We start from the raw sequence: 144,179 nt of genomic DNA, 5'->3' as shown, positions 1-144,179 counted from the left end.
TTATACTGTGATACTGTGATACTGTGATACTAAAAGAGTTATCATGCTTAATCACATAAGGCATAAACACTGGAACTAGGCATTCATCTACTCGTTTTTGCACAGGCCTCTGCATCATGATGATGTAACGCAGCAGGGCTCTGATAACTTCACAGGTGTGGCAATTTAAAACAAAAAAATTGTCCTGTTTTAAGACTTGAGAGCTGCATGGTTCTGTTACCCTTGTTGCTGTGTATAAAAAAGTAACAGAATAGAGTGCCACCTCAGCAGTTTGGCATAATGGCAGTACTGCTACGGGTTGCTAACTCCAACCTTGTGCCAGTAGTTTGGCTAAGAGCCCTATGAGCAGTACAAGAGAAACCTACTATATGATATATATACTCCAACAGAGTGCTCTGCCTTGAAATAAGAGCCGACAGGCAATGCCAGTGCAATACATTGGAAGCATTGTTTTAATGCTGTCTTGCTGCAGAGATCGCTGAACGGTCATGAAAATGCCTGGCACTGCTGCTGCACTGTTACAGCAGGACGTGACTTGCTGCAGGAGACGGCTGCACACTGTGTCTGTTTGATGTGCAGCAGCAGCTTGTGCAAATGCTGAAGAACTGGTAATATCACATGAGTTCTCTGTACACAACTGGGTTTCCAGCAGTTGGATTATTGCCAGCTAAAGTAGAGCAATTTAAAAGTAAAATAGCATTTCTACACCAGTTAGAGTGTGTCAGCTGCACTAAACATATGTAGAAGCTGGTCCCAGGGAAGCAGAGTGGCTCCTCACCACAGCTCCACAGCCTGCACTGCCAGCCGTGCCTCAGTGCTTTGGGTCACTTTGTTCATTTCCAATGCTTAAAGGTTCTTGACTGCACACAGCAATCTTGAATTACGAAGCATAGGCTACATCTCAACTGTTTCAAGTGCTGCCAAGAAAAAAGGGGACTTGGGTCAAGCCCGAGCTAGCCAAGCACAGAATTGCCAAACCAAGGCTTTCAATAAATCAGTTCCCATAAAGTCATGAGACTGGCTTGAAAAAAAAAAACAGAAAAGAAAAACCAGCTCATGAGGCCTTAATAATAGTTTGGAGTTTTCTTTATTTCCTTTCTGTGCTCTTATATTCAGGTTTCTCTTCAAGCCTGGGAAGAGAACTTTTTGTTCCCCTGGTTTTAGATTTTCAGTTTCTATTTGATCACCAGAGTTTGAAAAGAAGGCTTTGATTACAACACTCTCAAAAATTAAAAAAAAAAAAATAATTAGCATCTAAATTACAAAATTTAGCAGCTTTGAAAGCACCATTGGCTACATTCCTGATGTGACAGATACATGCTCCTAGGGTCTCAGGGAAGGATTATTGTTTCTAACTCCAGTTATACTGTCGGAGGAGAAGCGTAACTGATAAACTCATTACAGCCTGGAATCCCAGGTAGACCCAAATGTGCAGAGGGACCTCGACCGACGGGACAGATGGGCAGAATCCAATGGGATGGCATTTAACAAGTCCAAGTGCCGGGTGCTGCACCTTGGCCATGGTAACCCCATGCAGAGCTACAGGCTGGGGTCAGAGTGGCTGGAGAGGTCCCAAACAGAGAGGGACCTGGGGGTGCTGATCGACAGCCGCCTAAACATGAGGCAGCAGTGTGCCCAGGTAGCCAAGAAGGCCAATGGCATCCTGGCCTGCATTAGAAATAGTGTGGCCAGTAGGAGCAGAGAAGTCATTGTGCCCCTGTACTCTGCATTGGTTAGGCCACACCTTGAGTACTGTGTCCAGTTCTGGGCCCCTCAGTTTAAGAATGACATCGAGACACTTGAGCGTGTCCAGAGAAGGGCAACAAGGCTGGGGAGAGGCCTCAAGCACAAGCCCTATGAGGAGAGGCTGAGGGAGCTGGGATTGTTTAGCCTGGAGAAGAGGAGGCTCAGGGGTGACCTCATTGCCCTCTACAACTACCTGAAAGGTGGTTGTAGCCAGGAGGTGGTTGGTCTCTTCTCCCAGGCAACCAGCACCAGAACAAGGGGACACAGTCTCAAGCTGCACCAGGGGAGGTTTAGACTCGAGGTGAGGAGAAAGTTCTTCACTGAGAGAGTCATTCATCATTGGAATGTGCTGCCCAGGGAGGTGGTGGAGTCACCATCCCTGGAGGTGTTCAAGTGGAGACTGGACGTGGCACTTGGTGCCATGATCTAGTCATGAGGTCTGTGGTGTCAGGTTGGACTTGATGATCTTTGAGGTCTCTTCCAACCTTAGTTATACTGTGATACTGTGATACTGTGAAGTACTTCTTGGTAAGCCTCTGGCTGGTTTCGTAATAAATTTTATATTTTAAAGATATAACAGATATGATTTGGCTCACATATAATTATGTGCAGCATCAAAACAGTGTCCTTCCCTGCACATATGTGGAGGTATCTAATTTGGCCTTTTACACAGCTCCTGATATAGACTTTAAGAAGCTGAGCCCCAGTACTGCTTTCTACACTGATTAGCATTTTTATTTTCAGTCATATGAATTATGCCTTCCACTGGCTGTGAGTAACAGCAACAAAATCTATTTGAAATCATAGCCTTTGCCCAGAGAACATTTATATGTATATATATATATGTATGTGTGTGTGTGTATATATATATAGGCATTTTATCACTTTGGCTTCTTGCCATTTCTCCACATTTTCATTCTAGAAATCTCTCAATTTCCTACTTTTGGATGCAAAAAAGCTGATTAAAACCTTTGCCTCCCTTCGCTGCTCCTACGTGCAGCATGTTCAGGGCCATGAGCAAGATGGAGCCCTAGCTTGCCGTGCCTCCTGGTGGCCACACAAACTTCCTGCCTTTGCACACAACCTTTGCATCATGCGTTCTCTAAGAATTTTTTTACTAAAGCCTTTCTTATGTATAACTGAAGTGCTTCTCGTTATTAACCTATAGGCTACTTCTAAAAGCAAATGTATTACTTTCTAGTGGGCTATACAAGGATGCATTTTTCAAAGGAAGTAAAGACCAGTATGCAGGACCTCATATATCGCTCACTTCTCTTGCTACTGACAGGACAGCAGGAATTGCAGCATTTACAGCACTCAGCATCCTTGCTTAATGGAGAGATTTTGCTTACACTTTGCTGTTAGGTGATCTTACAAAACAACTGTAAAGACTCGTGGAAAAAGAGTAAAAATTTGTTACTGATAATTTGTAACATGATTATCCAGGGAAGAGAAGTGGGCATCAGTAGGCAAAAGGAGTAGATACCAGGCTCTAATTCATTGCCAGCATGAATCTTGTGCAGTCAGAAAATGGCTTTCTCTTTAATTGGAAAATCTTGACTAGGAGTTGGGACACTGGCAGTAGTGAAAAAGATTGCCCTAGCCCAAATTCATTAGGGAGTATGCTGTGGATTTTGGTCCTGATTCCTGTCATCTAGTGAGAACTTCAGGACTTCAGCTTCAAGGTCTTATATGCTTGAAGAAGCACTGACTTCCTCAGAATACCTTCCCATCTTCAAACAGCTTGGAGATCAAGGGCTTCAGACATGAGCCTGACAGGGTCATTTTGTATTGAACAGCCTGCAGTGGATTTCCTTTCGTGACATGTACAGCTGTATTTTGAACACACTTTAAGATCCCCTATTGACAGTGGAAGTCTGGCTCAAACTGAGTGATGACATATTCTGCTTTGTTTACACTGTTCATATTCTGTTTCAACTTGTCATAGGAAGGAGCTGTTGCTATGAAAATGTGTAACATGAAGTAGAACAATTTCAAAATTCAGATGAGTTAAGAAACATTTTCTTGTGGAAATACTCACACATCTTTCTGTTAAAGAGTATCAAGACTTTTAGACAACTAACTTAAAAATCTCCTACACAGAGGTGCAAAATCTCACACAAATTTCACACTCTCATATGTATGACAGAACCATGGCTTTGAAGTAATGAATTATTTCCAGTTTAGCAGAATTCCATTGCAGTAATTCACCTTCCTGTCATAAGACAAACCCACCTCCCCAGCTTTCCTCTCTGAGTGGATAACACCAGGCTCTGGCTTATTTCCAGACCTCCACCTCTTTGAATAACAAAACTTCAAACATTTCTATCTGTTTCCCACTGTTTTTCAGGTGCACAGACAAAACCATTGCAAAAAAAAATACTCCCCTGCCCTGCTGCACCGCAGTTACCGGATCCTCAACAGCAAAGTGCTGAAGTTCCCAAATCTCCCTTTAGCTGCAGAATCACTTGGCAGCTACAGGCACACACTTTGCTGGTACTCAGATTACCTGCCTTTTACAGAAAGGCTTACAAACCACTTTAATTCCCAAAGTAAAAGCAGCCACCCCATGAGCATTTTAGCTATCCTTCATTAGATGATGACCTCTCCTTCACATTCCTGCCTTCTTGCAAGTATGGGTTCCTTCAGGCCTCACCACTCTGACATCCCTCATGCTCCTGAGATGAAAAGTAGTAACAAAGTGCTGAGCCAGCATGTCCCACTCACTCAGCTACAGACTGAATCTTTGCTAATTCAGCCTGTACTGACTATACTTAGTTTCCAACTGGTTGGATCTTCCTATGATTAATGATTACATTTTTATTTGATTGCTTAAAATTAGATCAAGGTCTGTGTTATTGAACTGTGAGGGGCAGGTGGAGGGAAAAACTATGGTCATTTACATGGTCTCAGAATTAGGAAAGTCAGGTTGAACAGTTGGCATCATTTGGAGGAACAAACATGTAGGAAATGGTCTGTGTTAGCAGCTCATATGACCACTCCTGCGCCCACTCCACATAGACTATCAATCCTTTCCTTTCCCTAGATCTCCTTCAGTGTTTCAACTGAAAGTGTTGACACAATTTTGCTTCCAAGAAAATCCAGGTTAAAACACACGTTCACACAGAACTTTGGTAACGACCAGCAAAGCTAACTGCACACACAATCTGATTAGGTAATCAAACAAATAGTGGATTTGGTTATTTTAATAATCTCTTTGAGCCACATGGATTTGCATTTTATAAATATGCATTTTGCACCATGTCTTTTGCAGACAGAAAACCAAGACTCAGAGATCATCTGTAGTTAACTTAAGGAATTATCTGCTCATCATATGTCATGTTTTTATCAGTGTGAACCTTGGAATTTTATGCCAAATAGGAAAAATATGCTCAGTAACATAAAACAATCCAAACTGAGACTGCTGTTCTCCCATCTTCTTGCTCCACAAGAGGTGGTCTGTAGGCTTGTTGATGGAAATGAAATGACTGGAAACCACTTCTCCCCACCCCCCTATCCCCTTTCCTTCTCGTACCTATCTACTCATGTTTTGGTTTTAGATAGTCCACCTCTATGAATCCACCCCACACATGGCTCACGAGCAGCAAAACAGAGGGAAAGGTAGGGAGGAGAAAGATCTTATCAGATTCATCCCAGATTTCTATAAATTGCCATAGGACTACACTCCATGGCCTTAGTGATTAAGCTGAGGATAGAAGATTGTGTGAATACCTGTGTATTATCTTGCTGGAATTGTTTGCCATCTAGTGGTTTGTGGGCATCCCACAAATATAACTTAAAAAAAAATAGTAAAGCACTTTTCACAACTGCTCTTACCAGTGAAGGAGCTGACCTTGGACTATGCCAACTAAACTTCTGCAAGGGGGTAATGTACTCTGGGTTATGGCAGTCTGAGGGGTGGAACAGAGCTAGGAACATGTCCAGCATGGGGGTAAAGTTGGTTCACGGAAATGGCCTTCTTCACTAAAATGATGCATGAATGAAAACCCTACATGAAAGTAGATCAAATCCAAGTTCAAAAGCTTGCTGTGTTCAGTTTAGGGAAACCAAGAACTTTTTTGCCATTAATGATGGCTTCCTTAATAAGAAACAAGGAACATTTGGGTTATTAACTGATCACAAAGTTATTTGAGGCTATAACTGAAGCATGGAAACTGGCACATTCATGTCACTTGGTTTATGGCCAGTTTGGATACTCTTGTTTCCACCACAACCTTCTCTCCTTTAATATAATACACCAATTTAAGTTATACAGTACAACATTTTCTTCCTGTTTATGAAACAAAAGCACACTCCTAAAATTGTAAGACATCAGGACTAATCTTAGCTACCTCAGGCACATCAGAATTGAACACTTCCTCTTTTCCCCCATTTATTTCCACTCCTGTTTGATTACTTCAAAATCATAGTTTTATTTCTTATAAATTCACTCAGCATCCTCCAGTCTGTGTGTGGTAGAGTGAAGGGCATCTACATAACTAGATGCAATGTGCAGTAAGTCTACATGTGCAGTATCTAATTTTGCTTAGGAAATAATCAAGATTTCCTATTGCACATAATGATACTTGAGCTATTCACCCTAAATGCTCACCTCTTAACAAACCTCTGATAGCGTTGCTGACCCTTTTGCTGTTGCTTGGGTTTTAGAAGCTGATCTTCTGTCCTAAGAAATAGTAATGAGGAACTGGGAATTTCTGGCTGGTCCGTGCTTTTTGCTCTGCCTGGAGCCAAGGAGCGTAGCTCTTTGAGGCCAGGCCCCCACAGGAGCACTTGGGATACAGTGACGAGTTCTCGAGTGCCACTTACACGGCGTGTCAGGCACCCCGCCACGGCCCACGCAGCGTAGATCCCTTGCCCTGGCCGCAGCCGTGACAAGTCTTACACCGCCAACAGGGGCGGAGGGCAGGACATGTTGAGCTCCACGGGACCGATTTTCAGGGAAAACTAGGGCTAGAGCTTAGATTTGAGAACAGGAGAGCTTCTGCCGGCTACTGAGGGGCACGGCCACTGCAGGTCACGCGCGTTCGCAGCGCCCTGCGCCTCCTCCGTAGGGCCCAGGCTTTTCCCTCGGCGCATCGCTGCGCACTTTGCGTAACCCCGCTCTTCCCGTCGCGCGGTCACCTCTCATTGCCGTCAAAAGGGGGCGGGAAGTGCACTACGTAGACGGCTACGAGAATTACAGCTGCTCGTGCCGGAGGCGTAAGCCGTGGGACTTTGCTCCTGTCCTGCCGCCGCCATGGCTGCCCCGGGGCCGGTACGGCTCCTCAGGGCCGCCGCTGCCGCTTCCTCCCGCCGCTGGCTCTTCACCGCCCCGCCGGCAGCCGGGACGAGGCCAGGCTGCGGCAGCGGTGCCGCTACCGTGAGGGCAGCCCGGCTCTTCAGCCTCTCTGCCCGGGCGGTGCTCAGGTAAGAGAGTCGGAGCAGCGAGGCGCCGGGCAGGCTTCTCACAGCGGCGGTTGCTTCCGCGCCGCCGCAGCGCCGTAGCGGGCCGACCCGGCCACCTTGCCTGGGCCTCGGCGCAGAGGGCACCCGGGGCCAACGGCCGCCAGTGGCACGGTCCGCCCGGGTGGGGGCGGCCAGCGAAGGCCAGCGCTGCGTGACCTTCCTCTGGTCTGTCGCCGCGCCGCAGCCCGCCGTGCCCCGCAGTCCCCCAGACCCTGCCGCTGCCTAGCCCGTCCAGAGTAGGTCCCGGCCTCCTATGTCCTCTCACGGCCGCGCTCCAGCCTGGCTCTCGCCGTCCCTCTGGCGGCTGCCGTGGCGATGGCAGTGAAGTGCTCTGCGGGCGGACTTTCCACCCGGCTGGGCCGGGCGGACCACCCTACCCGGCGGTGCCGACTGAGTGCCCTCAGCGAGTGAGGTGAGCTCTGCCGTGCAGGACTGTAACGGGCGGCGTGGGACTGGAGATGCCCATGATCTGGCCCTGGTTAGGCACCGCACCGACCCGGCGGTCGTGGTTAACCATGGGGCCTATGTCACGAACTCCGTTGAAAGAGCTTATGGTCCTGATGGAGAGCTGCGCTAGGGTTCATAGTGTTCAGATTAGTTTTGCAAAAGATTATGACCATATCAGTGCTAGTTTTTCATGCAGTGCAGCACTTGCCTTTTGTTGTTATGACGGTCTGGCTAGGCGTGTAGATGCAGTACTTCTCTCTGAGCTCAGTACTGATCATGTTTTCTGCCTGTGGCATAGTTTTTCTTTACTGAAGAGCACTCATGCATCTAAGTGTGCAGAGCCCCTGTTCTCATCAGCAATTGTTATGAGCAGGGGTTTGAAAATGCAGCACGTCTGTAGACATTTAATATTCCACAGCCCACAACTATAATTTTGTAACTTAGTACACGCAGTCAAAGGCTTTGTTTATGATGGCCTTCTGGCTTCTCACTTGTATATTCAAAGATAGGGCAGAGCCTACAGTTAACTTTCAGCATTTAAAATGCATAGTCTTGAAAGCCTAATTTACTTGGTTGCTAGGGAATTTTCTTGGACTCTTGACCAAAAATCAGGTGCCCAACATCAAGAGGGAGGTGGTGGAGTCACCATCCCTGGAAGTGTTCAAGAGGGGATTGGATGTGGCACTTGGTGCCATGGTTTAGTAGTCTTGAGGTGCTGGGTGACAGGTTGGACTTCAGGATCTTTGAGGTCTCTTCCAACCTTATTGATTCTATGAAGAGTGTAGCATAGCCTCTTAGGTTGAGTAGTGCCCTCACCATCAAAGCTGTTTCAATAGTTTGCTTTTGAACTGTTCTGTAGGTGTGTTTATGACTTTATTCCAGTAGGTACTTTAAATACAGAGAGACTAACTTTTTAGTCTAAGACTCCCATATAAGATGAGTAAGTTGCTGATTTAGATCTGATCTCTGAGCGATCCTGCTGAGTTTCCTAAAATCAAGTCTCCACTGAGTGAGTGCCCTGACAATCTATTATTTTGAAGTCCTTGAGCTGCAGTTTTTAATTCACAAAACCTAAGTGTCAAGTTTTTGCACATTATTAAAATGATTGAACAGGGGGGAAAATGGGGGGAAGAAAATACTAAAATGGGAGAACATTTCTGTGCTTAATAGCACTGCAAGGATTGTAATCCCTCACGTCTTTCACAAGCAGACTGAATGCAACAGGAATTTATTTACGTTCGTTGCACAAGAATGGCAGTAAAAAAAACCAACCTGCGCAAGCAAGTAATTCAGGTGTAACGTTTACGTACCTTGTGCCATAACCTGTCTGAGGGAGTTGGGAGAAGAAGAAGGTCCTTGGATTTCTTTTTTTTGTGTATTAGTTTTTCTCCATTTATGTGCAAGTTATCTTTTTCTATTCGTTTGAGATCCAGTTAACAAGCTTTATACAGTTGGTCAGTAGAATTCCAGTAAAATGGTGGTGAATGGTGCCACATCCAGCTGGCGGCCAGTCACCAGTGGCGTCCCCCAGGGATCAGTACTGGGCCCTGTCCTCTTTAACATCTTCATTGATGATCTGGATGAGGGGGTCGAGTCAGTCATCAGCAAGTTTGCAGATGACACCAAGTTAGGAGCAGATGTTAGTCAGTTAGAGGGTAGAGGGCAGAGGGACCTCGACCGACTGGACAGATGGGCAGAATCCAATGGGATGGCATTTAACAAGTCCAAGTGCCGAGTGCTGCACTTTGGCCACAGCAACCCCATGCAGAACTACAGGCTGGGGTCAGAGTGGCTGGAGAGCTCCCAAACAGAGAGGGACTTGGGGGTGCTGATCGACAGCCGCCTGAATATGAGGCAGCAGTGTGCCCAGGTGGCCAAGAAGGCCAATGGCATCCTGGCCTGCATTAGGAATAGTGTGGCCAGCAGGAGCAGGGAAGTCATTGTGCCCCTGTACTCTGCTTTGGTTAGGCTGCACCTTGAGTACTGTGTCCAGTTCTGGGCCCCTCAGTTTAAGAAGGACATCGAAACACTTGAACGTGTCCAGAGAAGGGCAACAAGGCTGGGGAGAGCCCTCAAGCACAAGCCCTATGAGGAGAGGCTGAGGGAGCTGGGATTGTTTAGCCTGGAGAAGAGGAGGCTCAGGGGTGACCTCATTGCCCTCTACAACTACCTGAAGGGTGGTTGTAGCCGGGAGGGGGTTGGTCTCTTCTCCCAGACAACCAGCACCAGAACAAGAGGACACAGTCTCAAGCTGCGCCAGGGGAGGTTTAGACTTGAGGTGAGGAGAAAGCTCTTCACCGAGCGAGTCGTTCGTCATTGGAATGGGCTGCCCAGGGAGGTGGTGGAGTCACCATCCCTGGAGGCGTTCAAGAGGAGATTGGACGTGGCACTTGGTGCCATGGTCTAGTCATGGGGTCTGTGTTGATAGGTTGGACTCGATGATCCTCGAGGTCCTTTCCAACCTTAGTTATACTGTGATACTGTCATACTGTAAAAAGGCACATGGAATCATAGAATAGTAGGGGATGGAAGGGATCCCTGGAGATTATCTAGTCCAACCTCCTTACCAAAAGCAGGATCATCTACATCAAGCCACCCAGGAACCTGTTCCAGTAGGGTTTGAAAGTCTCCAGAGAAGGAGTCTCCATGGTCTCTCTGGGTAGCCTGATCCAGTGCTCCGTCGTCCTCACAGGGAAGTTCTTCCTGATGTTGAGGTGGTACTTTCTGTGTTCCTGTTTGTAGTTGTTGGCCTTTGTCTTATGACCGGGCACAACTGAAAATAGACTGGTCCCTTCTTAACTCCCATCCTTCATATATTTATAAATGTTAACAAGATCCCTTCTCAAGTCTTCTCCTGGCTAAACAGCCACAGGTCTCCCAGCCTTTCTTCATAAGACAGGTGCTTCAGTCTCTTAATCATCCTTGTAGCCCTCCATTGGGCTCTCTCTTGAACTGGGGAGCCCAGAACTGAACAAGTACACCAGATGTGGCCTCACCAGGGTAGAGTAGAGGGGGAGGAGAACCTCCCCTCACTTTGCTGGCCACACTGTTCTTGATGCACTCCAGGATACTGTTGCTCTTCATGGCCACAAGGGCACATGGCTATCCTATGGATAAATTGTCCACCAGAACTCGAAGGTCCATCTTCATTGGAGCTGCTTTCCAACAGACTGACCCCTAATCTGTACTGGTGCATGGTGTTATTCCTCCCCAGGTGCAGCACACTACACTTACCCTTGTTGAACGTCATTAAGGTTCACTTTGCTCAGCTCTCTAGTCTGTCCAGATCACAGTGAATGGCAGCACAGCTTTCCAATATATCAGCCAATCCTCCCAGTTTTCTGTTATCAGCAAACTTGCTGGGGGTGCACTCAACCCCTTCATCCAGATTGATGATGAAGGTGTTGAACAAGACTGGACCCAGTACTGACCCCTGGGGACCACCACTAGCTACAGGTCCCCAACTGGACTCTGCGCTACTGGTTACAACCTTCTGAGTCCTATTGTTTACCCAACTCTCAATCCATCTCACCATCCACTCTTCTAACCCACGCTTCCTGTGCTTAGCTATGTGGATGTTATTTGTGCTGTAAGCCTTGCTGAATTTAAGGTACACAACATCTGCTCTCCCTACATGTCGATTCAGTTACACCATCATAGAAGGCCATCAGATTAGTCAAACTGGATTTCTCCTCATCCTATCCATGCTAGCTATTCCTTACAACTTTTTCTTCCATGTGCTTAGAGGTGACCTCCAGAATGAGCTGCTCCATCACCTTTCCAGGGATGGAAGTGAGGCTGACTGGTCTGTAATTTCCTGAATCTTCCTTGCCCCTTTTGAAGACTGTAGTGATATTGTCTTTCCTCCAGTCATCAGACCACTCTCCTGTTTTCTATGATCTTTCAAAAATAATGAAGAGTGGTAGAGCAACAACATCAGCCAGCTGCCTCAGCACTCGTGGGTGCATCCCGTTGGGGCCCATAGATTTGTGCATGTTCAGGTGACCCAAGTGATCTCTAACACAATCCTCACTGACAGTGGAGGGTCTTCCCTCCACCAGGCTTTCTCTCTTAACCTCCAAGGTCTGGGATTCCTGAGGACTGTTCTCAGCAGTAAAGATTGAAGCAAAGAAGGCATTCAGTAACTGCCTTTTTTATGTGTCAAACACCATTGTTCGTGTAAGTAAAACTACCTGTGTTTATGTCTAGAGGATGAAGACCTAGCTATATAAAATTGCTAGCCGAGGTGGTTCCTGTGAGCAGAGGTTCCCAAGGGTTCCAGGGAAGCATCAAGTATTATATTTTCATTTCCATTTAGTTTGTTTTCTTGCTCTGTTTTTGTGTTAACCTTCCTTTTGGAAGCAGTGAGCACTGCATGGTGCTTTGGAAGCATACTGAGCACTGGTTTTCTACAAATTTTTTATCCCAGTTTAGGTAGCTGTATTAACATTTGCTCCACAACATAATTACTACATTGAATCACAGAATCAATAAGGTTGGAAAACCTCAAAGATCCTCAAGTCCAACCTGTCAGTCAAGACCTCATGGCTTCAAGTGCCATATCCTCACCTTGAGCCTAAACTTCCCCTGGTGCAGTTTGAGACTGTGTCCTCTTGTTCTGGTGCTGGTTGCCTGGGAGAAGAGACCAACCCCTTCCTGGCTCCAACCTCCCTTCATGTAGTTGTAGACAGCAATAAGGTCTCCCCTGAGCCTCCTCATGTTTTTAAGGTCAGTTCATATTTGTAATTTGCATTTTAATTGAGACCTGTATAATAGTTTCATTTGAGAAACTTTTCAAGCAGTTAGGTAGTCCTATTGGATTTACCATTTAGTAAAATATCTGAAGGTAGAGTTTGGCTAGTTGTGTGCCCCAAACAGGCTACAGTCATCTTTGTTTTGGATGGAGGAATGCAAGAGGTAGTTCTTAGGTTGGAAGTAATAGTTGAAGATTCTAAAAGATACTTCTTTTAAGGGAAGAGAGGTAGCTGTCAGGATTCTTGCAGTACTGTTTTTTGCATGGGAGGGACAATAAACAACATTTACATTCCTCTAGTGCTCTTCTGTGTGTTTGCAGTGTGCTTAATTTACAGTAGCCTAGCAAAGCAAGCTTGAACAAAGCTGATAGTACTGTGGCAACCAACAGCACACACCTGGTGATAGGTTCATCAGAGTGTGAATTGGGATATTTTTGCTATTTGTAGATTACACAGAATATGTTCTGTTCTTCCTGATAAATCCAAGACTATTTATACTTGCATACACTTGGTACATGTTTATACTACTGGAAACTCTCCTCAGGAGCCCCAGACCCCTGAGGCCCCAGAGGAAGACAGGACAAAGGAGAAGTTTTCCTTGGGTGATGTGGACTGGGTTGATGAGGACTGGGTTAGGGAATAGTTAAGTAATCTGGACGTTCATAGTTCTGGAGGATTGTGCTGCCGCTCAGCAAGACATAGGCTGGAGAGTTGAACAGGGAGAAATTTAATGAAATTCAACAAGGGCAAGCATAGAGTCTTGCACCTGGGAAACAACAACCCTACGTATCAGTACAGGTTGGCGACTGACCTGCTGGAGAGCAGTGAAGGGGAAAGGGACCTGGGGGTCCTAGTAGATGGAAGGTTGACCAGGAGCCAGTAGTGTGCTGTTGTGGCTGAGAAGGCCAATGCCATTCTGGGGTGTATTAGAAGGGGTGTGGCTATTAGGTCGAGAGGGGTTTCTCCTCCCCCTCTATTCTGATCTGGTGAAGCCACATCTGGAATATTGTGTCCAGATCTGGGTCCTTCAGTTTAGGAAAGACAGGGAACTGCTTGAAAGACTGGCACAGACCCACAAAAATGATTGAGGGAGGGGAACTTCTTCCTTATGAGGAAAGACTGAGGGAGCTGAGTCTCTTTAGCTTGGAGAGGAGGAGAATAAAGGGTGACCTCATTAGTGTTTATAAATATGTAGAGTGAGTGCCAAAAGGACAGAGTTATGCTCTGCTCGGTGACATCCAGTGATAGGACAAGGGGCAGTGAGTGAAAGTCGAGGCATAGGAAGTTCCATGTAAACATGAGAAAAATTTTTTCCATTGTGAGGGTGATGGAACACTGGAACAGCCTGCCCTGGGGGGTTGTGGAGTCTCCTTGTCTGGAGATATTCAAAACCTGCCTGGATGTGTTCCTGTGTGATCTGGGATAAGTGATCCTGCTCTGGCAGGGGATTTGGACTAGATGATCTTTCAAGATCCCTTCTAACCCCTAACGTTCTGTGATTCTGTGTGGTTCTGTTTCATGTTAATTGCTTGTGACAAGTTAGCTGCATAGTGGTGGTTGGTTGTTTTTGTTCTCTTCATGCAAACAATGAGTAGCAAAAGCCCTATTGAAATTTATCAAGCCTAAATATTTCATGTGGGTGTTATTTTTAATGATATCTCCCAGTAATTAAGAAGTTCTTTAAGGTGTGTTTTGAATGTCTGACTAGTCTGATTATTATGTGTACACACCTCTGAAAGTATTTGCACCACGTGGGCTCATGCACAGTAAAGGCTCAGTGATTTTTAAAAAGCAAACATTTTTGCTCTGCAAAGAATAGCAAAGATGGCAGTAGCAAAAAAACCAGATTCTACTAGAAGATTTAAGAAGGCTATCTCTAACTTTATTAAAAATAAATACATTTTACTTTCACTTACCAATCAGGATGGATTAGGTCCCATAGAAAGGATTAATTACTCTAGTGCTCTTTAAGAAAAGTCAGTGACTTAGTGGTGGTACTTTGGTTTGTCCCCTTGCTGCATGCTGCACCAGTTAGGCATGCACAGCTGCAGTGCAGTTCCACGACTGCCTGAAGGAAATGCAAGATTGTTCCTACTGAAAAGGGGATCCCACTCCTGTTTCCTCATGTCTGTTGCAGGCAGTGATGTTTTGCTTGCTGGTTCACCCAGGACTACTTTGTTTTTATGGTTGATTTTCAGCCAGATTAGCACAATGAGTTGACTTGTGGTGATACTGGTCTAAGGATGATGGCAAGGTGATTTGGAGTGGGAATTATCCAAGCCTGTGTTTTTATATTGGAAGGAGATTGGGTTAAGATGTTCATTAAGCTTAGGTTATATTATTAGGTCATAAAGTTGCAGAAACACAGCTTTAAACTGATGTCAATTTTGGTTAAGATCTGACTGTATACTGTTCTGATGTGCATACAGCCACTGATCTATGAGAGCTGGGTTTCAGCCACATCCAGTTTTGTGCATGATAGAGTGCTGGGGATAGAAGGAACAAAGAAGGGAGGGCAGGACCTTTTGTCATACCACTGTGGTGTTAGGGCAAATTGAAGTGTAATTGTAGGTGAAGACAGTTTCAGGAGGGTTTTGAAAACTAGGAGGGAGATGACTTGTCTCCTTACAAAGGTTCCAGTGGTCTAATGGATGTCTAGACACCTTGTGGTTGGGTCTATGTTACCTGTGATTCCATCATCCTATAACAGAGGAAAGGGTATGTTTTGGACGTTGAACAAATATTTACTACTTGCTGTGTCTATATTTTGGGCAGAGGATGCCTATAAATGCAAGTGCATTTTGCACTGAGTCTCCTGTCATGGTTGGGTTTGTCATGCTGGCAAATATTTCAGTCAGTGAGAATATTTGGGTGAGTTTTTAGAATAGAATAAACCAAACCAGGTTGGAAGAGACCTTCAAGATCATCACGTCCAACCCATCAACCAATCCAACCCACCTAAACAACTAACCCATGGCACCAAGCACCCCATCAAGTCTCCTCCTGAACACCTCCAATGATGGTGACTCCACCACCTTCTTGGGCAGCCCATTCCAATGGGCAATCACTCTTTCTATATAGAACTTCTTCCTAACATCCAACCTGAACCTCCCCTGGTGCAGCCTGAGTCTGTGTCCTCTTGTTCTGGTACTGGCTGCCTGGGAGAAGAGACCATCATCTGCCTGTCTACAACCTCCCTTCAGGTAGCTGTAGAGAGTGATAAGGTCACCCCTGAGTCTCCTCTTCTCCAGGCTGAGCAATCCCAGCTCCCTCAGTCTTTCCAGTTCTGGAAGGGCTTTTTGAAGCAGTTTAAAATTATACTGTCAGTGGTTCACTTTGGCTGTCAGAATGGGAATCTATACCTTTACAGATGGTATCTAAACCTATCATTCTTAAACTACCAATGGAAGTGGTGAATTTTGTACTGGTGTATCTCAGAAGTAAGCGCTCATTTCCTTGGTTGTGCTGTGGGAGGTGTGAGTATAGCAGTGGAGTAAAAATGGAGCAGAGAGCTAACTTAAACCCTCACATAACAGTTTGCTGGAGGTAGTCCTGTGGTATTACAGGTGGCCATGCAACATTAAGGGCATTTTGTAAAGAGATATCTTCAAGATTTCTGAAGTATATTATAGTACATTCTCCAATTGCATTCTGCACATCAGCAAGATCAATCCTTCATTATCAATTATAGTTTTAAAATTAATTTATACCTAATAGTAGCTTCTAGAGAATGGAGTGAGGGATGATATGACAAGAGTTGAACATGACATCATAAGGAATCATCCTGCATACTGCTGCCAGCTGAGCTTACAGTTGTGCCAAGTATATTAAGCCTAGAGCAATAAACGTTTGTTGTTTTTCAAAACAAGCTAAGACACAGGTTGCTAAGAACATATTTTCCTCTTACAGCCAGTTCCAGAAATAATCTCTTCTCTGTCTGCTTTCAAATTTTTGCTTTAATATGCAGCTCTAGGGATTAGAAGGTGACTTGATTTTCAAGCTTGTATGCCTTCCATATCATAGGTCACTTAAGGTCCACAGTTGCTAAAAAGATTAAAGGTAATATTAAGCATACTGTTTTTAAACGTGGATTTCACATTGAAACAGATTCTTGCATTAGCTTTCAGTTGTTCTGTTTGCATCTCTTATCTCTTGGCAGATTTCTTCAGTATCTGTCCAACAGGTTTATCTTGGTTTTGCTCACTTGCTGTTGGAAAGAAGATAGTTTACTTAAAAAACAAACAAACTGTATTTTATTTGCTTTCCTTTAATTTGCATTTGAAATAACATAATATGGAACCAGAAAGGAACCTTTTTATTTTTTCTCCTATTAAAAGCTTTCATCTTAAGAAATTTTTATGCAGATTATAAGAGAATCTTTTTCTTAAATAAACTTGAATTGTCTGAGAAGTGAAGCAAGACAGTGCAGAAACTTTTTTCTTTGAAGTTGGTGTCAAAACTTGTGACATTCACTAGAATGAATATTTACAAGGTGAAATCCAAGGAGAACCTGTGCCCTAAAATAACCCCAGAATGCTCTTGCAGTATTTCTGGTCTGAGGAGGAGAGGAGAATTAATTTCTGGAATAAATGAAGTCAAATGTCTTTAAGCAGAAATGGAAAAAAAAATCATGATGATGAGAACAGTTAAAATTTCATGAATCCAAATAAAGAGTCCTCAGAAAGGTGTGTAGAAAAACATTTAAAGTAAGCTCTTTCATTTGATAAAAGTACAAATATCTGCCAGAAAGGATAGAGGTGACTCTTAAATGAAAGGCAAGACATCATGCTCCTGTATAGTTTCTAATAACAAAACAGAAACAAGGGCGGGTTTTTTCCCCTTATTTTTTATGGCACAGCAGTAAATGCCTATACCTGTTAGTGCTTTTAAAAGCCAGTAACTTGGGCTTCTGTGCTCTCAGAGTTGATAGTGATTACTGGTTGTGGTGGGTTGATAGGCTGTTCCTTCCTTTCCTTCCTTCCCTCCCACCAGGGCAGGAAAAATAGACTCAGACAAATGGATGGCAGAAGTGGTGGAAAGTTTAAATGGAAAAGCAGCGAATATTTCACGGACAATCACAAGCACAGTGACAAAAGGAGATCCCAAAGCATACCCAGAAGCATCCCAACACTCCCCTTTTCCCACCTGAGGGTACACCCAAAACCCCCAGGGCTCTTTCTTCCCCCTGCTCCTCCACTGTTAGGCTACACAGTCTCAGGCTGTGCCAGGGGAGGTTTAGGCTGGATGTTAGGAAGAAGTTCTATACAGGGAGAGTGATTGCCCATTGGAATGGGCTGCCCAAGGAGGTGGTGGAGTCACCATCATTGGAGGTGTTCAGGATGAGACTTGATGGGGTGCTTGGTGCCATGGTTTAATTGATTAGCTGGGTTGGATTGCTTGATAGGTTGGATGTGATGATCTTGAAGGTGTTTTCCAACCTGGTCTGGTCTGGTCTGGTTCGGTTCGGTTCTATTCTATTCTATTCTATTCTCAGCTGGCCAGATCTGAGACTGCCCTTCCCCCTTCTCCTCCCGGCCTTACGCCTAGCTAGGCCCAAGAGGCTGTGAGATGACTCTCCCTCCATAACCAGATAGGGACCATCTCCATAGGAGCGGTGACAGAAGAAGGAGGAAGTGTAGAACCTTGCTGATGGTTTTATAGGGAGCAGGGCATTATGGGAAGAAATACATAGCTTCCCTTGTCCACCCACTGAGCTGGACCCTTGGGACATCACAGGTCTAGCTTGTGTGGTGGCAACAGGAAGCACTCAGCCTAAACCACCACACTGGTTTAGCAGTATTCAATGTATTTTAAAGACTGAAACATTGTAAAATCCTTTCTTTAATTCCATTATGTGCTTTTCTTTTTTAGCTCAGAAGATAAAATAACTGTTCATTTCATAAATCGTGATGGTGACAAACTAACAGCCAAAGGAAAACTTGGAGATTCACTGCTGGATCTTGTTGTTGATAACAATCTAGACATAGATGGTTTTGGTAAGTAGGTTGGAAAAGACACTTAAGATCAAGTCCAATCATAACTGAATATTTATGAGTTTATTCATAAAACCTACCTGTATTCTATTTGGATTTCCTACAGACCTGCACCCCCCCACTGTGCACACACTTTTTTTCCCCTCTCCTGCAAATGCATAGGATATTTTGTGTCCAGTTAAAAAACATATCTGGGGTGAGCCTTGTTTGAATGTTAAAGGAGGGGAATGTGGACAGAGTGCTGTCAAAGCAGAACCTGAAAGCTGCCACCCATAGACTCTTCTGAGCTGAACGATTCTGGAAGCAACACAGAACAGGTGTATTTCTAGAAGTGTCTGGTTACTTTTGTATTGCTAAACTGTCTCTATTTTATTATCAGGCTTTTTGTAGCATAATGCTGTAATATTTTGGTTCTAAGTAAAAGAAACCACCAAATCATGTCAGCTAACAGGAAAGAGCAAAAAGTTTAGTTGCCTGTTAAAGGACATGGATATGGAGGTGCTGGAGCGTGTCCAGAGAAGGGCCATGAGGATGATCAGAGGGCTGCAGCACCTCTCCTATGAGGACAGACTGAAGGAGTTGGGGCTGTTCAGTCTGCAGAAGAGAAGGCTCCCAGGTGACCTAATTGTGGCCTTCCAGTATCTGAAGGGGGCCTACAGGAAGGCTGGGGAGGGACTTCTCAGGATCTCAGGTAGTGATAGGACTAGGGGGAATGGAATGAAGCTGGAGGTGGGGAGATTCAGGCTGGATATGAGGAGGAGGTTCTTCACCATGAGAGTGGTGAAGCCCTGGAATGGGTTGTCCAGGGAGGTGGTTGGGGCCCCGTCCCTGGAGGTGTTTAAGAGCAGGCTGGCTGAGGCTCTGGCCAGCCTGATCTAGTGTGGGGTGTCCCTACCCATGGCAGGGGGGTTGGAACTAGATGATCCTTGTGGTCCCTTCCAACCCTGACAGATACTATGATACTATGATGTGTAAAAGAGACCAGAGTCCTAGTGAAATTGTGACTGTATAAGCTGTTTAAAATCAAATAGGAGGAAGTACTAACTGTCTTAATGTTTTTGCACTTTCCATAGTTAGTTCCATTGAAATTGCAGGATTCTGCAATTCTGCAAAGTGGTGGTATTTGGTCAAGGAAATTTAATACTTCAGGTGTTTACATCAACACAAGCTTAAGTTAATAGCTCAAGTGGGAAGCAAAATACAGGTTGCATGAGTGAATGCATAGCATGGAGTGATTTGGGGGAAAAAGTAGATTGGTGTTCCACACTTTAAAATCTGGGGTGTATTTCATTCATGTGGGGTTAGGAGCATTGTCTCTTAAAAACCTGTTGTGCTGGGATGAATAGCTTTATGTATCTCTTATCAAATGTGTCTTACAGACTTAGGGCTACTCTGCTTGTATTGTGGAGTAAATATTTTCTGTTTGTGTAAATGTCAGCTGTGCTAAGTCTTTGTGGTAAAGTATGGGGCAGAGGAAAGGAAAGATAATGCTCTCAATAAAGAGAGGACACAGTCTCAAGCTGCGCCAGGGGAGGTTTAGGCTGGATGTTAGGAAGAAGTTCTTCACAGAAAGAGTGATTGGCCATTGGAATGGGCTGCCCAGGGAGGTGGTGGAGTCACCATCACTGGAGGTATTTAAGAAGAGACTGGATGGGGTGCTTGGTGCCATGGTTTAGTTGGTTGGATGATGTTGGGTGATGGGTTGGACATGATAATCTTGACGGTCTCTTCCAACCTGGTCTGGTCTATTCTATTCTGCCCCTGTACACTGCACTGGTTAGGCCACACCTCGAGTACTGTGTCCAGTTCTGGGCCCCTCGGTTTAGGAAGGATGTTGACTTGCTGGAACGAGTCCAGAGAAGGGCAACAAAGTTGGTGAGGGGCTTGGAACACAAGCCCTATGAGGAGAGACTGAGGGAGCTGGGGCTGCTTAGCCTGGAGAGGAGGAGACTCAGGGGTGACCTTATTGCTCTCTACAACTACCTGAAGGGAGGTTGTAAACAGGCAGAGGTTGGTCTCTTCTCCCAGGCAGCCAGCACCAGAACAAGAGGACACAGTCTCAGGCTGCACCAGGGGAGGTTCAGGCTGGATGTCAGGAGGAAGTTTTACACAGAGAGAGTGATTGCGTTATGGAATGGACTGCCCGGGGAGGTGGTGGAGTCGCCGTCACTGGAGGTGTTCAGGAGGAGACTTGACAGGGTGCTTGGTTACATGGGTTAGTTGATTAGGTGGTGTTGGATGATAGGTTGGACGCGATGATTTCAAAGGTCTCTTCCAACCTGGTTTATTCTATTCTATTCTATTCTATTCTATTCTATTCTATTCTATTCTATTCTATTCTATTCTATTCTAAAAATTTGAGATACTGTAACAATCTAACTGCAAAATATGCTAGTCCCATTTCAGTAATAATTTTCTAATGAAACATCATACTAGGGCAGAGAAAGAATGCAGTACAAGTAATGTAATGACGAGTGTTCTATGGTTAGAAAAAAGTAATTAGGGAAAAAAATGTAAACTAGATCTTACTGAGTTACTTCTGTCACTAGGGGGCATCCCATGTGCAGTAATAATCAGAACTATCTTCATACAAAGACTTACAAAACAGTTGAATGATTCAGCTGTGCTCATTTTGCTGCTAGCCTTACACTGGCAGAAAGACCTTCCATTGTTCAGACTGTCAATGTTCTTTCTTTTATCTTTTTCTGTTTCTCAGCTCACCTCACCTAGCATTAAAATGTTTAACATTTAAACTGAAAATTTGACATTATTGTATCATAGATTTGGCACTTAAAACTCTGCTTTTTTGCATGCATTTGTATGAAGACATGTATGATATGTTTTAAAAATCAGGTCTTCTAGTACAATGTCATGCTCACTTTGAATATATGCTGTTGATCCCTTTACTGCATATAACAGCACAGTGCTTTTTGTATGTTTTTTGTGGTCTGATGATGAATCCCACTGTTTCTTTTCATACCTTTGGTTATATATATGCAGCCCTGCTTCTCTTTGTTTCCATGAGTACAAAGGTGATGTGTTCACAATACTTAATTCTTCTTTCCCTGAAAATGAGTAAATAAGTTAAATTTGGCTTAACATTACCTGCTTCTCTGTTCAGTTTAAGTCAGAGATGGGGATTTGTGTGCCCTAACATCAATCTTCACATAAGTGTGAAGAGTTCAGCTTTCTCCTCCACTTGAAGTTGAACATTTTTCAGCAAAGCAGAGAAGTTTGCCGCTGTATAGAGCTGATGCCAAGACAAATCTGTTAATGTTTGTACTGTTACTGTCTTGTAGTGACCTAATTGCTCTAGGTCTAGTTGCTATTTGCTAGGGTTGAACAGAACAATCATTAGATCCTTGGCTTGGGCTGGATTATTTATTAACACATATAGGCCTCTTTAATATGGGGAAAACCATCTGTATTTAGCCTGCCTTTGTTGCTGTGAATTAGTGTTCTGTTGAGTGAGAAGAAATACCAGGTATTCTGAGGAACTTTTTATATAGCAGGTGTCTTTTGGTGGATTTCTTGAAGAAACTTCAAAACCATGGGGAAGAGAGAAATTGAAGGGTGAACCATGGAAATAAATTATGTAGTGTTGGTTGTGACAGTGTTGTCTGTGTTTGCATGCTTAGAGTAGAAAACTTTTCTCTCTTTGAATGCTATAAAGGTTGTAGGACCTGTAGAAGTACTGCAGACGGTTGAATGCAGTGTAGATAGATGAATGTGGGAATACATAAAACAAAATTTGCTAATCAACAGAGAGACTTCTTGCATGAGACAAACATATATGATGATTTCTTCTGAAATGCTGCTGTAATTTGAAACTTGTATTTTGTTGTTATCCTTTCTTTAACCTCTTTAGGTGCATGTGAAGGAACGCTAGCCTGTTCAACTTGTCATTTAATCTTTGAAGACCACATATTTGAGAAACTAGATGCAATTACTGATGAAGAGATGGACATGCTGGACCTGGCATATGGCCTCACAGAAACGTAAGGCAACATAACACTTCAGTACATCAAAGAATAGAAAGAAGAGTTTGCAGATGTGGCACTCCAGTATTTTTTTAGACTGCTTTAATAGGCTTTTAAAGAATAGCTGCATTCTGTTACACAAGTGGGACTGCCAAGTTTAAATATTGTTTATATGAATTCATATTAAAAAGATGTCAGTATTGTTTTTTCAACTGAAGAGTGGCAGTTGCCAGTACTTGCTCTTAAGAGACAGCTGATACAGAAGTGTCAGATTGTGAAGAAGTACAAAAACCTTAGTTGCTTCAACAAAAACTTTGCTGCTGTGTGTGGATTTTCCTGTTCTTGTTTCCCTTCCCTTCTGTCATTACCTCCCTTAGCCTGTAGAGAGTTCATATATTTTTTTGAATGTGTTTGCTATTAGTAGTGTAGTTCTGGTTAGATCTTCTTTTCACAGAATCAGAGAAGGGTTGGGGTTGGAAGGGACCTGTTAAGATCATCTGGTCCAACCAAGAAGGGCCATTTAGAGCCCAGGACCATGTCTAGAGGGCTTTTGAATATCTTCAGGGATGGACACTCTGCATCTCTCTGGTATTCTTGTATATTGATAAGATCTTACCCCTGAGCCTTCTCTAGCATAAACAGCATCCCACATAGCAGTGTCCCCAGTTGTCACGTCAGTGCTCTTGATGTGCACGAGCCAGATTCCCTTTCTGGTGAAACTAATCCTAAAGTGTGCTCTTAACTGCATAGGACTGGACTAGTGATAGTCTAAAGTAACCTGTTCTGCATCTCCCCACCATCAGAGTTATGAAGGTGTCACATTGTCATCAGAGACCTATTCCTAGTGGAATAGGTCACCAGCACTACTTGCTGGCGTGTGTGCAGCCTGTATCTTAGACCATGCTTACATGAACCCTAGGTAGCTGTGCTGTATGAGGTTTCATAACCCCTCTCCTTCATGCCTCAGTGGAACTGCTCATTGAAGTTTTTGAGACTCTTTCTAATGTTGTCAGAGGGCTTTATACCTGGCCTGTATAGCATTAACTTATTTCAGCTTCTTCTGCTTTGTTGTTTTTTCTGTCTCCCAAAAAAATATTTTCAATTTGGAAAAAACCATAAGCCTATTAAGTGTCAATTTAGTTCACTCTTACCATCTACTGGCATCTTCCTCTAGACTTCACTTTTAGGTTCTGGGCCAAACCAATTGCTAAAGCTTTGGAAGCCAGTAATCTAATAAAATTTTTTTTTGGCTTCTAGTTAAAGATTTAAAGCAAAGAGCTTTTACTGATGAACTGAAAACCAGCAGAAAGCCAAAGCTCTCTGTTTAAATATTTCTCTAAGGGCTTCAGACCAAATAAAGTTTTAGACCCTCTGAAGATGCTTGTTTCTGTCAGGTTTTCCTAACATGGTGTGTTCCACCTATGGCCAGGGATCTTTCATATGTGAGAGGGTGACTCTTTTGGATGAGAGAACTTCTAAGTGACTGATATTTGCTATGGGTTACCTGGTCTCCTGTACTAATATGAACTTGTGTAATGGAGATACACTGCTGTGCTCTGTCATTAGGAATGGAATGGAATGGAATGGAATAGAATAGAATAGAATAGAATAGAATAGAATAGAATAGAATAGAATAGAATAGAATAGAATAGAATAGAATAGAATAGAATAGAATAGAATAGAATAGAATAGACCAGGTTGGAAGAGACCTTCAAGATTAGAATAAAAGCTTTTTCCTGTCTTTGACTCTGTATTTGGGTAAGTTTCAGCTAGCAGCTGCCATGAAAGCTCATGCTAGTTAGAAAGGTTGGAATGGAATAATTTTGATTAACTGTGGAGCAGTAGAGATTATTAATACTAACATGGTGGGAAACAGAAAATATCATTACATGACAAAATGGGAATTCACCATGTCTTTATATAAATATCCACAGAAAGAGTTGTTAGCCATTGGAATGTGCTGCCCAGGGAGGTGGTGGAGTCACTGTCCCTGGAGGTGTTCAAAAAAGGATTGGACATGGTACTTGAAGCCATGGTTTAGTAGTCATGAGGTCTTGGGTGACAGGTTGGACTTGATGATCTCTGAGGTCTTTTCCAACCTTATTGATTCTATGATTTATAGTTGTGCAAGTCTGACTTACTATTTTGTTGTGGGTTTAGGTTTGTTTTGTGGTTTGGTTTTTGGTTTTGGTTGTTGTTGTTGTTGTTGTGTTTTTTTCCCTTAATGGAATGAGAGGAAATAAAAAGGAGGCAATAAAAAGGAGGCCTATAGAAGTGGTTAAAGGGGGAATGGCTTTTATGAAGTGATTGACTAAATCTGCTTTTTTAGGGTTCAGGCTTCTTCAGCCTTAAGGGGTGAGGGGATCTGATTAAATACCTATAAAATTGTAAGTGCTATGGAAGAATTTGTGTAAGAAATGGTAGCTTCTTTCTCAGTATTATATAGTGCTGCCTAGGACTTTTTGTACTACTGTGTAGCAGGCTCAAAACAAAGGGCAGTGTTATTTCGCATGAAATGAATCCAATGTCACACTACAGAGTGCATCTGCAATTAGCATTGGTCTTTAGCAAAAAAGAGACACTTCAGGAAAAATTATGCCTTAGGAGCAGTGCTGCATATAAATGTTATAAATGATGTTCTTCTGTCAGATTTCATTTCCAAAGCTATTCTTATGGAGGCATATTCATGAGATTACATCTTCTGGTAATACATGCATTTATACATACATTGCAGTAATCAGAAGTTGATGTATACAGTTATTTATATATGAGTGTTATCTTGGGTATAGTACTGAATTGGGAGCTTTAGCAGCAGTTGATCCCTATGTTTGAAAGAGTTCTGTAGAGGTGTTCATATAGTACTGCTTAGTAATGTAGCAATCTCAAAGGACTTCTCCAACCTGGTTTGGTTTGGTTTTATTCTATCCTTCTCTCCTCTCCCTCTCCTCTCCCTCTCCTCTCCCTCTCCTCTCCCTCTCCTCTCCCTCTCCTCTCCCTCTCCTCTCCCTCTCCTCTCCCTCTCCTCTCCCTCTCCTCTCCCTCTCCTCTCCCTCTCCTCTCCTCTTCTCTCTGCTTACATTCCTATACAGATTAAATTATCCAACTGGGGCTACAGAACATCGCCCATCCTTGCTGATGTTTTAAGTGTTCTGTACCAAAGCATGGACGTTGAATTAAAGATATCCCATCAATAAAAGTAGTTTGTGATGTCTGCAGAATTTTGTTGTGACATTAATTAAGTGGTTTTTAATTGCTCATATAACAACAACTTTTTTCATGCTGAATGATAGGAGAAAAGTGAAAGATGGAGACTCTTCACATGCCATGAGTATTTTATCACTTTCCTTGCATTTCTTGTCTTTTCACTCTTAACTTTCTAGTTTAGTGACCCAGTCTTGAGTTGTTTCATTTGAAAACATTGGACTCTGAACGTGTTAGGCTAAGCCTTCATTTGGTTTCACTGCCTTCATATCTTTAGAGATGCTGAATGGCCCTTGGGGGGTCAAGTGTCATTCCCTGCACTTGACTGTACTATTAGTGACCCACTGAAAATGTAAGAGTCACCATTATTATATTGTTTCAGGAAGTACTTGTTTTACAACTTTCCAATGTACTGAACTCTGTTCATGTAAATCTTGATGATTGCCACATACATCTTAGCACTGATTCATCCAGTTCACTGCTAGTCTTGATTAAGACCGTGCACGAGAGTGGTTGTTTCTAGATCATAACATTTTGGAATGGCTGAATGTTGGGGTCCTAAGGGGGTAAATGCTGTGAGATCTATGTTTGGCTAAAACTAATGACAACATATTTTCCTGCAGATCACGTCTGGGCTGCCAAATCTGCCTGAAGAAATGGATGGCTGATATGACTGTTAGAGTACCAGAAGCTGTGGCCGATGTTAGACAATCAGTAGACATGAGTAAAAACTCCTAAAAGAAAACACCATAGGGGTTCTAAAGAAGCTTAATTATTTTTATAACTTATTTTTAAATGTGTAATTAAATATGGGAACTTACATGATTGTGAGTTATTTTATATGACTATCAATATTAGATCAATGCTATTTTAATTTTCTTTATAAAACCTCTTATATTTTTACGCTTCAGATGCAATAATACTTCTTATAGTGATCATTGGATTATAAACATTAGCAAGTGTATTACATATTTCATATACTATTACTCTGCCAACACCTTCAAGGGCATTTGAGAACTGGATCACTTCTGCAAGACTTCTCCTAAAAACCCCTGTACATTTCTAGATGTTGAACCCAGATATGTAAGAACAAAACTTGCAAGGCTGCATGGGGTCTTGTTAAAGTGTTGCCATTAAAGATGGTACACTCAGAGCTAGTTCACCTTCTCCATAAATATAATACTTCCTCAGCAAGTAGTGGATTTCCAGGGTAGAGATTTTCCAGACTTTGGAATCTTAATGAGATGTGGCAAATTTTGTGTTGAAGAAGTACTGTTAAAACCAGGATATCTAGGGCCAATACAGAATGTTGGGCACTGCAGCTTGACTGTGGCCCAAATCAGAAGTCAGTAAACCTTAACTGTACTTATGTTTGACTACACCACAAATCCAGGGATACACATGGTGTAGAAGAGGAGAGCATTGGAGCTGCCTAATCGGAGAGCAGAACCACTGGATGTAGCTTCGAGTTCTTGCTGTTCTCTGAAGATGGCCAAGTTGGGATTGAAGAGGGCAGTATTTGTCAACAGAAGATTTGTTTTTAAATCTTCATAGCTTTTTCAGTTTTGAGCTTGTTCAGGAGCCAGACCAGTGTTAGCCAGGGCATTCAGCTTAAAGAAAGCCCTAGATTCTGGGCCTTGTCCTCAGATCTTCTCAAGAATGGTTGATATCAAATGGTCAAGTATATTTATTCCATAAAGATTGACTAGATTCCCCAGAAGGGCTTGGGAGACACCCATGCTGGGATTGCATGGTGACTGCTAAAGAGATTTCAGTTGGATCTTGTTTTACTCTTTCTAAAGTAGACAAAAATAAAACATGTCTAAGATTCTCAAGGAACCTCTCCATATTTGTTGCCTAAATACTTCAATGAAATTCTTGTCACTAGCACAACAGTTGTTACCCTTATGAGGTTATTTTACTCTTTTGGCCTTATTTGTGTGTGTGTGTATATACATATGTAAAATATGTTCATTTTCATGTGAATTACCTAATGCATTCATTAATGCCTTATTTGAACTGGTGACAATTACATCTTTTCTTGCAGTATTATGCTTATGAGGGGGAGGGGGGTACAAAATTACACTTTTTCCCAGTGTTGAATATTGGGGTTATTTTAAGCTTCATAAAGAGGGATGAAAAAATGTCCCTCTTGGTTTTAAGAAGAAATATTTTCTAGAGTTGTACTGAAACTAGGACCTACTTCAGATTCTTTGTTTTGCTCTCTGAACAGCCATTACTTTGTTTCCTGGTGTTCCCTTTGGATTTCCCCCCAAACCAAGATACACTTAATGTGATTTGTTCAGACCTTAATCATGCAGAGTGTTCAGAATGCACTTTCTATGTGCATGACCTCAGAGTTGAAATTTCCTGGCTTTTTGAAACAGACAAAGGTCTAGGAGAAGGAAGGGTAGAAATCAGTGAAGAAATGTGCTGAAGATACTGCTGTGACTCTATCCATGATTTGGAGGTATATACCACTTTGAATTGCCTTTTGTCCTGATGTCATTTATAAACAGTAATTACTACAGTTTTGAACTTTTGGGTTTGTTTTGTTTTTTACAGCTCTTTGGTTTCCAAGAGAGGGAACTCAAGTCATAAACAGGTGTACTGTGCATTCTTACATCAGAAAGAGATCTGAGGTTCTGGTATAGCTGTGAAGTTCAGGCGTAGGTGGTGGTGGTGTTTGGATTTTGGAGGTTTCTTGGGTTTTGTTTTGGGTTTGTTGCTTTTTTATTTACATACAGCACCACCAGTCACTTCTTGCAGGAATTTTGAAGTGCTTCACACTGTGTGAAACAAACGTGAAACAGCACTCCTGCAACTTTTCTTTTGAAGTCAAGGTTGTTTTATTGTGTTTCCTGTGACAGGTACTCAGTGTAAAGACTTTGACTGTCCTATGGTGTGCCTGTGGAAGTAATTTATTAAGCACAGCAAGGCAAAAAATAAAGAAGGGCACTTCAAAGTTCACTTTGAATACTAGAGCTATCCCATATTGCATGCAAATGGAAATCTCAGAAGGCAAAGGGGCTGATAGGTATTCCCCAAAATGCACAGCTCAGAGATACTTGTTTCTTTATTGTCAGAATTATTTGCAAATAAATCTTATTTTATATGATTTTTCTGACACACCTTGTTTGTACTGATTTTTCTTCCCTTTTGTTCCAAGCCATTGAGAGTGTTTCAGGGTGTACAATGGAACCCAACAGTTAAAGATGCACATCCAAGTGTAAGTGTGAACACAACACCACAGCATTAAAGAACCCAAACTGGTTAAATACATATTTATTTCCTTCTCCAAGTAGAGATTTGATTTCTCAAAGTATTTCTTTTCTCTGTTAAAACAGTCAGTGGGGCTCTTCTGTCTCCCTTCAGAAATGTGGAGAAAATCAGAACTGACTTTGTTCCCTTTGCTTCTGAACATTAGTTTACAACACGTGCTTGCAGTCTGGGGGAAACAGACCTTTATTTCTCAAGGATTTGTTGCTACCTTCTGGTTTCTGGTGGGTAAAAAGGTTCTTTGCTTGGATGTGTTAGGAAGCCAGTCCAAAACCAACCTCTAGCAAAAGGAGAGGTATTATTGCCTTTGCCTTTCTGAGACTGTTGGAGAGCTTATCTGTGGCTCTAGGTCGTGTCCTTTCCCCTCCATTCTCTTAAACCTTGGTCAGGTTCAGGGCCCTGCTGGCTTCTGTACTGGGCAGGGAAGCTGACCATAGGAGCCAGTAGTCCCCATCCTTGTTTCTGTGACATCTTGTGTGTGATGTCTGAAGTGCAGTGCAGAGCCACAAAGATGGAGTAGAACATTTCCCTTATGAGGAAAAGCTGAGAGAGCTGGGTTGCTTTAGCTTGGAGAACACTCAGTGACTGTGAGGATACTGAAGGGTGACCTCATTAATGTTTGTAAATATGTGAAAAGCAAGTGTTGGGAGGATGGGGCCAGGCTCTTCTCAGTGATGTCCAATCATAGGACAAGGAGTAAGTGGTGCAAGCTGGACAATGGGAGGTTCCATGTGAACACAAGGATAAACCTTTTCAGAGTGAGGGTGACGGAACACTGGAACCAGACTGCCCAGTGAGGCGTGGAGTCATCTCTGGAGATGTTCAAAACCCCTCTGGATGTGTTCCTGTGTGACCTCTAGGTGATACTGGCAGTGGGGTTAGACTAGATGGTCTTTTTAGTCCCCTTCCAACCCCTAACATTCTGTGACTGTGAAGTAGAAGGAAGCAGGTACCTCATGCATCCCCATCAGTGAATCTCATTCTGCCAGGGGAATTTTCTGTCATCTGGACTGCCAGATGTTAGAGGGGAGAGGAAAAGGCAAGTTCTCCTGGCAGCTTGTTAGTTCTTAAACAGAAAAACTAAATCTGAACTTCAACATTTCTAACTACAGGGCTCTGAAAGATTTAAGGCAACTGCATCCAAATTTAATTTACATCCCAGTTGGAGGCAAGTTGAAAAGGTCAGGTCCAAAAGGGATGCAGTGAAAGTGGCAGTGCTTCTCCCACTTACTGGTCTGGGCTAGGGCATGAAGAAGATAACCTACAGTCTGACTTTGCCTTGCCCTTACAAAGGACAATGTGATGCATGAAGAAGCTGGACTTGTTTCAGTTGGAAAAGACTTCCAAGATCATCATGTCCAACCATCAACCTAACACCACCCTGGCCTTTTAACCACATCCCAAAGTGCTATGTCCACACATTGGGTTTTTTTTTAGTGCTTCCATGGGCAGTGACTCCACCACCTCCCTGGGCAACCTCTTCCTATGCCTGACCTCTCTTTCACTAAAGAAATTTTTCTTAATATTCAACCTAAACCTCCACTGGCCCTACTTGAGGCCATTTCCTCTCATCCTATCACTTGATACTAGGGAGAAGAGATCAGCGCCCACCTCACTTACAACCTCCTTTCTGGTAGTTGTAGAGAAGAATATGGTCTCCCCTCAGCCTCCTCCAGACTAAACAACCCCAGTTCCCTCAGGCTCTCCTCATAAGACTTATTCTCCAGCCCCTTCACCAGCTTCATTGCTCTTCTCTGGCTGTGCTCCAGTGCCTCAGTTTTTCTTGTAGTGGGGGGCTCAAAACTGAGCACAGTACTCAAGGTGTGGCCTCACCAGTGCCAAGTACAGGGTCACAATGGCTCCCGTAGTCCCACTGGCTACACTATTCCCGACACAGAACAAGATGCTGTTTGCTGCCTTGGCCATCTGAGTGCACTGCTGGCTCATGCTCAGCTGGCTGTCAACCAGCAGTCCCAGATCCTTTTCTGCAGCTTTCCAGCCATTCTGCCTCAAGGTTGTTGTGACCAAGGTGCAGGGCCTGGCACTTGGCCTTGTTAAACTTTGTACAGCTGACCTCAGCACATCGATCCGGCCTGTCCAGCTTCCTCTGCAGAGCCTACCTTCGATCAGATCTGTGTTCCCACCCATCTTCCTGTTATCATCAAACTTACTGGGGGAACACCCAATCCCCTCATCTGTATCATTGATAAAGATATTAAACAAGACTGGCAAAACTGAGCACCGCTTATGACCAGCTGCCAATTGGATTTAACATGGGGAAAAGGCTGCAGCTGCTCTAAGTGATTTCCCCTCCAATGATTTGTGAAGATGTGAAAGGGGAATGGGAATTTCCCACCCAGGTGCTGCTGTGAGCAAGGATTCCTCCATGCTCCTCCTTTGCCCGTTGATGCTGCTAGGAGATCCGTGAGAAGCATGCTTCATACACGAGCCAATAGACATTAAAAGTAACCCTGAGATTCACTTTCTGATCTACAGGCTACTACTTCCTCTTTTATAAAGTTAGAAGAAGTTTGTCTGAACCAATCCAAATTAAAGATAAAAATATCTGAATTCTGACCAGCAGTGATTTAAAATTTGCAGCTGGGGAAAACTCCTCTTCTAAAGCTGTGTCCTCGTGCTCAGAGAGGTATCTCTGAATTCCCCCTCCGTGCTTCTGGAAGCTCTCCTAACCTCAGCCTGGCAGCAGGAATTGTATTTTCAGCATTAACATTGCTTGTGTGAATTCCACCAGCAGTGTTATCTCAGTCTGGTTAGCATAACCTCCCCTGTGCATAACCTCTTCCACAGCACTGTGCCTTCTCCCCTGAAGAGGCTGTAGGGTGCATCTCTCACATCTGGTAGAGATGAGGAAGAGGAAAAAAAAGGTTTGGGGCAAGTTTGGTACAGCCTCTGTTACATCTGCTCACCTTCCCATTTCTGGCTCTTGTGCTAGAAAACAGGATCCAGCCTGAAATTCTGTCTGCTGGTGCTGATCCCAGGTGGTACTCAACAGGGACTGAGTCAGATGGGCAGAGTCCAACAGGATGGCATTCAACAAGTCCAAGTGCCGGGTACTGCACTTTGGCCACAACAACCCCATGCAGTGCTACAGGCTGGGGTTGGAATGGCTGGAGAGCAGACAGGCAAAAAGGGACCTAGGGGTACTGATTGACAGCTGGCTGAACATGAGACAGCAGTGTGCCCAGTTGGCCAAGAAGGCCAATGGCATCCTGGCCTTCATTAGAAATAGTGTGGCCAGCAGAAGCAAGGAAGTCATTCTGCCCTGTATTCAGCACTGGTTAGGCCACACCTTGAGTACTGTGTTCAGTTCCGGGCCCCTCAATTTAAGAAGAATACTGAGACACTTGAACAAGTCCAGAGAAGGGCAATGAGGCTGGGGAGAGGCCTTGAGCACAAGACCTGAGAGAAGAGGCTGAGGGAACTGGGATTGTTTAACCTGGAGAAGAGGAGGCTCAGGGGAGACCTTATTGCTGTCTACAGCTACCTGGATGGAGGTTATAGCCAGGTGGGGGTTGGTCTCTTCTCCCAGGCAACCAGCACCAAAACAAGAGGACATAGTCTCAGGCTGCACCAGGGGAAGTTTAGGCTCGAGGTGAGGAGAAAGTTCTTCACAGAGAGAGTTGTTAGCCATTGGAATGTGCTGCCCAGGGGGGTGGTGGAGTCACCATCCCTGGAGGTGTTCAAAAACGGATTGGATACGGCACTTGAAGCCATGGTTTTTTAGTCATGAGGTGTTGGGTGGCAGGTTGGACTTGATGATCTCTGAGGTCTTTTCCAACCTTATTGATTCTATGATTCTCTGGTAAACCCCTGCAGCACAGTGCTGGTAGGCATTAGAGTCGCAGAAGCATAGAACCATAAAATAGTTTTGGTTGGAAAATACCTGTAAGATCATTGTAATGGGTTGGGGCAAACCCCCTCCCCACCACGCGCAGAAATAACGACTCAGACAAACAGATTGCAAAAGTGATGGAAAGTTTAAATAGAACTGTGAGTGCGTGCAGAGAGCTAGAAACACAGTGACAAGAAGAACCCCAAAACAGACCCAGAAAGATCCCATCCCTACCTGAGGGTGCACCCAAACCCCCAGGGCTCCTCCTTGCCCCCCCCACTGCTAGGCTAGTCTCAGCTGGCCAGATCTGAGACTGCCCATCCCCCCGTGGCCTTGGGCCTAGCCAGGCCCATGGCCGGGAGATCTCTCCCCCAGTTACCAGGTGGCGAGGAGGAAGGAAAGAGGAAGTGCCAGACCCTGCCGTAAAACTTATAGTGGTGCAAGGGATCATGGTAGGAAATAACCTAATTTCCTGTGTCCACCCACTGGGCTGGACTTCTAGACACAGGAAACACCCCTGCAGCAGAGGGCACCCAGCCCAAACTACAACAATCATCAAGTCCAACTGTTGACCCAGCACCACCATAGCCATTAAACCCTGTCCTGAAATGCCATGTCTCCATGCTTTTTGAAAACCTTCAGTGACAATGACACTACACCACTTTCCTGGGCAGCCTATCCCAATGCCTGACCACTCCTTCTGTAAACAAATCTTTCTAATATCCAATCTATCCCCCTCCTGGTGCAACTTGAGGCCATTTCCTCTCATCCCATCACTTGATACTAGGGAGAAGAGATCAGCACCCAACTCACTACGACCTTTCAGGCAGTTGTAGAGACTGATAAGGTCTCCTCTCAGCTTCCTCTTCTCCAGATGAGGCAATACCTGTTCCTGCAGCTGCTCCTCATAAGACTTTTTCTCCAAACCCTTCACCAGCTTTGTTGCTCTTCTCTGGACATGCTCCAGCACCTCAATGCCTTTCTTGTAGAGAGGGGCCCAAAACTGAAGACTACTCGAGGTACAGCCTTACCCCTGTTGAGTACAGGAGCATGATCACTTCCCTACTCCTGCTGGCCACACTATTCCTATGCAGGCCAGGATGCTCCTTGGCCACCTGAGCATGCTGCTATCTCATGTTCAGCCAGGATTAGATTTGAGTGTGGGAAGAGCACAGCACATTGAAGCAGCCGTAGGTGCTTTTGGGTGGAGCTGCTTGCTGTGGAACTGGCTGGGATGTCTATAGCTCTGAAAGAAACACAGGGTAAGGGTTATTGTGGAAAAGAGCTACTGCTGGATCAGACCAGGCTGCCGTGGCTCCAGGCACATGCACCTAGCCGCTGGGTAGGCTGAGCATGTGGTCCCACAGACAGACAGATGTGGAGACACACGGTCAGCCATAATGATCAATGAAGACAAAATAGGGCACTGACCATCTGCCCTATGCACCCCTAGCCCCTGTTGCCCTGATGCCTCTGCTCCTTTGTGTGCATGGGGATGAGCCACCAATCACATAATCTAACGCTATTCAATGACAAAGGGGAACATTTGCACTCCTGGTTTCTCCAGTGCTGCAGCAGGCAACAGAGAATGCACTGCACACACAAAGTGATACCAACATGAGACTCTGGTGCTGAGTAAGTAACCACTTGCAGATAACTCCAGATAAGTCTGTGGGTGCCTGTGCCAGCTGTGCCTGGATTGCAGCTATGACTGGGTGGATTTTCTTCCCACTGGTAGCTGGTGGGTTATAATCCCTAGATTTGGAGAAGCCTGTCCTGTCTCACTGAAGGAAATGCCTGGCCATAGATGGCATTTATCCTTCAAACCGTCTTTGACCAAAAATGTCTCTCCTTAAGGATCCAGTTTTGAATCAAGCAAATACTCAGACAAGTTGGATGCTCTTACTTCATCCAAGTGCATCTGTGAAAAGGAAAAGGGAAAAGGAAAAGGAAAAGGAAAAGGAAAAGGAAAAGGAAAAGGAAAAGGAAAAGGAAAAGGAAAAGGAAAAGGAAAAGGAGAAAAAGAAAAGACAAGACCAGGTTGGAAGAGACCTTCAAGATCATCGAGTCCAACCTATCATCCAACACTATCTAATCAACTAAACCATGCAACCAAGCACCCCATCAAGTCTCCTAAACACCTCCAGTGATGGTGACTCCACTACCTCCCTGGGCAGCACATTCCAATGGGCAATAACTCTCTCTATGAAGAATTTCTTCCTAACATCCAGCCTAAACTTTCCCTGGTGCAGCTTGAGACTGTGTCCTCTTGTTCTGGTGTTGGTTGCCTGGGAGAAGAGGCCAGCCCCCACCTGTCTACAACCTCCCTTCAGGTAGTTGTAGAGAGCAAGAAGGTCTGCCCTGAGTCTCCTCTTCTCCAGGCTAAGCAACCCCAGCTCCCTCAGCCTCTCCTCATAGGGCTGGTGCTCCAAACCCTTCCCCAGCTTTTTTGCCCTTCTCTGGACATGTTCCAGCTGTTCAGATATAGAGTAGCAGCTTGTTCTCTTTTTACCCTTGCAATGTGTCAGTAAGCCATCACTAGCTTTTGCATGCTCACAGACTTTGCTGGTAATGGTTTGGAAGGGGGCGTCACCTTCCTAGAAAACTCTTGACTGGAGGGAAGAAAGAGAGGGGAGGTGGGGGAGGGAGCTGATGCAAGATCAGTGGTGCAGCTGCAGCCTCTTGGATCTGAGAGGAAGACAGATGCATACCACCCAGGGAGCCAGCGATGGGTTTTGGCTGGGGATAAAGGTAGAAGGTCTCATCTCCGAGGAATGTTTAACAACAGATGAAAATAGCTGTAAAAGAAAACAAATGGTGTCACAGAGACGAGGCATATGGTAGCTCAGAGTGACAGAGAGGCTCCTTCAGGCCGTGGTTCAGTTTTAGGGGACTGATGACTGTCAAGGGGGAGCACAGCAGGGGCTGGTTAGAGCAGGAGAGTCTCTGCTTCAGATTTCAGCACTTGTTTTTTCTTTCTTTCTTTTTTTTTCCCCCCCTTTCCAGCCTAATTGGGTTGTTATGATCATCACAGCCATTGGATTTTTGTCAGTTAATTAGGAAAAACACATTCTGCCCTGGCATGGAGAAGAAAAAACAATCAATGTCCCTTGCCTGGAAGTTTCCAGCTCTTTTGGGGCTGTCCTTCAAGGAGAAGGGCATCACAGGAGCCTCTGAAGCAAAGGTCTGGGGAGGAAGAGTGGAGATGCCCTAAGGGTCATTGCTGTCATAGCAGAGAAGCTCAGTAGACTAGGGTCTCCCTCCACTGAGTGATGCATGCAGAAAATACTGTACTTTCAATTCCAACAGCCTGTGCTTGAGCACTGAATGTGAGCTTCACGTTTATAACTGCCTTAATTAAAGGCCTCATTGCTGGTCTTTATTCTCTACCACTTTTGCATTTTATTCAGTAATTGTCTCTGGATACAAAAAGGTAAGAGAGGTTTAACTTCTGATTTTCCTGCTATTGTACCTTTTTTTGGACATAATAAAGGAGCCACAATGCATCAGAGACCTTTACAGCAGCACACAGAAATCATAGGATCATGGAATCAACCAGGTTGGAAAATACCTCAGAGACCATCAAGTCCAACCTGTTACCTAATACCTAACACCTCATGACAACTAAACCATGGCTTCAAGTGCCCCATCCAGGGCACCACCAAGTGGACAAGTAGTGGCTCAGTTGGTAGTGCATAAGACTCTTAATGGGAAGGTCGTGAGTTCAAGCCTGCAGCGGGCAGTAGTGTCCTCCCTACTCGGCATGAGGTCTGTGGTGACAGGTTGGACTTGGTGATCTTTGAGGTCTCTTCCAACCTTAGTGATACTGAATACTGAAGTGCCCACCTCCAGGGATGGTGTCTTCACCACCTCTCTGGGCAGCACATTCCAATGGCCAACAACTCTTTCTGTGAGGAACTTTCTCCTCACCTGGGCTGCACCTCACCTGGCGCAGCTTGAGACTGTGTCCCCTTGTTCTGGTGCTGGTTGCCTGGGAGAAGAGACCAACTCTCCCCCCATCTACAACCTCCTTTCAGTCAATAAGGTCTCTCCAGAGCCTCCTCTTCTCCTGGCACAGCTTGAGACTGTGTCCTCTTGTTCTGGTGCTGTTTGCCTGGGAGAAGAGACCAACCCCCACCTGGCTACAACCTCCCTTCAGGTAGTTGTAGAGAGCAATAAGGTCTCCCCTGAGCCTCCTCTTCTCCAGGCTAAACAATCCCAACTCCCTCAGCCTCTCTTCACAGGGCTTGTGCTCAAGGCCTCTCACCAGCTTCGTTGCCCTGCTGATTATGTAACTGATTAATCAGCGCTGTCAACTGCCCAGCACTGTGCTGCTCCCACTTTACCATAAAGCCCTGCATACACCATCATTAATACATCTAATCCATTTCTGCTTCCTTCCAGCTGAAGAGCCTCTGTAATGGCTCTGGATCCTGAGAATTTTGTAACATTAACCTTCCTCTCAGGGTCAGGTGCCAGGAATTCTTACTCCCTGGCAAAATGATTTCCCCAAATCTTTTTGCTGATGAATGAAAAGCCAATCCCAGCTCTGAGCCTGAAGTGAGGTTGAGCTGCAGTGTAATTGGTGCAAGTACAACTGCCCTGGTGCTTGCCATCCTGCACAAAGCAGACAGAGTCAGCAGTGTGTGGTGTCTGCAACGAGATAGTATTTACCAGGCCGAGGGGGCTCTTGTTGCCCTCCTTTTGTCCTTCAAATCTGGAGTGCATTCAGAAATGCACTGGAAGGTCCCTTTGCTGAAAACTCACGACTCTCCTTGTTTCAGGAGGTCATTCCTGGCAGCAAATTTGGGTGGCTGCTTCTCTCTGCAGCGGGACTGAATCTTTGAACACTTGACCCAAATCCACTTGAGGGAAGAAAAAGGGCTTTGAGCTGATCTTTGCCACTTGCTCCGCACCTCTCCAAAATAAACAGACCAGTTTGTTTTGGTTTAGCAAAAATGTTGAAACAAATTACATCTGATACAAGGCACAGTACTACTCCAGAGGTGAAAACAGCAATATTCATTCCAGAGCACGATGAATATTTAGATATAAAAATAAACCACCTAGCCAGGCCCCACTGGTACATGCACTGAGCTCTCAACCCTCTCCCTTCTTACTTTGTACGCTGCTGGTGCCGGACCCCTGATTTATCAACTGTTTCCCTCCTGCTCTGTTGCCTGCAGCTCCTCATGACTTCCATTCTCTCAGTGGGTACATCTGTTGTGGGCTGTTTTTTTCTGCTCAGTTTATGTCGTTTTTGTGGTATTTCTTTGTCAGAGAGACATGAGGTATCCTGCAAAACATTCCTTTGTATCACACAAGTCAATATTTGCGTTACAAGAAAACTCTGCTCATGAAATTCTTCAGCTTTTTCTTGCTTTGTGAGTAGCCACAATACCTGGAACCCCAACAAGCTAAACTGCTGGTAGAAATAAAAGCCCCTCCAGGAGCTGGCAGTGGAAACAGAAAGGGTGCAGGAGCAGCCCCTGGGTCCAGTGCTACCTCCTTGTGTTTCAGAGGATGTGGGTCCTCTGCAACCCCCAGGACAGTATCACACAGTATCACAGTATAACTTAGGTTGGAAAGGACCTCGAGGATCATCAAGCCCAACCTATCAACACAGACCCCATGACTAGACCATGGCACCAAGTGCCACATCCAGGGGGACGTGCACCTGCAGGGGGAACTCAGGGTGCAACTGAGTTCTGTGGACTACTACCCCAGCATAATGGTGAGGTACAGCATGGAGCAGAGAACCATAGAGGAGCAGCCAAAATGAATTTGGTATACACGGTCTCAGAGCCATGCAACACCAGAGCACCTCACCTTTCTGCTGCATGGCCTTCACCACAGCTCCTTCTGCAAAATGCTAAAGATACATTGGGCAGATGAGTGTACAGCAAGAGATGATTTAAGTAGTGGCTAGTTAGAAACCTCTTGTCCAAACAGCTTCATTCGACCTTGCATCCTTCCTATGCTGTCTTTGCCAGGCACAGCTCTCTCTGCCATTGATATTAGCTTTGATAGCTTTCATTTTTTTTAAAAGAAGTAAAAATTTGGCCAAATTTCTTCTGAAGAGATTAAGCAGCAGGCAACTTGAGCTTGCTCCTCAGGTTTGTCACAGATTATCCCCAGCTCTGATGCTGTCTGTGCTCTCAGTGTGCTTTTCCTAATTTCATAACCTTGATATTGGTGCCAATAACTCCTCAAGATCCTGGCTGGGAGATTTTTGACTTCCAAACTGAGTTTCAGTCTACAGTATTTTCACAATCACCATATTTATTTTCTCATGGAAAATGTGAAATAAAGCAATTCTGTTGGTTTGCAAGTGATACCTTTTAACTCTGCTAAGCTTGTTCATAATGGTTTTCAGAATCTGGTGGTTACTGACATTGTCTTTAAGTCTACAGTGTAGGCTCTGAAAGCTCTTTTCTCATGTTACTTTGTTTTCCAAAATAAAGGGCATGGGGCTATAAACTCGGGGCACAAGCCCTGTGAGGAGAGGCTGAGGGAGCTGCGATTTTTTAGCCTGGAGAAGAGGAGGCTCATGGGAGACCTTATTGCTCTCTACAACTACCTGAAGGGAAGTTGTAGCCAGGTGAGGGTTGGTCTCTTCTCCCAGGCAACCAGCACCAGAACAAGAGGACACAGTCTCAAGCTGCACCAGAGAAAGTTTAGGCTCGAGGTGAGGAGAAAGTTCTTCACTGAGAGTCATTAGCCATTGGAACGGGCTGCCCAGGGAGGTGGTGGAGTCACCATCACTGGAGGTGTTTAGGAAGCACTTGGTGCCATGGTTTAGTTGATTAGACAGTGTTGGGTGATAGGGAGGTGTTCAAGAGGGGATTGGACGTGGCACTTGGTGCCATGGTCTAGTCATGAGGTCTGTGGTGACAGGTTGGACTTGATGATCTTTGAGGTCTCTTCTAGCCTTGGTGATTCTGTGATTCTGTGTGATATTTGGTTGAGGAGTCACACAGTCACAGTAGTGCTTGGCTTTGAAAGGATGTTCAGAGATCACCTACTTGAGCCCCTGAGTACTTGATTAAGCAACTGCATAAACATTGTGCATCAGATAAATCCCTAGTGTATCTGATAAGTTTATTGTAGAACTTGTCCAGGTTTTTGGAGGAAATTGACTGTATTGAGAGCTGGTGTGTTCTCAGAGACTTCATTGACTTAATCTGTTAAATAATTCCTGACACATTATAAAACAACTTTCATTAATTTATCATTTTTTAAATCAAGTGTGATGCCCAGGATTATTGCCTGCATTTGATATTTTCTCAGTTTGATCTATAAGGAAAAAATACACTTTATTTCCATTTAAAAAACCAAGAAGTATAGCAAGTAAAACAAAAAAGAAGTTGAGGTGTAGATTGAGGGAGGTGATCCTCCCCCTCTACTCAGCTCTGGTGAGACCCTACCTGGAGTACTGTGTCCTGTTCTGGAGCCCCTATTACAGGGAGGATCTGGACATGATGGAGTGTATCCAGAGAAGGTCCATGAGGATGATTAGAGGACTGGAACACCTCTCCTATGAGGACAGACTAAGGGAGTTGGGGATCTTCACTCTGGAGAAGAGAAGGCTCTGAGGAGACCTAATTGTGGCCTTCCAGTATCTTAAGGGGGCCTACCAGAAAGCTACTGAGGGACTTTTTAGGGTGTCAGGTAATGATAGGACTAGGGGGAATGGGAAAAAAAATAGAAATGGGTAGATTCAGATTGGATGTGAGGAGGAAGTTCTTCCCCATGAGGGTGGTGAGACACAGGAACAGATTGCCCAGGGAGGTGGTAGAAGCCTCATCCCTGGAGGTTTTTAAGGCCAGGCTGGATGTGGCTCTGAGCAACCTGATGTAGTGTGAGGTGTCCTTGCCCATGGCAGGGGGTGTCAGAACTAGATGATCCTTGAGGCCTCTTCCAACCCTGATAATTCTATGATTCTATGATTCCATGATTCTGTGATCTCCTCTTCCTGGTCAAAGGCTTTTTTGGGCTGGGGATGAGGGGCACTGTGGCTGTGATTGTCACCATGCAATAGCCACCATGACAGATAGCCAATAGACAAACCTTGACTTGTCTGTAGGTTAACAGAGAGATTTACCAACATGTTGGGTGGTGTCTCCAGTGCCCTTAAGGGCACTAGCTATCATGGTTACCCACAGAGTGGAAGAGGCTAGATACAAGACAGCACTCACAGACTGGAAGGGGTTGGATGAAGGCAGTGAACTGCACCAGGGAATTGTTTGGTTCAGGATCTCACATTGAATTGTTACTGTTTCACTTCAGAGTTACTCATGAGCAGGACAAAAGAACCTGCCACAGGGATATAATTTCGATCAATACTTAAGTAATTTCTTCTCTACCTTTGCAGAAAAGCATAAGAAATCTCAGTGGAGTTCCTCCCATCTCCTTTGCTGTCACTAAGGTTCTGCAGGTCTGTTGGGACACCAGGAGGGCACACTGTGGAAATGTGGTGATCTCTGTGTGTCTGCCCCAAGTGAAATGCTGGAGAAGAAACATATCAGTCTGACAGATGTTCCTTTGTGAACTGGCCTTGGGGATTACTGAGCATCATTGGCACACATGATTGTGCATCTAACCCAGGGATGAGTAACTCTGCATTTTGCTAACCCTTGAGAGCACTCATGGAAAAGGCATTTGGAGGTCTCCTAGGCTTTCCTGGTATCCCAAGCCAGGATCAGCGACGCTCTGCCAGATCTCTGGTTTGTTCTTAAAACCCTTCTATTCCAGTGTTGCTCTGTTTTCACTGTCAGAAAGTAGAAGCCTTCCTTGCTGCAGTTTAGACACATTATTCACCACCCTATCTTTCATGGGTGTCTCCTGTTTTCAGCAGCCAGTTCGGTATACAGGAACATGAAGAGTTCTTTTCTTGCTGCCCTTATTCATACATCAAATGGCCCTCACTTTGTCCCTGTTTCCTCAGAAGTTATGTTTTGTAGCAATCTGTCTCTGCAGTTGCTCTGCATCTCTCTTGGAATGTGGTGCCCCAAATTGAACATAAGACAGCTGTTTAGAGAGGATCTCTTCACACGTCTCACTGCCTACAACATCATAATTCTGCTAGGCTGTTCTATCACAGAATCACAGAATCACCAAGGCTGGAAGAGACCTCAAAGATCATCAAGTCCAACCTGCCACCACAGACCCCATGACTACTAAACCATGGCACCAAGTGCCACATCCAATCCCCTCTTGAACACCTCCAGGGATGGTGACTCCACCACCTCCCTGGGCAGCACATTCCAATGGCTAGCAACTCTTTCTGTGAAGAACTTTCTCCTCACCTTGAGCCTAAACTTCCCCTGGCACAGCTTGAGACTGTGTCCTCTTGTTCTGGTGCTGGTTGCTTGAGAGAAGAGACCAACCCCCTCCTGGCTACAACCTCCCTTCAGGCAGTTGTAGAGAGCAATAAGGTCTCCCCTGAGCCTCCTCCTCTCCAGGCTATGCAACAGTGAGAGAGAGATTCTTTACTCAAAATCCTCTGCTACAGAAATGCAACTGAAAAAGTGATTTCTCCTCCTGTATTTGCATGATTAAAGGCTGTTTGGATGTGGTGCTTGGGGATATGGTTTAGGGGGTGAACTTTGTAGAGTAGGGTTAATGGTTGGACTTGGTTGATCCTGAGGGTCTTTTCCAACCTGAGAGAGTGATTCTGTGATTCTGATTTATACAAGACGGCTTGAGTAGCTAGATGGGAAAAGGTATTAGGGTGAAAATCAGTAAGAATAGGCTTAAATGTAGTTATCTGAAGTCAGCTAGAAAAAGTCAATTTGTAAAGAAAAAGTCCAGTGACAGCTGAATGTGGATCTGATTGCTGCTTCTCAATGATGTTTGTTCATGAAGAGTCAAAGCGCCAATAAATCTGCTATTTACCCTAAACTATAACCTGCAATTTTGTCCCCAGCTGCTTGGTTAACTTGGAGGATCTTGGGCTGTGAAAATGGGTTTGTTACTGTTTTTTATAAATGTAATTCCCAGGATCAAGGATTCAGTTGACAGTTAGTTCAAGGGTTATTCTTACTGCAGAATTTCTGGTGTGACATGTGGACCCAATGTGTCTGCCCTGCCTAACATGAGCTTAGTGTCCACCAAGAAGACATGGTCCTTTTAGGCCACACCTTGAGTCCTGTTCTGGGCCCCTCAGTTTAGGAAAGATGTTGAGTTGCTGGAACATGTCCAGAGAAGGGCAGTAAAGCTGTTGAGGGGTTTGGAGCACAAGCTCCATGAAGAGAAGTTGAGGGAGCTGGGGTTGTTTAGCCTGGAGAAATGGAGACTCAAAGGAGATCTTATTGCTCTCTACAACTACCTGAAGGGAGGTTGTAGACAGGTGGGGGTTGGTCTCTTCTCCCAGGCAACCAGCACCAGAACAAGAGGACACAGTCTCAAGCTGCACCAGGGGAAGTTTAGGCTGGATGTTAGGAAGAATTTCATCACAAGAAGAGTGATTGCCCATTGGAATGTGCTGCCCAGGGAGGTGTTGGAGTCACCATCACTGGAGGTGTTTAGGAAGAGACTGAATGGGGCACTCGGTGCCATAGTTTAGTTGATTAGACAGTGTTGGGTGATAGGTTGCACTTGATGATCTCAAAGGTCTTTTCCAACCTGGCTAATGCTATTCTTCTCTTCTCTTCTCTTCTCTTCTCTTCTCTTCTCTTCTCTTCTCTTCTCTTCTCTTCTCTTCTCTTCTCTTCTCTTCTCTTCTCTTCTCTTCTCTTCTCTTCTCTTCTCTTCTCTTCTCTTCTCTTCTCTTCTCTTCTCTTCTCTTCTCTTCTCTTCTCTTCTCTTCTCTTCTCTCCTCTCCTCTCCGAACCTCTCCGAACCTCTCCTCTCCTCTCCGAACCTCTCCGAACCTCTCCGAACCTCTCCTCTCCGAACCTCTCCTCTCCGAACCTCTCCTCTCCTCTCCGAACCTCTCCTCTCCTCTCCGAACCTCTTCTCTTCCACAATAAAGGCACCTGGTTGCATAGCTCCTGATAAAGCTGGGAGATGCATCAAATATAAGATGTAAAACTACAGCAAAACCCCAGGGAGCAGAAAGATCTGTCATGAAGTATTGGGCTGAACCTAAGCTGAGTACCACCCTTCATTAATGTCCTCCTCCCACCAAAAAAAAAACCCACAAAAAAAGGATGTCACCAGGGCTCCTCAGATCAGCCCTCAGCCCTCATCCTGCACGGCCATTATGAACTTTGCAAGACAAAAGGTGTCCAGGGACAGGACAAGGGGGAATGGTTTTAAACTGAGGGAGAGTATGAGGGTGGTGAGACTCTGGAATAGGCTGCCCAGGGAGGTTGTGGATGTCTTCTCCCCAGGGGAGTTCAAGGCCAGGTTGGATGAGGCCTTGAACAACTGAGTCTAGTTGAGAGGTGTCACTGCTCATGGCAGGGAGGTTGAAGTAGATGATCTTTCTTCATGGAAAGAGTGATTTACCATTGGAATGTGCTGCCCAGGGAGGTGGTGGAGTCACCATTCCTGGAGGTGTCCAAAGAAGGATTGGACATGGCACTTGAAGCCATGGTTTAGTTAGTCATGAAGTGTTAGGTAATAGGTTGGACTTGATAATCTCTGAGGTCTTTTCCAACCTGGTTGATTCTATGATTCTATGACTTGTGTACTGTATCTTGTGTAGGTGCCTTGACGGTTGCAAGAGTGGCAGCCTGCCCTTGCATCATCCCTGAGCTCCCACCACAGGCAGGGCAGTGCAGGCAGGGAGCAGTTACACAGCCCTAGGAGCAGAGATGCTCTTTATCAAACTCTCTGCATGCAGACAACTCAAACAGCTAATGGAGAAATTACGACTCAACTTCGGCAGTGGCAAAGGGTCCTAATTGCAGTGATCTGGCCACAGCTATGGGATTTGCACCCTCTCAGCAGGTCAGCAGAGAAGTGCTTTGCAAATGATGAAGAAGAATCATGGGAAAAAAAAAATCTTTGGATACAGAGCCAGGAGTGATAAATTTTTTCTCTAATCCTCCCACTCTGATTTCTTTAATTTCCTAAGACAAACGATAGCATCTGAGTATTTATGCACTTCATACAGACTGACAGGAAAACAAAAAGCCTCCTCTTCCCACCCAAGATCACAAGTTTTCTCCTCCTTCTGGGTATATTTTGAAAAGTGTTGAGTAATTACAATCTAGCAAAAATAACCTCTCTCAGAACTACTTCTTTTACTCAAAAACCTTTCTATCCCTCCAGGCACCTCCCACCCATCCTAAATCTCATCCCCAGAAGCAAGGTATTTCTTGTCCAACAAACACCAAATGGAGACAGATCTTGCCAAAGCACATGCAAGGCAGGTTGATACAGCTCTGCAATATGTCTTCATGATAGAAAGACCAAAAGCTAGGGGTGATAGCCACATTCAGCCAAGATGCTTCTGTGGAAATCATTTGGGTAAAAACTGGATGATGATTAGTCACTAAAACTGACTAACTAGAAGAGCTAAAAGACCCAGAACTGTCCAGTTAACCATAAGAAATGTGAATTCACAAGACTCCATTTCTGGCCCTTGTCTTGTGATCCTCAAGGTGTACAAGTACCTTCAAATGGTGAAACTGAGAAGAGAAATTCATAATTACTTCAGACACTAGATATCATGGATTCCATGAGCATGATTGTTTTTCCAGCTGAGTGGTTCCCTAAAGCTATTATTCTTTCTCTCAGACTTGATCTATGAAGAGTATTTATTTTTGGTATTTTTTCAGTCTTTTCCTCAGACAACAGTTTTGCCTCCTAAAGAATAGCATAGCATAGCATAGCAAAGCATAGAATTAAACAGGTTGGAAAAGACCTTTGAAATCATGAAGTCCAGCCTATCATCCAACACCATCTAATCAACTAAACCATGGCACCAAGTGCCTCATCCAGTCTCTTAAACACCTCCAGTGATGGTGACTCCACCACATCCCCAGGCAGCACATTCCAATGGCCAATCATTCTGTGAAGAACTTCTTCCTAACATCCAGTCTAAACCTCTCCTGGTGCAGCTTGAGACTGTGTCCTCTTGTTCTGGTGCTGGTTGCTTGGGAGAAGAGACCAACCCCCACCTGTCTACAACCTCCCTTCAGGTAGTTGTAGACAGCAATAAAGTCTCCCCTGAGCCTCCTCTTCTCCAGGCTAAGCAACCCCAGCTCCCTCAACCTCTTCTCATAGGGCTTGTGCTCCAAACCCCTCACCACCTTTGTTGCCCTTCTCTGGACACATTCCAGCAACTCAACATCTTTCCTAAACTGAGGGGCCCAGAACTGGACACAGGACTCAAGGTGTGGCCTAACCAATGCAGAGTACAGGGGCACAATGATTTCCCTGCTCCTGCTGGCCACACTGTTCCTGATGCAGGCCAGGATGCCATTGGCCTTCTTGGCCACCTGGGCACACCGCTGGCTCATGTTCAGCCTACTATCAACCAATACCCCCAGGTCCCTTTCTGCCTGGCTGCTCTCCAGCCTTAATACATACACTGCTTAATCTTTGTTTTTCAAATGGAATTGGAAGCTCCATCCAAACTGACCTATAATCTCTTGTTTTTAACAATGTTTTGTACACAACTGATTTGTGAGGCCTCTGTGTGTGTGTGTGTGTTGCTTTCATGTTTTCCAGGTTAGGACCATCCCCTTCACAAGAGAGGCTCCTTCAGTCTTAGGAAATGACCTTTGGAAGGTGTCCTGGTAGCTTATAAACACAATAGAGTAGGAAAGAGAAATATGGCATTAATTAAGTTATTTATTTGGCAAAACATCAAGCAACAAGCAGGGAGTAAAACCAAAAAGTAGTACAGTAATTGTGTTATTTAAATGCATTTAGTGGGTAATGCTGATGAGTGGTGAGGACATTATTGGAAAGCTTTTGTTACAGGGAAGGATAAAAATAGAATTAATATCTCCCTCAGGCAATTACTTTTAAAAATCACAGCTTGTTCCCTGTCTCATAAGCTCAGTGGGATGATGGAGCTCTTGTACAGGACCAGAAAGGACAAATGTGAAAAAAAAAAACCTAACCCTTGCTCCATGCCAGGTTTCTCCCTGTGAAATCCGCTCTCCTCCCCTCCTGCCCCCTGCCCCAGTTTTGCTCTTACCTCTACAAGGCTGATAGAAGGTCACCCCTAGGCAGCTTGAGGGGTCCAAAGGGCACCTGTGCATGCAGTAGCCACCTCAATGGGCTACAGTGCTTCTGCCAAAGCTGCCTCTGGCTCTAAGCAACCAGTGGAATGTGCAATGGGCAATCCTCCTCTTGCTTCACCCCACTACATCTAGGTCGTGTCTAGAGGGTTTGTCTCTGCCCTTCGGTGTACTTCAGACAGTAAACCAGAGGTAACTGTGGCTAGAGCTGGTCCTTCTAAATCCTGCTTAAAATGAGATATAACCTAAATTCCAATTAAAGGCACCTAAACTCCCCCTAAATCCTAGAGAACCACTTAGCCTCCTTTCTAGTCCTATGTGGCATGACACCTATTTCAGGAGATGTCTCCTTGACTGAACTTTTCTCATTCCTAAAGCCAGTATTGGGTGAATGCTGGGATGCCCTCCTCTTGAGGGAAGAGGGTGGTCTTCTCTTACCTAAGCTTACTTCATCCAGAGAATTGCTTCCAACTGAAAAAGCCTGAGGACTGGGAGTGACCTGTATCACTAAGGCCTGTTCCTGAGTCCTTAGGAATGCCCTGTCTCTGTACTGTGGTCCCTGAGGCTCTCATGGATGGCAAGCCCCTGGTTTGCCACACTTCCTTAGGCAGGATTTTCAGTAAAAAGGATGCAGGGTGGCTCTGCAAAAAAAATCTCCCTCCCCTTCCCCAAACCATATATAATCCTGAGCAGGGAGCCACTGAGGACAGCTTGCAATGGAAATGTCTTTCCTGACACCTTTGAACAACACCTAAGCAAGGCAGGGGGTTGGCTGACACCCTGTCAGGCTGTGCAGCCATCCAATGTGACATGAACAGGCTGGAGAGCTGGGTGCAGGCAAACCTCATGAAGTTCAATAAGGACCAGTGCAGGGTCCTGCGTCTAGGGAGGAATAACAACATGCACCAGTACAGGTCAGGGGCTGCCCTGCTGGAAAGTAGCTCCATGGAGAAAGACCTTGGAGTGCTGGTGGACAGCAAGTTCTCCATGGAACAACAATGTGCCCTTGTGGCCAAGAGAGACACAAGGTGCATCAAGAAGGGTGTGTCCAGCAGGTCTAGGGAAGTTCTTCTACCTCTCTACTCTGCCCTGGTGAGGCCACACCTGGAATACTGCATCCAGTTTGGGGCTCCCCAGTTCAAGAGGGACAGAGAGCTGCTGGAGAGAGACCAATGGAGAGCCACGAGGATGATTAAAGGACTTGAGCACCTCCCTATGAAGGGAGACTGAGATCCCTGGGGCTGTTTAGTCTTGAGAAGACTGAGAGGGGATCTCATCAATGTGTATACATATCTGAGGGGTGAGTGTCAAGTGGAGGGGGCCAAGCTCTTTTCAGTGGTGCACAGTAATAAGACAAGAAACAAAGGTTACAAGTCTGAACATAGAAGATTTCACCTCAACATGAGGAGAAACTTCTTTACAGTGAGGGTGACGGAGCACGGGAACAGGCTGACCAGGGAGGTTGTGGAGTCTCCTTCTCTGGAGACTTTCAAAACCCACCTGGATGCATTCCTGTGCAGACTACCCTAAGTGATCCTGCTTTGGCAGGGGGGTTGGACCTGATGATCTCTTGAGGTCCCTTCCAACCTCTAATGTACTGTGATACTGTGAAGAGTAGAGCATCATCTCAAAACTGAGTGTTGAAAGGCAGTGTCCCTATTTCTGCCATGTTAGCATCAGTTTCCCCTTGTCAGTATCTGAGCACAAGCTCACAACATGGTAAAATGTTACTTTTTGTCAGGCCCTGCTGGAGTCCAAAGCTATGTAACAAACTGCTTTAAAGTAAATACAGTGTTAGAAAAGAAGTGGACTGGAGGCAGTCATGCAGCTCCTTTAGCTGCAAGGCACCTTTGCCTTGAGCCAGTTCATGAGTCAGGGCTATGGACATCACTCCCAAGAGGGTCTATGGGGTCTGTGGGATGGCTGGGATGGGTGCACTGTGCCCCCAGCCCATCGTGCTGGCTTAAGCAGGCATCTGGCACTTTTCACACTGCTTGCTGTGGAGCAGGAACTTGCTAGGAGCTTATGGGGTCCCACAAACAACAGAAAATCTTGAAGACCCCCAAGAGATAACCGTAACTGCAAGTGTGCTTAGTGCAAGATGAGCTATCCCCCATCCTGAGCTGGACTGTGGTTATGTGTCCCTTGTGGTTGATGAGAATGACTCTTCCAATAATTATTCCTAAAGCAAGCTGCTGACTGGAGAGCTCTGACCTTGGTGTTTAGAGCACAGTAAGATCAGCTTGCTTCACTCTCATTGAGCTAATTTCTCCAGTGCAGAGAGATGCTCGCTTTCTTGCCTCATTAGTTGCTGTTCAGTGCATCACTGACTGCTGAGGGTGAGAGTAATGGTCATTGTTGAAGCATTTCCTCAATGGTTTAATTAAGGAGGAAGAGTTCATTTGACTAGACAGAAATAATTAACAAAGCCTGAGCCACTGCTTTGGTTCCCCATAATGTCCATGATAGAGTGAGTAATGATGGTTTTGGGAGCAGAGCAGACCTCCCCAGCTGAGCCCAGCTGAACTCTCTTGCCTTGCACACACACACGTGCTGGCTGGGAGCCTTTCCTGCTCCTGCACAAACTTTGCTCAATGCAAATACAAACAGAAATTTGGGGGGGGGAGAGATAAAAATATTTGATTAAGGAAAATCTATTATAAAATAATATTCTTCTCTGTCTCTTCTGTCTTCTCATTCATTTCTGAGAGTCATTGGATAAAAGGAAATAGAAAAGGCAGTAGAGGCTTGAGTTCTGAGTCCAAACAGCATGGCTTGATTACAGGGAACAGGGAAAATATGGCATGGGACAGCAGCTTCATTTGGAGAGAAGTCACCATCAGATGAGAGAGACTGTGGCTGTCTGCACTGGGAGAGGCTTCTTTGGGGTCTGTCCTTCCCTCCTTTCCTCTGCACTTCAAGATCATTTGAAGACTGGAAAGATGCTTTTGCAGACAATGATAAAGGGGATGTCAGACTGCATGCAAGCTCTTTGGATACCCACCAAGATTTGGAGATGTATGCACAGGTGTCCACATGTAAGCTAAGTCCTGAGCTCCTCTGGTAGCTGCTGGGAATTCACTCAATGGTCAGTGGAGTCCAGAGAATGACTCCATTCCTCTAAAGCAAGCACCAGGAAAGGATCTATCTGCCAAAGTGTAGGTATATAGTGCCACCTGCTTGGTCTTCAGGTATTGTCCCAGGGGATCAGGGGCCCTGGACATCCTGTGTGGCTTCTGCTGGCCCAGTGCAGATGCATCCACTGTTCTAGGACATTTCACATAACTGATGTTTGGGCAATGGATCTCACCTGCCAAACCATCTCCATGTCATTTAGTCATTGACCAAGCTGCTGTCAGTGTTCTGCTGACCATACCAACTGCAGTGGGAGCACATGTGTAGACACCTGAAATTAGGGGGCTAAATCTTTAAGTGAATCCCAATAGGAGATTCTCAATTCAAAAGGACCTGATAACACTGGAGTGAAAACAAGACATCAGGAAGATGATGTTCAGCCATGAGAAGTTGTAGGACATCCAGGGTGGGATAGCTGTCTGCATCACAGTGCAGGAGAACTGTCTGATTATCTTGGGCTCAGGGCAGAGAGCCAGCTCTTCTTCTTGAACTATATCCTCACTGGGTATTATTTTAGTTAAAAATGGCACTTTGTATCCCTCTACCCTCTACCCAGAGTTGTGTCTGCAGCTTCAGGCTGAGCTGACTACTGTAGCACTGTGTGATCACTGACAGCTCTGTTCCCCACTCAGCCACTTTGCATCCTCTTCCCAGGAGATTGTTCAGGCTGCAAAACTGTGAAGGCTTATTAACGAGCAGAAGTTGAAGGAAATCACTTGGAATAAAATGGAACATTTAATTCAAGCTGAGACACCGAAATTCTGACATTTTCTTGCTTCTCTAAAAACACAAAATAAATTGAAGCAAGAGCTGACATAGAATTTAATTTTGCTCTTGTCATGTAAAGTGTCAGAAGAAAGTGTGGACTCTCAGGGATAAAGGGAGCATGCCTTCAGCCATTTTTAAATGGAAACCAGCAAAATGAATGTACCCTTGTGACATGATTCAGTGTAACCCTTGTCTCCCAAAAGAAAACTGCTTTGCACCAAAATCTGTCATCAGGTTTTTTGGTGTGATCTACAAGATCACCTGCACAGAGTACAATGTAAGTGCTGAAGAGAAGCTCCGTAACCATCTGGCACAAGCCTCTTATCTCCCTTTTTGCTTGCAAAGAGCTGCTTCCTAATCACCACTGCAGCAGTAATAATAATTGCCCATGTTGCCAAGAATTTGCATTTCTAGTTATCCTAAAGCTTGGTATTTCGAATGAGAGACTTCAGAGAGCTAATTAGCACACAGGCTCATTAAATGCTAAAAAATGCTCTCACTATGTAGATCGAGCATCCAGGCCGTTAACCCATTTCCCAAAGGCAAATGCAGTGCTGCCTCCGCAGGCTTTATTCAGAGCTATCTGAAGCTTTTCAGCTGCATACCCTCAGGGAATGCCAGTTTGCTATCTACCAGCTTTCTGCAGCAGTGCTGGGCGGTCTCAGTGCCGCCCCATGGCCGCGACCATCCCAGCGCGGTGCTGCAGCAGCGGGGCAGGCAGCGCTCACAAAGGTGTGACGGATTCAGCCGTGCATCCTTACCCGCTATAAGGAGCAACCTGCCTGCGCTCCAGCGCAGGGGTGGTGTTGCCAAAGATGCCAGCTCAGTCTGCAGCCAGTATGTGTCTGTGGAGAGAGAGCAAACCAAACGGAAATCATAGCGGCTCTGGGCTCACGTTCTCCTCTTACTCCTTCTCAGAACCTAAAGAAATGGCTGTGGCTTTGTGTGGAAGTTAATTAATGATAGTAAACAATATTCCTTTGTGCCATGAGTGAATAGTGTCCTTTATTTGGGGATGTCAGTGTGCTTAATGCTTTGTGTTTAATTCAGCTTCACAGCAAAAGCCAGCTGAATTATTCATTGCAGATAAATTATCTGCTGTTTGGGAGCCCAGCTTGCTTTCCTTAATGCCCTTTTCCATAGCCAGCAGTGTCTCTACAACGATTTGGGCAAACAACCTACAGTGCACAGCTCTTTGTGCTGTTTGCTAATTGAGAGAGGGTGCAGGCTGTGCTGGGGCTGAGAGGGAGAGGTCGACAGCCTCCAGGTCTTTCTAACGGTCTAAGCAAACCTTTGAATGCAAGAGAAAGCAATAAGCAATGCTGAGCATGTTCTTCCTCTGTGCACATAGATGAATACACCCATGTGCACACGTACATGGAGTTCACAGTGCCCAGACTCCAGCTAAGACTAGTTGTACCTGATAAGTCTACAAAGAAGGGATTCAAGCTGCATCCTTCTGGACTGGTTTCGATAAAAGTTAACACATCCAAGTGCCGGGTGCTGCACTTGGGCAGCAACAACCCCATGCAGTGCTACAGGCTGGGGTCGGAGTGGCTGGAGAGCAGCCAGGCAGAAAAGGACCTAGGGGTACTGATTGACAGCTGGCTGAACATGAGCCAGCAGTGTGCCCAGGTGGCCAAGAGGGCCAATGGCATCCTGGCCTGTATCAGGAATGGTGTGACCTGTAGGAACAGGGAAGCCATTGTGCCCCTGTACTCTGCATTGGTTAGGCCACACCTTGAGTCCTGTGTCCAGTTCTGGGCTCCTCAATTTAAGAACACTGAGACTCTTGAACGTGTCCAGAGAAGGGCAACGAGGATGGGGAGAGGCCTTGAGCACAAGCCCTATGAGGAGAGGCTGAGGGAGCTGGGATTGTTTAGCCTGGAGAAGAGGAGGCTCAGAGGAGACCTTATTGCCCTCTGCAACTACCTGAAGGGAGGTTGTGGCCAGAAGGGTGTTGGTCTCTTCTCCCAGGCAACCAGCACCAGAACAAGAGGACACAGTCTCAAGCTGTGCCAGGGGAAGTTTAGGCTCAAGGTGAGGAGAAAGTTCTTCACAGAGAGAGTTGTTAGCTGTTGGAATGTGCTGTCCAGGGGGGTGGTGGAGTCACCATCCCTGGAGGTGTTCAAGAGGGGCTTGGACTTGGCACTTGGTGCCATGATTTAGTCATGGGGTCTGTGGTGACAGGTTGGACTCGATGATCTTTGAGGTCTCTTCCAACCTTGGTGATTCTGTGGTTCTGTGTGGTTCTGACATGGCACTTGGTGCCATGGTTTAGTAGTCATGAGGTGTTGGGTGACAGGTTGGACTTGATGATCTCTGAGGTCTTTTCCAACCTTATTGATTCTATGATTCTACAAAATACATCCACTTCTCGATGCTCAGGCAAATGAAAACCTTTCCACCACACCCTTTAACCCATAAAAAGCTCTGTATTGCAAAGGAGAGAGATGTAACTGCTCAAAGTGAGCATGAACTCCAGTGTTTCAGGAAAATCAGCAGACTGTGTGTGACCAGGGTAATTCAGGAGGGCAAGGTTCTGCAGTACTAGATTCAGACCTGTCCAGCTCCGGATCCCAGGGCTTTTTGAATGCCTTGAGCTTCAGGACACTTTGATAACCAGCCCTTCATCAGCACTTTGTTGTAAGTGGCTGAAACAAAGCCCCAGAAACAGCTCTGAAACAAAGCCCCAGAATGCTTTTCCTGTGTGGGCAGAGCCCAGCAGTGAACTTGTTGCTGCCAGGAGGTTCATGTTGCCAAAAGCTGAGATGAATCTAAAAAGCCTTTTGCCTAATGCACCCAAATGTAGATGCTCATCTGTCACCTGTGCAAGGAGGCAAAGCACCGCCACAGCTGGTGTCCCTCTCCCACTTCCCTGCTGGCTGTCCCTGAGGAAGGAGAAGAGAGCCAGAACCTGTTCCAGTCCTGACACAGTCAAAAGTTTCATCAGTATTTGATGTGTTCCTGTGTGCCTATGAACTGCCTAGATTTGGTGGGCACTGGGGAGCCTGTCAAGGAGAGGTCCCTATGGGAGATGTTACAGCTGGGCTGGACGTGGATATTCCTGAGCCAAGAGCTGAAATGCTGGGCACATGGCATCAAGTGTGTGTGTCATGGTAAAGGAACACGACTGGAAACCATTGATTCCCAAGCTTTTAACACAAAACTTTTGCTTGCTGTTTTTGGTTGGTTGTGGGTTTGGTTGTTGGGGTTCCCCCCCCCCCCCCCCCCCCCCCCCCCAGTTTATTTCTTTTAAAGAATAAGGTCACTTTTGAAAGAAAGCTTTGTTTTGCTGTCTAAAAAGACCATCCTATGCCATTTGTTTCCCCTTTGGAAATAGCTAAGCTGACAGAAAAAGAAATCTTAGGTGCATGCTTTTGTCAGTTCCTTGTAATCAATAACACCCAAGCCAAAACAAAACAAAACACAACACAACTGGATCCCTAATGGCTGGGCTGACCTGTTTTGTAGTCACATCTGCTGAGAGGAAAATGAATCAAAGTGATGCAGCCTCTTGCCCCAAACGTGATGCATTATCTCGGGTATGTTGGGTGTTCACCCAAACCGCCTCCAAGCGCCAGGTGAGGAAAGCACTCACACACCTTGGCTGGGGCCACAGAATCACAGAAACATTCAGGCTGCAAAGACCCTCAGAATTACCAAGTCCAACTGATAACCCTACTCCACAAGGTTCACCCCTAAACCATATGCCCAAGCACCGCATCCAAACAACCTTTAAACACATCCAGGGCTGGTAACTCAACCACCTCCCTGGGGAGCCCATTCCAATGCCTGACCACTCTTGCCGGGAAAAATTTTGTCCTAATGTCCAGATCCCGCAGGTGATGCTGGACATGATGCTCAGGAGATGGCAGGATGGTTTCTCCATCCTGGGAATGATCCTTTAAACATACTCTGGTTTTGAAGTCTCCTTTCAGTATACTCCTGTAGGATGTGAATCATTCATTTTCATTTTGACTTGCAGATGTATGGAAATTTGTGGTAGAATGTCGATGCTTCTCCCTGTGGACTCACTTGCTGGAATGAATGCTGGGTCTGGCACATGCAGCCATGTTGCAGAGTTGAGTTATTTCAGTGTCACCTGAGAGGAGATCAATGGATGAGAGACTGGCAGCAACAAAAAAGAAGGGTGCTTGCAACAACAAAAAAATCTTTGAGTTCTTCCAGCGAAGGCGATGTGAGCGATCCTGGAACCACTCTGCCATAGAAAATCAAGAAGTATCAGGGACTGGTGGTTTACACCACTACTGACTGAATGCAGCACACACTCTCCTATGAGACAGGTAATCTACTTTGGGCTAGAGATTAGGTATATTTTTTATTTGTGATTTTGAGAGATAAATGAATCCTTGTCCAGACTCTTTGGCCTGCAGAAGACTGGGAGAGGATCTTGTCAACGCTTATAAATATCTTCTTTTGATGCAGCCCAGGATATGGTTGACTTTCTGGACTGCAAGCATACATTACTGGGTCATGTTCAGCTTTTCATCCACTAGTACCTTCAAGTCCTTCTCTACAGGACTCATCTCAATCCCTTCATCCCTCAGCCTATACTGACACCACGGGTCTCCACGTGAGGACACTTAGCCTTGTTGAACCCCATGAGGTTCACATGGGTCTCAAGCTTGTCCAGGTCCCTCTGGATGGCTTCCTGTCTCTCAGGTGTGTCAACAACACACTAACAGGTCTGGACAAATAACCCATTTGACAATGAGACCTGCTCTGCACCTGTATTGTGTTGCTCTCTTGACCATGAGGCAGGGCTGGAATCCCTTCCCTTCCCTTCCCTTCCCTTCCCTTCCCTTCCCTTCCCTTCCCTTCCCTTCCCTTCCCTTCCCTTCCCTTCCCTTCCCTTCCCTTCCCTTCCCTTCCCTTCCCTTCCCTTCCCTTCCCTTCCCTTCCCTTCCCTTCCCTTCCCTTCCCTTCCCTTCCCTTCCCTTCCCTTCCCTTCCCTTCCCTTCCCTTCCCTTCCCTTCCCTTCCCTTCCCTTCCCTTCCCTTCCCTTCCCTTCCCTTCCCTTCCCTTCCCTTATCATTTTTTTCCATCAAGGTGGAAACATCTGGTATGGTTTCTGATTTATTTAGAAAATAGGCACATGTGTTCCAGCCCAGTAAAAAACTTAAGTACATACACAATCTTTTAGGATCCTCTGGAACTATTTACACATTTGAATTAGGCCCAAGCCCAGGCACTTTGCTGAAGCTGGCCTTCCAGACTTCTCATGCTATCTCTGCATGAAATGTCTGGTATCATTTAGATGCTGCACATTTCTGCAAGTATTTAGTTATTTAGTAGAGGGACAGCAATGCTGTGGAAGTATTCAGATAAGCCTGAGCAATGGACAGCATCTTTCAATGCCAACCACCCATGGAGACCAAATCCAGCTTGAAAAGATGACACCAAGGCATAAACTTCATAGAATGGTTTGAGATGAAAGGGACCTTAAAGATCATCTAGCTCTAAACCCCCTGCCATAAGCAGGGACACCTTCCACTAAACCAGATGACTCCAGGCCTCATCCAGCCTATCCTTGAACACCTCCAGGGAGGGGTCATACATAACCTCCCTGGGAAACCTCTTCTGTGCTCTCTCACCACCCTTACTGTAAAGAATTTCTTTCTAATATCCAGTCAAGCTTCAATTCATTCCCTCTCACCCTATTTTGGTCTCTTCTCCCAGGCAACCAGCACCAGAACAAGGGGACACAGTCTCAAGCTGCACCAGGGGAGGTTTAGACTCGAGGTGAGGAGGAAGTTCTTCACCGAGCGAGTCATTGGTCATTGGAATGTGCTGCCCAGGGAGGTGGTGGAGTCGCCATCCCTGGAGGTGTTCAAGAGGAGATTGGACGTGGCACTTGGTGCCATGGTCTAGTCGTGAGGTCTGTGTTGATAGGTTGGACTCGATGATCCTCGAGGTCTCTTCCAACCTTAGTTATACTGTGATACTGTGGTTACTACAAGCCCTTGTAAAAAGCCCCTTCCAGGCATTCTTGCAGGCCCTCTTCATGTTCTGGAAGGCTGCTACAAGGACTCCCCAAAGCCTTCTCTTCTCCAGGCTGAACAGCCCCACCAGCTGTCATGGATGGTTCCCACAGGGGAGGTGCTCCAGCTCTCTGATCATCTTTGTGGCTCTCCTCTGGACCCACTCCAACAATTCAATATCCTTCTTATGGTGGGGGCACCAAAACTGGATGCAGTACTCAAGGTGGGATCTAATGAGAGCAGAGTTGAGGGGCAGAATCACCTCCCTCATCCTGCTGGTCACACGTCTTTTGATGCAGCCCAGGACATGGTTTGTCTTCAGGGCTGCAAGTACACATTGCTGGTTCATGTTTAGTTTTTCATCTAATGACGTCCACAAGTGCTTCTCCTCTAAGCTGGTCTTAAGCCACTCCTCAACCAGCCTGTATCTATACTTGGGATTGCCTCAATCCAGGTGTTGGACCTTGCCATTGGCCTTGTTGAACTTCATGAGGTTGGCTTGGGCCCACTTTTTAAGCCTGTCCAAGTCCCTCTGGATGGCATCCCTTCCCTCCAGCATGTCAGCCAGACACAGCTTGGCATCATCCACTAACTTGCTGAAGATGTACTCGGTCACACTGTCCATGTCACTGCCAAAGACATTAAGCAGCACTGGTCCCAGTACTGACTCCTGAGGGACACCACTGGTCTCCATTTGGACACTGAACCATCGACCATCATGTCCTGTGTGCAACCACCCAGCCAATTCCTTATCCAGCAAGTGGACCACCCTTCAAGTCCCTGTTTTTCCAATTTGGTGACCAGGATGTCATGCAGGACAGTGTCAACACTGTACACAAGTCCAGGCAGATGACATCAGTTGCTCTTCCCTTATCCACTGAGGCTGTTACTCCACCATAGACGGCCAACAGGTTCACCAGATACGACTGACCCTTGGTGAAGCTGAGCTGGTTACTGCCAATCACCTTCATTTTCTATATGCCTTAGCAAGGCCTTCAGGAGGATCTGCTTAATGATCTTGCCAGGCACAGAGGTGAGACTGACCAGCCTGTAGCTGGTGTTGTAAGACCTATCAGGTGGGTGGGTGGAAACCTGACCCCCAGTTGGAATCTGACTCTGGGGGGAGTCACCCTGACCCCAGGGGGTGGAAACTCAACTCCAGGGGTGTCACTGGATCAGGGTATTCTCTCCCTTTCCCCTCCCATTCACATTAACTAAGCACATTAACTATCACCCTGTGATTCTGCATGATTCTTTTAGGATTCACTGTCTAAACCCTCTGCTGGGATCCTGTAGCCTCAGCTCTGCACGTTGGCAGAATGGTCCTATTTGTTTCTTCCTTAAGTGGCAGACCATCCACCATCCCCTGCCCATCCTAGCCCTCAGGGCAGCAGGAAACCCTGCAGAAGCTCTCCATACCCAGGAGGAGAAGCAGCGACAACTTTGCCTTCAATGGTCACATCAGAATTGCAGCTTTGTCTGAGAGCAGACTTGTAGCAGGTTGACAGAAATAGTTTGTGACAAGAGAATCGAGTGCAGAGGAATAATTTCTGGATTGGAAACACCTCTCCCATGCAGGGTCACAGAACAACTAAAATCTGAACTATTTAACTTAATGCAACTGGCAGCAGCTACTGGAGGACTTGTCCTCAAGGAACTGCTGACATTTGCAGTGAAGCTGCTGTGAAATTCAGACAAAATAAAGCCTGGAGCAAACCAAGTATCAAGGAAAAATCATTACAAAGTGCATTGTACATTATTTATAAAACACAAGCAATGCCCAAGACCTTTGGGCCCTGTGTGGCAGCCATGTGCTAACAGAAACATTCAGCACCTTCAACCACCGAGTCCTCCTCTTTGGACACTGGCGGGTCGGTCCGCTTGGCTTGACGGCAGCATCAATACAGAGCTGTCGGTAAGCAGTCTTGAGAGCAAATGAAATCATGCAAGTGCTTCTGTGAATGAGAGAGCTGGCTTGCCTCCCCTGATATTTATGTAGGGCTCTACTCAGCCAGCAGACATCACGCTCCATCGCCTCTTACACTTGGCAGGCGCGCTTCCGAGGACAAGTGGCCATACACAAATGCCAAAGACAAGGTTCAACGCAGCCGATCCCTCAGCCTCCTCCCACATCAGTCCTATGTGAGGGAAAATTCCTGAGTGTGGCCAGTGCCTTGAGTCCTCCCCTAGAGAACTTCTTGAAATGCTGTGAGTGCATGAGGTTGTCCAGTGGTGTCACTGAGGCTATCTCCTTATGCATACGCGGGTATTTTGGACACAGGATACGGGAGGATGTTAATTACTGAGGGGAAAACATCTCTCATAGTCTCTGCTCCTGATAGAAAAGGTTATTGGGATAACCTGAAACTTGCATGTAAGACTACAGTTTTTGCTAGTATATTAGACATTATCTGAGCTCTTTGAAAGAGTGAATCATCATCATCATTTCCCTGGCCTTGATGAACAGGAGGGAATTGCTGGGCTATTGCTACCCCTCCTCCAGATAGGAGCTACATGGGTTGGCAAGCCCATTTTGGGAAGTTGGACAACAAACCTCCTGAGGCTGAATTCTCCCATGCCCCTGTGTTTTAACAGATGATAAAAGGAGATAGGCCCAAGTCATTGAAATTGTCTTGGAAGTGCTGTATATGCACAGAGCAGGCTGCAAGACATGTGAAACAAATCTCTGCATGGGTCATGGCAACCTCACCTTGTGCACATATGTGTGAGTGCACCATGTGTGTGGTCCACAAGAGCTGTGGTCATCTGCTAATCTCCCATTTCTGGTTATGCATGGTAATGAGAGTGGTAAAATATTGGAACCGGTTGCCTAGGTATGTGGTTGAGGTCCCATCCCTGAAGACACTCAAGATCATACTTGATGTGGCCCTGGGCAGCCTGTTGGAGGTGCCCCAGCTGACTGCAGCAGGGTTGGAAAAGATGACCATTGAGGGTCCCTCCAACCTACTGGAATCTGTGAATCTGTGACTGCATCCAGCACTGGTGCTATGCTGGTTGCTGTGCAAACACCAGCAACCACCAACCTGCCCCAGCAAACTTGGGTGTTTAGAGAAAAGGCCAGTGAGGAAAAAGAAGGAGCAGAGGAGATAAACAGCAGATCAGGAGCAGAGATGGAAATAAGATACTGAAAATCATGTCCTGGAGCCATATATGAACCCTGAACAAGAAAGGAGCTAGACCAGCAGGTATTAACAGAAATACAGTTATTTGGAGACATGGATAGAAGGACACATTTGGTTTAAAGGTCATGTTTAAGCCCCAGGACCTACAACCTATTTTGCTTGAACTCTACAAACTAGTTTAACCAGAGAATAGATGTGATGTGTCTTTCTGCTTCCTGAGTTGGGCTAGGATGCAGAGATAAAGCTTGCAGGGATGAAGCTAGAGTATTTATGAGACAAATGCAGGAAAAATGGAAAAGTCCACAAAAACAGGCCACAAAAAAACAAACCCAAAAGACATTTCAGCTACATAAGCCCTTTACTAGGGCTCAAAAAAAAAGGCAAAAACTTCCAGTGCAAGTTGAGAACAAATTAAGTGTATATTATATTATATTAATCTCTGAAATTACCTGAAAGGAATGATGGCTAGTACTTGTAAAACAGAGGTAGGATGCTCATTAATGATGAAATCAAGAATGCCAGTGGGACAGAAAGCCCAAGACAGAGGCAATTTGTTAGTTTGCTTCATTTTGTGTGCTTGAAAGCAGTGAATAAGGAGTTACTGCCACCTTAAGTCAGTCATCTTTTAATTCTATCCTTTTTCTGTAAGGTTTCAGTACTCCAGAAGAGAACACTTTGCAAACATCTCACATGCCATTTGTCACTAAAACTTGGGCACATCCTCTAAAGCTGCCACTCTCTACTGCCACTAATGTGGTGACAGGTTGGACTTGATGATCTTTGAGGTCTCTTCCAACCTTGGTGATTCTGTGATTCTGTAATGGCTGATATCCTGCAGTGACTGGCACCTGGGTAGGACCTTGCCAGAGATCCCAGAGTTTGGAACATGCAGCTGGAGCCAGGGCAGATGGGGGAGCTCAGCCCTCAGGCCACCCTTATCCCAACACCTTCTCACAGGTCATCAGCAGAGCCATAAAAAAAAGTCACAAAATTTAATTTTTAGTGTTCCCTTGGACCCAGATCCTGTCCCAGCTGAGAGGAAGAATCACAGAATCACCAAGGTTGGAAGAGACCTCAAAGATCATCAAGTCCAACCTGTCACCACAGACCTCATGACTAAACTATGGCACCAAGTGCCACATCCAATCCCCTCTTGAACACCTCCAGGGACGATGACTCCACCACCTCCCTGGGCAGCACATTCCAATGGCTAACGACTCTCTCTGTGAAGAACTTTCTCCTCACCTTGAGCCTAAACTTGCCCTGGCACAGCTTGAGACTGTGTCCTCTTGTTCTGGTGCTGGTTGCCTGGGAGAAGAGACCAACCCCTTCCTGGCTACAACCTCCCTTCAGGTAATTGTAGATAGCAATAAGGTCTCCCCTGAGCCTCCCCTTCTCCAGGCTAAACAACCCCAGCTCCTTCAGCCTCTCCTCACAGGGCTTGTGCTCAATGCCTCTCACCAGCCTCATTGCCCTTCTGTGAATACATTCAAGTGTCTCAATGTCCTTCTTAAACCGAGGGGCCCAGAACTGGACACAGCACTCAAAGTGTGGTCAAGCAGCAGGCACCCCTCTACATTAAATATTGTCTTCCCAACAGTAACACACCAAAAGCTGCTGCCTACTGCAGTCTTCAAGGTCACATCTGACACTTTGAAAACGTTCAGCGTAATCCATTTTGCATCTTAACAGCATTTAATTCCTTCGGTGAGGAGCCGCAGGCAGTGATCTTCTCCATTAGTGGCCTTTTTTTGGTGACTGTCACAGAACATGCCTTGTGCAGCAGCAGGGTGCACACAAGAGCATTTTAAATTGTACTGGGTCTACATCCAGCTTGCTCGCCATATGTTTAAAGCTGAAAGCACTCTAGCATTAGCTACAGCGCACATGCAGACACATCATTTGTTTCACATTGAAGCGCTCTTGGATACACTTTTACTTCAGACTAGCAAAGATAAATGACTTGCTGGAAGACATCATGTGTAGGACAGAAAATGTATATTGCAGAGACCAGAGATTTTTCTAAACCCTTTATTATTGTTGCAATGAATCAGCGTTTGCTACTTGATGTAATCTTGGCAGCAGGGCAATGTGCTCCTTACCGGCTCAAAGTGAAACGCAGAGTGGCTGTTGGATTTCGAAACGGCATCTCTGTTTTTGTTTGAGAGGAGGTGCATAAATAGGGCCATTAGGTGACAGGTCTCAAAACACATAGCAAAGGATTTTGCCTTTGGAAGGTGGCTATTACAGATCAGACTCTGCATATTACCATTTTTTATCAACATAGCTGAGTATGAAAGAGATGAAAAAGAAGGCATTGCAGTGAAGTCTTTGAGCCTGCACACAATTAGACACGCTGGTCTAGTTCTAAGTGCATGATGGTTTGCATCAGAAATAGTGTGGCCAGCAGGAGCAAGGAAGTCATTGTGCCCCTGTACTCAGCACTGGTCAGGCCACACCTTGAGTATTGTGTCCAGTTCTGGGCTTCTCAATTTAAGAAGGACATTGAGACTCTTGAACATGTCCAGAGAAGGGCAACGAGGCTGGGGAGAGGCCTTGAGCACAAGCCCTGAGAGGAGAGGCTGAGGGAGCTGGGATTGTCTAGCCTGGAGAAGAGGAGGCTCAGGGGAGACTTATTGCCTGAAAGGAGGTTGTAGACGGGTGGAGGATGGTCTCTTCTCCCAGACAACCAGCACCAGAACAAGAGGACACAGTCTCAAGCTGCACCAGGAGAAGTTTAGGCTTGAGGTGAGGAGAGAGTTGTTAGCCATTGGAATGTGCTGCCCAGGGAGGTGGTGGAGTCACCGTCCCTGGACGTGTTCAAAAAAGGATTGGATGTGGCACTTGGTGCCATGGTTTAATAGTCATGAGGTGTTGGGTGACAGGTTGGACTTGATGATCTTTGTGGTCTTTTCCATCCTTATTGATTCTATGATTCTATGTGACTCTCCACAAATGCACCTTTGCTTACAGATACAACATTGGCAGGGTAAGAGCCAAAAATAATAACCTCTGACTCTATATTTTCAAGTAAGGATATATCAAACTTTTTTTTATCAGACATCTTCTCCTCACCCACCCCTCCAAATCTGTTGGAGAGTATCCATCCTGTCTGACACAGAGCTAAAACCTTTTATGCTGATAATACCTGGAAAGGGCTTAGTGCAGTAGATAGTGTTGACATTTTTCTTTGGAACTGTGCAGTGATTTAAGAGTATAAGCACCTTACAAGAGCAAAGCTGAGCAGAACAGGATCTGAAACTCCAGTCCTAGCCAGTATTAACTGCAGTGGAAAAGGACCTTTGAAAACAAAAATCTAGTGAATGCAATTTCACAAGCATTGTATGCATGCACACCCCCCCAGATGTGTTTAATATAGCCCTGTCCTTCTTGCTTTCCCTATGACCCTGATAACATTAAAGAATAAAAATTGCTTACATCCACTGTCTTGCTCCCCTCCTTCCTTGCTCTCAACCTTTGTATTTGTTACCTGAAAAGGAAAAACTTTTCTCTGTGAGGGTGACGAAACACTGGAATGGGCTACCCAGAGAGGCTGCGGAGTCATCTTCTCTGTAGACCTTCAAAACCCACCTGTGTGACCTCCTCTAGGTGATCCTGCTCTGGCAGGGGGGTTGGACTTGTGATCTTTTGAGGTCCCTTTCAACACCTAACATTCTGTGATGCTGTTATCTCTTTGCACCTCCACATTGTTAACTGCATCTCATTAGGTGAAGGAGGGGACTTGATGGGGTCCTTGGTTGCATGGTTTAGTTGATTAGATGGTGTTGGATGATAGGTTGGACATGATGATCTTGAAGGTCTCTTCCAACCTGTTCTGGTCTATTCTATTCTATTCTATTCTATTCTATTCTATTCTATTCTATTCTATTCTATTCTATTCTATTCTATTCTATTCTAACACCCTCAGCTCTCTAGATAAAGAGCAAAAAGATATTAATACTTGTTTGAATATTACTAAAATTTACAAAAGCCAACAGGATTATGACATACACTGTGAATGTGTGACATACACCATGAATGCGTGACATACACTGCCCCGTACTCAGTACTGGTTAGGCCACACCTTGAGTCCTCTGTCCAGTTCTGGGCCACTCAATTTAAGAAGGACATTGAGACTCTTGAATGTGTCCAGAGAAGTGCAATGAGGCTGGGGAGAGGTCTCGAGCACAAGCCCTATGAGGAGAGGCTGAGGGAGCTGGGGTTGTTTAGTCTGGAGAAGAGAAGGCTCAAGGGAGACCTCATTACTGCCTACAACTACCTGAAGGGAGATTGTAGCCAGGAGGTAATTGGTCTCTTCTCCCAGGCAATCAGCACCAGAACAAGAGGATACTGTCTCAAGCTGCACCAGGGGAAGTTTAGGCTTGAGGTGAGGAGAAAGTTCTTCACTGAGAGAGTTGTTAGCCATTGGAATGGGCTGTCCAGGGAGGTGGTGGAGTCACCATCCCTGGAGGTGTTCAAAAAAGGATTGGACATGGCACTTGAAGCCATGGATAAGTAGTCATGAGGTGTTGGGTGACAGGTTGGACTTGATGATCTTTGAGGTCTCTTCCAATCTTATTGTTTCTATTATTCTATTATCCTATGATTCTATGACTCTCCCCCAAGTGGAGAAAACCCGCTGCAGTCCTTCCTCATGCAAGATTTGCAGTGACACCACCGGGACTTTTGCTGCAGCAACAGCTTGCAGAACTGACACCTGCAAATACAACTGCACCGCGTATAAGCTGAATTGATGACATAACAAATAATATTTAATATATAGCATTGAATGCATACACATCAATACCAGTGCTGTAACAACAAAACAGAACTCGTAAAATTAGCAGCAGTTTCTTGCAAGTACAAAAATACACTTCTTTTTTTTTTTTTGTTTTCCTCCTTTTTTTTCCCCAGAACATATATATAATAGCAAAATTTCTCAGGATATATTATACAAACTCAAAGCATTTAGATAATGCATCACTTTTAATATATTATATGATGTTTTAGGTGCTGCATAATAAAATGACATGTGTTCTGCTTGCAGTAATACGCAGTGCCATGTACAGCGACGTTAAGGAACTATTCACAACTTAAACACCAACAGAACAGCCAAGGAAGCACAGTAAATGAAACACACAGGGTTGCAAGGTGTTAGTCACAAGCTTCAGCATTTCTCTTTACACAGCTTTTGAGCTTATTTTTTTTCTTTCTCTCTTTTGCAGTGTGAAAGGAATAACTACACCTATTGAACATACCTCATAAACATACAGAAAACAACACACTTACTCCTCGGAGGATGATGAAGGTAATACCCATCAGTTTCAGAACAGTAGTATCATACCACAGTTATGGAATCTATGCTGACTTTGCACACTACATCAGAACCACAAAGGACTGGGACTCACATCCGCAAGGCTCAACACACAAGTGGTCAAGGGTGGAGGCCCAGCAGGCACCCCCACTGCCCTGACAGGCTCAGAGAACAGGGTGCTGCTTTCAGGTGCCTCCTGGGACCCTTCCAGATTGTCTGGAGATTTCTGTTTGCTTGCTTTTGAGCAATTTTTGTGATTTTTACAATGTTCTTGCAAAGTTTTTATGTGGGAACATTACTCAGTTTCCTTAAAAAAAGAAAACTCATGAATCTGAGGACTGCTCAATTAAATTTGAACAACCCAGATATTAAACTTACAATGAACACACATCAACACCAAAGGCATTTCCTTCTCGGTGTTTACTTGGAGTGTTAAGATTCCTCTGCCAAAAAGCTCTGGTCAGTCTCTTTAAACTTTGGATAGCTGTAATGCTCTTCTAGACCTCCTCTTTGATCTTGGATCATGAAGTCTGTCTCTTTCTGTGACTTTTAGAGGTAATGACTGAATATCAGGCTTAAACAAATAGCAGCTGACTCCATCAGCAGCCTTCAGGGGTGCTGGCCTGCTGCTGGGCTCCACCAAGCCCCCCTCAGCCAAAGCATTGGTAGGTTGTGGAGATGGCAGCACCTTGCTGGGTGTAACCAAACAGTCATCAGCTGCTTCAGGAGCAGTGTCATCCCGCTTCTTTAGCGACTGAAAAGTGCTATCAAAAGGGGAGGAGGTTTCAGTTGGGGTAAACACAGACTGGTCTGAAAACTGAGAAAAAGCACTGTCCAGAGAGCTCATCGATGACACAGATGGAGATGTCCCAGGAGAAGACAGGCTAGAAGAACTGAATCCTGAGCAAATATTTAATCCCTCTAGAGCTGGGGGCAGGAGGCAACGGGACAAGTCTTTCTTTTCAATGTTTTGGTTTGTGTTGTCACTTTTACCAATATTAATCCCTATAATCAAGCTCTGATTGATAAGCTTTTGTCCTTCCATCTGCAACGACCGAAGCTGATGGAGATAATCTTCATCTTCATGAGACAGGACAACATCACAGCTCGCTTTGCGTGTTGCCTTCTCACGACCATCACCAGTGCGGGCAAAGCTGGGTGCAAGGAGGCCAATAGTGGGCTCTGAGGAGCGCCTGTGTCTCCTCGAGGTTTTGAGCGTGCCTGAGGTAGCTGCTGAAGAGAAGCCCCGTGCGCCGGAGCGGAGAGACTCCTCTGCGTTCTCCGGTGATGAAAACTTCCGGTGTACATCAGCAGGAATTGTCAACGGCTTCGATTTGGTTTTCGTTTGGATTTCATCCACCTCCGTCTGCTCCGAATCGCCATCGCTCAGCGTGAAGACAGACTCCCTGCTCCTGTTATCCTGATCCCGGTTCTTAATCCAGTCGCTGGAAGAAGAATCAGCTTCATCGTTCACCTCGTTTTCCAGGCTGTCATAGGAAGAGTCATTCAGATGGAGAGAAGCAGCATCTGCAAGGACAAACCAAGTTGTTAACACATCAGTGACTGAACCACCCTGCTGAGAAGCAGCTGCTCGGTTGAGGTTTTGTTTTTTTGGCAAGCCTCCTTCACTTTCAGGAGCATTTGCCCTTTAAAGATTCTTCAAGCAGAAATGGCAATGATTTCAGAAAAGAATACTGCCTGATTTTGAAATGGAAAAAACTAAATGAGTGCTAAGTTGCTCCTCAGTCAACAAACAGGATAATGGCACAAACAAGCAAGGGTTATGTTCTTTGTTGTTGTTGTTGTTTGGGGCTTTTTTCTTACATCTGAATGTTCAGTAGCAGGTAATCCATAAATCCAGCCATGAACAATAATTTATATACAAGACATTGAATCAGTGATTTATTGAATGTTCCTTTTTTTTTTGTTATTGAATGTTGAAGGCAACATTTAACCTTTCTTTCCTCCTTTTAGACAAGTTAACAGGGGGTACTTCATGCTTTTATGGTCTTCCAGAAAATATAGTATTTTTAAGAGCGATGTTTTGAAGAACATTCCAGTTTCAGTTTAAACAGTCACCTTGTTTCCAGTGAGCAGTGCACACCGGGGCCCTACTCTCTATGTGCAGCAACTGGAGTGACATTAAATCTCTCCTGCCCTGGGCTACACTAAGCTGACTTATCTCACATTTGCAGCAGACAGAGTTCATGCATGCACAGCCACCATGCCTCAGTGCATGCCTGGAAACTTGTTCAGCTGCCATATAACCTTTTGTGGGTCTGAGCTCTCTGTCCCATCACAGCAGATACCATATGCCTCCACTCCTGGGGAAGGGGCAGGCACATTTCACTAGATTTCTCCAAATTTCACTGGAGGCAGAGCATGAGGAGTTTGGGATGTTTTGTCAGTGTGGCATGCCAGAGCAAGTGCCATTGCCACTTTTAGTATGTGTCAGCTGTGCCAAAATTTATTTTACAGAAATGCTGCTTTGGAAATATTTTAAGGAGAGACTCAAAACCCCAGGCAGAATTGATAGTATCACAGAGTAGGAGAGAAAAAGAGCATTAATGACATTCATGAATGCTATGCCAACTGGATTGTCAGGCATTTTCCCTTCCCAGTTCCATGATTTTTCTGTGCTAGTAGCAAAGTCTGAATGCTCCACTGAAACTGTGAAGATGTCTTTGTTCTGATAATGAAGAATAGACACTTTCAGCCCTAACAGAATGGTGTGACAGCTGTATTACAACCATGGTTGATCACTGACTTCCTGATATTTAGGGAAAACAAAAGCTGGGGCAAAAATTCTGGACTTGACAAGAATTTTTCTCCAGACTATTTTATTTCTTGTTCTTTGTTTCCCCTTCTTCCCTTTTTTTTTTTCCCTTCTTAACATAGTGGTTCAGATGCCTGAAATAGGAGCAAGGGGATATTTGGGGAGAGCATTTTGTGGTATGGTCCAGGTCTGGTGTGACCGTTTGAGGCAGTGCCTTTAACAAAGGGACACCATGGCCGAATGTTTTATAAACAAGACAGGTCTAAACTAATTTCATTGGTGGAGAAGCAGAAGCACTGCCTTAAGTTTTGATTCCCAGTGGGACTAGTCTCAGTCTTGCACTTTCTCCCCCTTCTTCTGCAGCTCACAGCTTCTGGGCTTTCGGCCAGACTGACCTTGGAACTGATAACCACAAGGCCTGTACTAACTGCTTTTAATTAACAATTGCTCTTTTTTCTCTCTTTCTAACCCTCTTTGGGGAAAAAGGGGAGAGAAGGGGGTACAGGGGGAAACCCTTCTTCCAGGCGGAGGAGGGGGATCTCATTCCTGTGTTACTTTGTTGTATATTTCTGTATATATTGTAAATACTGTAAATTGTGTACATATATATATATATCCTGCAGGCCCACTTGTAAATATAGCACATTCCCTTGCTAATCCGGCTGTGGGTTTTTTTCCTTTCTTTCATTTTTCTTTCCCTTCACTTTACGGGGGGCGGGGAGAACGCCTGGCCTTCCTCTCAACCCTTGACATCTGGTAAGTTGAATCATTGATTACCACCAATACTTTTAGCAAAGGACAGAGAGCAGCAGTATCTGGGAAGACCACATGAACAGCTTTCTTCCATGGAATATACTAATCTTTTGCCTGACTAAGTTTAGCCATCTAACAGAATCAAAACATTATCTGTACTACCTGAGCTGTTCTCTCTCTTGCATGTCATCAGTATTTCTCCAAAGAGGGAGGTGATTTCCTCTCCAAAAATCCTGCAGCAATTCTCAGTGAGGAACTGTACCAGGCTAGAAATCTGCAACAAAGCAACGTAGATGTCTTGTTAGATATTCCATTATTCTGCTCAGGGCAAGCTCACCACACTGATAAGGAACAGGAATAAACTGCCCATTCATGATGTGTCCCCTGACCATCAAGAACTCCTCTCCTGATCCCCAGAGCCACAGCAAAATAGCCAGGTTCCCCAAAAATGTTCCTGTATACATCATTTTCCTTTTCTATTCTGCCCTGTTCCAAGCTCACCACAACCAGAGATCTTTCAAACGAGAGAAACAGTTAATACACTGGGTCTTGCTCTATGATCCCTTCCCTTCTTTCAGGCAGATTATGAGAATGGATTGATGAATGCTTCTGGAGTCATGACCAGAGGACAGGTGCTGATCTGAAGATGTACTGAAACCCACTGTTAATACATTGGGTCTTGCTCTATGATCCCTTCCCTTCTTTCAGGCAGATTATGAGAATGGATTGATGAATGCTTCTGGAGTCATGACCAGAGCACAGGTGCTGATCTGCAGATGTACTGAAACATTTAGTTAATACACTGGGTCTTGCTTTATTATCCCTTCCCCTCTTTCAGGCAGATTACGAGAATGGATTGATGAATGCTTCTGGAATCATGATCAGAGGACAGGTGCTGATCTGAAGATGTACTGAAACACTTAGTTAATACACTGGGTCTTGCTTTATGATCCCTTCCCTTCTTTCAGGCAGATTATGAGAATAGATTGATGAATACTTCTGGAGTCATGATCGGAGGACAGGTGCTGCTCTGAAGATGTACTGACTGTTTTCACATTCGTACCCAACATCCTGGTTGACCAAGATGAAGGGTGAGGTGATTTTTAACTACATTGCAGTGTCTCTTACCTTTTTTGTAAATTCACTTTCTACATCAGGAGTGGAGGAAACAGGAGGCCAGAGCAGGCTAGGTGCAATGCAGATAGCCAGGTTAAATGCATTCATCTGGTTCTCCTCAGATCGCATTTCTATTCCATGCAGCACTCCAAAGAGGTAACGCAAGAGAACAACATTAGCTCTGGGGAGCTGCTCTATTAACCTGAAAACAGAAACACATTCTTCAAATTAGGGACTGGACAGAATAAAACTATTTTTCATTGATACATACAAGTCAAGATAATGAAAATACAGAAAAAGTGTAACACAGTGCACTAACTAAACCAGGGAGTGGGTCAAGGAGGTGTCCTTGCTCAGCTGCTTTCCCTCACTGCAGTACATCTGTAAACAGTTTTCTGGGAGGACAGAAAACACCCTAACATATAATTAAAATTACCCTATGTCAAACTAATGAACCATGTACAATGGATGACATAGAACTGTATTTCAGCTAATTTCCTGATAATTCACTATTAGCTTAACCAAACAGTTTGGCTGTCTCTCCATGCCACCAAATTGCCATGAGTACATATATATATATGTACATATATATATATGTAAGCACATGTGAGGTCAGCTAATGGCCAAAGCTCTGTTTCCCATGACAAAAACTTTGCCCCCTTTCTCTCTGATATCACCTGCAAGGGTGGATGCTTCCCTTGCCACTGTGCTCCAGTATTTGAGTCACGATTCCATCCTGGCTTCAAAACAGTCACTAAGATTTGAGATGGATGAAGGGGAATATATGAGGAAATTATTTCAGCTGCAATTTCACCCAGGGTGTTGGGAGTTCCCCTGCTTTGGTATCAAGCAGAAATCCAAGCCTTGAACAGCATATATCTCTCTCTCTCTCTCTCTCTCTCTCTCTCTCTCTCTCTCTCTCTCTCTCTCTCTCTCTCTATCTCTATCTCTATCTCTAGAATCATAGAATCAATAAAGTTGGAAAAGACCATAAAGATCATCAAGCCCAAGCTGTCATCCAAGACCTCATGACTACTAAACCATGGCACCAAGTGCCATTTCCAATCCCTTTTTGAACACCTCCAGGAACAATGATTCCACCACCTCCCTGGGCAGCACATTCCAATGGCTAACAACTCTCTCAGTGAAGAACTTCCTCCTCACCTCAAGCCTAAACTTCCCCCAATAGAATCATAGAATCAATATCTATATCCATATCTATATGAATATCTATACTGATATCAATACAGATGTAGAGGAAGGATATTTTATTTCTTTACTGGTATCCAGAAAAGGCAGAAAAGCAGGACAAAAGAGAGTCAGGAAACTGTCCCTCTGAGGCAAGTGTGTTATGGTTTGGAGCTGGTACTTCGTCCCAGAGACTTTGAGTAAAAGGTAAAGTTAGGGATTGGACACAGAATAACAATTGATTGGTTTCTATCATCCCATTCATTTGCTGGATAGGTTATACTTGGCTGCACAAACATTCTCTTCCCTTTTTTCCTCCTTCTCTCTCTGAGGCTTTGCTTGCATGGCTTCCTGCCTTATCTCCCTTTTGACCTTCTGCTGGCTCAACTGACTACTAATTGTGTCTGTGAAGGTACCAGGGAAGCGAGGGGGTAGGAGGCTGCTAGCAGTCCCTCTGGGCTGCCTAGAAAGGTGTAGATCTGTACAAGGGGCCCCTTGTACTGTTGATAAGTTGTAAATATATGTATATATATTCTGTACATGTCTTATCACCTTATATAATTTCATACTTAGTTCATTTTGTATATATAAATTCATTTTGCTTCCAATCTTTTTGAGCTAGTCTGGGGATTTCTGCTGGAGGTAACTCTCCATTCTGGGGGTGAATCTCTGATTGTTGCGGGGGGGCAAATCCAACCCCACAACAACATGGCAGCATATATCTAAGTTTGCATGCTCTGTAGCATATTTTTACCATCTATCTATCTAGCTATCTATCTATCTATAAAAGAAAAAAGTAATTGTAAGTTGTACATTGAATATTTTGGGGTACATTGAATATTTCTGGGATATAAAATTATAGGAAAAGAATACAGATATATAAGTAACTCTACCTTTGGATGCTTTTTATCTTCTCTTCATTATTTCCTTGATCCATCACAGAGACCCACTTGTCACAGAGCTGAGATGACAAAATGCTGCCTGGGATGTTGCGAAGAAAATCCTTATCAAGAGAAAAGAACACAAAAAACATGTGAACAGCTGCTCTGGAGCCCAGGAGGGAGTAGGAATAAGATATGCAAATATAGGTGGGACAGCACTAGCTGACAAGCATCTTGTTCCACACAGCAACCGAAACCAGCATAAAATCATCTGAGCTGAAATGCTTTGGATTGTACTAAAGGGAAAATTTCCTGCCCTTTCCTCACCCTTTCCTGTCAAATTAGAGGTATTTGGATGCTACATCAGCTATTGCTGAACTAAAAAGTCTGCAGTGGGAGCAGTTATTTTGATGCTGCATAATATCTCTCTTTATATATCACTTCACTTCATTGGTAGACCCCACTTCTTCCACTTCTTCTCCTTAGCTGACAAGCTCAAATACCTCCAGACCATAAGCATTCCAAGCCAGCCCTACCTTCCTTCCCCTAATCAATCCCTTTTGCTAATGCAGTACTTATACTATTGATAGTAACCCTATGGTGACTTTGTGGCTCAGTTGGTAGCACATCAGACCCTTAATGGGAAGGTCGTGAGTTCAAGCCTGCAGTAGTGTCCTCCCTACTCTAATCATGAGGTCTGTGGTGACAGGTTGGACTTGATGATCTTTGAGGTCTCTTCCAACCTTAGTGATACTGAATACTGATAGTCTTGCTGCTCCCATTTCCTAATATCTCAACCACTGGCAGACAGACTGTTGCAACCTGGGGAGAAGCCCAAACTCTAGCTCCCCAAACAAGCTAGAGTAAGGGAATCTATGATGTAACACCTTTCCTCTTTTGTGCTAATTCTTCACTGCTAGAAATGCCAAGCAATTGCCTCTCCCTGAAACTGCTACCGTGAGCACTCTGCGTGGTGTAGCTGTCCTGCCCTAAATGCATGTTCTAAATCCACCTGAAGGAAAGTAATGGTGTCCCACCCATGAAAACCTATCAGGTACATGGTAGCAAGAGGAATGGCTTTCTGCAATAAAAACATCCCCCAAAGCACTGCTTGCATGAGAATGGAGATTGCTACTTCTTTTAAGCAAAAACTACACACACTGCACTAAAATGTGAAAAGGAATATGATGATCCTCCTTGTGGCTGAAGTTTTACTGGAGGCTTGCAATGTTGGTTTTTTTTTTGCACAAGGAGCATTGTTTTTAATGTACAAGTCTGTAAGAAAAGATAATGAAAGGTAAAATTAATCCAAGTACTTTGGGTGACACTATACACTCACTAGGGTCTGTAGTGTAGGGAAACAGGTCTGCAAATCTGCCTTTCTAGTATTTAACTGACTTTAAGCAGAGATTAAGAGAGTAACAGAACCAGCTTATAGCTGAGACCTCAGGAAAGCTAGCTGGCTAGTCCTCTTCCCCATCCTAATTCAGTGGTAGCCTCCTCTAGAGATACTCATAATATTAATGTGCCAGCTTCTTAATTCGGCCCACAAAGTTGTCCTTGGACCTGTCCCTGGAGAAAAGCCCTACTTGTTTGTGCCGATGATCTGCACTGTTCTCACCTAAAAAGGAGGAAAGGAGCATTCTTCACAAACCTTAAACAAGGATGCTGTCACAAATATGGACTCGCAGGCTAGGTCCACTTCAGCACCTGAATCAAGCTTCTCCTTGAGCTCTTTGCAGGTTTTTGCACTTCCAGAGCGCCTGAAAATACCCTCTGTGGAAGGGCCCTCTTGGTAAAGGAGGGAAAGCATGTCCTAAACAAAATGAAGAGAGGGGATTTATTAGTAGTATATTTTATTGTCTAGTGCCATTAAAATGTAGTGTTGCCACTTTTGCCACAGGTGAAAATCTCTGAGTCTTGATAAAGCTCACAAATCAAACACAAATTAAGGCTTACTCTTCAAGCCATACTGAACTGCACAGCAAAGCTATTGTCTGGGGCACTGATTTTGGAGACCATCCACAGATGTGCTGTGCTGCCACTACTAAGCGCTAACCTTCCACATGATCTTCCAGTATCTGTGCAAGTTTTAGCCAAGCCATTTAAAGATACAAACACCACACTATGGAAAAAGGTCTATTTAATCCAAAGATCTGTGCCTAACGGTAGCCTCAGCCAGACATGCTTTGCTGGAAAAGGAAAGTGTCTTAGTCCTCACTAGAGTGTTCAATGTCATCACCAGCCAGAGACAGAGACTTCTGTTCCATGCTCGATGTCTGGAAAAAATGAGGTTTTATCTAAGTTGGGAAGTTCTTTGTTAATATCTACACTTCTACAGCAGATCTGGGTCAGATTTTGCCCCTTTTGTTTCTTGTGAGTGTTATCGTACTCTGCAAGTAGCTCAGGGCTGTCAGCAGGACCTCCTCTGGAGCAAGGTACTCCCACTTGGGAGATTAGCCAGAAGGGGCTAAAGCTTGTCTTATGGCTCCTCTGAAGCCAGTCAGGCTGCAAAGGAGCAAACAGGTAGGCAGCTCACTACATGAGATATTCAAAAGGAAAGGGAAAACAAACAAATTCCTGACTAGCTTTTAAAACTCCAGGAGGGACTGCTTTCTTCTAGATGAGAGAGGAAAGCAAGCAGACAAGGAAATGCTGAAATCAGAGGCCTCTCTTGAGATAAAATGTACTTGGTATTTTCCAGTTGCTTAATTGTCTGCTGTATCCTGTGGGCTGTCTCTCAGACGTGAGGGAGAAATGGGTGCAGATTGTCTCTGGTATTATGCACATAGACACAGTGGTCTGATGGCCACGTCACCAAAAGAGATGGCAAGAACACTGGGGAAGAGCCTACCAACATTACTCTAACAGTAACATCTAAGCAGTGGGATTTGGTGACACTGCTAGTCTGGGCTGTACAGTAGGTCTCTGACACAAAACACTGCAGATAGGTCTAGTAGAAAATGTAATTTTTAATTTTGTTCTTTAATGTTTCTTTCTTGCTTGCAGCAGTTGAAAGTCAAGCACTCATGTGAGTGCAGTCACTTTGAAAGAGCACCTTCATGCCATCAGGATTTGTGTCAGCATTGCCCTTTTCTTTGCAGTGACTGAGTTCTACATTCAAAAGGGGCTGAGTCTCACAGCACAGGATCTTAGCACAACAACCAACGTTTTGAAAGAATATTCTTGATAAAATACCCACAAGATAAAACTGAGAAGCCCCTCTTAAATTAGTAAAATCAGGTAAAATTATACAGTGAAGCTAATGGTGTAAGGCAATTCAGTGCAGCAACGGCTAAAAGAGAACCCTTCAGCTGTGAAAGCAAGCTTGAAGCTAATAGAGAACCCTTCAGCTGTGAAAGCAAGCTTGAAGCTCTGAAGCACAGATATCAAACACGCCTGCAGCATTCATCTCTGGTATTTCCCTTCACTTGCAGGTAAATCCCACACAGTCCCTAGAATAGAATAGAATAGAATAGGGATAGGATAGAATAGAATAGAATAGAATAGAATAGAATAGAATAGAATAGAATAGAATAGAATAGAATAGAATAGAATAGAATAGAATAGAATAGAATAGAATAGAATAGAATAGAATGACACCAAGTTAGTTATGACACCAAGTTAGGAGCAGATGTTAGTCAGTTAGAGGGTAGAAAGGCTCTGCAGAGGGACCTCGACTGACTGGACAGATGGGCAGAGTCCAATGGGATGGCATTCAACAAGTCCAAGTGCCGAGAGCTGCACTTTGGCTACGGCAATCCCATGCAGAGCTACAGGCTGGGGTCGGAGTGGCTGGAGAGCTCCCAAACAGAGAGGGACCTGGGTGTGCTGATCGACAGCCACCTGAATATGAGCCAGCAGTGTGCCCAGGTGGCCAAGAGGGCCAATAGCATCCTGGCCTGCATTAGGAATAGTGTGGCCAGCAGGAGAAGGGAAGTCCTTGTGCCCCTGTACTCTGCTTTGGTTAGGCCGCACCTTGAGTACTGTGTCCAGTTCTGGGCCCCTCAGTTTAAGAAGGATATCAAAACACTTGAGCGTGTCCAGAGAAGAGCAATGAGGCTGGGGAGAGGCCCTGAACACAAGCCCTATGAGGAGAGGCTGAGGGAGCTGGGGTTGTTTAGCCTGGAGAAGAGGAGACTCAGGGGTGACCTCATTGCCCTCTACAACTACCTGAAAGGTGGTTGTAGCCGGGAAGGGGTTGGCCTCTTCTCCCAGGCAACCAGCACCAGAACAAGGGGACACAGTCTCAAGCTGCACCAGGGGAGGTTTAGACTCGAGGTGAGGAGGAAGTTCTTCACCGAGCGAGTCATTCGTCATTGGAACGGGCTGCCCAGGGAGGTGGTGGAGTCACCGTCCCTGGAGGCGTTCAAGAGGGGACTGGTTGTGGCACTTGGTGCCATGGTCTAGTCATGGGGTCTGTGTTGATAGGTTGGATTTGATGATCCTCGAGGTCCTTTCCAACCTTAGTTACACTGTGATACTGTGAATAGAATAGAATAGAATAGAATAGAATAGAACGGAAGATACCTTCAAGATCATCGCATCCAACCTATCATCCAAGACCACCTAATCAACTAAACCATACAACCAAGCACCCTATCAAGTCTCCTCCTAAACACCTCCAATGATGATGGCTCCACCACCTCCCCATGTGGAGGGAGGTGCATCTGTCCCTAAGATACAGTATTCCATTTACACACAGAATCAGACAGAATGTTAGGGACTGGAAGGGACCTCAAAAGATCTAGTCCAACCCCCCTGCCAGAGCAGGATCGCCTACACCAGATCACACAGGAACACATCCAGGCAGGTTTCAAGAAGCTCTCTGTCTTGCTTGAACTGAGGGGCCCAGAACTGGACACAATACTGCAGATGTGGCCTCAGTAGGGCAGAGTAGAGGGGGAGGAGAACTGCTCTCGCCCTACTAACCACACCCCTTCTAATATACCCCAGACTGGCATTGGCTCTCCTGGCCACAAAAGCACACTGCTGGCTCACCAGAGATGCTATGGTTTAGTTGATTAGATGGAGTTGGATGATGGGTTGGACACAATGATCTTGAACGTCGCTTCCGGTCTGGTCTGGTCTGGTCTGGTCTGGTCTATTCTATTCTATCCTATCCTATCCTATCCTATCCTATCCTATCCTATCCTATCCTATCCTATCCTATCCTATCCTATCCTATCCTATTCTGCATGAAATCAGAAGTTATATTTTATGGCATAAACACAGTGTTTAAGATTCAAAGCACAAAGTCTACCAAGCTGTGATTCTATGCTTAGTACTTTGTTGGTTGTTGGTTGTTTTTTTTTCAGGTAGAAATTTACTAATATTTATGCTTTGGAGTAATTTCTGAAATGCAGCATTGGCTTATCTCTCAGAAAGAAGGTTTGTACAGATTCCATCTCCAGAGGACTTATTTAAATCACATAAATGTTAAAAATGCACACTTCACCCTCAAAAGAAAATGACAAACCCACAGAATTAAAAGACCTGAAATGTCCTGGTATGATTCACTGTTCAGGCAGTGATAAAGCAGCACATCAAGCACAGGCTTAGGAGACAAGTCATCTCTTCCTATAAATTGATGCAACCCTGCTGATTTCAGTGGGGTTCTGGCAAGTTGTTACGGCCGAAGGTTGGGCTGCCATGATAAGGGGCCTGACCCTGGGTAGCTCACTCCCACTCTGTAAACATTCCAATTACTGCATTGCCAAGAGGGCAGCCCTCGGTTCTGACCAAAAATGCCCCCTATCTGCCTTAATTATGCCTAGGAATAGGCTCTAGGAAAACCTTTTTTATGTTTCTGGACTAGTTTTGAGGGCACCCACAGCACCAGTGAAAAGATGCTCCTGGAGCCTCTGCCTTCCCACCTATTTTTGCAGTGATGCTGTCAGATCAGAGAGGAGGACCCAGAGTGCTTGCCTACCTGGGGATGCCCTCAAGAAAGGGTTTTGAAACTGTTTACTGAAGCACAGGTAGTGTTTGTATGCATGTGTCTGTCTGTCTATGAAGAACAGTAAATGCCACATTTATGGAACTGGGGATTTTACAGAGGTCTTCGGAGTGGCTTAAAAACTGCGTGTGAATGTGGTATCTATTTACACTGCATCAGTGAGGACTAGGGAATCAGCCTTGTAGCATGGTCTGTAAAGAAGAAATAGCCCAGAGCAGCTGACTGATCACATATATTCCTCAAGCTGTTTGTTATCAATCAGGCCTGACCACAGCACAGGTTAAAGAACAATCTTCTTGCTGAGAATCACAAATGAGGTTTCCTTCTGCTTTCTTTGCCTGAGTAATTTCAGTCTCCCGTTTACAAAGTGTCCCCATGTTCTCATTCACTACACAAAGAAATTCCAGCACTGCAAATAGATATCCCCGAGCCTGGGACTCACCAAGAGGGGTTTGGGCAGGTTGTCATCCTCACAGATGGCTGTTAGCAAGAGGCCAAAGAGCTTCCCAGGAGCAGCAGATGTTGAAGAGAGGGGTGCATTGTCCAAGTGAGTGCCTGGGCCACGCCAAAAAGCCCAATTTATGATAGATCTTTTCCTTTTAAATGACTTTTGGCTTAGGTCTGGGAAAAGAGAAAGGTATTTATTAGAAGAAATGCATTTCAATCTTAATTCCACTATTTGTTTTGTGGTGGTAGCTATGGTTTCAAAGGAAAAAATGTCACGGACTCAACCAGCTCTTGGCATCCTGCTCAGCGTAATCCACCAAGCACATACCTCTCTGTGTGTGTGCAGAATATGCTGCCCTTACCCACACTCTTAAGAGGCTCGGCACTGCACTGCTGGACCATGGCATCAGCACTTACTGTGAAGTGTGGGATGGCAAACCTCAGCCTGCTGACTTCACACAAAGCTGAACTGTGCTAAAGAACTCACTAGCACATTAGCACCACTAATTGAAGCTGTAGTGTATGGAGAAGGAAAGTCTCAAATTGGGATAGAAAAAGGACTTTTTTCATTTGACCTTTCTCAACATTTGCTAGCATAGAGTCTTCTTAATAGCACATGCTACTGCTAAGGGTGGGTTGAGAGTGTTTGTGATGAAAGTGCCAGCTGGGGAAAAACTATTCTGTTTCATTTTTCCTTTTCTAGAGGTTTTCAAAGCCAGTCCTGCAGCTTTCAGTTAGTTCCTTCCTACCCTATGCACCTTTCTATTAGCTGGTTCTTCCACCTCAACAAACATTTCGCTTCCTGCTGTTGTGGAGGGTAGAAGCAAGGCTTGCAGAAGTAAGGCTTATGGCATGATACCAGATTTTTCTCTTCTATGCTTTACTACACTTGTTTTTGAGCCCAAACAGTGATTTTCGTTATACGTCATTCCATTCTTGGGAATCATGCTCCCTTTGGGAATGGGTGGAAGTCATTTCATTAGGGGCTTACAGGATGAAAAGTTACAGTTTAACTCAAAATGTGAACATATGAATGTGAAAGCCTGATGAAAAATTCTTTTCATGAAAATTAATATGGAGGACAGACGTTTTGAGCAGTCCAAAGCTTCAAGAAATATAAACTTGGCAGCATTTAAGGTGTGAGTTGATACATCATGTTTTGGGAGAACATAACTAACCTATAACTTTTGAAATGACTTTTTTTTCCCTTTCAGCTGAGCTGGATATTAGCATAGCAAGATGGTTTGCTTCACCTGGAGTTCTATTCACATAACAGCAAATACATATTGGTGCTGTTTTGCTGGCAACCATCTAGATCTCAGTGGAAGTGAAAATTAAGAAAAGATGCTATTTTGGAGAAAAATGAATAGCAGAAATGGGGTGGGGGGGGGAAGGACACTTAAAATAGGAACTTTCCTTAGTCTCCTACTGTTTGTTACACTCTTAAAGATGTGCCTTAAACTGACAACGTGGAAAAGGGGTAAATGTGATTTACTGTGTCCAGTTCTGGGCCCCTCAGTTTAGGAAAGATGTTGAGTTGCTGGAATGTGTCCAGAGAAGGGCAACAAAGGCAGTGAGGGGTTTGGAGCACAAGCCCTATGAGGAGAGGCTGAGGGAGCGGGGGTTGCATAGCCTGAAGAAGAGGAGGCTCAGGGGAGACCTTATTGCTCTCTACAACTACCTGAAGGGAGGTTGTAGACAGGCGGAGGTTGGTCTCTTCTCCAAGGCAACCAGCACCAGAACAAGAGGACACAGTCTCAAGCTGCATCAGGGGAAGTTTAGGCTGGATATTAGGAAGAAATTCTCCATAGAGAGTGTGGTTGGCCATTGGAATGGGCTGCCTGGGGAGGTGGTGGAGTCGCCATCACTGGAGGTGTTCAATGGGGGATTGGATGTGGCACTTGGTGCCATGGTCTAGTCATGAGGTCTGTGGTGACAGGTTGGACTCGGTGATCTTTGAGGTCTCTTCCAACCTTGGTGATACTGTGATACTGTGATACCATCACTGGAGGTGTTTAGGAGGAGACTTGATGGGGTGCTTGGTGCCATGGTTTAGTTGATTAGATGGTGTTGGATGATAGGTTGGACTTGAAGATCTTGAAGGTGTCTTCCAACCTGGTCTGGCCTGGTCTGGTCTGGTCTGGTCTGGTCTATTCTATTCTATTCTATTCTATTCTATTCTATTCTATTCTATTCTATTCTATTCTACTCTACTCTACTCTCCTCTACTCTACTCTACTCTATTAACTGCAGCTCTCTCCTGGGACAGCAGGATGAGGAGGATGCACACATTCTTTTCTTGAACCTGTGCAAAGTTGAATGCTAGGAGAAGCCCAGCCTCCTCTCAGGCAAAACAGATGCCAATTATTGCTTTGTAGAAGTGCTTCCATAAAAAAAATCAGGGTCTTGCTCAGGTGGATTATTCTAGGCCAGAATGAGAAAAAAAGGCAGTATTTCTTTGGTGGCAGTTCTCACTCAGAGCTCGTAGCAGCTCTCTATTCTGCTCACATGCAATTTCAATTCACAGGTAGTGTGCCAGCCATGCAAGTGGCATTTCCTCTTCTCACAAACTAATCAGAAACTTCTAAATAAAACCTCAGAGCCATTTAACAACACAGGACCCTTTCTGATCAAACCCCTAACTGTCAAACAACTTTCAAAGACCTCCTGTCTGTATTGAGACTAACTTGTTGAAATTTTGCTCTCTCTTTTAACAGATGATTAAATAATCATTTGGATTACAGACCAGCCACTGGCAGCAGTCAGTTCTTGCAAGATAAACTTCAAGCAAATCAGCAATTACAATACTATTTAGACATATGCTCATGAGCACTACTTAATGGCTACATTTAACTGGTCGATGGCCATCCCTGTTACGTGTTGAAAGGCTGCAGGAGAAGCAACAGGAACAGTCCAGCTCCTTCACACAGTAAATTCTTCTGTACTTTTTTAAACCACACTGCTGGGGCAGTTGATGCAACTACACCACCGCAGTTGGTGTCCACACAGCTACTTATTTGATGTGATGGCTAGTCATCAATTATGTCTGCCTGTCAACACCTACAACACTGCCTAAGCACAGTTGGTGCATGCTGGTACAACTGGGTAGCTACTCCTTGCTGCCTCTAGAAGAGACAGCATGACCAGCACAGCTGTATCTGTGCGGGGAAGCAATGGCAAGGAGAATAACACAGCCATGTGTGGCAGTGAAACGTGGGCTTGCAGACTTCACTCCCTGTGAATTTGCTCTGTAAATGGAGGTAAGCCCAGTGGTTACCTAATAACAGCACAGATTCTTGCTTGCTGATCTGAACCATAGAGTCATAGAATGTTGGGGTTTGGAAGGGATCTCCAGGGATCATTTTGTCCAACCCCCTGCAAAGCAGGGCCACTTAGGGCAGGTGACACAGGAATGCATCTAGGAAGGTTTTGAAGATCTTTACAGAAGGAGACTCCACAACCTCTCTGGGCAGCCTGCTCCAGTGCTCCATTACCTTCACAGTAAAAAAACCTTTCTCTCACATTGAAATGGAATTTCCTGTGACTGAGTTTATGTTCACCACCCCTTGTCCTACCACTGTATATCACTTAAAAGATACTGCTTTATCCTTTTTAGGTTTAGGTTGGATGTTAAGAAGAAGTTCTATACAGAGAGAGTGATTGCCCATTGGAATGGGCTGCCTGGGGAAGTGGTGGAGTTGCCATCATTGGAGGTGTTCAGGAGGAGACTTGATGAGGTGCTTGGTGCCATGGTTTAGTTGTTTAGGTGGGTTGGATTGGTTGATGGGTTGGATGCAGTGATCTTGAAGGTCTCTTCCGACCTGGTCTATTGTATTGTATTGTATTGTATTGTATTGTATTGTATTGTATTCTATTCTATTCTATTCTATTCTATTCTATTCTATTCTATTCTATTCTATTCTATTCTATTCTGACAGCCACCCTTCACTTGTAGACATTGATAAGGTCCCCTCTCAGCCTTAAAGATGAGCTTGGCTTGCACACAAGGTATCCTTTAACATTTTCCAAAACCAAAATAGGTGAGGAGTTAGGAAGAGCTCAGTGACCAGTGCTGTATGCAAGACAGAATCATAGAATCAACAAGGTTGGAAAAGACCTCAAGGATCATCAAGTCCAACCTGTCACCCAAGACCTCCTAAACCATGGCACCAAGTGCCATGTCCAATCCCCTCCTGAACACCTCTAGGGACGGTGACTCCACCACCTCCCTGGGCAGCCCATTCCAATGGCTAACAACTCTCTCTGTGAAGAACTTTCTCCTCACCTCAAGCCTAAACTTCCCCTGGTGCAACTTGAGACTGTGTCCTCTTGTTCTGGATAATCTGGTTTGCAAGCAGACAGGCCTCTGCATCACTTTGAGAGGTTTTGTTTGATGAAAGTCGGAAAGCTGAAAGGACTGAAAGCCTCTTTCTCCCACTTAGCACAGTCCCTGTGCATGGCTTGCAGGATGCCCCAGGCTTCTGCTGCCCCAAGGCCAGCCTTGCTTTCCCTCCTGCAGCTTGCTCAGCACTGCTGACAACACATCTGCATTAGAACTTTACAGGCCTGATTTGCATTTCTATTTTCTCTTGCCAGTCAACGTCAGCTGCCAAGTGGGGCCTGTAAACCTAATTACACCCCTTTGCTAGATTGCCTCATTCTTAAATTATGCCATGAAGTAATATATGATACAAATTACTGGGAAAGGGGGTTGGGGGGCTGGGGGGTGGGCGAAGGCATGTAGAAAGGAAATTAATTTATATAAAATGCAATTGATTTCCAGAATAATTTGTAACAGACACAGGTATAGCCTCACCATACTTACTTTCTAAAAGTTATTACAAATGGATTCTAGTCATATGTTGTAGGAGATCTTGGCCACTGAGGAGTGCACAGGACAGCAGCGTGCATGTTATCTTTATTGTTATGAGGCCATTAATGGTGAAGTAGGGATGAGTTCCTAATTGAGATGAGTATGACAGTGTGTTAAGTACAACAAAAACCACATGGGACACATCCTTGCCCTGCAAAGTTTTTAGTGTAACGCCCCAGACCTGCAAAGATCTCCTCATTTGTTTTACTCGTGAGCAGTAAGCAGCCATTGTGTCACTAACAACAGCGTGCAAAACAGAGAGCAGGTGCTCTTTTTCTTTAGCATCAAAGCCAAAGGCAGAAGCAAACGTTGCTGTCTTCATTCTAGTCAAAGAGAACTGAAATAAAGAAGCTGTATTTGCTCACTTCATCTAGGTACTCAAGCACACACCTAGGCTGCTTTGCCATGTGAGGGTCCCAGTGAGGCAGGTGTGTAGCTCTGAGTACCTTGCTGAGATAAAGAATGCTGCCAAATGTTGTATGGGAATTCTGTGCTGAATGCAAGCCCTGACTTCTCAACTGTAAAACCACTGTGCCTTGCTACCGAGAAGAGCAAGGGCTGCAGAGAAAAGCTCATCTAACAGACTTCCAAAAAAAATTTGCAGGGCAGGGATCTTGTACTTCTTTTGCTGCATTTAGAACAATCACTTGACAGGCAGCTTGTCAAAATGTAACTTACAAAGATGACACATACACAACAGCACACTCAAATCAGGGAGAGCTACACTGCACAATCCCCCGTGCAGCTGGAAGGTACATCTGCATGCTTCTCTCTGCTTCCCACAGCCCCCACCTCCAACACCAGCACGTCTGCTTTCTGCAGCACAGCCAGGGATGTAGCCTGCTTGTGGGTGAACAATGCTGGGGTGAGAGGGGTGACGTACCATTGAGTTGCTGGCACACTGCCAGGCGGCTTGGCTTCAGCACAAACTGGCACTGCAGCTCCTGGGGCAGCTGCTCTGTCAAGAAGGACCCCTGAAGCTGCCTAGGGCAGGCACAGTGCTTTGATCCGTGGGGCATAGCATCGCGAATGTGGCTCATTTTAATTCCAAAGGGAAATTCATGCCCTGTTCAAAGAGAAATCAGAATAATCTGTGTTGGATTTACTGGAGACTTGCAAAACTCTATCTGCCTTGGAGGAAAAGCAGATTTTGCATGCTGGCTTGCAACACTTTCTCTCTCAGTAATCTCAGAATTGATGCATTTCTGTGTATTTACACTGGCATAAAAGCTTGAACTGGCAGATACAGAGTTACTGTGTTCAGTGCAGTTAAAGTGACATAAAGTCAGACCTATTATAGACATATTGCATAAAAACTCATCAGAGAAAAAAACAAACAGAATTGACTACTTCTGAATTCAGTGCTTTATTCTTTCCACAGCTTTACTTAGGACACTGAAAGTTTAGGTACTGGTTGCTCATATGGTTCTGGCAAGAAATGAGGTTTTTGCTTCCCTCCCTCTTCATGCAACCACCATCAGCTCAGTCAAATGAGACACAATTATGGTTCCTGTCTGGGGCTGGAACAGGAAGGAAACGTTAATCACAGGGCTAATGTAAATGAGCCATGCTTGGCACTAACCAGCATCTTTGGGGACTACACAGAGGCAATTTATTTCTGGAGGAGCTTTTAAAAATGCCACCAGCAAGACATTTCTGGGGCTTGCTTAAAGACCTGGCAGTTGAAATACATTAAATATGGGTACAGTCTTAAGATGTCTTAGTTACCTTGCACTTAGACTTGAACACTGATAGTGGAAGAGATGTTATTAGAGATTATAGGCATTATAGTATGAAGCTGAAGCACTGTCATACTCTGTGGAGCAGTCAGACCCTGCTTCTGATGTCAACTGATGACAAAAGCTGGTTTTGTGTGATAAAACTCTGCATAAATATCAAGGCAGAATCAGCTTAGTATCAGATTCTTCTTCTCAAATGATTGTAACCTGAGTTTACAGTGAGAGTTGGTCAATTAGAAAGGCCTTTCCCATTTCTGAGTTCTCTGGTTCTATATTTAGAACCATGCCTCTGAGTTTACCTGAAGAAGCTACACCTCATGACTGGAAAGACAAAGTCTGGCACATTTCAACGACAAAACAGTTTGAACTGTGTTTAAGGTGTAGAAATTGGACATGTTATAAATATTAATGTGATCTGACTCCAGCAATGCATTTGTAGCTGAGGCTGCTCCAGGAAGGAATGTTAAGATTTACTGGGGTTAGATTTGCAGGAGGAAAAGAGAAAATCCACTCATTTTTCTTGTTCTAGTCATCTGTGAGCTCTTACATAGCATAAGTAATACTGGGCTTCTACAGGGAAAGGTTCTTAATAACAAGAAGGGATTTTTTTTCTCAGTGAACCATGGGCCAAAATCAAATCACTCCAGCCAATCACTTCTGAGCTTTGGGTTGATTCCTGGAGAGGAAATGTTTTATAAAGCATTTTAGATAGTGAGTAAGTGATAATTTGCTCCTAATCAGAGGGGTGCTGTCAAGCCAGTTAGACAAATAAAAGACTGATAAGAACCTCTTGAATCAACTCGAGTTGTGGAGGAACAGAACATTTCTCAAAACTCTGCTGAGTTTTGCTGAGGAGGGGAGTAAACAAAGCTATGGAAGTGTAGGAAGAAATATGGTAAAGCTGAACTGGCTCCAGCAGAGGAGGTGAGTGAGTGGAGAGACTGGCTGTAGAAAGACTGAGGCTCTTGCAGCAGAACCGGGGCAGAGATAAACGAACTTTTTCAACCCCTTAGTGACACAAGCAGACACTTGCTCTTCAAAACACAGGATCAGCATCTAACTCCCCAAATAGACAAACTTGCGTGACAGGGAAGTAAGAGTAAGAATGGGAAAAACAAAACAAAGAAAAGAGGAAACTGCAGTTCAGTCTTCTCTTTACTTCTTGCTTCCTTCAGCACTAAAAACTGGAGGAATGTTGAAAAATTAAACCATGTCAGGAACTTACCAATGAGAGGGTAAGGAGCATCTTCTCTTCCTGAAATCACCCACAGCTTGTAGTCTTTTTCAGAGCCCTAAAAAAAACAATATTAATAAGTTTTCCAGCCACTGAGAACAGGTTTGTATTAGCTTTCTCACAATGGAATGGAATGGAATGGAATGGAATGGAATGGAATGGAATGGAATGGAATGGAATGGAATAGAATAGAATAGAATAGAATAGAATAGAATAGAATAGAATAGAATAGAATAGAATAGAATAGAATAGAATAGAATAGAATAGAATAGAATAGAATTTACCAGGTTGGAAAAGACCTTCAAGATCATCAAGTCCAACCTATCACCCAATACCATCTAATCAACTAAGCCATGGCAACAAGTGCTCCATCCAGTCTCTTCCTAAACGCTTGCAGTGATGGTGACTCCACCACCTCTCTGGGCAGCACATTCCAATAGCCAATCACTCTTTCTTTGAAGAATTTCTTCCTAACAACCAGCCTAAATCTCTCCTGGCACACCTTGAGACTGTGGCCTCTTGTTCTGTTGGTGGTTGCCTGGGAGAAGAGACCAAAGATAATCTGCACCTTGTCAGCGGGGCCAAAGGAACTCCCTTTAATTTTGTAGTGCCTAAATTTGCCACCAGCAAAGTTTCTGAACTGTGTCTGTCATGTTCAATGTAGTCTGTGTGACCAGGGTGCAGCTCTGAGCAATGAGAGGGGCTGGAGCCTGCCATTTCTGAAGGAAAAAGAGGAAATTTGCCCCAGTTCTTTTGCTGCTCCTGGAAGCAGAGGAACAGGGGCAACAGCCTGCTGGGCTTAGGATTGCTTTTGAGGACAGATCAAGATGATAGCCATGCCTACCCTTCATGCCATGTGGCTGTCAGTCCTCAGCCCATGTGACTCCCCACACCCAGGAGGCTGGAAATGAGACAGAACACAGCATGGAGAGGACCTCTGGACCCAGATGCTGCTCCAGGCTCCCAGCAAGTTCATGACCCCCTTCTCACCACCAGCAGCCAGGAGAGACAGGTCTGACCCCCCAGAGAGATTACAGATAAGTAGCACAAAGCAGGGGCCTGCTGTGGAGCCTGGGGCAGACAGCAGACAGCTCATGTGAGCTAAGGTTCAGCTCTGTCCTGAGTACCAGGAAAACTGCAACCTCTGGGATGTGCTCTGGCACACAGGCACCCTCACTCTCACACCTGAGACCTCTGCTTCACCATCTCCCCAGCTCCTCTACAATCTCTGTAAGGAGATCAGGCTCAGCAGCCAACAGCATCCTGCACCCTGTGCTGGACAGCAGGTCAGGTGCATCTTTGGCCTGAGACCGTGTTGATGATGCCAAGGCAAGGATCACACAGAATCATGGAATCACCAAGGTTGGAGGAGACCTCAAAGATCATGACACCCAAGGGGCTCCTGGCACTAAACACTGCCCCAAAATCTCCTTGTGGGCCTGCCGTCAGCCCTTTTGTATCACAGTATCACAGTATCACAGTATAACTAAGGTTGGAAGAGACCTCAAGGATCATCAAGTCCAACCTATCAACACAGACCCCATGACTAGACCATGGCACCAAGTGCCATGTCCAATCTCCTCTTGAACACCTCCAGGGATGGTGACTCCACCACCTCCCTGGGCAGCACATTCCAATGACGAACGACTCGCTCGGTGAAGAACTTTCTCCTCACCTCGAGTCTAAACCTCCCCTGGCGCAGCTTGAGACTGTGTCCTCTTGTTCTGCTGCTGGTTGCCTGGGAGAAGAGACCAACCCCTTCCCGGCTACAGCCACCTTTCAGGTAGTTGTAGAGGGCAATGAGGTCACCCCTGAGCCTCCTCTTCTCCAGGCTAAACAATCCCAGCTCCCTCAGCCTCTCCTCACAGGGCTTGTGTTCAAGGCCTCTCCCCAGCCTTGTTGCCCTTCTCTGGACACGTTCAAGTGTTTCGATGTCCTTCTTAAACTGAGGGGCCCAGAACTGGACACAGGACTCAAGGTGTGGCAGGACTTGGGAGCGCTGGATGGTGCTTTAAGACTGACGAGTCCTCTGTTACAATTTACAGTGGAGAAGATAAATCTGCATCAGAGACAATTTCCAGAGGACTGGAAAATGTGAACATCTTTGGGAAAAGCTGCTGATTTGAAAGTGGGTTCTAAACACTGCCTTCAGTGTAAATATACAATTCTTCAGTTTAACTGAAGAAGGAGAATATTAACTATTGCAGGATATGATGGTGAGACAATAGAAATAAGGAGAATGACCTTTAATATAAACCACTCTCAGGACAAAAGGTGGATACATACACTGCAGGAAAAGTGATCTATTACACCTTGAATCCTTTTTCAGTGACACTGCTAAATTAGGATAATTAAACCCCAGAAGTTTTCAGCTATGAAAGATGATAAATACCTCATAACAGTGCTTATTCAGCTCTAAAATTCAATCCTATCTATTCTTCAATATGTTCACCTATCTTGCATTTTCTGGACCTTCATCTAGTGTCCCTAAATCTCTTGAGAATCTTGGACTAGATGATCTCCAGAGGTCCCTTCCAACCCCTACCATCTGTGATTCTGTGATTCTTTTTACTTGCTGTACACACCCAGGGTAATGCTGATATACCCAAAAAAGCCTTTGCAGTTTGCTCTCTGACTGACAGAGCTTTCTGGCCCATATTACCACTGCTGTTGAGTTAGCTAGCAGGGGGCAGAAGGAAAATAAATAGGCTTTAGAGACATCTCTGATGCCTCAGGGCAAGCAGCCAGGCACAAATAAATACAGCTGAGGAGCACAAGGAGTATTTACTTTTCCTTTTAAACATATATATGAAAGGGTTTGTTGCTGGGAAGGAGAATCAGGGGAAGAGCTAGTAAGCACAGTTTCAGGAGGCAGACTGCTCATCTCTTGACTACAAATAATGTACTTTACTGGCTTTATGAGGCCATTTGTCAGTATAAATGTGACTGTCCCAGAAAAACCAGCAAGTGTACTTATGAAGCTGGGAAACCCAAGGCTCTTCTTTCTGCCTTTCTGATAATCTAGAACAGATGATCAATGCCATTTTGTATGAACTAGTTGTCAGTTTACCAGAGAAACCACAGAGGGGAAAACCTTGATGTGTTAAACCAGAGTGAACTCAGCCAAAGTAATAGCCCCATTAATCACACAGTGTGTGAAATGCAGTTTTTATAATTGCCATTGAAAAGTCATAGAGCTCCTTTCAAGTGGTTCTCTCTGGACATAAATAAAAGCCCTCAAGATGGCAAATAAGGAAAAGCTTCCTCACAGCCAGAACAATCCTTTGAGGGGGTTGGGTGTTTGACTGATACACAAGCTACAGCTTAATTTATTTAGCTTGCTTGATTTTAATGCTAATCTCACAATATCCCTCTGTTGAAAAAGGTTTTGTGCTATGAAGAGGCAGTGAAAAAAACCTGAGTGTATTACTTGGGCAAAAAATTCTGCAGGCAAGATCTTAAATCTTTCAGATAGCTTTCATTCTTTTTCCACTTGAAATTAAAATGTAAAGAGGGGGAAAGGGTTGATTGTGACACATACAAAAGAACACAAAGCTGAAACCTAACCAGCTCCTCCTCCTGCTCATCTCAAGCAAAATGCTCTCTTGCAATACTACCATTTTCCTGAGGTTTTTTTCAGTATACAAAATGAAGAAATGCAAATGACAGCCATAACATGGGTAAAAATGAAGTACATTGTAATAAAGACTTGCAGTTATAATGCAGTATAGTTTCTTGCTATTTGGTACAAGCTGGGAAAGACAATGTGCAGTTAAAATCCTATTTTAACTTGCATCTTATCCCTTTCACTCTGCAGTCCCTCCATCAACTCCAAGAGCTACTTAGGTTGGACAGAGCACTGGATCCTGAGCTCAGGCCACAACCCCAGCCCTGGGTAAATGGGATGTCTAAGCCACAAGAAAATGGCTAAACAGAAAATTCTGTGCCTGAGAAATACCAAGCTAGCAGAACAGGCCCCTGGATGCATTAAAAGCCTCAGAAAATTAGGGATAATAAGGGCGAGGGCAGGCAAATTCTGAGGTAGATCCAACTTTTGCTGGGGCTCTCCAGAAGTCCCAGGAAGCACAAGAGTGGCATTTTGCACATACTTGACCCTTCACACTCGCTGCTATGGTAAGGAAAGAGTTGTCAGATTCCATGCAACAAGACCAACGCATGCACCAAGAGTCTTGTGACCCAACCATCAGACTGACAGTCCAGTTAAACAGCTGTCGCCCAGAAGCTTCTATGACCACCGGTGACAGTTGGAACCATACCGTGAAACAGTGAGAGCAAGAGAATAAGGGAGGCAGAATTCTTGGGCATAACACTGATTCATTACTACACCTGAGGCATACTAGACATACCTCGTCTGGTTTAGAGCAAAGGGAGCCAGCTGAGGCACTACTTGGTCTACTAGCAATTGCTACATCTCCTTGGTGCACTGCCCGGCACTATTGCATCACAACCGATGCGTTGCAGTCTAGACGAGGGGCCTGTGGAGCGGGTGGGGAACTGGCTGACAGGCCACACCCAGAGGGTGGTGGTAAATAAAGGCTTTTCCAAACGTTTTTTAAGCTTTAAAACTTTCTCACGCTTTCAAAGCTCTTTACTAGCACTCTTGGGCCCCAGGCCTTGGGAAGGAAAACACAGGTTGATGCAGAGGCAGACCCACTGCCAGTGAAGGAAGAGTAGGTATGTGAACTGCTATCCGAGCTTGATCCCTACAAATCAATGGGCACAGACATTATACTCACCCAAGAGTGTTCAAGAGAGATGGCTGACATTGTTGTGAGACTGCTCTCCATAACCTTTTAGAAGTCAGGGAGATCTGCGGACTTTGCAGACCAGAAGAAAACTAATGTCACCCTTGTTACAAGAAGGGCTTAAAGAAGGATCCAAGGAATTATATGTCTATTAGCCTTACTTCAGTCCCTTAGAAAGTTATGGAATGAATCCTCCTGTGAGCTATCACAAGTCCAATGAAGTCAAATGATTGGGAAAAGCTAGCACAGATTCACCATGGGCAAATAGTGCCTGACAAACCTGATCCCCTTCTACAACAAAGTAACCTAGCAACCTGGGGCAAAGGATGGACGTTGTCTACCTGGATTTCTCCATGGCTTTTGGTACAGTTTCCCACTGCCATCTCCTAGAGAAACCGATGCATTATGGTCTAGACAAGTGGTCTGCATGGTGGGTGGGGAACTAGCTGACAGGTTGCACCCAGAAAGTGGAGGTATATAGATAATTTTCAAACTGTCAACCTGTCAAAAGTGGGGTTGCCCAGGGATCAATACTGGGCCAAATACTGTTTAATATCTTCATATGTGATCTCAATTATGGGATCAAGTTTACCCATGTTCGTTGATAATACCAAACTGAGTGGGGAAATTGACATTTTGGAAGGGAGAGACACCCAGCAGGAAGAACTAGACAGGCTGGAAGTGTGGGCTAACAAGAACCTGATGAAGTTGAAAAAGGACACGTGTAAGGTAACCTGGGAAAACACAATCCAGAAGTGCAGCACAGACCGAGATCTGCCTGGCTGGAGAGCAGCTCTGTTGAAAGAAACTTGGGGGTCATGGTGTCCAACAACCTCAACATGAGTAAACAGTGTGCTACTGCAGCAAAGAAAGCCAACAGGATTCTGGGTTGCATCAACAAGGGCAACAGCAGCAGAATTAAAGAAACCATTATCCCACTCTACTCAGCATTTGTCAGCCCACACCTGGAAGACTGTCTTCAGATTTGGTACCTGCTACACAAAAAAGATATGGATGAGATGGAGAGGGTCCAGAGAAGGGCCACAAAGATGATCAAAGGACTGGGAAGCCTGTCATATGTGAAGAAGCTGAGAGAATTCTATTTGTGTAGCCTCAAGAACAGAAGGCTTAGGGGAGACCTTATCATCATGTCCCAGCAGTTAAAGGGTGGTTACAAAGAAGATGGAGACACCCTTTTTACAGGGAGTCACATGGTACAAGTCACTCCTGGGGAGATTCCTAATGAAAGAGGAAACATTTTCATAATGAGATCAATCAACCATTGGAATAATCTCTCCAGTGAAGTGGGATTCCCCAGCATTGGACACTTTGAGATTCAGCTGGACAGGGTGCTGGGCCATCTTGTCTAGAAAATGCTTTTTCCAAGGAAGGTTGGACCAGATTCTTGAGGCTCCCTCCAACCTGGTATTCAATGGTCCCACGAAGCTCCATAAACGCCTTTTTCCAAAACAGTTGCTTAAATTACTTAAATAGAGTGCATTTAAATTCTGTGCAATCACTCAGTTACAGTGAGTGCATTTAGATTCTGTGCAATCACTCAGTTACATTCATATCTCACATTACACTAAAGGTCCATGAATATTTAGAGTGTCTGATTTGGACACTTGAGAGCAGTGCTTGTACTTGTAATCTAGGGACACAGCTGATCATGCAGGTTTGCACGTTTTGAAACCAACTAACAAGCAGGTCAGTAGGTTTCCTCTTCACACTTAAGTATGCAAAAGGAGCTGAATCGAACTCTCATTTCTTGTGTCAAGATATCTCCTCTTAGGCATCAGTCAAACAGATTTAAAGGCAACTTCAAATGCAAAGGATCTCTTACAAGGATAAGAGAATTAGTCAAAACTTCTAAGGCACTTGATGATCTCTGGAGGTCTATGTGCTTCATTTCAACAACACTGAATTTCTAGGTGTGCTGGGTTATACCCATCCTTGATGGGGGGCTGACAGAATCCAGCCCCCAGGTGGACAAAAGAAACTTGATCCGGGTGGGCAGTGAGAGACTTGGTTTTCCCTCTCCCAGCAGGAAGGGGCCCTTGGGTCAAAGGTGATCTGTTCCACTCTCCCTTCCTGTCCAACAAGCCTATAAAAAGGGCGAGCATCTTTTACTTCTCTCTCTTTCCTTGCCTCATCTGCTTGAGAGAGAGACCATCTGCTGCTGCTTCCTGCACCAACCACATGGTTGAGGCCTACTTTTCCAAGCTGCATCCATGCTTTCTGAAGAACTGAATCCACTTACATCCAGGAAATACAAGGCCATCCAGGCTTGGTTTTGCATATTTCTCCATTTATCCTTATCCCTTTGTGAACCCCCCCGTTATTGATATATATATATATATATATATTTAAAAATTTACCTCCTTTACTTCCAAACTGATTCCAGACTATTTCTTTCATGAATTTACCTCTCCTTTCCACCACCTTATTTTTTGTTTTACCTTACCAGGAAAAGAGGAGGGGGAAGGAATCTCAATCTGTTACCATTTGAGCTTTTAATCATAGAATCATCATAGAATCAATAAGGTTGGAAAAGACCTCAGATATCATCAAGTCTAACCTGTCACTCAACACCTCATGACTAACTAAACCATGGCTTCAAGTGCCATGCCCAATCCCCACTTGAACACCTCCAGGGACGGTGACTCCACCACCTCCCTGGGCAGCACATTCCAATGGCCAACAACTCTTTCTGTGAAGAACTTTCTCCTCACCTCAAGCCTACACTTCCCCTGGCACAGATTGAGACTGTGTCCTCTTGTTCTGGTGCTGGTTCCTTGGGAGAAGAGACCAACCCCCACCTGTCTCCAACCTCCTTTCCGGTAGAGAGCAATAAGGTCTCCCCTGAGCCTCCTCTTCTCCAGGCTAGATGTGTGTTTATTCACACATCTAACAGTACTAAAAGAATTTATTCTCGAAGAAAAGAAAGAAGCTAAGAAAAGCATTCTCCATTCAATTAAAATTTTTATCCTAAAACTTAGAAAACGTGCAAGAAGCCATTTGCTCATTAAAAATGACTACAAGAAGACTCATTAAAACTGGTGCAAAGACTTACATTAATTCCCAGCTGCTGCAGGGCCATCAGAATTACATCATTTGCTGTATCAACATTGGTTACACTTAGGGTTTTTGACTGTGAAAAGAACAAAAAAGAAAAAAAGAGAAAGGGAAATGGGCATTAAAACTCTGTGTTGGCAAAGAGTATCTCCAGTTTAATTAAGCATAATTAATTGCTGGAAATTTTGAGAGTTAAAATTTTACTTGATAAGTTGTATTATATAGATAAAGATCCAGCTGTCTGAGACCAAGGGTTTGATCACACACTTTCTGCATTGGCTCCCTGCTTCCCCACCAGTTCCATCAGAAGGGAGAGTGCCATGATTCCTGGAGACAAGCCCTCCACATTACAATGTGCAAAAAAGGAACAGCCACTAATTGCACTTTAGACACTAGAGAAGGGAAATGTAATACTTTGATTAATTTAAAAGCATGCAAGTTTCCTTAAAAATAAGAAAAGAAAAAAGAAACATTCCAGTGAGGTTTTTTAGTGGGTTAATTGGTTGTCATATCAACTGTTAACAATTTCTGCCCTTTTATACTGAAAACATCCCTGGTCAGAAAACAATACATCATATATTATGTTCATCTCTATATCCTTTGCCACATTCTATATAGATTTCTCAAAGCTACATTTAACTTAGTGCCAGAAGCACTTATTCTTGGTAATCTTTCATCCAATTGAAAGGCTCTCTCTCCAGCATCTTCCAGAATCTCCTGATCAGCAGTATGGAAAAGCATGGATCAGCAGAAACACCACTTTCTAAATAGCTATAGCAACCACCATCGAATGCCGTGTTGGTGGAAGTGCCATTTTCCATGAGCAATCTTTCCAGAGTGAGATTTCAGCACCTGCTGCCTGGCACCAGTATTACTCCTGTACAGCTGGGCTCTGTAATTCAGCACCACAGGTTGCACTTCTGCAGGACTACACATTTCAAACACACCAGGATTAATGGCTCCATCCTCAGCCCTGCCAGAATGTGGCAGCACCTGCTGCCATCACCTTGCAGAGGCAAAATCAAGTGGAGACATTGTGACCAGAGTGGTTTTTCCTTGAATCATCACAGCCACACTGGCCTCTCTTCCAAGCTGACAGGCAGATCCCACATGTCAAGTAAAAGTTTATAAGCCATCTTTAGAGATGTGCTATTTTGGCTTGCCTAACAAGACCACATAGCTCTTGGACTGCATCAAGTTCATGGCCAGCCTAAAGCTCTGGCAGAACAAATGCATGCACACTGCAACAAACTGTCCAATAACCCAAAGAAGGTGGCAGAGCCAGCATGTAAATGTTCACTGCCAGTCCCAAACCAGTTTACTATGCCCTGCTACCCTGTAGCATATCAATTTTATGCTGGCCCTAGGATGTTCCAGTGAAACAGCCTCCTGATATTCTGCATTTAGAAGAGATCTGGGCTGTACATTTGTGCAAGTCCCTGATGGTAATAAGCTGCCATGGTAATCAAAGGAAAGTAGTGAGAATACTGTATAACTTGCTTCAGGATGCTCATACCATAAAAAATTTAACATTAGCCTGAAGCAATGACATCTGGCTCTCAGGAGTAGGTCAGCACATTTGCATAAGTTTTGCTCTCAGCTAGAATATAATAAAATCGCTTGTGCCTTGTGTTCAGCCTTCCCTACCCTCCAAAAATGAAATAATTCTTGGGCATCTCCAGCTGCTGTAGCACCAGGACCACACTGTCAGGAGAACTATTTGCATCACAAAGTTCCCAACTGTTCCTCCTCTGGTTTAGAACTGATAATAGCTAGACTACAGTGTGCAGTTTCTAGGACTGCCAGGATTAGGAAACTGTATTTGGCACATGAGCTAACTCTATCTAAGGAGAAAAGACATTTAAAAACCCCTGAAACCCCCTGGTACAAGAGGGCAACACCTGAATGCATGTACGATCTGTGAACACCTGAATATGCCTTGATCTGTAGTTCTGCATTTGAACAACCACAGTCGTTGTTACTGTTTATTAACACTTGTCTTAGCAACCCAGCAATTCTAACTATTATTCTAATAATTCTACCAATTCTAACTATTATTCTAACTTTCTGAAGAAAAAGGGAGACTTCTTTATGCTTGAGTCTATGCAAACACAGAATTCCAAGTGGCAAAGACCTCCAGTGAAGTCTAAATTCTGTGGAAAATTGCCCCTGTCCTTGCAAGTGCTCTTTAGGCTTCTGTCCATGAAATGCGGATCTTCCAAGCACAGCTGAAAAGACGAATGTGTAAGAAGCAAAGGAAGAATGGATGGTTTATCACTGACTGTTAGGGCATCCCTAGGGAGCTGGCCACATTCAAGAATTTAGTGCAAATGGTTTAAAAATAACTGAGTAAAAGAGGTGCAAATCACTCTGTGGATGACCTTTCTTTACCAATTTACCTTTGGCCTATAAATTTGCCAGCATCAGTTAGCTGAGGAAAAACATGCTTAAGGCAATTTCAGGGTGTTCATACACACAGCTTTGCTACTTGCAGTCGTTGTAAACAATAAAACCCATTGTGACTTTGCAGAATTGAATCAGGGCAGCTGTGGGTTTAGATCAGTTTTGCAAGCCCAGAAAGGATACATTGTACTGGCATTTCTGAAGATGCTTATGCATAAGTTCCGCTAGAGGTGTTTCTGGAGACCTCACACTGTACAGTCTTTAGTGTGTGTGCCAGAGCCAGTATTTCTTACCCAGGACACTCTCTTTAAAACGGAACTCATGTTAAACACGGGAAATAAACACTTCAGAGCTGCATATGCCAAGTCTTAAAGGGGCTGGATCCTGAAGGAGCTTACAAACCAAAGGAACCCTCCCAATATCCACTGGGTTTCCAGGTGATATGGGTTTAGACCCCTGTTTAGCCGAAGAGCACTTACATATGCACAAGTTCCCACGTCCTTTGCGATTATCTTCAGAGGAATGCTTTTTGGGTAGTCTTTTTCTTTCTCTTCTCTTATTCGACTAACATAACAAGTACAAAACAAGTACATTTTTAATATTGTAAACATAAATGGCAAGGCAGAGATTTAAACAGCAATCAAGCAACTATATAAGCAGCAGTTTGCAGATGTACTGCAGTAGAAAGATCTCTGATGACAGCAAAGCGTTCAGCATTATGAGGAGGGGATGCTGGCTGTGCCCCCCGGTAATGCCCTGTTGTGTTAAAAGCTCACTGTAGAAATCAGAGTGAGCAGCAGAGAAAATGCAGTTTTTAAAATAAAGCTAAACCTACCCCTTATTGTGGTGCCTCAGTCTGCACTACAGGCAGACTGCTATAGCTGGGGATGTAACTGGATGTTACTGGATGGATGTAACCGGAAAGAATTACACCCCATTGTACAAACCAGTTCAAAGGACTGGGCAGGAGAAGAGTGAGCTAGAAATCATCCCCAGCAAGGAAGATTTAAACAACCCCAGGAACTCTGAGGAATTTGATTAAGACACAAATTTCTACCACTAGAATTAGGTGACCAGAAAACAAACCCACTACTAATAGTTTTCTGTCCAAACACAGACCGAAATAAACCAGCTCTATTTACACAAGCTCTCTCACCAGACTCTTCAGCTTGGGGTACGTTTTGAAGGACAAAAATACAGCCAGACATGTGCAGCAGACAGATTAGAACAGAGGTTCATATGCTGGGCTTGCTTAGATGCCATCACCATGGCAAGAGCTGCACACTCAACGAGAGTGATGGTGACAGAGGCTCCTACAGCTGCATAGGGAAGGGACCATATGCGACAGGAATTGCTCCAGCTTTGTGCTGAGCCAAGTTCAGGCACAAGGAAGTGTTTCCTTCCTTGAATAGTGATCACTGCATGAAAGGCACATACAGTGACATATGTTCTGCAGGGAGAAGATACGAGATGGACTTTTTTTCTTCATACCACTGTCAAAGAGCTTATCTATCATGATGACATAAGCACCACAGCTTGGGAATTACTGATCTACATGACTGGGAATCTTTTCATGGTCTTCAGAGACTGTATAGTAAAGTACCTTTGCAAAAAGGACAGCCATGTTTCCTTTTGTTCTGCAGACCTGCAAGAATTACAGCAAAACAGAGACAAATCAGCTGTCATTCTAACACCAAAACAGCTCTTGTACAAATCATGGTAGAATTAATTGCTTCTTAGTTGCAATTTCCATTAATACCTACCAAAACCAAAAGGTTTTTTCTAGATTTGAAAAAAGCCACCTATTTCCCTCCAAAATCCACTGAAAAGCCTGCCACTGAGGTCAAAAGTCCCAGTTGCTAGCTTTTGTCACAGAAGTTAAAGCGTTACCACTGGATGAGCTCTACCAGTGAGCTTTGCAGTAGGAAATTGGTTGAATTCTTGGACAAATGTTCAAATAGAAAAGGAGGTCACTTTACAGTACAAACTTAATTCAAAGGTTTAAAGGTATTTTTTTCAGGTATATAGACTTCCTTCCACTTTCACTGTTCTTATTCAGTACTTGGTTTATAACCACATCACAACAGACACATAAGACAATGAAAACTGGTCTCATTGTTCTTGGTAGGGGTTAACTTTGAACATTTTAAGGCTTATCTCATTTATCTTCATCTCATTTAGAAGCTTTCCAGGATACAAAACTGCCCAGTTAAATGCAGCTAGTAACAGGAGAGTGCAAGGAATCTAATCTAGGTTTGCTTCAGCTTTCTTTTCATTTAAATCCTGCCCCAGATGGAGTAATTGCTATTCCCACTGTTGCTCCTGCAATTCAAATTCTTCAAATTTTAAGAGCAGGCATTTAAGGAACAAGAGATCTACTGAATGATGATGTGAAGAGATGCATGATTCTACTTTGGGTGCTTCGATTCTGTCAGCTCTACCCCTACAGACTTGATGCATGGTGTTTTATATTTTTCTGTGCAGCTAATTTTTCTGTGCAGGCATAATTTAACTTCTACAAAATCTTGGATTTTGTTTTGATTCAAGTTACTGCTTTCTTACCCAGCTCCTTTCTGATAGCTATAAAGGATCACGTACTGTCTCTACATCAAAGATCATGTTTCTTTGCAACAGTCCAACTGAAAATCAATAGAAAATTTCAGCTTTGTTTTGGGACTATTAAGTGGAAAAAAGACATAAACAGCACAACCAGCTCAATAGAGAGTAGTTTGTGCACAGCATTCTCTTTGGATACGGCCAATGAGACATACAAATTATGCATCAGCTTTTGCTCCCTGTTGGTAAAGAGGAACATGCATTTTCCAAGACCCAGACAATTTACGGTGGCTAAGCAGCTGGGATTTCAGGGGGACGGTGCCCTCCCTTATTCAAAGTGATGGCAGAGCCCTCCTGCTGAGACTAAAATTAGCCTAATCACTGAAATTACCTCTACAGCCTGTGTATCCTACAGTCAATGTTGCAAAGACAGACCAAAAATCTTTATTAAAATTCAGAGATTCTGGTTTAAGAGGAACTTTGGACATTTTCTCTGGCATAATTACAGTAAAAAGAGAACTAGGACAGGGTCAGTATTCCACTGTATGTTTCCTGCTACTTCCAATGCAAGATCTTTTGTCTAGAAGCATCCTATGAAAATCTCTTTGATCCTTTCATTAGCTTGACTATTTACTATTTGTTGTTCATCCTATTAATTAGCCAAGCCGTTTCTCAAGTTATACCAAAGAAAAAGGAAAAAGAAAAGGAAAAAGATAAGCAAAAAAAAAGGAGAAGGAGAAGGAGAAGGAGAAGGAGAAGGAGAAGGAGAAGGAGAAGGAGAAGGAGAAGGAGAAGGAGAAGGAGAAGGAGAAGGAGAAGGAGAAGGAGAAGGAGAAGGAGAAGGAGAAGGAGAAGGAGAAGGAGAAGGAGAAGGAGAAGGAGAAGGAGAAGGAGAAGGAGAAGGAGAAGGAGAAGGAGAAGGAGAAGGAGAAGGAGAAGGAGAAGGAGAAGGAGAAAGAAGGAGAAGGGAAAGGGAAAGGGAAAGGGAAAGGGAAAGGGAAAGGGAAAGGGAAAAATAAAAGGAAAAGCATAAGGGAAAAGCATAAAGGAAAAGGGAAAAGGAAAAAGGAAAAGGAAAAAGCAAAAGGGAAAAATAAAAGGAAAAGCATAAGGGAAAAGAATAAAGGAAAAGCATAAAGGAAAAGGAAAAAGGAAAAGGAAAAAGAAGAAAGGAAAAGGAAAAAGGTAAAAGGAAAAGGAAAAAGAAAAAGGAAAAGGAAAAAGGAAAAATAAAAAGGAAAAAGGAAAGGAAAAAGGAAAAAGAAAGTTTAAACTAGACTGCTGCAGCACTGGCAGTGCTTTGCCAAACCACATATTTTCTCTAATGTTTAAGTGATAAGTGAGTGTCACTGCCATATTTGCAGAGAGGCAGAAGATGGGGCATGGAGGGTAAGTGACCTGCTCACAGCAGTAGGAGAAACTGTTTTAAAACCCAGTGCATTCCTGCTTCCTGTGTTCACTGGTGCCACAATGAACCCTTCATAGTATCATTTCCTGTCAGCCTAAAACATTTAAGTAACTTGAGAAGTAAAACATATCTCAATTCTTACCTGAAGTTTGCCACACAGTTTGTGGTAGGCCAGCCCAAAACAAAGGATCTCTCTGGGTCTGTGCTGCCTTCACAGACTTCTTCTGTGCAAAATGCTGTCCACATCTCACAGAGACGTGCTTGGCACTTCAGTTTGAAATGAGAGTGCGACCTGCTGGCAGAAATTCAGAGGTATGTCACTCTCACGAAAACACAGCAAGGCAGGTTAAACAACTCATTTTCTTCAGTCACTTGCATTGGAGCTGATGGAAGAAGCATTTCTGCCTTAACTAAGGAAAACAATTATTTATTTGGGTTGCATATAACACTATATCAATTTCTCATCTAAATGGGCTCAACATGAGTTGTTTGTAGCACCCCTAGACATACCCCTTCTTGGGAGAAAACTGCCCATGTCGAGAGCTCCCTTCAAGTTTCACTATGAGACAAAAATTGCCAGTTTTGTTGGACTTTCCTTTCAGTGACTTTAATGGTACTGGTGAGTTTACAGTGTATTTGGATTGCTTAGCTCCAGGGTCAACACTTTTAGTGAGTATAAGTAGTGACAACCAGTACCAGCAAAGTTAGTCCAGCTCTACAGCTACGCAACAGCCACTCAATTCAAGGCAGGTTTGCACAAGAGGTGTGTCAGTTCACCACTGCTTTGCAAATGTGGATAGGGGCAGTGCCAGGTGATTAGTGCTCCATAAATAAATACACCAGGCAAGCAGTTTCTTAGAGCTTTGACACATATGGACTACCTTCTCTGAGATTAGTCTGATTTACAAGCTATTCGATTTAGGACAGACTGAACCAATATAGTCTGAAACACAAAAGTACTTCAACCTTACAGCTTTCAAGAGGACACAGGTGAACTTGCAGTACCCTGACTAGTGTGAAGTTTCCATCTGACACTGTGCTAATAAGTGTAGGGGGGTAGTGCACTACTAAAAACCCAGCAGCCTTTGCAGTGGTGGCCATCAGTCCATATCACATCTGGCAAAAAGGTGCATTGCAATTAGATTGACATAACATACTGTAAAATACCACCTCAAGTTCAGGTATTTTTTAAACTAAAAGCTAGACACCATGATCAGCTAAGCTAAGCTGACTGTGGTGTTTCCTGTATGGCTGTACAGTTCCCCTCTTTACTACATGATGTTTAGTTAACTTGTCAAAGAGAAACTTGGAGTACAGGAGAGTGTTTAAACATGCTCATGAAGAAACAAGTTTATAATGCAACAAGTAGGATCTGCCAACAATAACATAAATATCTGTAACTGACTGGCCCACAGAATGAACTGTGAAAATGCATGTGGATCTACCAAAAAACAAAGCTGTGAATTCTAACATAGATGTTAATAAGTGTTAATAAACCTCGTCTGACTCCACCAAATCAATCTGTTGACCATCCCTTTCTCCTCAATTTCTTTTTCCTATTAGCCAGTACAGTGAACTTTACATTCTGCTTCACTTTTTTAACATTTACAGTTCATAAAGACAGACATCTACAGTGCCAGTAGCAGGTGTCAGCAGGGTGTTGGCAGAAGCACAAAGATGTTCTCCAGTCGTGCTTGATGTATATCCTTACCCTGTTTGCCATGCCTAGTCACAGCTCTCAGCTATTATCAGTATTCAAGTGGCCTGGTTTCCAGAGGTGCTGAAACAGTAGCCTCCATTAACATCCAAAGAGCCTGGAGTATAATTTTATCTCTATCTGCCATATCCTTTATTCAATCCATGGGTTCCCAGCATTTATGAAATGTAGGTCTTCTATTTAAATGCCAAAGCATTACCTCTAGAAATTAGTACACTACTGCTGACTAAGGAAGCAGCATGACTGAACATTTGAAAAATGGGAAGAATAACAAAATCATGGAGATGTTTTTGGGGTTTTTTTTAAGGAAGCAAACCTCCTTGCAAGTATTACATTGTAAATACCAAGCAAATCCAGATTCCACTGAAATCAAGAGAAAAACTGGGGCCATCAGTGGTGTGGGTATTGATGCACCTCAGATTGTGCCACCTCGGAAAATAAATGTAGTTCCTTTTCCTTTTTGTAAGTGGCTTGCAGCCGTTAACAGATGGAAGATCAACTTCCCACTAGTTTTGCTAATCTCCTTAACAGGACCCTCTGCCAAAAGCATTAATGGATCTATAGGCTGAACATGAGCCTGCAGTGTGCCCAGGCGGCCAGGAGGGCCAATGGCATCCTGGCCTGCATCAGGAACAGTATGGCCAGCAGGAACAGGGAGATCATTCTGCCCCTGTACACTGCACTGGTTAGGCTGCACCTCAAGTACTGTGTCCAGTTCTGGGCCCCTCAGCTTAGGAGGGATGTTGACTTGCTGGAGCATGTCCAGAGAAGGGCAACAAGGCTGGTGAGGGACTTGGAACATAAGCCCTATGAGGAGAGGCTGAGGGAGCTAGGGTTGCGTAGCCTGGAGAAGAGGAGACTCAGGGGTGACCTTATTGCTCTCTACAACTACCTGAAGGGAGGTTGTAGACAGGCAGAGATTGGTCTCTTCTCCCAGGCAACCAGCACCAGAACAAGAGGACACAGTCTCAGGCTGCACCAGGGGAGGTTTAGGCTGGATGTTAGGAAGAAGTTCTATACAGAGAGAGTGATTGCCCATTGGAATGGGCTGCCCAGGGAGGTGGTGGAGTCACCGTCATTGGAGGTGTTCAGGAGGAGACTTGATAGGGTGCTTGGTTGCATGGTTTAGTTGATTAGGTGGTGTTGGATGATAGGTTGGACATGATGATCTTGAAGGTCTCTTCCAACCTGGTCTATTCTATTCTATTCTATTCTATTCTATTCTATTCTATTCTATTCTATTCTATTCTATTCTATTCTATTCTACTCTACTCCTATTCTATTCTATTCTATTCTATTCTATTCTATATCGTGAGACTGCTACCATAATTCCAGGTATGCACCCAACCAATAATTTCTATGTCCAGCTAGGCTGGGACAATAACCTTAAAACTCGTGTATATATGCATGTACATATTTCAGAGGAGAAAGAGGGAGCTATTTCTTTGTGCTTCCCACACAAAAACTTACATGAGAAACCTTGACCCTTGAAATACTTACCCTGTCAAATAAAACACATACTTTCTGGAAGAAATCTAATCAATATACAGAAAACACTCTAACATTTTAAATATTTAGCACTGGTTGAGGGAGAAAACCTCTTTCAGCCAATTAATTTATGACTTAGTCCTCACATGAAGGTAGTAATGGACAGGGCAGCAGAGAGAAGCACAGTCTTATTTTTTTGTAAGCTGGTCTAATGCATGACCTGAAATGGTAACAGTCTACATTTAAAAAACCAATATTAGAAAGTAGCAGAAAACAAACCTACAGGCACCTTGTCCAAAGCAGTTGTAGAGAGAACTTATCCCTCACAAATTTCCATAGGAGCAATGCTCCCTTAAGCAGGAGCTCAGTGTTGTACCAGACTTTACCTAGCAAGCTCAGAGGATACATGCTACTTGTTGCTCTCTTCAGCAAAAACTTGTACCCATTTGCTTCTCACATGAAGTCAACACCTGAGCTCTCTTCGTGATGACTAACTACCTGGAGCTGAGCTGACACCAGTAGTGTGTTGAGCTCCACCTAAGGTATCTTATGTGTTCATAGGCTGAAAAACTATTTAGCACAAAAGTGTGCTACAAAATTTTAGCAGCTTTACAAGGAATAATTCTAAAGTTAACTCAGTTTCAGTTGTATAATTCATTCTGTTCTGGTGACCTGCTGCTTTGACTCTGCATCAGCTATTAAAAAGTCAACAACAATCAACAGACACAGCCACACAGTAACACACCTCACTCAGGTTTTCCCTCTGGGAATCAGCAATGGTATTTTAATGTGAGATAGCTTTAAAAGTGCTGATTTTTAAGTAGTATTCATTAGTGACAGCTCTGATGCTTTAATTGCTGACAGGGCAGCTGTAGAGAGAACATTTCAATTAGTTGTTTAAAATACATGAAGTAATATCACTCAAAATACTATTTTTACCATTTCTAGCAGAGACTTCCTCCCCCTTCCCTCTTCTTTCACATGCAGAAGCACAATTTGTTCTCTTCCACCTTCTTCAAACATTGTAGGCTCTTCACTGCATTAAATCAAATGCTGTAAGAACTGTTATTACTACCTGGGGATCAGATTTTGGAGCGGTTACACTGTGTAGTGCTTTCCTATCCAAATAGACCCACTGGGACTCAGCCAAACCTGCAGTGATATGCAGCTCAGCTTCAGGTTCTAACATTGCCTCTGCTCAGTATGCTGACCATGGAGGGAGGGATTCAACTCTCTCAACTTGTGTCTTCCACAATTTAGGAGCTAAGCTAGTGGACTACATCCACTGAATAGCTAGTGGACAGAGTAAAAGATCCCAAAGAGCACAACTTGCCTTAACCACCTCTGACACTCTTTCAAGGCCAGGTGAGTTTGCTGCAGGATGGTGCTAGTTTTCCCTCAGAGGCTTCAAGAGGACACTAGAAATCTAGGTGTTGCAAATATTTAACATAGTAAAGCTTAAATTTGGTGAGGTGAAAATGCAAACATAAATAAATAAACACAGTAACAATGCTGCTACTGCTACTGCTACTGCTGGTAGCACATCAAGATCTCCCCTAAGAGTTCTTATATTCACCACCCACCCATAGTGGAATATGTTTTGGGCAAAATATCCTCCGTGTTGTCACACCACATCAAGTAAGGGAGTTCAGCTGGGGGGAGGAGGGTTATGTTTACTATGTGTGATTCGAATGGCCACAGCTCAGATTTCTACAGAAAACACAGATTTAGTCTGGCTTTTCCCAGAAGCCTCTGAAACAATTGCTTAAGCGAAAAGACACATTGCAAAAGCCCAGGATTCACATCAATACTACCCACCCGGTGAAATCACAAACACGGTGCCTAACAGAGAATGAAGCTGCATCAAGATATTTTATTATGATTTCCCACAACCCATAACAACAAGTGAAAGCACCCTCTGAAATTGCCTTAAACCACAAAAGCTGGCATGCTAGACACAGCTTGTAAATCTGATTTAATTGTGAATGGTAGAGTGAATAATCAGAGCTCAGCATCAAGCCTGATTACACATGAACACTACTCAGACTGCTCAGCATTGCTTCCCTTCCCCTTCCCTTCCTATTCCCCTTTCCCTTTCCAGTCCCCCTCCCTGTCACCTTCTCCTTCCCCATGCTCCTCTTGGCACAGCACAACCTACAGAGATGCACACTGCAATGATGCCTGCAATCTCCATTTTTATACATCTGTTTGTGACTGGTGTGAATCAAAACAGCTTCCAGGTAAGCATGAAGATCCCTAACTCCTCTGCCACATAGCCACTGGTGCTATGCACACCCCACAGGACTGAAGATGACCTTTCTAAAACACAACACTCAGTTGAAGGCAGAGTGATAGACACAGTTGAGCACCAAGAGTCTTTTCTATGACACTGTGCTCCCAAAGCAGGGAAGATGATGCAATGCAACCAATACATCCAAGAATGTCTGATACTTCTGATGTTGTGTCCTGGAATTCCTCTAGGGAATTCCTCTACCTATGGGCTTTTCAAAGGTTCCTGGAGAAGTCAGGTACCTAATTTTGGTTGATCAAATAAAAATCTTCCTTATGACTTAGGGAAGATTTGCTGCTAAAAAGCATTATGGAAATCCATGCTATGCTCCACCACGAAAAGGGGCTGCTTTGTAGGAGATGTGCCTGAGGGGCCATACTCACTTGGACTTGGCAACAACCAGAAGGTCTGTGAAGAGGAAAAGGTGTCGCTCCTGGGTTTGCAGACCTGTCTTCAGCTGCACATGGCCATCCAGGATGAATGTTCGGTTGTGGCACATGAACGACTGCACAAGCGGACATGCCTCTGGGCTGATGGGAGAGAAGCAGCCTTCCCTGCAGAAGGAAAGAAAGGGCACAAAGGAAAGCAAATCAGCTGATTACATGTGAGTGAGAATCAGGCAGCAACTTCCCATTCCTACTGCCAAAAGGCAATTTATTTGACCACACTTCAGTGACAGGTGAGAGGCACAATGAAGAAAATTCAGCAGTCAGATTCTGACACAAAATCTCTTTAGGACTCTGCTCTCTGAGTCTCTTGTAGCCCAAGCATATAGACAGCATTTAGAAAAGGACAAAATTTCAGATATAACCCTCTCTGTCTGTATTTGTCTTAGGGAAAATATTGCAGCTGCTGTAGGCTCTCCATACAGAGAGAGAAGACATATGCATAACGAATACCTAACTGCACACCTGCCTTGGGGAGGACTCATATTAATCATATATATCAATTGCATAAAAGCAATTGATTGAAAACATTCAGAACCAAGGACAAACATCAGGTGCAACTGAACCTCACCAGACACAGACTACATACTGGATGCAACACAGAAAGAGGCTGCTCAGCCTCTCTTTCTTCCAGCACATAACCCACACACATTGAAGTAAGCTCCTGTTGTAGGGTTTCTTTGTGTATATGGAACACAGCTATGCTTTTCTGAGGCTGCCATATGTAGCTGCTGCTGGATAATTCAAACCCAAGCCTATGGGGAAAAGATCAGGCTCTCTCCTGGAAGATGCTGATCTTTGCTATGGAGTTGAAGTTGAAGGTTATTGATGGTGGAGACATGATTCCCTCGACGTGTCCTGATCTAACTGTTCTACAGAAAGTGGTTTAATAGCTATTAAGGCAGAAATGAGAGTTTCTCCAGCATGATGATATCTCATTCAGTATGTCACCCAAGTTATCTCTAGTTTCTGAGCCTTGACAGCAGCCATCTGTTTATACAATACTAAACTGGTCTGAGAGGAGGACACTCCCTCCTCCTTTAGGGCTCTCTAGAAGCTGGTTGCACGTCAGGATCTCCCTTAGAAACCTAGAGATATGGCTTCAAATTCTCATAGGCAGGTGACAGAACTCAACTTAGGTCTCCTGCACTGTGGTGCTCCTTAAATCATTAATTTCTGGATTAAAACCTGGACCCATCAGCATTTTCACTCATAATTCTTAAATGGAACTTTTCAATGATTTGCTTTCCCTAAAGGTACCTCCAAATGAACCATTTCTGAATCAATTCAATTTTCAGTCAAATGTGTTTACTTATTTTTTTCTTGTTAAAAAAAATAAAGAGAAAAAAGGATTAGCTTGGCAAGGAAAGGCACAGCAGTGAAAGGCACAAACCAAATGGGAGATAGGAAAGAAAACAAGAGTGAGCAGAGAAACCCTTCAAAGAAAGTCATAAACCTTCTTGTACACCTCCCTGGGCACGCATCATTTCCAGTCCTACTCTCCTTGATGCCTGCAGATGGATTACTCAGGAAAAGAATTAGGAAATCCTGACAGCTGCGAGAGAAAGGATAAGATCTGAGATTGGCCTGCATTAGCAGGACACACTTTCACTGATCTGTAAGGAGTCAGTGAGGATCTCTACCTTCCTGGGAGAGCATTCTTTGGCCCTGGATTCCCCTTTCTGGCTGGGAGTCTAAGTTTTTGAAATAATTCCTCAACTTAATTTGTCTTAAACTGTCTCTTAATCATGTCTTACATTGCCTGCCTCTTCAGGGAAGAGAGCAAGAAGAGGAATGACTTTCAGAATGAATAATGCAAATCTAAGTTACTTGATTATTACTGAGAAGAAATGGTGTCCAGCAGTATGGAGCTTCAAGCAGAGAGAGGAGGTTTTGTCCAATACAACAATGATACATGGTGTGTGACCAGCAACAGGAGTCAGGGGAAGAGCAACCATGTCTCCTACCCTGCCACTTCCATGAGACTGGGAATTCATCAGTTTGTCAGTGATTGATAGGTTGCAGGAATTCAATTTCATAACCTTCCTAGCAGCATTTGACACAACCTTAAGTGGAAGTCAGGAATGATAACAAGTCCACCTGTACGAAAGCCATGCATGGCCTATACCTCAAAGGTTAAGACAGGGAAACAGTCACTTATATTTGAGCCTGGTAACAGCAGTAGTTAGGAAAAAAGACCTTTCATATGACACTGCTGTAACCAAATCAGCAGAAACATTGAAAAACACAGACTGAGGTGCACACCCCTACTGAAGCTCCTATAGGGTCAGGGTCTTACCTCTCCATCGCTGTCCCTTATTACAGAGATTCACAGATTCATAGAATAGTTTGCATGGGAAGGGACCTCAAAGTCATCCAGTTCCAACCCTCCTGGAATTGGCAGGGGCACGTTCCACTAGACCAGGTTGCTCTAGGTCTCCTACAACGTGGTCTTGAACACCTCCAGGGAACTCCCTGGGGAACCTGTTCCAGAGTCGCACCACCCTTACTATAAAGAATTTCTTCCTAATACCCAGTCTAAATCTTCCCTCCTTAAGCTTCAATCCATTCCCTCTTGTCCTATCACTACAAGCCCCGGTAATAAGTCCCTTCCTGGACTTCTTGCAGGCCCCCTTAAGGTACTGGAAGGCCACTAATAGATCTCCCCAGAGCCTTCTCTTCTCCAGGTTGAACAGCCCCAGCTCTTGCAGCCAGAGAAGTGCTCCATTAAAAAATTATTGTAATAAATCTATGTTTGACCTAATGCCTTTCAAGCATAGCTATAAACTCTGATAAGACCTTTCACTTACTTTGATAGTTTACCTCTTAAGTCTTACTTAAAAAAAAAAAAAAAGTTAAAACATTTACTTCCTTTGAAACAAAGTGGAAAAAAATCAAAGCCATTCATTCATCCAGAGCCTTCTAAAGCCATAGGATGAAGGAACATGGAGGAATTTTACCAGCAGCAACAAAAATGTCTTTTGGAAAGCATATTTTTGATCTTCTCAATTAATATTCCATTGTTACAAGATATGAATGAAACACAAGCTTTGTTATGTTGGAAAAAAAATGCAGATCAGCTCTACCCTCAGGAGTAGGGATTTATGTAAGAGAGATATTTTTGGAGTTCACTTTTAATGGCTCATTGACTTTTCTGGCCATTAAATGGGTCTGATTGTGAAAAAAGTGCTAAGCACTCAAATACTGATTCTTTGAAAATTCCTTTGAATAGAATTACACAAAACTCAGTACTAAAGTCAAGGCAATTTCTGATATAATTTAAAAAGTAAAAGTCAGTGGTATTAGAGCCATGTCTGCCTCTTCTGCCTTCACTGTGTTGCCCTAAAAGCTGTTCTATGATTAACACACGTAAAACCCCGACAAAGCAGTGTGCCCAGGTAGCTAAGAAGGCCAATGGCATCCTGACGTGCATCAGGAATGGTGTGGCCAGCAGTAGCAGGGAAGTCATTGTGCCCCTGTACTCAGCACTTAGGACACACCTTGAGTCCTGTGTCCAGTTCTGGGCCCCTCAGTTTAAGAAGGACATTGAGACTCTTGAACATGTCCAGAGAAGGGCAACAAGGCTGGGGAGAGGCCTCGAGCACAAGCCCTACGAGGAGAGGCTGAGGGAGCTGGGGTTGCTTAGCCTGGAGAAGAGGAGGCTCAGGGGAGACCTTATTGCTCTCTACAACTACCTGAAGGGTGGTTGTACCCAGGAGGGGGTTGGTCTCTTCTTCCAGGCAACCAGCACCAGAACAAGAGAACAGAGTCTTAAGCTGCATGAGGGGAAGTTTAGGCTCGAGGTGAGGAGAAAGTTCTTCACAGAGAGTGTTGTTAGCCATTGGAATGTGCTGCCCAGGGAGGTGGTGGAGTCACCATCCCTGGAGGTGTTCAAGAGGAGATTGGACGTGGCACTCGGTGCCATAGTTTGGTAGTCATAAGGTGTTGGGTGACAGGTTGGACTTGATGATCCTTGAGGTTTTTACAACTTTATTGATTATATGAATCTATGAAAGTAACATCTTTCCAGTCACCAGGAAAAAAGGCACCACCCAGATTTGTTAAGAAGGAACTGTGAACTGATTGCCAAAATATGGGAATATCTTTGCAGAGTCAGCAAGCAGTTCCAGGTTGAAGCAAAGCTGATACTGATGTTTAGATGGCACTGCCATTGTACAACTCTAGTCTGAAGTCAACATTTCTTGCTAAAAGTACTGGTTTGTGGATCTGAAATTTCCAGGTGTGGTTTTAACCAAGGAGTAACCATGTAATTTGAAGATATCTATGGTGATATTCTTGAGTTATTCAGAAAAAGACTAAAATCACTCTACTGGCTGAAATTAGTAGAAAGATGATTAAAGATTTTTCTCCTGGCATTCCCAGAACCTACTTTTTCACACCTATTATTTTTCAAATTTAGGAGAAAGTTGGCCATTGGAATGTGCTGCCCAGGGAGGTGGTGGAGTCACTGCCCCTGGAGGTGTTCAAGAGGGGATTGGATGTGGCACTTGGTGCCATGGTTTGGTAGTCACAGTATCACAGTATCACAGTATTGCTAAGGTCATGAGGTGTTTGGTGACAGGTTGGACTTGATGATCTTTGAGGTCTTTTCCAACCTTATTGATTCTATGATTCTATGAAACTAGGCATTTTGTACTTATACAAAAGACACAATTACTGAAAAGAACTCTTCAGTTTTGTAGGTGTGACATATCAAGTTGAAATCCAAAGTAGTCAGCCAAACACTGAAAAATACATCCCTGCTGCATTCCATGTGAAAGCAAACACATCACTGCTCACTTTGCCAATCCTGTATTTATCAGAAACCACAGAAGCACAAAAAATACTACAGCTTCTTCCCCTTGCAATGCTTCCTTGGGGTTTCTCAGTAATGGAATGACCCTCAATGTGTTTATTCTTGATGTAATGAAGATGCCAGCTTTATTCCCTATTTGTAGTGAAAACAATTAAATAAATTCCATTTTCCAAAGGAGAGTTTAACAGCCTACTTTGAGTGGTTACTAAGTCCATAATCCAAATGTCATTATGCCAATGGGAAGCTTTCCCTTCTCTTCAGTTGATGATGACTTCAGCCTATCTGTGATTTGGATTAAGCTATAAGATGCCTGAGGGGAACATTCTGTTTTAAGGTACCTAAGCTGGAATGAGCTACTGCAGGTGTCTCAGCTATACAACATCCTTCTCACAAACTGCTCATTCTCCATCCTGAATCTTACTCCATTGTTTTTGTTGTTCATTCTCTGCCAGAACTTCTCCCCACTGATGACATCTCTGCAGCCACAGAAGACAAAGGTGATTTCCTCTTATGATGCAGCACTAATGTGCTCCACACAACAGAAATCTATTGAAATAAAATAGCACTTTGCTCTTCAACCTCTGAAGTCCTTTACAAGAGGTAGATGAGAAATGCAGAGCATTTCCTTAGCAGGCCAGTGAAATGGCAGCTATTCAAAAGGATGAAATCTGAGTTGGCCCAGCCACGCGAGAGGCTGAGCTTGGTCTGTCAAACACACATACACAATAACACCTTTCAAAATGCCTCTCACCTTCAGCCTATACTCATTTCACACATAAGCACCACAGGCAAAAATACTGCATGCTTGTGCCAGTGCTGAAGCCCAGGTAAGGACCAGAAGCTCAGTTTTGTGCCTTATATACACAGAGCTTGCAGCTTGTGGTATAAACCTAACCTTGTTTTGGTTACAGGCTAGAGGGACCACCAAACAGAGCAGCTGTCAACCCTCCTCACAGTGTTCAGTGACAACAGACTTATTTTTCGTACCTCAAAGGCCAGTTTTGGATGGCATTAAGTAACCAACAATTTATCTTTTAGGAAAAGTAAAGCAAATGAATTTCCAACTTCAGTGTCTCTCAGTAAAGCATTTACACTAAGTCACAACATTGGGGTAGAGCAACCCACTGAAAGAAGCAGGAGCTGTTCACATGCTTGCAAGGCTAGTGAAAACAGCAGCTATCTGCACAGTAGGAAACATCTACAGCCCAGCCCACATTACAGAATTTTGCCAAAATGGATTTATCAGTCAGGGACAACATGTGATTTGTGACCAGCAGAGATGCTCCCAAAAGAGAGCCTGATCTAGAAGCCAAGATCTTTGATTTTCTTAATAGAACAGGTAACAATATTTGCACCTTTTTTCTTTCTCCTTTTTTTCCCTGTGCCTCCTACTCAGACCCTTAAGCTTCCACAAATCCATGTGAGAAGAAACTCAATAGCAGCTTAATAGATGCTTGTTTCGTATTTTTGCTAATGAGCCAGGCCCTGCTAACTGGAGCATGGAAGCCAAGATGAAAATCTTTCAACACATAAGACATATTGCCCATAATCACATGGGTAGAAGGTATTTTGCATTCAAGATAATTAACTTAATAAGCATTGAGAACCATTTTTTAACCAACCAAAAGTAAGGAGCTGGAATTTGGTGTGTCTCCTCTTAGATAAGGCAGAAAAAATAGTCACAAACCTGCAACACAGCAGTCAGCACTGATCTGCCTTGCAGGGCTGCTAGGGCACAGATGAGTGCAATATTAACATTTCAGGACATCAACACATATCTAATTTCATCATAACTGACAGTTTGGATGTGACTTATATTATATCCTACCAGCTTGACAAAATAATGGCAACAGAACATCACATTCTGTATGCAAAAATGAAGTGAAAGAAGAGCCTTTCTTGTACACCGAAACACTGGAGCCCTGTTTGTGCTCCTGGTGAACTTAGCCTCTGTCATGCTGACAGCTCATTAAAACACATAAGAGTCACACTCCACATTAGATAGTCTGGGGAGAGTAAGGAGGCTACAATTGCCTTACACATAGCAGATCTGCTTCCAGAATTTATTAGCAAGGGACTTTATCTTTGAAGAATAGTGGGGAACAAGAAAAGCCCAGTGCAGGTACTTGATAATTTGCTGAAATCAGATGTAAATAGAATAGAATAGAATAGAATAGAATAGAATAGAATAGAATAGAATAGAATAGAATAGAATAGAATAGAATAGAATAGAATAGAATAGAATAGAATAGAACAGAACAGAATAGAATAGAATAGAATTAACTGGGTTGGAAAAGACTTTTGAGATCGAGTCCAACCTATCACCCAACACTATCTAATCAACTAAACCATGGCAACAAGCACCATCCAGTCTCTTCCTAAACACCTCCAGGGATGGTGACTCCACCACCTCCCTGGGCAGCCCATTCTGATGGCAAATCACTCTTTCTGTGAAGAACTTCTTCCTAACATCCAGGACAGAAACTAGGAGACACCACATGATTCTGAACACTAATGCTATCTAGCTGGAGATGTCCTTGTGACATGGCTTCTGGCTTGGCACACATTCACTAACTGTTTACAGATTAACTCTTTACACATTCACTAACTGTTTACAGATGAAGAAAACAGGGAAGGCAACCACCATGCCCAGCCTGCCCATGACTTGCTCACCCCAGCCAGCCCCATCCTCACTACCTCTTTGGAATGGCCATGTAAACACCTGCTGGTTTCAGGGCCCAGCACTAACAGTAACTTTTGTCATGAACAAGGATCCATGTAGACAAGGCTCACCCACAAAAAGTAATTTGCAGTTCATAGCATTATTTAGAGAGACATATTGTATTTTAAAAAAATAATAATAAAAATCCTCTCAATTTTAAAAGGTGCTAGGTACTCCTACTGTCACTCCCTTGCAGGCATGACCAGTGTCCCAGCAAGTCACCCATGTGCTCAGGATCTTCCCACATCAACTCCTCATGATCCAGAATATGCATTTCATCTAATTTTATACTGCACTTTATTCTAATAAATAATTATAGCTGAGGGGTGAAAGTAGGCACAAAAAGTATCAGCCAGGAGTGTAGGAGTGTTTTCCAGAAAGGTGATAGGTAAGATATGGGCTGTTATAAAGTTAGTATGCTGTTGTAATCTTACACTGGCTATTTATAGAAGGGACCTGGATAGACAAGCATAGAACTCTCCGAATTGCATATGCTGCCAACCCATCTCTGAAAATCTACTGTCAACTCCCTGCTATGCTAAGGAGGATGCTGGGCATGTTTGCTTGCTGTTATCTATGGTAAATCTTACATAGTTGAAGCAGCACTTTGTGAAAACAGCACAGGATTCCAGAAATAGCACATCTATTTTCTGCAGCACTCTGTTAAAGTCCCCTAGGCCATCACCAATGTGTACAGTAGCTTTTGTACAATTAAACAACCAGGATCTGCTCAGTTTTTCAAAGAACATTAGCTACCAAGTATTAAAATGCAGGCTCCCACTTTATAAGTGTGCTTTAATGATTCCAGCCTCTTTTTTATGAGTAACGTGTTTGAATAAATCCAAGGCAGTCACCTTTCACCCCTGCATTTTCTGTTAAGGACTGTGCCTGTGAATCTCATGGAAAGCCTTATGCCCTGGAGCACGCATCAACCCTGGTTCACAGCCTCTAGCACAGGGCTATCCTCACTCTACCCATGCAAGTGGCTGGCCCTTAGCAAACTGCAGCAGAAAATACTGCACCCAAGATAAAGCAGTGTGTCCCAACAGCATCACAGATATTTTGGATCAAAATGTGTATAAATACCTGAGGGGTGGGTGTCAAGTGGAGGGGGCCAAGCTGTTTTTAGTGGTGCACAGTAATAAGACAAGAAGCAAGAGGCTCAAACTTGAACATAGACAATTTCACCTCAACATGAGGAGAAACTTCTTTACAGTGAGGGTGATGAAGCACTGGAACAGGCTGTCCAGGGGAGTTGTGGAGTCTCCTTCTCTGAAGACTTTCAAAACCCACCTGGATGAATTCCTGTGCAGACTACCCTAAGTGATTGTGCTTTGGCAGGGGGGTTGGATGTGATGGTCTCTTGAGGTCCCTTCCAACCTCCAATATGCTGTGATACTGTGAAAAATGCACTGAAACTCCCTCTCCAGCACAGGAGATGGAAAGAAGATGAAAACAAGAGGACACAGTCTCAGGCTGCACCAGGGGAGGTTCAGGCTGGAGGTCAGGAGGAAGTTTTACACAGAGAGAGTGATTGCCCATTGGAATGGGCTGCCTGGGGAGGTGGTGGAATCGCCATCACTGGAGGTGTTCAGGAGGAGACTTGACAGGGTGCTTGGTTGCATGGTTTAGTTGGTTGGGTGGTGTTGGATGATAGGTTGGACGCAATGATCTTGAAGGTCTCTTCCAACCTCATCTGGTCTATTCTATTCTATTCTATTCTATTCTATTCTATTCTATTCTATTCTATTCTATTCTATTCTATTGAGACTGGGAACAAATTTTGCCAAGATAAAGAGATAAATTTATATTTTAGGGCAGAAATCAGGGCTACCACTTACATTTAGGAAGTCAGGTACCAATCCTCTGCTTCTAAAATCCAAGGTACACATTTTAATTCAAAACACATTGAGAAAATATTCAAACTGAAATTACTCTAGGATCCTAAAAAGTGATCTGTAACTATCTGAAATAATCTTTGCATGATGTCAAAATGTTATTAAAAGAAGTAAAAATTATTATGGTGAATAATGTGGTTTACAATAAACCTTCCAGGTGTTGAGGCACGTAACCGTATTATTTTTCTGTAGTCTTCCAAAAATCAGTAAACTATTAAGACTTGCAGTAAAATATCACATGGCCATAGGGTAAAAATGCATCATTGAAAAAAAAAAGTCCTCACACATTTCAGGATGGAAGCTTGGCAGCATAACTAAAACCAAGCTGCACTTAAGTAATTTCTACATAGCCAAAAGGACAATATTCGCTGCAGAGCAAATATGTACTACAGTATGGTGGCTGGAGACAGGAAACACACTTGTGGTTTGGTTTGCTTCCAAGGTTTTTTGTTGTATTTTTAACAAACAGCTGCAAGGTGTTTACTCTGAAAATCTAGCACAGGGGCAAAACTCCTTATTGGTATCAATTAGCACCACACGCTTTGGTGATATTTTGCCTGTTTCTACCGGTAAGGAATTTAGCGCATGTTACTTAAATCGTGTTGAAAAGCTCTTGCAGTGTGGGTGTCCTCCAGTCCTGCTATATACAGTTCTGCTAACAATCAACAAATTCAAAGTGTTTTGGTCCAGGGGAGAGGTTTGAGGGAGGACATGTTCACGTGCAGAAATCAACAAAACCTTTTCTGAACTTTGGAAGAATTGATCCTCTGTTCCCCACAGCACTTCCCACTTGTTTTTTACTGAGTGACATAGCAGCATCACCTTGAGTTGCACCAGAGAAATGCCATTACAGGCATTGTCTAGCTAAAGAAAGATTTTGCTGATTAGAAGGGGGAAAAAAAAACCACCAGGAAGAAAAAAAAAAGAGAGAGAGGGGGAAAAAAGGCCAGAACTGAATGACCCAGCACTGCAGTCCTGCACCGTGATTGTCTGGGCTTTCAGGAGCTTTCTGTGGCCTGCAAAAAGTCTGGAGGCTCCACCTACCTTCATCAATTCCACTCTAGCTCCTTCTCACCCATTCCACTGAAGCATACTAGAGAGCACTCTGGGAACTCAGTTTCACCCTTGTCCCTCTAGGCGGATCCAATATTATTTTAGTAGTCTGAAGGGATAAGGTTTCTGCCCTTCCTTAATTTTGGGGGGGGAAGCGGTAATCACAATTGGGCCATTTAATCCCACTTAATCACAGCAAGGTAATTTTAAAGCCTAGCTCAATTCCATTGATTTTGTGTTGCCTCAAGGACAAAACTAACCTTTCCTTCAAAATGAGGTTTCAGGTATCTTCTTGCAAACTGTATTGCAAGAGTTCAGGGCAGGTCATGTAATAGCCAGGAATTCTGGACTACCAAAAATAGCCAGGACATGTTGCAGACCTTTGCAAAACAGGTCATGCATGGCTGTTAGTGAGCCTCCATGCATCTGCCTACCTTATGGTCTGCACCTACATATTACATGGGTGAGAATAAGGCACTTTTGTGTCCCTTTTAACAGGGAAACAGCATTTTCTAGGTGGCTGCCTAGCTTTATTGACTGTCAGTCACATCACTCAGTTATCAGGTAATACCAAGGGGCCTGCTCGAGATCTCTCAACGTTTCTTGCTCAACAGTCATTCCACTTTAGCCCCAATTTTCCCATTCTTTAATGAGTAACTCAGGCTCTTCCCTTCCACAGCTCATGTTACCTGCATAGAGTCTGCAGTTGGGTGACAACAGGTTTTCAGGAAGGCAAATGCATTCAATAAACACAGTGCAAGACTTCAAATATGCGGCCAGATAAAGCAAACCTGGAAGCCACCAGCCACTATTCCCTGATTGCCCTTTTGCAGGAGAAAACTTGCTGATTATAAACAAAGTAATCACAGAGAAGGTGGCCTATAAATAGCTGCAAGTACTGCCTTTAAAAGATAAGCCCCTTCACCACACTTTATCCTCCCTGTTTGTCCTTGGTTCTATCCCCACAACTATGGGAGACTGTGGAGCGAACTCCACAAAACTCCACTGCAGATATGAAGGAAGGATCTGGCCAGTCCTTGTATTGGCTTGAGTTTTTAAGGATCCTTTCCCTGTGAGAGACAACTGATATGGATACCACAGGGAAGAAGGGATTGTGACTTCGCTGTACCTGTCCCAGCTGTAACAGAAACAAAGCTGGCTTTGGCTTGCCTCAAGGGCTTTAAACCATATTTTGATACTAGTACTACAGCACAGGAATTATCCTATTACAGGGAAGAGATTACTTGATATGCCTGCCGCTGTCGGCTACTGTAAGTGTAATGACCCAGATTCCTTATGAACAGCCAACAGACAAAGTAGCTGCAGCCACATGCACCTGTTTGCTCTCCTACAATTAACTGCCTACATAGTCAATGAGATTTTCACATAGCTACTCAGGCAGGTTAGTCAGAGGTTTCTATTCCACCAGTGATCTGAGCTGAGGGCAAAAGCTGTTAGAGGATTCCAAACATCTCTGCAACTGATGGTGATGGAGAAGCAGGCACAGACCCTTTACCTGCAGCCTGGAGAAGAGGAAACACAAGAGCCTTTCACACAATGACATTCCCACATTTATTTGCACTTTTAATATACCAGAAGAGCTTGCCCATGTCTGATTAGTGTCCTCCTTGCAGAAACTTGACACACCACCTACTGGAAAACCTGTCCTGCTCTTGGACAACAAAAGTGAGGGGAACGAGTGTGAGGTTGCTTAGTCCAAGGGGCTCAGAGACCAAATGTGTGACAAAATATCAGATGTTTTTATTGTGAGAACATGCAGTTGGAAAGGAAGATGGGTGAAAGCACTTCAGCTCTGCTTATTCATTCAGGTAAAGGTCTTTAACATTCTTTGCATTTTCTAAACAATCCTGCCATGAAGACCTAGGACACACCCAAGGTGTACTTAGATACCTAGTCCTATTGAATGCAGTCAGTGTTCAGTGCATGGTCTCCCAATAGAGTGCACAAGGATCTGAATCAGCACACTCATCTCAATTCTTACAGCCACTTTCAGGTAGAAAATAGCACAGGCTGAACCTGGATGTGTCAGAACGTGACATGCAAAAATAATCCTGGGAACAGCTGTTGGTCTTTTCCCTCTCAAGTGCTTCTACTATTTATCTGCAGAGCCAAGATCACTCCTGTGAATAAAAGGGATTTCGTCCCAGGAATATTACATGTCCTTCTGCACAATGGGCCAGCTTCAGCTGTAGGAGAGAGAAGGAAAGTCTTCACTCACCCCAAACACCCCCTGCTTTAGTAGTTACATCACTCTTCCAGGAAGCAGAAGATGGATTGCGTAAGTAGGCAAAACGCGGAACCTCATGATTAAATTCTGTTGAAAGCATGCTGATTTCAAGGTCAAAGAGCAGTGGTGGTCTGTGGAGACCTTCCTAAGAAGCAGCTTAGAAACACCTACCATAGCTTACGCCAAGCTTGCTAGATGGCACAAACCTTGGTTACGACGTATCTGAAGTATCTGAAGGGGGCCTACAGGAAGGCAGGGGAAGGACTTCTCAGGATCTCAGGTAGTGATAGGACTAGGGGGAATGGAGTGAAGCTGGAGGTGGGGAGATTCAGGCTGGATGTGAGGAGGAGGTTCTTCACCATGAGAGTGGTGAAACCCTGGAATGGGTTGTCCAGGGAGGTGGTCGAGGCCCCGTCCCTGGGGGTGTTTAAGAGCAGGCTGGATGAGGCTCTGTCCAGCCTGATCTAGTGTGGGGTGTCCCTGCCCATGGCAGGGGGGTTGGAACTAGATGATCCTTGTGGTCCCTTCCAACCCTGAATGAAACTATGAAACTATGAAACATGATCTCTCCCTGACAAAATGCCCAATGAGACAGACTCCTTCCCACTTCAGCCCTGATATTGCATACTTGAAAACCACTGCTCTAAATAATTGTTTAAAACACTTCAGAAAACTGGAATCAGACAGAAGTTTAAGAGAGAGCAACATTTGCAACTGTTTTTGTGAGGGTATTGCTCTTGCCCAGGTAGGTGAAACAGGGTTTGTGGACTAGTGGATGGAGCTTCTCAGGAGCCTTTCACAAAGCAGTCTTTATTCTCATCCTAAAGTCAAAGCACAGTACTATACCAGCTACCAGGAAGCAAATTAACTTTATTCCATCAGAAACTAGGACAGACACAAACCTGTTCAGTGCTGCCAACAGTCATGCTTTACTGGGATGTGCATAAGCACAACTCTAGATGTTTAGGGAGCAATCTGTTCAGTAGGAGAATCACTAAAGAACAAAGGGACTCAGGAGGTCAGGAAGCTACTGAAATGATGTTTATGAAGTTGTGGGTTTATATTCAGGTACTGAAATTATTCCCATGTCTTGCCCTTGATGCCTATTGTCCTTCATTTGATATAGCCCCTTAAGACATGGGCACAGAAGAAATCTAAAGACAGACTGCTATTCCTATAGTGTGATTAAAACCTCCTTCACCAGCAGTTTTGCACACCACGAGGAAGCAACTGGACTAGGATAACCAATGCTGTATGAGTTAGGCAGAGAGTTCAATGTGTATTTTGTGCTGGCTGTTGCCAGAGGTGAGAGCACCAGAGGCTGCACATCAGCCTGCACATCATTAGAGGCTTTCTGCTTATTTACACAAGATAAATGGTCACATAGCAGTCTGATCGAGTTGGTCTGTGATTTCCTCAGGTATGCTGCTGCCCAAACTGCTTGGCCAGACTGTCATTTGGCAGAGATTTTATTGTCTAAAACTCGGGGATACGCCATGACTGGACAACAGCTGCATTCTGCCATTCCTCAAAGCCTAATCCAAAAAGCCCCCAAAATGAGCTACAGCCAAAACCACATGTGGACAGCAAGAAATCTGGACAAGCAGAGCCCTGCACTCACCCCAATAAGCAGTGCCCCCTTGCCGCCTTCATCTTAGAACTGTCACAAATCTGTCCTAAGGGGAATCAGCTTAAAGCGCCAGTGTTAAACTATTAGTCATTTATTGTAAAATTAATCCCCCATTTAAACTCCAATCCCTCCAAAGCCCTGGTTCCAAGCTTTCCCTCTTGTTACCTCTAGTCCTTTTTATTAAAAGGACAGCATATCTCAGAGAGCTGCAGCTCATTTCATTCTCCAGATGTACAAACATCGCTGTAAGCCAGTTTGTATGTCAGAAATGAAGAACTGATGGGGTTTATCAAAAACAAACATATGCACACACACTCACACACGCTCACACACAAAACAAAACAGGAAAAAAAAAACACAGCAGGGGGACAGGAATGCAAATCTCTGAGTAAAAAAAGGCCATTTGAGGCCTCAGAAAGTTCACTTTGTTCCTTGTTAACAGTTAATAAAATTTTATCCCCAGCTATTACTACATAAAAATAACTTCTGCGTTCAAGCACATGGTTCAAGGAAACAATACTCCAGTGTCATAATTAGCTCAAATCAAGCATGAATTAGAAATAATATAAAAAAATAACAACTTGGTAGACTCACATAATCATAGAATGGTTTGGGTTGGAACTTGTGCAATACTGTCACAAGTTGGTTTAATTGTCTTAAAGAAAGGCTGGGGAGAGGCCTCGAGCACAGCCCTATGAGGAGAGGCTGAGGGAGCTGGGATTGTTTAGCCTGGAGAAGAGGAGGCTCAGGGGTGACCTCATTGCCCTCTACAACTACCTGAAAGGTGGTTGTAGCCTGGAAGGGGTTGGTCTCCTCTCCCAGGCAACCAGCACCAGAACAAGGGGACACAGTCTCAAGCTGCGCCAGGGGAGGTTTAGACTCGAGGTGAGGAGAAAGTTCTTCACCGAGAGAGTTGTTCGTCATTGGAATGTGCTGCCCAGGGAGGTGGTGGAGTCACCATCCCTGGAGGAGTTCAAGAGGAGATTGGATGCAGCACTTGGTGCCATGGTCTAGTCATGAGGTCTGCGTTGATAGCTTGGACTCGATGATCCTCGAGGTCTCTTCCAACCTTAGTTATACTGTGATACTGTGACACTGTGAATTGCATGCAGTTCCATTAAAAAGGAAGAGCAATTTGATACCATACAGTGTCTTTAAAAAAAACACACACTATTTTTCCACACATGACACACTGAAGGAAGAAACCTGGGAAATTTCTCATACAGAGATTTCTGCTCATTCAGATTAAGCACAAACTCACAATTTTTCATGAAATGGAAAATCTCTGAAAAAAACCCTGATCACAACATTCAAAGCTGAATTAAATTTAAGAATTAAACCCAGGATTAAACAACTTTGCACTTGCTTCGCTGACCGAGTCCTTAGGAACAGGATTTTCCCTCCATCTTGACAATTAGAACTGTGAGTTTTATAACCACATGACTCCTGCAGCTGAAGCTTTATGGAACAAGCGCTGAAAAAAGATAAGATAAGTTAATCCCTCACATTGAGAAACTCTGGTTTGTGGGATTTTGCCTGTATTCTTCCTTTCTTTCACAAAATAAGTCTTCTGCACTCTTGAGTGTATTAGAGTGTCCCAGATAAAGGATGGTTAGAATAAGGAGTAGACAACACAGGGCTGTTCCCAAGGTGCTGTCATTTTGATTTTCGCCTTGGGCAACCGCTCTGACAATAGTGACAGTCCTTGTGCTTCCCAAAAACCCACACGTGCTGTGGCTTCAGAAAGAATGCCTTGCAAGGACTTCCTTCCATGGCATGCTTCTTCGTAAGGGTGAATGAAGGCGTTTAAGAGCCCTCATCTCTTGCAACAACACCGTGTGGGGCTGAGGGCAGAGGGGAAGGCTTGAGGTGTGCATGTGCATGCCTAGCATTAGCTACCTGTCCCCTTGCCACCTGAGTAGGCCTCTCACAAGCCATGGGATGTTGAGTGAATGCCACATCAGTGACTAACCCTTAGCCAAGGCCTTGGCTTGCCTGACAGCTGCTTCTGCCTCAGACACTGTAAATATTCTCCTGCAGCACATAGCACCAGATTCAAAGTGACTTGTTACGCCATTATCTTCTCCCGCTACCTCTCTTTTGCAGCCTGTAAGGGAACCATCTCCCACCCAAACTACAACACTTGCATTTGAAACAGAAGCACACTGGGACAGCATCTGGCCATGCCACCTCCTGTCCTGGTCTTGAGCCAATCTGCCCCTGACACCAGCACAGTTGGTGGTGTGCAAGCACCCCATCCAGTCTCTTCCTAAACACCTCCAGTGATGGTGACTCCACCACCTCCCTGGGCAGCACATTCCAATGGCCAATCACTCTTTCTGTGAAGAACTTCTTCCTAACATCCAGCCTAAACCTCCCCTGGTGCAGCTTGAGACTGTGTCCTCTTGTTCTGGTGCTGGTTGCCTGGGAGAAGACACCAACCCCCACCTGGCTACAACCTCTGTTCAGGTAGTTGGAGACAGCAATAAGGTCTCCTCTGAGCCTCCTCTTCTCCAGGCTAAGCAACCCCACTTCAGCCACTCCTCATAGGGCTTGTGCTCCAAACCCCTCACCAGCTTTGTTGCCCTTCTCTGGACATGCTCCAGCAAGTCAACATCCTTCCTAAACTGAGGGGCCCAGAACTGGACACAGGACTCAAGGTGTGGCCTAAGTAGTGCTGACTACAGGGGCAGAATGACCTCCCTGCTCCTGCTGGCCACACTGTTCCTGATCCAGACCAGGATGCCATTGGCCTTCTTGGCCACCTAGGCACACTGCTGGCTCATGTTCAGCCTACTATCAACCAGTACCCCCAGGTCCTTTTCTGCCTGGCCGCTCTCCAGCCACTCTGACCCCAGCCTGTAGCACTGCATGGAGTTTTTGTGGTCAGTGTGTAGAACCCAGAGGCTGCCTGAGGACAATATTTGCCTCCACTGTAATGGCTAAGGGCATATCCGTCCATAAAGGCCTCATGCTGCAACAATCAGTAAAATGGTTGCAGGGCACGACGGGGTGACAGGCACTCCATCTTGATCCCCCAGTACTGTACTGAGCTGCTGAGCCTCACCAACCAAATGTGCCTTGTAGAGATTATTTTGCTAGGCAAAATTATTTGCTACCATGGAAACAACTGAAGAATGAGCAAAATGATTACAACCGAAATACCTACTTAACAAGTTAGTTACTCTCAATGAACTTTTATTCTCACAATTGGATTTGCCTGAAACACCAAATACTCATCTTCCCTATGAAAAACAGACAGTTAAGGCCTTCTGGCAATTTACATTTATTAAAAGTCATTATTTTAGCCTTCATCTAGTCACATAGCTTGGATCATCCATGTATCTTCTGACTAAAACCCTGAAAACACAATGTCCAAGACTTTGGGAACACTCTGTATTTGACTAGTGCCAAGTGGAATGTATTACTAGATTACACATATGATCTTCATTATCTGGGATATTTAGCATTTGGCATGGGACCCTTGCAAGATAACATGCCAGAATCACTTACTGTATGTGCACTGGGAGAAGGAAGAGCAGCCTCTCTGTGAATGGCGTAACAGTGTTTCACATACAAAAGAGAGGGGGAGAAAAACACCTTGGAAACTCATTAAATCCTCAGGTTTTACCTTTAATTTCTTCAGTCATAAAAGTCACATCATAAAATTGGGTGGGGGTGACTTTTTAGGTATTTTCTTTTTGGGCTCTTTAAAGGTTTGTTTATAAAACCTTTTAAAACTTGTGCTTAATTCCTTTTTGAAACAGCCCCAGCTCTAGCTTTCACCAAAATAACATCATAAACATGCTTCACACTGCAATAAAGAGCAGCTTCATTCCCGATATTTTAACACCTTTAGTGTGCAGACACACATATCTATAAATGGTCACAGAGAGTCAGAAACTGTGAAATTATATTAATAAGTTTCAGCATGTAAAAATATCACTTTCAAAAATCTGATGAGATAGGCATTAGGAAAGTGGAAGCTGCCAGCGACTGCAGCACAGAATTTGGCTGTCTGTGAAAAATCTGAGATGGTGAGCAGAAGTCCAGCAGTGCAGAGCAGAAACTTGGTAGCTTGGGCTTTGTCACATGTGAAAATTGTTTTGTGGGACAACAGAACAAAAGGCTGAAAATCTGGCTTCAAACGAGCCTGTATTATTCTGTATCAATTATTTTGAGATTACAAGACAGATATTTCTGTCTCAAGCCTATAATTTGTGTTGCACTGAAGTGTATCATTAAGTAAGTTGTGCAGTTTTCATTAAAGGACATCAGGAAAATGTAAGGGCAAAATTACAACTGTGGAACAGGTCCAGGGCCAAATATAACTAACTTGAATCCTTTGCTGATTCCATACGCATTAATGGAATTAACAATCAAACTTATTTCCCTGCATTTCAGTATCGGCCAAGAAAAATATCAAAAGCTTACTTTTACAATGCATGTCTAGAATAACTTTGCCCAGAGTGTTTCCAAAGAGGACATCTGATCATGTGAAAGAGTCATTACATGGCTATTTATCACTATTTTGTGAGGAAAGAGAAGCTGTACAGAAAAAAAATGGAAGAGAAGAAAGAAGGATGCAATGAATAGTCTGCATATTTTCATGTCCTTGGAAGCAAGGGCCCAAATTCCACTATAATATCTGTACTATTTACTATGTTCCTCTGCAGTTACAGTCAAATGAGGCAGAGACTACATCTGTGCACCCCTGTGTCATACATTCTTCTGTAGGCTAAGTGTCTTTTAACTCACTTTATACAACTGACATGGCAAGGCAAGATTTATAAGGAAGGTTTCATTTTCATTAAACCAAAGGATATGTCTGCAGAAAAAGAAGACAAACTTGTAAGCTCACAAGACTTTCATATGTGCTTCTCTTTTAGGACTGAAGAAATAGAATAGAATAGAATAGAATAGAATAGAATAGAATAGAATAGAATAGAATAGACCAGACCAGACCAGACCAGACCAGGTTGGAAGAGACCATCAAGATCATCGTGTCCGACCCATCATCCAACACCATCTAATCAACTAAACCATGCAACCAAGCACCCCATCAAGTCTCCGCCTAAACACTTCCAGTGATGGTGACTCCACCGCTTCCCTGGGCAGCACATTCCAATGAGCAATCACTCTCTCTTCCTAACATCCAGTCTAAACTTCCCTTGGTGCAGCTTGAGACTGTGTCCTCTTGTTCTGGTGCTGGTTGCCTGGGAGAAGAGACCAGGCTCTGCCTGTCTACAACCTCCTTTCAGGTAGTTGTGGAGAGCAATAAGGTCTCCCCTGAGCCTCCTCTTCTCCAAGCTAAGCAACCCCAGCTCCCTCAGCCTCTCCTCATAGGGCTTGTGTTCCAAACCCCTCACCAACTTTGTTGCCCTTCTCTGGACACATTCCATCAAGTCAACATCTTTCCTAAACTGAGGTGTCCGGAACTGGACACAGGAGACAAACAAACATCTGCTTTTTCCAGTTAGATTATCTTACCTCACGTCCTTGTGCCATCACAACCACAAACATGCTACCATTATAAAACCATAACCCTCTGAATGCTAGTAGTCATCTCCAGATGTCACAATGGTTTCTTTGAATCAATATAATTAATAAACTCTAAAATGCCCTACAGTAAGTTTGTCCAAAGTGGGTGCCACCACATCTTATGAAAGTGCCCTGTATATAAACCAGACACCTGATATATAAAGCAGTATAATAGTACAAGCTGACTTGTGTTTCTAAGTATTTCCTGCCCTTTTAAACTTTGCACTTGTTCATTAATTTCAAGCAATATTGAGGTGAGCCAGCTGCTGAGGTGAGAGGATTCGTATAAATCCCTCACAGATGTTTGCTAACTTCAGATAGGAGCTTTATTATCTACAAGTCATTAATCAACCATTAACAAGTAAGTGTTATGGAGTCCCGGTATTAAGGTTCACTGCCAGAGGAGAATAATGGATTTTACAGGCTGGCTGTGTCTACAAGAAAAGGAACTAAGAGCTGAGACAGGCCTGAGATAATACATTTGGAGAAGATTAAAACACATGAGAAGTCGTTTTGTGGCTCTTCAGCTTGTCTTAAGAGAAAGTGCTTCACAAGAGTTAAGCATTCACATGAGAGACCAAGTAGGAAGTTCAGACTCATCCATCAGTTTGGTGATGAAAAGGAATGCATTTTGCACAGACAAGGAAGTCAGGCACAGGTGAGAATTACTGCTTCTGTGAACAATAATTAACACCATCCAAAGTGTTACCTTCCAACTGATAGACACTGAATCTACAGTATCACCTGCTCTGGCTCCAGGGTCCTCAGACTTAGGTGCAGCCTAACCAGTGCAGTGTACAGGGGCAGAATGACCTCCCTGCTCCTGCTGGCCACACTGTTCCTGATGCAGGCCAGGATGCCATTGGCCCTCTTGGCTGCCTGGGCACACTGCAGGCTCATGTTCAGCCTGCCATCAACCAGCACCCCCAGGTCCCTCTCTGCCTGGCCGCTCTCCAGCCACTCTGACCCCAGCCTGTAGCTCTGCATGGGGTTGTTGTGGCTGATGGAGCAGGAAACCCTGAAGCCCAAGGGCTGAGAGGTCACATCTCTCATCCTCTGTACTCTGCACTTATTGCTATTCCCCCATAGTCATAGTTCATCTCTAATTTCACAACCTCAGTTACAAATGTGTCATCGATGCCTAAAAGGTGGTATCATAATTATGAACCTAGCTACAAATCTAATGAAGAAATAACAGTAAGTGAAGAATAAATACAGTAGTACAGACAAACTAAACTATTTCAGTATTCTCATGAAGTGATTACAAAATACCCATTCAGCTTACTCCAAACACCTGGAAACAAAGTCAAAGAGAGGCCACAGAAGAAACTTTACAGACAGAACCAGAACACGTGCTACTGGCTCTCAGTCCTAGGCTCATGCCACTAGACTACACAAAAAGGTGCAAATGCCTTTAGGAATTCATTTCTAAGTTTCCTCTTTTATGTCACAGCCAGCAAAAAGACCTGCAAGCAGTTTCAACTCATTTTCCTTTCCTATTTTGAAACTCTGATCTTTTCACAGAACACTTTCACGGGTTTCTGAAATGCTGTAGGATTCTGCATGGCGACAAATACGAAATCAGGCATTGGTTAGATTAAACACACAGAAAATGCCAAAATTCACATACTGATTTTTTTTAACACACCACAGAGTCGGAAAAAGTATTCCTTACAAAGCAGTATCTTAATTTCCCTCAATAATGTTTCTTCATAAAGAGCTCCGCTCAGCTGGAAGCATCAACAGCCTACCAGATGGTTCGCTTCTCGATAAACACTTAAGTTGTGTGAGTTTAAAGTCTAATGAACTGTAGGGCAGGAAGACAAAAGTTATATATGTGGAGTGGTTCAAATGGCAGGTCAGGGCTGGGGCTGCCAGAAGACTAGCTCCATAGAAACTCCCATTTCTATGGTAGCTTTAGGTTGGGGTAGGGAGGGAACAGCTGGCAGAAGATGAGAAAAAGTGCTGAATGCTTCACACCAACACACACCCACATACACAGCCTCACAAGTGGCTAATGCCGGGTGAGAGAAGGCTATGACCATTAGAGCCTGGCCCACAGCATTGTCCTAAACCAGAAGGTGCTTACAGAGCCACAGAGAGTTTGTACCATGCAGCAGTTCATGACAGAAACTTAGCTCAAATTAAACTCTACAGCTCCTCAACAACCAGTCCTAAGTTATGCACGTCATCACATAAGTGTACAAGGCAAAAAGTAGGAAACATTCATCATCTTCTGTCCATGCCATCTTCCACAGCAGGCAATCACAACTAGCCACAAATTAATTAGAACTGAGCAGCCCAAATGCTGCATGTCTGATTGCTAATTGAATCATAGAATCACAGAATGGTAGAGGTTGGAAGGGACCTCCAGAGATCAGCTAGTCCAGCCCCCTTGCTAATATAGGTATGCCTAGATCAGGTTACACAGGAACATATTCAGGTGTGTTTTGAAAGTCTCCAGAGGAGGAGAGACTACACAACCTCTGCCTCTCTGGGCCTCTCTGGGCCTCTCTGGGCAGCCTGTTCCAGTGCTCCATTACCCTCAAAGTAAAGAAGTTTCTTCTTAAATTCAAGTGAAACCTGCAGAGCAGCTCTGCTTGCCCATTTGGGTGTAGACAGATTAGTGTGTTACCACTGGGGAAACCCCCTCTAGCAGATCAGACAGTGTCTGGGCTGGGTCTATCACATCTTTCAGCAGCCTTTATAGCTGCACAGCTACACAGCAGCCTGAATTGTGTTTTACAACCTGGTATGGACAATAGCTCAACAATATTTCAAGTTTAAGACTGAGAAACGGCAGAACAGTATAGACAGAAAAACACATTGACTCACCTTGAGACTGATCTAGATCTGTTAAGTGCTTTGACAAAGATCAAAGATGGTGCAGACTGGCGTCTTTGGGCCAAACTCTTCATTTTCTGATTGAAAAGAGAAAACAGAATGAAATAGTAAGTGAAATTCTGAACAATAACTGCATGACACAGACCCGTCACAGCCGGACTCCAATTTCAGACCACAGGAAAAAAGGCTGAGTTATTGCCCTCAGAAACCCTGGAGGAAGAAAACAGTTGTAAAGTATGACATCCTGAGAAAAACAGAAGCACAATCAGAAAGCCAGTGATAAAGAAAAGTTGATAATTCAGGTCTACGCACAGATACCTGCACACAGGAAATAAATACCTGCAGTTTGTTCTCAATCACTTTTTGCCCCCTAGTAATCTATTGTACTTTACATGTATCAAATAATCAGACAGTGGTTCAAATTTCAAATGCTTCATATACTTCTGTGTCAGGTCTGACATTTACAATAAATTAAGCTTTAGATTTGCCCACTTAACTGTACATGCTAGACTGGGATACCTGTTTTTTTACAGATCTTCAGAAATGAAGGCATTTTCCTTCCCTGCTAATCTAGTTGGAGCATTACATCTTGTCCCTCAAGAGTCAAAAATGACATTTGTTTCATTCCTGACTGCGTATGGGACAAAACATGAAAGTGAGGAAGGACAGTTCTAAGCACAGAACTAGGAAGTGAATGGGCAGAAAGAGACACTCAAAGACAGAGAATGCAGCAGGAAACAAAACCCAACCAACCAACCAACAAAATGACAAAGCATAGGGAAGAGATGAAAATGACAGTAGCTAGCAAGGGAGCATGGATTCCCACTGATTGAAGTTGAATATTACCATTAAAAAAAAAAACAAACAGGACTGTTTTCCCTGAAGGTAGAAATTGTCAACTATTTCCCTGAACACAAGTGTATTCATCACTGTAACCTCTCCCACCTACAGCCAGAAGCAGGACTCAGGAGTCCTGGCCTTAACTTTGGAGCTGTTCTTTAGAACCGGTTGCGCAGCCTGCTGCCAAGGTGCATGACCTCTCCTCTCACTGACCCTCCACCAGAAGGGTGGTTGTTACCTTTTTTAGCTCAAATATTTTTTCAGAACAAACTGGTGAACAAAAGCACTGCAGATGAACTCCTCCTGAAACGAAACCCTGACAGGAAAGTATCCAATGCTGGAGCAGTCCCTTAAACCAGCCTGGTAACTGCTGAGAGCAGTCAGACAAGTGAACCTTTGACAGTCATGAAGTCTCTGTTCTCAGCTAATGGCAAAGCAAGACTTTTTTTCCTTTATACTAAAAATATCCACTGACTACCAGGAGTGGATATGTTAGGGAACATCTGATTCTTCTGCCAATGTATGTGCTGGACATGGCACATGTTTTGTTTGGGCAGATGCACAGTGTGCTCCCCTCAGTGAAAGGGCATTCTACAGTACTACGTGCTTTAGAGAAGTGCATTTCTTTTACTCATCACAGTGCATTTCTTGTGTCATTTGTTTGATTCCTCTCTTATTTAGGGAGAGCATGATTGTTTTGTCAGATACTTAGTTACAGCTATTGCACAGCAACTGTTACAAATTCACCTGTCAATTCACCTTTAAAAATTATCCCTTCCTCCCTCTTTCTTTCTTAAAACAATAAGCTTCTCAAGACTGATAAATTAAGCCTGGGAGCATTTAGCTGTCTTCTGCCTGATCAGAAATAAAAGCCTGCTTTTGCTAGTTTTGAGGGGAAAAAAACCCAGCTATGCTAAATTTTTCTAGTGAAAGAGATCAGTTGTCTCACTTCTAGCAAATCTGTGAAGTTTTTTGAGCATTCTAAAAAGCAGCGTATCTACAAACATGAAAGCAAAAATAGACCTGTGTAACAATGCAGTCTAACATCCTACAGAAGACAAGTCACAGATTTCCTCCAACCAGCATTTTTTTTTGTAGGAGTTTATATAAGGCATCCACTACCAATTGGAAATTTACTGCAAGTATAATTATTAGGCAGGTGGCTTTAGGGGGTGGCTAGAAGTAGAGCATCTCAGCTCCTGTGAACGCAGTGGAGGTTTGATTATGTTTTCAAAGAGATCTTAAATCCTTTGGTTTCTCAGGTCTGATAAGGAAGCAACTAAAAAAAATGCAGCACTTTATAATCTCAGCCATGGCAAATTTTTTCATGCTTGGTTTAACAACATTGAATAGTGCCTGTGGCAGTGAGATTCCAGTCGACTTAAATATCTGAGGACCAAGGTAAAGATTAAGACTATGACAACTTTAACAGGAGCTCAAATGACTGGCAGAGAGTCATAGAAAAATTCAAGTTGGAGGGGACACCAGGAGGTTTTCGGTTCAGTCTCTGTGGACCTGCTGAAAACAGGATCCTTTCAAGTACGATGCTCCAGACTGCCTTCAGTCCAGATCTGTATTGACTCGAAGGATGACATTCCACAGCCTCTACAGGCAGCTCCTTAATACAGACCTAAGTTATTAAGCAAAGCTTATAAAAAAAGAGCCTTAAAGCATAAAAAGATCACCGATGATCTCTCTTACAGAGAGAGTGATTGCCCATTGGAATGGGCTGCCTGGGGAGGTGGTGGAGTCACCATCATTGGAGGTGTTCAGGAGGAGACTTGATGGGGTGCTTGGTGCCATGGTTTAGTTATTTAGGTGGGTTGGATTGGTTGATGGGTTGGACGCGATGATCTTGAAGGTCTCTTCCAACCTGGTTTATTCTAGATGGATGCCCATTAATATTTGGAAAAGGCAATTTTTCAGAGTAGAAGTGCAAAGAGTCAGGTCAGCTGTATGCAAACATTACACAGAGAAATTAACTACAAATATAAACGTGTTTGTTGGCGGTTTGAGGTTTTTTTGCTATGTGTAGAGTTCAGGAAGAGAAAATACATGACCCTCATGATAATTGGAACTGATTTACTTTGAGAACAAAGAGGACAAAACAATTTTTGGCTAAGCTGGACCCAGATGCTTGGTCTCCTCAGTTTCACTCTGCATTTACATGTGCAGAAATGTCACCCTGGCAGTGGAGAGAAAAGGAGATGCATCCTGGACAGCTGTAGTGAAAACAGATGTTTGGGAGCAAAAGGAGATGCAGTGACCAATTATCTAAGCGTGGGACACAGAGAAGAATTTCTCAATACGTGTCCCACATCGTAACCTCCCATTTTTTTCATGTAAATATTACAGGGGTCAACAAAGAGAAATCCTCATATTTGCTTTCTGAGTCACACCCCTGTGAAATCTATCATAAAATCAGTATCCATAATGAATGTTTACAGTGTGCCAGGTGCAAAGATCATAATCTTGTATCAGTCAGGACCAACTGGAGTGATTTTTGCCTTCCTCATATTCAAAAGCTTCAGTTCTTGCCCATCTCCCCTCTGATTCAGGTTTAACTTCATACTTTCAGCATTTTTGGGGGTGGTTGTCTTGACTCCTTTTTTAACAGAAACAAAACCTTTTGCCTTTTCAGTTGTTGGACTGGTGGTACACTTTAGTATTTGGCTAATTTCTCATCTGTTATAAACAGACATAAGGCTATAGCTTTCAAAAGAATGAATTTACAGCAGATAATGATCAGACCTACACTCTGAATCACTGTTTTGTAAACTGTGATTGTAGGTGGTTTATGAGCAGATCAGCCCACCATGCTGAGGACAGTAACCTCGTAAAGCATCTTTGAAAATATGCTGTCTCTCCTCAGGAATCAGAATCCCTATGGACTGCAGTAAAACTTTCACAAGTATCTCACAAGCAATTGGCTGGAGGAAAAAAAAATATCTATTGCTAACTGCCAGAATTCAATTAATTTTTTTCCCACAGTTGCAATGGCATGGAATTATGGAACTTATGGAACTTAGTATATTGCCAAATTATCATCATAATCCCCATTCTGTGGAAAAGGTAACACAGAACAGCACCTGCATGACATCCTCCAAAACAAAATGGAACTGAAGATAAAGCGCTCTCTCCAACTGTGGGTATGTCACTTCTCTAGATCAAGCTTAGAAAGAAAATGGCAGAGCATGAATTAAATAAAGAGTATGTGGGGGGAAAAAAAGAAGTGGTATTTACTATTTCTTTTGTGATGCCAAGTAAGTAGCAGATATACAACATTTATAATATTTTCAAGTATCTAGAGAAGAGAAGATCCACACAGTAAGTTGATATCCCGCTGCAAAGGTGTAGGAGGTCGAAGCAGGCAGCCTAATGCAGGGGCTGTGTGCTGTGATTCCCTAGAGCACACTGCTCATGGTGCCTGACTGATAAGATGGTCAGAGACACGCAGGAGGGTTTCTCTCACCCAACCTCAGACTTGCACACCTGAGCCATTATCTCTCTGTTCCTTTTGTAGTCAACTGAGAGAAAAGGATACATTTAGCACATAGTTCATCTTGTCCTAGAAGTACTGTTTTCCTCTACTGACTGCTAAAAAAAAACTAAGGCAACCAAGAAAATGGAATTAATCAGATCAACCCTCTCCCTGCTGTCTGACAAAGGACAGGGAAAAGACAAATTTGGGAGCTCAGTAACATGGGGAACAATTGTCTTCTCACAAAGTAGTTTGAGCTCAGGATGAAAAGATGAAATTACTTGATGTCTATTTAAGAGATTCGTATAAGGAACAGTAGAAAAATACATTACTTTCCTGACTGACAGGTGAACACAGCACAAATGCCTCCTTACCAATGTGCAGACACCCCTGCAAAAGCCTCCCTAGAGATGAAAGGATTTCAGGCTCCCAGCTCCAGAAGTGGGTCAAGGCTGGGACATCTGCCTGGGTCATTTAACTGGGTGACAGGGACAACACTCAGATGTGCTGATACCATGAGCTGAGGATTGCACTCAAGTGCCTAAGCACTCCCTTACACTGCCTTATTTTTCTAATGAAAGGAAGTCTGGCTTTAACAAAGTCTACTATTTGAAATCATTTCAGTTAACCCTAACCCTAGTGGGGCATTTTCCCCACGCAAACTCTCTTTCTTTTCTGAGCAACAAAACCTTCCTGTGGCACACACTTCCGGTTTAGCCAGACATGAACCAAAGCAGAGAACAGAATCATTTAGCAAAAACTGTAAGGCAAAGTTCAACTAACTGCCTAACAATCAAAAAAAAAAAACCCTCAGCACCTAGCAGTTAATTTTCCAGGACCACTAGGCATTTCTCTTTCCCCTGTATGACTGAGCTACTTAGGAGAGGCAAATATAATTTTTTCCTACATGCTATAACCCAGTATTTGCTAGACTTACAGGATATGGTTGTCTAAAAATACCACAAATAACAAGAATCTCATACTTTGGTAAAGCAAAAAAATGGCCCTATACTGACCTGTAACATTCCTGAGCCCTTATAAACAGGGTGAGAAGATGACTGCTTTTGAACTGCTGGCTCAGGCAGCAGAGTTGTCTAGGTCCCACAGAGAGCCCATTTACTATAAGGCTGAGCAGGTGACAAAACTATGTGCTTTTGTTTATGCTGGCAGAATACTTTTACTTATAAGGACTTACCTAAAAAGAAAGCCATTTTTGGATAGATAATCAAGGAGAAAACAATTGCAGGGGCCCAAGAGGAAAAAGCTATCAATAGAGTGGATGCAAAAGCACATTACCATGGAAGAGCAGCACAGCAAAGACAGATACTTGGAGGCCATCTCAGAGTAGGCAGAGAAATGGATGATTGAAACTGGGAGCAAAAGGTATTTTACCAATTACCTCCCAAAAGCTACAAATCTTTCACACCACTGATATGGATGTCTTAAAAAAAGATCTCACCCATCTACATCAAAAGATGGAGATGTGGAAGACTATTAAATATGTGGAAGAAAGGAGCATTGAATATGTTGCCTGAGTCCTACTGTCAGCTGCACTGCACCCACAGTGCTCATACTAGCAACTCTGTGGCGGTTTTGATGAAAGCTGACATAAAGCAGGAAGGTTAACACATGGACACAATTCTCCCCCAGTGTCTGCACAGCAAGGCTTTCTCAGAAGCAGCTTACAGGTGACAGAGAGAGGAGATTCTCCCCACTCCACATGGATACTTCAAGTAGCATTAAGTAAACAGGTGACAATCTGATATATACAGTTCTTGGGTATTAGATCTCACACAATCTGCCAAGTCCCTCTTTTTGCTGTTGCCACCAAGAGGGATGATAAAAGAATCCCACAACAAAGCAAGATTAGGAAACTCAAGAACTAGAACACATTGCTTCATGTACAATTTCCAGTTTCTCTTGGGGACAGACAGAGGAAGCATTGCTAATGCTAGCTCATAGTTAAAGCAGCACTAGGAGGTACATCACAACAGTAAGTTATCATAAGCCAGCACAGCCTGCCAAGGTGATTTCAACTTAAAGAGCAACTATGTGGATGATTTCAATAAAATAGGGGCATTTTCAGTACTCCTCAGAGGTAGAATTTCTACAGGACTTGTCTGTGGGATGACAGGAACTGCACATCACCTTACTGAACAGTGACAGAACTGTTCCTGAAGAGCCAAGATTCCCAGCGCTAATAGGTGTGGTTTGGGAAGCAAAACACCAGACCCTCAGCCAGGATCATAGTCAACAGGACAGAGAGGAAGAAGAAATCTTTGCTTAAGGAGCTTTATGTTAAAAACCATATACATAAGAGCAAACACACAATTAATCTTTGTGGAGTAAGACAACCAGTAAAGGGATGAAGGTTATGTATGACTACCTTTACTCTTCCAACGTTTGAATTGTATCCATTTATTACACAACTGGGGAACACTTTAAGTCTCCTTTCCATGCTAATAAATGGTTGCTGCATTTGTGATGGGAATCACAAAGAAATGCATTTTTATAGCGATGGGATACCATATTTCAAGCCTCGAAGCAGAAATACTATTTCGCTTACTGTGCAAAAATGGTTAATTGTTTTTGCACACATTGCATGAGTAAATATTAAAAATTGCCAAGCCTCTGAAGCATTATAAGTAGTTACTTGAAATCTTCAAGGAGGCAGCAAAAAAATCCTGAGAGTTACATTGCCTTGTGTAAAATATTCAGGGTTGGAATCCAGCCCACTAAGAAGAGTGAGGTAAAGCACCAGGAAGTTATAAATACAATCAAATGACGACAGCTGCTACTGCTGACACAGTTACACTGGCATAAAAGATGTCTCTGCTGCATTGTTTGTTTTGATAAATTTGTAGAAATAAGCTCCATCAGTATAATCACCCTTACTCATGTTACTTCAATCCACTTCAGAGTTGCATCAATTTACTGGTATTGGTTACTGAACTAAGCAGTCAGGACAAAATTTCTCTGTAGGTCAGCTACACATAGTCCAGTGACTCCAAGAAGTCCAGCCTTGGAAGGAATCTGGTCCAGACCTTCCAAAAAGCATTAACTGAAACACTGCATTTCAATGTCACCTTTTAGCAGGGTGTCTTCAGTGCCTTGTAAGCATTAAATAGAGAGAACCTCCCAGTGTCTGTGAGGTAGGTTAGCAGTTCAGATCACTCCGCATGCCAAGAAAATGAAAGGAACTCGGTTTCCAGGAAATTAGTTTAAACGGTCACACAAAATACATAGAGAATTCCTACACAATTTCTGTCTCTTGGTCCTTTGATATGATCAAGCATGTGATCCTTTAGCCAAGGAGAAGATAAAGTAGGAGTTCAGACAACCACAGAACAATGTAGTAAATCTCAGCTAAATACGTTTTGTCTGAGAAAGGTATAGTCACGATAATAAAACGGAAGGAAGGCTCAGTGGTCAGCATCCCCTATCTGGGGGTATTTGTGCCAGAGAGTGATTTATGTTAAGTGCATATGTGAAACAAAATTGTTGAACTTGACATGCTGTGTCACCAGTACCAAAGCTGACTTCTTGCCAACATATTTTTCCATTTAACCAACACAAGCCATCTAATCTCCCCAACAGTAAAGAAGAATGTCTGTATTGTGAAAAAATACAATGCTTTGGCAAGGACTGGAAGACAAAACAGAGGTGTATACAGAGTCCATAGGACTCAAGTAGCAAAATATATATAAATATATATATATGAACTGTCACTGATATCCAGGCAACATTACAACTAGAGCATTGTTGTACATGCATAAAGGTAGGCATCTTCTTCCCCAGACAGGCACATAGCGATGGCACATCTCAAGGGAGCACCACTACTGTGGACAAGCAGTTAAGTGCTTGGCTGGATGTTGGTTGCTGTCTATGCTGACAGTGGGTGGTGTGAAAAGCTGCCATATGCTGCATGGCCAAGCCAGGGTCTCAAGCTGCTTCTCTGCAGGAGGATTTCTATCTGGACCCCTGCTGCATAGAATCATAGAATCATAGATTCAATAAGGTTGGAAAAGACCTCAAAAATCATCAAGTCCAACCTGTCACCCAACACCTTATGACTACCAAACCACAGCACCAAGTGCCACATCCAATCCCCTCTTGAACACCTCCAAGGACGGTGACTCCACCACCTCCCTGGGCAGACCATTCCAATGGCTAACAACTCTCTCTGTGAAGAACTTTCTCCTCACCTCGAGCCCAAACTTCCCCTCATGCAGCTTAAGACTCTGTTCTCTTGTTCTGGTGCTGGTTGCCTGGGAGAAGAGACCAACCCCCTCCTGGCTGGCTACAACCACCTTTCAGGTAGTTGTAGAGAGCAATGAGGTCTCCTCTGAGCCTCCTCTTCTCCAGGCTAAACAATCCCAGCTCCTTCAGCCTCTCCTCATAGGGCCTGTGCTCCAAACCCCTCACCAAATTTGTTGCCCTTCTCTGGACATCTTCGAGAGTCTCAATATCCTTCTTAAATTAAGGGGCCCAGAACTGGACACAAGACTCAAGGTGTGGCCTAATCAGTGTGGAGTACAGGGGTACAATGACTTCCCTGCTCCTGCTGACCACACTATTCTTGATGCAGGCAGGGATGTCATTGGCCTTCTTGGCCACCTGGGTACACTGCTGGCTCATGTTCAGCTGGCTGTCAATCAGTACACCCAGGTCCCTTTCTGTTTGGTTGCTCTCCAGCCACTCTGATCCCAGACTGTAGCTCTGCATGGGGTTGTTGTGACCAAAGTGCAGCACCTGGCCCTTGGACTTGTTGAATGCCATCCTGTTGGACTCTGCCCATCTGTCCAGCCAGTCAAGGTCCGTCTGGAGAGCCCTTCTACCCTCTAACTAATCAACATCTGCTCCCAACTTGGTGTCATCTGCAAATTTACTGATGACTGATTCAATCCCCTCATCCAGATCATCAATAAAGATATTGAACAGGATGGGACCCAGAACTGATCCCTGCGGGACACCACTAGTGACTGGCCGCCAGCTGGATGTGGCACCATTCACCACCACTCTCTGGGTATGGCCCTCCAGCCAGTTCCTAACCTAGCACACAGTGCTGCTGTCCAAGCCACGGGCATGTGCCTCCACACTGAGGAATTCCAACAGGACTACCAAGATCTGTAAAATATAATATCCTTGCTCCCTTGTCAGCACTGGCAAAGCAAGGTCTGTGTTCCTTCAACTGTGGGCTCTTTGGAGCAGGAATAGGAAACACAAGTGCTACCATTAATATTTGTCTTCAGAATGCTGAATCATTAATTAAAACTTGTAAGAAAATACTCTTCATCTTCATAGTACTTGAGCATCATAGCTCTGGCAGGTTGGAAGGTATGTGGTACTTTGTCTTCAGCAAGAATGAAGGAAATGATAAAAAAATACCTCAGCCATACTTTCAGCCATCTCAAGTTAGATCACAGTACTCAGGGTGAGAACCTACTCCATCATTTTGTCCAGCTAGGCAGCAGAAGGTACTCCACCACTTCATGTTGGTATATCACACTCTCTCTTCAGAAACTGATCAGGTATTAACTGCAGCAAAGTGTGATAGAAATCTTGGCCGAACACTCTCCAGGCAACCATTTCACCATTGGCAGCACCTGCCATGAGATGAGGTCCCCAGGGCTGCAGTCAGGCTGAAGCAGTACATGCCTTAGTGGGGACACAGTACACACAGACACATCCTATAGAAATGAAAAGCATTGCTCCCCAGTCTGAAGAGACACTTAGGGAGGAAGAGAGGGACCAGGGCTCCTTTCCACACCACTGTGCCATGGTCAGCAAAGCCCTAACCAGCGGCAAGACTGGACACAAACTCAGCCACCAGTACATCCTAAATTCATGTCACCAAGCAGACAGATGTTAAGTAAAGCACACCATAACCTGGCCAGTCATTCTAATCCTGCCAGCCTATTTGGCAGTCAACACTGTGAACCTCTAAAGACAAGGCAATGCATAGATTTAAATGTCATTGTGAGGCAAAATTAATAAGGTAGGAAGGTACCAGCATTACTTTGGATAGAAAAGCACTACAGCACTTGAAAAGCCAAAGGGGAAAAAAAAAAAGAAAAAGAGAAAAAAAAGGGGAAAAAAGAGTTCCTGTTTTACACAGTGGGAAGAATGTGGTTATTGCAGCTCATTTGTTACAGCTAAATATAAAGCAGGGAAATGTACTTGGCTATACACAAAAGTGAGCATCTTGCACTTGATCGTGTCAGATGCTGCAAAGCAATTCGATACATGAAACAGATTTTACAACCAATTTTGAAGATGCAACAACGCTCTTTGATTGTGATATACCTAGCCAGCGCAAGGTGCTTCTTTGGGAAGCTGCTCTTACATTGCTCTTGTTCAAAGCACGTGCCAGAGAAACCAGCAAAGCCCCTCAGCTCCAGCAAACCCTTCCCTTGCTCCCCACAGACACACATGCAGCAGATCCCTCTCAGCGCGCCCGGATAATCGTTTTGCAAACCTCCCCCCCCAGCTCTCTCTGATATCCATCCAGCAAAACCTTCAGACATCCATCCAGCAAAGCGCCTCTTTAGGTCTCCCCAGGACATCCATGCAGCAACCCCCCTGATCTCCGCAACGGATTCATGCAGCAAACCTCCCCATTTCGCCGGGAAATCCAAGCAGCAGAGCCCCTTGGCTCCACCGACCACCACCCAGCAAACCCTTCCCTAGCTTCCCGGGACACCTACCCTGCAGTGCTCCTTACCTACCCCGGACATCCAGACAGCAGCCTCCCTTTGCTCCCGAGATATCCGTGCAAAAACTCCCTTTAGGTCCCTGGGTTATCCACTCGGCACAGCCCCGTGAGTTCCACCGGGCATCGCCGCATCCCCGACTCCCCGGGGCGACCCTTTCCCGCGGACATCCCCAGCCCCAGCTCCCCCGGCAGCTCCTCCCCGGCCAGCTGCCCCGGAGGCGACGGCGCAGGACCCAGAGCGATGGAACTGTGAGGTGTCCGGTGGGAAAGCGCTGCTCCGCGGGGGGCTCCGGGGGTTGGGGGGCTTCTTCCCGCGGGGTCTCCAGGGAGGGGAGCCTCACCTTCTTGCTATCGACGGCGACGAAGCCCCTGCCCTCGCCGCTCACCGAGGACGAGCGGCTCGGCCCGAGGTGCTCCTGTTGCGGGGACATCACGTCCATGCAGCCCCACGCCGCCGCCCTGCCGCCGCGGGGACACCCGCGCCGCCGCCCGCACCATGGACAGGGCGCGCCGCGCCGCGCCACTCCCCCTGCGGCCACGCCTCCACCCGGGGACACGCCTAGGACAGGAGCTCCGCTTGCGAGGCCACGCCCCCCCAGCAGGTCCGCGCCCCGCTCCGTGGGAGCGGGCGGGGAAAACACGCCACGCGCGTGCGCCGCCACCGCGAGTCAGGGGCTGGGGAGAGTGCGCTGGTGCTGGGGAGGGGGCGCGCGGCCTCGTCCCGCGCCTGCGCGCGCTGCTGCGGTGGGGAGGCGGGGCGCTCGCAGCGGGACCGGCGGGGCGGGGGCGGGGGCGTGGGCACGGGCACGGGCTGTGTGCTGGCGGGGTGCAGCGGGGCCCCGGGGCGCGGCGTGGGTGTTGTGGGGTTCCGCGGCTGGGGTGGGCGTTGCCGGGTTTCAGATGTTGGCAGAGTGTTGCGTGATCCCAGGACTGAGGCGGGTGTTGCGCTGCGCCAGGATTACCCTCCCCTACCACCTCCCTGCAGAAGGCAGGTCGGCACAACTCGTGGCCCTCTCCAGACCCCTCCCGGGATGGTCCCCATTTGAGGAGCCAGCAGCAGGTTGGGTGCAGATATAGGTACTGGTGTCCCTGGCAGAAGGTGAAAGTGGCCATGACAGCACAGGCTCTAAGTGTGCTGGGGCAATCCGGAGAAGGCTGAGGTGGTGCTATTGTGCACCAGAAAGCCGTGGATAATAAGGAGGAGGAACCACTAGTTCAGCTAATGGATGGCATTGGCTCAGGAACAAATGAGTGTAAATAGGCTATAAATAAATCTAAGCTGGAGAATGGGAGTAAGTACGCTGATTACAGTGATCATAAGAGGAGGTTGTGAAGGAGCCCCGACAGCCAGCAGCAGAAGGCATAGCTCCCTGGACAGTGCCAGTCTGATATGACAGTCATATTTGTATGTTATTGTATACTCTCATTAAATACATTGTTTTCAAGAGCAAAGGGCTGCTTCTGATTGCCCAAGAGGTTCTTTATAATCCTGTCTTTATACACTTTTTGAGGGATATTTTTATCTCCAGCTGTTCCAGCTGTCACAGGCTTTGCATGCATTTTCTCCCATGCTGATCACTGAAAAAGCAGAAAAAGAGAGATCTGCCATCCCGTGCAGCTTTTCGTATCTACTGCTTTCCTTCTGTGAGAAGAGTTTTTGCATTCCTGTGATGAACTGGATTGGGAATTGATCCAGGTTTAACAAGGTTATTTTTCATCTAGAGAGCTCAGGCTGGTTCTTCTGGAAACAGAAATGTATGTGCTGCTTCCGTAACTTGGTGGTGGCTGCTCTCGCCATATACAACTGAAATAGCAGTAAATGATGAATTTGATTCCATGTTACGTAGCCCAGCGTGTCCATGTGTTAGCGCTTCAGCAGTCTCTTTGTTGAGATTGATGTAGACACCTGCCCTCTCGTTGCACTCTCATTTCTACAAGTCACTAGAATCATGTAAGTAAAGAAATCAAATATTAAAGCCTTGGATGCAGTGTGAGTGCTTCTGCCTGCACTGGGACATTCTGGAGCTGACTATTAGCTTTTTCTCCCTACCCTGTGCCTAACCCAAAAAAACAACCAACCAGCCAAATAAACAAACACAACCAAAACTGCCACGGACATCTGTAACCACTAGGAAATAGCTCTTCAATAACATCATGCCTGTGTGTCCAATCTCAGAAAGCCCAGCAGGCTGCTCATAATATCCTTTGGAAAAAGAAATGGATGGTGAGGGCAGGGGTTTGTATGTATTCTGTATGCTAACAGGAGCTGCACCATTTTGTCTTCACTGTGTTTGTGAGGTCTTTTCAGCTGAAGCCTAAAAACCTTGAAATGATGCATTCTTGGTATCTGCACTAATTTACAGACAGTCATACATAACTAAGACAAACCAACACCTTTCAACATTTTAAAGCCTGTGTCTCTAAAAACCATTGTGTCAGCTGATTTTTGCGTCTTTGGGCCTCAGCACAAGCTATACACCAGGCTGGGTGGTGACAATGCCTTATCCCAGTGCTTTCACAGGTTCTTCCATCCCTCTGCTCCTATCCCCATGGTTGTGTCCCTGTTTCCCTTCCTTGCACCATGGTGCCAGTCCTGTGGGGAGTTGGTGGCAAGTGGAGAAAAAGCAGAGTCGTAGGCTCCCCCTGGCACAATGCCCACGGCTTTAAAACTGGGAGGTGAGTTTTTGATTACTGCTGCACAGCACCCAACCCAGTGGTATGCCCTCCCCAGGCAGGTCTCCAAGCTTCTGCAAGAGGGCTAAGAAAAGATTTGTCAGGGTAGAAAGGAAACAGCGCAAAATTTTCTATTTGAAGCCCAGAATATACTTAGCAATTTGGCAACCTTCCCCCCCAGAAACATTTGCAAGTGATGATATTCTTGGTGACATTTTGGGAATGGGGCTGTAAGTATATGTTTGTTTTCCAATGGAAACATTACATAAGCTTTCCAAAATGCTCATACATGCTTGGAGGCTCTTTTATCTACTACCATGAGCACATTTTGTGTGCTCTTCATTGAAGATGAACAGGTCAACATCTTGCCATTTTGGTGAGAAAAATCAGAGGAGCTTTCTTTCGGCACAAATATATTTGTATGTGCAAACACAAAGCCATCAAGTTTTTGTTAGCTGAAGTATTCTCTGGTGTTAACTCTCCCATAACTTGATCTTCTCTGCCTGAAAAGTGAATGAGAAGTTTAGCACCCAAGATGTGAACTTTCAGGAGTGACTTGGCAGCAAGGTTCTACAAGCCTCAATTTCTCTCGCTGCAGTCTGAATGATGGAGGCATGGAGGGAGCATGAAGGTTACAGCAGTGATGTACAGGCAGCCTGGAGCACCCCAACTGTAAAAAGACCTCTGTTGTGATGCTGGCAGTGAGCAGGTCCCATGCCTTGCAGTGATTAACCTCAAAATAAACAAACCAACCAACCCACTAAGAAATGTCAAAACCAGGAAACAAGAAAAATAGGTTCTCCCAAAGGACTGTTCATAGCTTAACTGGCAGTTTCTTTCTGGCAGATCAGAATTTTATTAATTGGATTTAGACTGGATTTTGAGAGACCTTACAGGATGGGTGGTGTGATAGAGGCTGTGGACAGGGTGCAATCACAGCCTGTGCAGTATCCTCAGTGCTGCCTTTGCCTGACCCATATCCGCCTCTGTGCAGAGACTCCCAATGGGAAAATCACTGTCTCTTCCTCACTGCTTGACCAGGAGTGCAGAAACTCCCACATGTGCTGATATAGAGGCAGCCATGGGGACAGGGCTGTCACTGCTCAAAGCACCCCAACTCCTTGTTACTCTGCAGCCCAGAGCAGCATGAAGCAGCGGAGCAGGTCATGAAGCATCTGCTGGGCACTTCCTCTCATACTCTCAATGCTGTCTGAGTTTTAACATTAGCTTGGGTGTTTCTCACCCATACTGGTCTGGACAATGAAAAGCCAAAGTACATATTTGCACCAATTCATCCTCAAATTGTACCAATTTTCATCACCACCAGCTAAAATCACGCTTGAACCTTGCCCTAAGAGAAGGCATACAAGACTCA

The 144,179-nt window shown here is 44.3% G+C and overlaps 2 protein-coding genes across 3 annotated transcripts; one reads left to right on the top strand and one right to left on the bottom strand.

Moving 5' to 3' along the window:
- Positions 1 to 6,913: 6,913 nt before the first annotated feature.
- Positions 6,914 to 28,714, top strand: FDX1 (ferredoxin 1). Its single transcript, XM_068144558.1, has 4 exons — positions 6,914 to 7,173; positions 18,285 to 18,409; positions 22,275 to 22,404; positions 26,211 to 28,714. Exons 1-4 carry the CDS (start codon positions 7,004 to 7,006, stop codon positions 26,323 to 26,325), a joined length of 540 nt encoding a protein of 179 aa, XP_068000659.1. The 5' UTR covers positions 6,914 to 7,003; the 3' UTR covers positions 26,326 to 28,714.
- A 35,836-nt stretch (positions 28,715 to 64,550) lies between these two features.
- ARHGAP20 (Rho GTPase activating protein 20) lies at positions 64,551 to 140,571 on the bottom strand. 2 transcript variants are annotated; one of them, XM_068144503.1, is made up of 15 exons: positions 140,473 to 140,571; positions 129,087 to 129,172; positions 106,281 to 106,451; positions 100,545 to 100,697; positions 98,042 to 98,083; positions 96,918 to 97,002; positions 94,034 to 94,111; positions 86,186 to 86,252; positions 84,105 to 84,287; positions 78,344 to 78,522; positions 73,597 to 73,758; positions 71,955 to 72,064; positions 69,886 to 70,075; positions 68,920 to 69,031; positions 64,551 to 66,755 (listed from the first exon to the last, which is right to left on the bottom strand). In XM_068144503.1, exons 1-15 carry the CDS (start codon positions 140,569 to 140,571, stop codon positions 65,698 to 65,700), a joined length of 2,775 nt encoding a protein of 924 aa, XP_068000604.1. In that variant the 3' UTR covers positions 64,551 to 65,697. The 2 variants fall into 2 exon arrangements, with proteins under 2 accessions (XP_068000604.1, XP_068000614.1); XM_068144513.1 differs by having other exon boundaries at positions 100,545 to 100,694.
- Between the last annotated feature and the right edge of the window lie 3,608 nt (positions 140,572 to 144,179).

The sequence above is a fragment of the Melanerpes formicivorus genome, unplaced genomic scaffold (genome assembly GCF_026170545.1).
Source record: "Melanerpes formicivorus ecotype bairdi unplaced genomic scaffold, bMelFor1.0.p_v2 SCAF_1, whole genome shotgun sequence".
In the NCBI taxonomy this organism is placed as follows: domain Eukaryota; kingdom Metazoa; phylum Chordata; class Aves; order Piciformes; family Picidae; genus Melanerpes; species Melanerpes formicivorus.
This window is presented reverse-complemented; position numbering and strand designations above follow the sequence as displayed.

Excerpts from the sequence above, each read along its gene's own strand:
- FDX1 (XM_068144558.1), top strand. The coding sequence starts at position 7,004 with ATGGCTGCCCCGGGGCCGGTACGGCTCCTCAGGGCCGCCGCTGCCGCT. Across the intron at positions 18,410-22,274 it reads TCTAGACATAGATGGTTTTG|GTGCATGTGAAGGAACGCTA; the intron begins GTAAGTAGGTTG and ends TAACCTCTTTAG. Across the intron at positions 22,405-26,210 it reads GCATATGGCCTCACAGAAAC|ATCACGTCTGGGCTGCCAAA; the intron begins GTAAGGCAACAT and ends ATTTTCCTGCAG.
- ARHGAP20 (XM_068144503.1), bottom strand. The coding sequence starts at position 140,571 with ATGGACGTGATGTCCCCGCAACAGGAGCACCTCGGGCCGAGCCGCTCG. Across the intron at positions 70,076-71,954 it reads AAGATAAAAAGCATCCAAAG|GTTAATAGAGCAGCTCCCCA; the intron begins GTAGAGTTACTT and ends TTCTGTTTTCAG. Across the intron at positions 69,032-69,885 it reads AAAGTGAATTTACAAAAAAG|ATTTCTAGCCTGGTACAGTT; the intron begins GTAAGAGACACT and ends GCTTTGTTGCAG.